Source organism: Pelodiscus sinensis, chromosome 28 (genome assembly GCF_052426305.1).
Source record: "Pelodiscus sinensis isolate ZL-2025 chromosome 28, ASM5242630v1, whole genome shotgun sequence".
Taxonomy (NCBI): domain Eukaryota; kingdom Metazoa; phylum Chordata; order Testudines; family Trionychidae; genus Pelodiscus; species Pelodiscus sinensis.
This window is the reverse complement of record NC_143079.1, coordinates 8,929,030-9,073,208: the sequence shown is the minus strand read 5'-3', so window position 1 is coordinate 9,073,208 and position 144,179 is coordinate 8,929,030. Positions and strand designations below refer to the sequence as shown.

Sequence of the window (144,179 nt, the reverse complement as noted above, 5' to 3'; positions counted from 1 at the left end):
ACAATGTAAGGGTATGTCTACACTAGCCCCCTAGTTCGAACTAGGGAGGCTAATGTAGGCATTCAAAGGCATTCAAAGATTTAAATATCCCAGGCTTCATTTGCATCTTCCCAGGCGCCGAGTAGAACGAGGTGTACTGGTAGTTCGAATTACAGATCCTAATTCGAACTACCTACTCTGTGCCGCGTGTAGCCACGGGCATGGAGTTCGGACTAAGGGACATTTAAAAATGGCAGCGCCCAAGAAGATGCAAATGAAGCCCGGGATATTTAAATCCTGGGCTTCATTTGCAACTTTGAATGCCTACATTAGCCTCCCTAGTTCGAACTAGGGGGCTAGTGTAGACATACCCTAATTTACACAAGAGCCTTTGGTGAAGGACCTTGTCAAAGGCTTTCTGAAAATCTAAGTAAATCTTGTGATGCCCTTTTAGATACCTGAAAACCACTATCATGTCCCCTCTCAGTCTTCTCTTTTCCAAACTAAACAAGCCCAATTCTTTCAGTCTTCCTTCATAGGTCATGTTCTCTAGACCTTTAATCACGGGGGAAGGAAGCCAGGCAAGGGTATTTGGGTTGGAGGTAGATCTTAAATTGAAACAGTGATCTTGTGGTTAAAAAGGTTGGAGACCCCTGGTCTACCGGACCTTCGTTTAACATTTGCTTTAGAAATTTTTCCTCCCTGTGTTGTGGAAAATTATAAAATCACATCTGTGAAAAATCTCCCCCTCTCACTGGCTGTTGTCAGGCACAGGGATACCAGTATAGCTGTACTGTGTAGGGCCCGATAAATCCTAAGGACAGCCCCCCAAGGGAATGCAGGCTACCGAGACACAAGCATAGAGATCAAAGCCAGAAGGGACCACCAGGCCAACGGGTCTGACTTCCTGTATCTCAGAGGCTACCAACACCCCTCAGCACCTGCACACTAAACTCAACAACCAAACCCCACATATGGCTTCTGCGGCAGAGCCTCCACCGATGTAAACAGTGCAAAAAGCCTACAACGCCCAAGGAGTCCTCTTTGCAACAAGGGATCCAGGATCATTGTGAACTGGGCAAGGGCACTTTTGCAAAGGAAATCCCACCACACTGGCTTTTAAGGACTGATCCAACGCCCCTCGCTGTCACTGAGACAGATGCTCATCTGCTGGCATAAATTGGCATAGCTCTTCTCAAGCCAGAGGCGCAGAGAGCTGATTTACGACGACGTCGGTGGACTTTGCACCAAACACGAACAAATGCCATTCGTGCTCTTAACACTTTTATTTGGGTACAAGCAGTCGTGGACTGGAACCCGCTTCATCAGATGTGATCTGACGGAGCTCGGCGTTGCATCTGACAAAGTGGGGTCCAGCTCATGGAAGCTGATGCCCAAATGTTAAAGTGCTGCAGGACGCCTTGTTGTTTTTGCTAAAACAGGCTAACTCAGCGACCCCTCTGAAACGTATCAGTGCTGTTAACACAACTCGAATTGTGTTGTTTTAATTTGTGTGATGGTACACGTAAATTGTGGCTACCTCTTTATTTAATGCACCCACCCGTGCTTTCCAAATCAACTGTTTCATCTCAAACAATGAATGGTGGTTCCACTTCCCTTTAGACCCACCAATGGCAGCAGTGGTGCCTGTAGACCTAGACCTCTTAAATTGCCGCACATGCTCCCTACGGCTCTGAGGGCGTGGAGGTGAACCATGCTCCAAACAGAGCTGGGAGCTGGCTGCTCCAGCCCCGCCCTTTCCACCCAAGGCCCCACACCTTCCAGGAGTACCGAGCTGAACGCCCACACATACTTTGTCCAGGGGCCCATGCAGGCTGTTGGTGCTCCTTTTTCCCTTTCAAGCTTTGAAAATTAATAGCTAATTATTCTAAACCTAAGGGATAAGAAATAAATAAATAAGAGCTTATAATATCCAAAACTAAATTCAGCCTCTATAAATGGCCTGGCTAGAATTAACGAAAGACAAAGGAATTCATTCAGGCTGCAGAATAAATTAACATAAGAAAATGAAAATCCATTTCACAACACAGCCACACACAAAGAATCAGCCTGATTCCCTTGCCTCTGCATTAGCCCGGGATACATTACACAGCTGCTTCTAAGCCAGATGCTCCTGAGCATATACCTAGAATAATAGTAGTGAAATATCCATTGTCCCCCAAACCTCTGATTTAAGGCTTCATTGAAGATCCAAAGAAGAATTATTTTTCTTTTTCATAACAAGATCCAACGGCTGGAAGGAAATATCATTAAAGTTCAAACTAAAAATAAGAGGCATATTTTTAACGGTGAGGGTAAATTGCCATCAGAACAGATTACGGAGAGATATGATACATTCAGCACAAGCCCTTAAATAAGATTAAACACCTTTCAAAAAGATATGCCCTAATTCAACCCCAAATTGTTGGAATTGCTAGGTGAATTTATATGAGCCATGTTGAAGCAAAAGATCATTTCAAAAATAGCTAAGCTGTTTCAGAGCAGAGCTGTGCTAATGGTGGATGTTTGAGTTCACAAGCAATTCTGAGAAAAATAAAAGGTCAACCTGAAACTAAAATGTGGAAATTGTTTGGATTTTGGGTGTGGTGGCCAATGTCATTCAATCAAAATTTTTTTTTTAATTTTGACAGAGTATTTTTTAGTATTTTAACATTTTTAACATACATTTGAAGGGACAGTTGATATGAAAATTCATTTTAAATTGAACATTTAAATGTTTTGACTTGGGAGGAGATTTTTTTCCCATCTACCCAAACAAGTCACAAATTCATCTCTATTTAGCTGAATCTGTGTTTTTAAATCTATTTGGGTTTTTTGTTTGTTTTGTTTTTTCCTTAATTCTGCTTAGAATCCTACATACCACTGAAAATCATTGACACTAAGCTGGGGGAGAAATAGACATGCTGGAGGGCAGGAATAGGATCTAGAGTGACCTGGACAGATTAGAGGATTGGGCCAAAAGAAATCTGATGAGGTTCAACAAGGACAAGTGTAGAGTCCTGCACTTGGGACAGAAGAATCCCAAGCATTGTTACAGGCTGGGGACAGAATGGCTAAGTAGCAGTTCTGCAAAAAAGGACCTGGGGATTACAATGGATGAGAAGCTGGATAGGAGTCAACAGGGCGCCCTTGTAGCCAAGAAGGCTTATGGCATATTAGGGGGCATTAGGAGGAGCATTGCCAGCAGATCTAGAGAAGTGATTATTCCCCTTTATTCAGCTCTGGTGAGGCCACATCTGGAATATTGTGTCCAGTTTTGGGCTCCTCCCCCCTCCCCTTCCCCGCCCCACTATAGAAAGGATGTGGACGCATTGGAGAGGGTCCAGTGGATGGCAACCAAAACGAATAGGGGGCAGGAGTGCATGACCTATGGGTAGAGGCTGAGGGAGTTGGGTTTGTTTAGTCTGCAGAAGAGAAGAGTGAGGGGGGATTTGATGGCAGCCTTCAACTTCCTGAAGGGAGGTTCCAAAGAGGATGGAGAGAGGCTGTTCTCAGTAGTGACAGATGGCAGAACAAGGAGCAATGGTCTCAAGTTACAGTGGGAGACGTCTAGGTTGGATATTAGGAAAAACTATTTCACTCAGAGGGTGGTGAAGCACTGGAATGGGTTACCTAGGGAAGTGGTGGAACCTCCATCCTTAGAGGTTTTTAAGTCTCAGCTTAACAAAGCCCTGGCTGGGTTGATTGAGTTGGGATTGGTCCTGCCTTGGGCAGGGGGCTGGACTTGATGACCTCCTGAGGTCTCTTCCAGCTCCATGATTCTATGATTCTAGGAAGTCAGTGGAACTTGGACCTCACTAGGAGTACAGCTACACTGTGGTTTGGGGTTTTTTTCTGAAGAGGTATGCAATAGCACTCGCATTTGCATACCTTCTTCTGGTTTTGTTTCCAGAAGAGGCTATTTGCATAACCCTTCCAAAAAAACAAAAAACAAAACAAAAAACCAGTGTAACCGTACCCTAAGGTGCATTTGAAAATTTTAACCCTAAATTATCATAGTGTCCCCTTCTAGCTTTAAAATCTATTAATCCCTTTTCTTCTAACTACACAAAGGTATAAATCTGTTTCCTAGTAGATATCCAAGTACTTCTCTCCAGATGAGAGAGGTAGGCACCTTTAATGCTTTTAACTAGCCCTGGCAAGTGTACACTCATGCTATGAACAAATGTATGGCAATGAGATGTTTGTCTGGTAATAGCACCAAAATCCACAACGTGTGTATCACTCAAGAAACATCTTCACAAAACATGAGCAGCCCAGAACAGTGCCTTCTAAGGAAGGGATCCTTCTGCTTTGAAACTGACATTGCTGTCTTCATTGTTTTCTTGAAAGTTTCCCAGGAAAATATCCTTGGTGCACACCATTTGACACCTTAATTCTGATGTTGCAGCAGCAAATGAGATACCTGTCTTATTCTTGGCTTCAGATGCCAGACTCCGTGACTCAAGCTGCTTCTGCATCCTTCAGTAGCAAGCGGCTGTCACTCGGGGTACGCCTACACTACGATGCTATTTCAGGATACCAGAGATATACCTCTGGTATCCTGAAATAGCTATTCCATGTCTTTTGAGTAAGGCCATTATTTTGAAATATAACAGGCTAGCTATTCTGACATCCCTGTAAACCTCGTTCCATGAGGAGTAAGAAATGGTTCAGAATAGCGCTCTATTTCATAATTAACATGAAATGGGCTACGCAATTTGTGTAGCTCAGATTGTGTAGCTTATTCCGAGCTACAGGCACAGTGTAGATGCACCCTAGGAGACCTTTCCTGTGAGAGAAATATAACATGTGAAGAATCTCCAGATCAGAATGGACAGAGATGTATGATTGTGACATTTGTCGTTTTCTTTATTTCTAAATCAAATTCGTAGACCGGGCGTGGTGCCAAAAGGTTATTCTCAAAATAGGAGTTTCCACTCCCTTCACGTCAGGCAAGGGAGACATGCTAATATTATCTTTTCAGATGTTCTTGAGCTCTCTCCTGAGTTGTTTTGGTTTTTAGACAAACTATTTTTAGTGCTAGCAAGAGGTTCGACAGCCCAGACACAGAAACCATCTATCCACAGAACAGCCACAGCCACCAAAGTACAGTGTGCTTCAAATGTCTCCTTGAGTGAGCCCAACTAGGGATGACAGGGTAATTTAGCTAGGAAAAACTTGGGCTTACAGCATTGGATGGGGACTCAGGAGACCTGGATTCAGCTCTTGGCTCTAACACAGACTTCTGTAGGGCTTTGGCTGAGTCATGTACCATCACTGTGCTTGAGCCCCTTAAAATGAGGAGAATGTTAAGGAGGAGGGTGTTGGTGGTTTCCTGCAAATGTGTCTTAGATCCACGGGCAATCACAAACCTCCCTGAACCTAATCAGCGCTAGCCACCTTTCATTCAGGCTGAGGGAGCATTTAACAGCCAGTTTGTTTAGTGATTGCTAAAATAACAAAAGCCACCACCCAAGGTGCTGGGCCAGATGGAAAGGCTTGAGCAAGTTTTACCTCAGACAATGGCAGGGGAAATCTGGGGACGGATTCCCAAAGCCATAGGACAAATAGAGTCACTGCTCCATGCCCCGCACTTTTGGGGGCCCTGGGACAACCGCCTTAATGTCATTGGACATGAGGGAGCCAGGAGATTTCAGGGGGCTGGTACAATGTGATAGCAGGAGTCCCCATCCCCCCTCCACATACACACACTGTGCTCCACACCATGCTCTGCCCTGCCACGCTGCCCGGCTTCTCCACAGTGGCAGAGAAGTGAGGCACAGAAGGTTGAGAGAGGGCGGCACGGCAGGCTGCTGGGATGCTCCTGTCACTGCCGTGGTGAGTGGGGGAAGGAGGTGACCCCCACTGCCGCTCCACGCCAGGCCCCATAGCCGCCCAGGCCGTGTTGCTCAGGGGAGGGGGCAAAGAGGCAGAGGGCCTATGGCAGGGAGGTTGCCAGGCCCCATGTCTGGAGCCCTGGGGGGAGTTGCCCCAAGCCCCCCGGCTCCCCTCAGGATGGCCCTGCCGATTATAAATGCAGCAGTTAGGGCCGCCATTAGTGGAGCTGCGTGTATCAAACGCAGAAAGCCAACCAGAACGCAAGCCGACAAAGGGATACTCAGGCCGTGTCCAGACTCAGGGGGTTTTTCGGGAAAAGTAGCCTTTTCCCGAAAAAACTTCCCCTGCGTCCAGACTCAAGCCGCGTTCTTTCGAAATTATTTCGAAAGAACGCGGCTTTTCTTTCGATGGCGGTAAACCTCAATTTACGAGGAAGAACGCCTTCTTTCGAAAGTTCCTCTTTCGAAAGAAGGCGTTCTTCAATGTAAAGAGGCCATCTTCGAAAGAGAGCATCCAGACTCGCTGGGTGCTCTCTTTCAAAAAAGCGGATTTCTCTTTCGAAAGATCCGCCTGCAGTCTAGACGCGATCTTTCGAAAGAGCCTCTTTCGAAAGAAGCCTGCAGTCTAGACATAGCCTCAGTGTGAGAGTGGCCATGTGTAGGAAACTCTGAGAGAGAGCGTAGGGCACAGCAGGGGCTGGAAAGTAGGCTGGGATTTCTGTACAAGGAAACTGTCTGCTTCTTGTTCTACCGTGTAATTTGTCGTAAATGAGCAGCGTTCCACGACCGAAATAACCTGATTTATGGGATCTGTTTCTCCTCCCCTGGAAACAGCCTGGTACTGCCCCCCCCAAAAATGGCTAACCATTGGCACTGGGAGGCAACCGTGACAACGCGATGTCTCCCCCAACCATGGATCTGTTTCATCTCTTTAGACCAGTGGTCACCAACCAGTCGATCAGGATCTACCAGTAGATCTTGGAGCCTCTGACAGGTGATCCTGGCTGGTTTGGCCAAGGGGCTATCAAGTGCCGGCACTTCAGCTGCCCCTCTCCCCACTGCTGCGCATCTCCTGCCCTTTGCCTTGAAGCTGCCTTCCCCCACGTCCCTGGGGAGTGTTTTTCTTGCTGTGCAGATCAGGGAAGGGAGAGGAGGGAGCTGATATCAAGATTCCCCTTCCCACTCTGCATCCTATCTCCACAGAGCAGAGAGAGGGCACAACAGGACTTGGGATGGAGTTTGCTGGCTGCTTTTGGGAGGAGTACAGGGCCAGGGTAGGGGTGAGCCTGCCTTCTCCCCGCTGCACTACGACCCAGGAGCCACCAGAAGTGGTGCCCTGCTGCAGCCCACATCCCAAACTCCGACCCAAGTCATGAACCCCATCCTGCACCCCAAACCCCACCCTAGCCCCCAGCACCCCTGCATCCAAACACCGTCCCACACCTGCACCTAGAACCCCCTCCGAAACCCCAACTGCCCGCCCCAAGCTCATTTCAGAACCCCTCTCACACTGCAAATCCCTTAATCCAAGACCAGAGCCTGCTCCCCAATCCTCTGCCCCAGCCTAGTGCAAGTGAGGGAGGTTGGGGGCAGGAGGGAGGATGGAGCGAGCAGGGTCGAGGCCTCGGTTAAGGGGCACAAATGAAGCAGGGCAAGGGTATTTGGGTTTGAGGTAGATCTTGGATTGCACTGAAATTCAAAAAGGGATCTTGAAAGGTTGGAGACCACAGTTTTAGACAATAAGGTCTTCGGAGCAAGGACTGTTCCACTGTGTGGAGGTACAGAGCACACCGCAAAGGGACTGTGATCTGTGTTGCTGCTTCTAGGTCAGTGATCCTCAGACCTCAGAGGGTGTCCCTAGCCTCTGTTTGTCTGGAAATGGATGACAAGAGAGGTATCGAGTGTTGATTACCTGTGGTGTTCACTCCCTCTGGGATGAGACATCTGGCATTGGTCACTGGGGGCAGACAGGATACTGGGCTAGAGGGACCTTTGGTCTGACCCACCGTGGCCGTTCTTATGTTCTTATGAGGCCGTTTGTCTTTTAAACACAGCAACACTAAGAAAAAGGGATAATTACATGGGTTTTATCTTTCTTCACACCTCATGTTATCCAAAAGGGTAAGGAATTTGCCTACAAATTGTGCAGTCGGTGAGGGAGAACGTGCAGCAAATCTGGAGCATCTTTCAATGAAGGATTTGAAAGGGCGTGGGGGAGTTAAAACTGCTCCGGATTAAGACTGCTCCTACTGAAATCAAGACTTAAATTCCCACTGACTTTGATAAGAGCATTAGGCCAACCCCGAGAGCTTTTGAAAACGCCCCCTTGCTTCCCCCCGGTGATGGTTTCAATATCTGGGACTGAGTTTCCCCATCTGTACTATGCAGGCCTGCCAACCTGGGGAGGGGTGCAATTGCTCCAGACTTGCTGATTCCAAAGGGCCTGAGGTTCCTAGCCGGAGCCCTGAGCCACTCCAGAAAGCGCTGAGGATTGGCTGCCTCAGACCCGCCTCTTTTATCTGAGGCCCCGCCCCTTCTGGGAGCATGCCCCCCCCCCCCCCGCAGTGCTAAGGAGATAAGCAACTTCTTCACAATCAGGCAGAAATAGAACCCTGGTGTCTTCACACTTATGCCCCCCGTTCTGACCTTTAAAGTCCTGCCTCTCAGTCCTCCAACTGCCCACACTCCACGTTCGTTATTTAACGGCCATGTGGCAGGGTGCTGCTGCCGAGCACCTAACGAGCCCTTCCCCATCAGCACCGGTCAGGGAGAACAGACTGAAACTGGTGACGGAGCCCGGTGCCTGCCTGCGGAAAAGCCACATCTGCCAGCCCAAGGAGCCAGGATCTATAAAAGCTGAGAAAGAGGCAAAAGGCGGAGGCGGGAGGGGGAGGCCAGGGAGTGAACTGGAAGGGGACCAATACGGCCTTGTAAAGTTTGTAAATAGCTGGGCACTGGCGGTGGGAAAACTGAAGGAATAAAGAACCCAGGTGCGATACCATATTGAACTCTCCCTAGACTCAGATGGAAGGACAAATAGGCCCCAAAAGAAAGGAAGGACCTACCAGGGCTCCACGCTACACGCCAGCTTTCAGGCACAGCAACCCCACATGGGTGCAGGCCACCAGGTGGATTTGAACCTATGATCTCTAGAGCTTAATATAGGAGCCACTACCCTCTGAGCTAAAAGCCAGCTGGCTCCCAGCCCCTGCTGTAGAGGTCTCTTGTTCTTATCTGTTGCTGTGGTCTAGGTGCCACTGCATGGGACAGTGAACCACACTAGGGCTAAGTCTAGACTGCAGACTTCTTTCGGAAGAAACTTTTTTCAGAAGAGATCTTCTGAAAAAACTTCTTCCACAACAAAAAAAAAGTGCACAAAAGTGCATCGAAAAAGTGATCTGCTTTTTCGAAAGATAGCATCCATTCAGTGTGGACGCTATCTCACATTTAAGCTGTGATTCCTATGGACAGGGTGGCCACCAGGGCACCTGTGCTTTTTCCTCTTTCCTCTTCTTTCGAAAGAATTGCCTCTTCCCCATCCACACACGCCTTTTTCCGAAAAAGCTCTTTCGGGAAAAGGCTTCTTCCTCATAGAAAGAAGATTACCAATGCCGGAAAAACCTCTCTATTCTCTCCATTTACTTTCAGAAGACCATGACTGCAGTGTGGACGTAACTCAGGTTTTGTCAGAAAAACGGCTGTTTTTCCGACAAAACTCTCTAGTGTAGACATACCCTGGGTGCGTGGGTTACATAGGGTTTCATGCTAGTCCCATCGCATTGCACGGGATTTTGGCCGACGAGTGTAACAATCCTACTGAAGTCAGCGAGATTACTGAAGTACTCAACGATGGGCAAGTGCTTATATACTTGGCTAAATTGGGGCCTGAAAGAATATTTGTCTATTATAGGAAATTGTCTTTAAAATGCAAGTACTAATGAATGCAGATGTAACTTTACAAAGAATTCCAACAAGAGCCTCGGGATGTTGGATTACATCCCGTTTCCATGGTTTACTCATAACATGGGTATTTTATTTCTAACAAGCATCTTTTTTACGGGACCATTTAAAATCCATGTGACGGGTTACAGCTAAAGCTAAACAGTGTAAACGTCAGGGTTTTGCAGTTTATGTTTCTAAGTTTAGATAATACATCACAGTGGTTTCTTTTCTTTTAAAGGACTTTTAGGATCCACTCCATAGTCCACTGAAGTGTATGAAGAGAGTTCCATTGACTCCCATGGAAGTTGGATCGGGTCCTTGTGGAATAGGCTGGCAGGTGATAGAAAGCTACAGCATGCCTTGGTACAGTCGTGATCAACTGAAGAATTCTGCCCTCTTGTGGTTTGTTGCACTTGTCAAATTTAAACTGCCTCAGTGTCACATGGAAAATAACTTGGAGCTGGATTAGAGAAAAAAATTCCAGACACCGTCAGCAAGTTGGGAGGAGGAGAGCCTTCCTTAGACGATATTGAAAGCTTGATCATTAGCATAAAACAGACTAACCTCACACGCTCAGCAAGGGCAATATTATATTTGTTTTTCCTGTGATAATCCAGCTTTTGATCAGTTCAGCTGCATCTCTTGATTTTGGGGCAGGCATTTTCAATGCTGGGTTAACAAGTGCCCCATGGGTGTGATGTTCATGGAATCACACAGAGCTGTCTGATGACACTTCAGTACCCCCATGCCCGTGCTCTTAATGGAGACTAATTGTCAGTAAATCACAACACAAGTTCCCCATGAGGTCACGGGTCCAGCATTCTAACTGGGCTTCTCTTACATAAACACCACCCTATCTTGGAAACCTACTGACCACTATTTTTACCTCCATTCCTCTAGCTTCCATCCAGGACGCATCATATAATCTATTCTCGACAGCCAAGCCCTAAGATACAATCGTATCTGCTCCAATCCCTCAGACAGAGACAAACACCTACAAGAGCTTTATCAAACATTCTTAAAGTTTAAATACCCACCTGGGGAAGTGAAGAAAGAGATAGACAGAGCCAGATGAGTACACAAAAATTACCTAAAGGAAAATAACAGAACACCACTGGTAATCACCTACAACCCTCCGTTAAAACCCTTCCAGCACACCCCTGACAGTGTACAGCCTGTCCTGGAAAATGACCATTCACTCTCACAGACGTTGGGAAACAGGACAATCCTTGCCTGCAGACAGCCCACCAACCTGAAGCAAATACTTTCCTATAGCCAAACACCACATCTAGAAGATAATCAGGTGATAGGTGACAGCCAGCATGGTTAGGATGAAGTTTAATAAGGACAAACGCAAAATGCTCCACTTAGGAAGGAACAATCCATTTCACACATACAGAATGGGAAGCGACTATCTAGGAAGGAGTACGGCAGAAAGGGATCTCGGGGTCATAGCGGACCACAAGCTAAATATGAGTCAACAGTGTGACACTGTTACAAAAAAAGGAAACATGATTCTGGAATATATTAACAGGAGTGTTGTGAGCAAGACAAAAGTCATTCTTCTTCTCCCCTCTGTGCTGATTAGGCCTCAGTTGGGCTATGTCTACACTGGCACGATCTTGCGCCAGATCTATGCAAATGAGGCTAAGCGTGGAATATCGCCTCGCCTCATTTGCATATCTAATAACCCTCTTGCGCAATGTCGTTATTCCTGAAAATAATCAGCATTGCGCAAGAGGGTTTTTCTTGTGCAAGAAAGGGCAGTGTAGACAGCTCCTTCTTGCGCAAGAGTCTCTTCTGCAAAAATGGCGACGTAGGAGGGAAAGCAGAAAGAATTGGGTTTGTTTAGTTTAGAAAAGAGAAGGCTGAGAGGGGACATGATAGCCGTTTTCAAGTACCTAAAAGGGTGTTACAAGGAGGAGAGAGAAAAATTGTTCCCCGTTGCCTCTGATGATAGGACAAGAAGCAATGGGCTTAACTTGCAGCAAGAGAGGTTGAGGCTGGAGATTAGGAAAAAATTCCTGTCATGATGGTTAAACACTGGAATAAATTGCCTAAGGATGTTGTGGAATCTCCATCATTGGAGATATTTCAGCGCACGTTAGAGACACACCTATCTGGGATGGTCTAGATGTTGCTTGGTCCTGCTGTGAAGACAGGGGACTGGACTCGATGACCTCTCGAGGTCCCTTCCAGTTCTACTATTCTATGATTCTATGAAATCCAGAGTAGCTTCTTTAAAGCTCATTTACACAAGCCTAGTTAAGATCAGAATCCAGCATGAATCCAGAATAACCTTAATAAAGTCACTCAAATTTGACATCAGTATAACTGAGATGAGAATGTGGTGTAGCCAGAGCTGGATTACCCAATAGGCAGACTAAGCACGTGCTTAGGGCACCAGCAGGGGAACCCAAAAAAAAGATTTTACGGTATAGTATTGTTTTTATTTTGAATTACATATGGGAGGCCACTATAATCTTTTCCATGCTTAGGGCCTTTAAGGGTACGTCTAGACGAAGCCGGGATTTAAATATCCCCGGCTTCATTAAAATAAACATGGCCGCCGTGCTGTGCTGGCTCAGTTGATCGTCGGCACAGCACACGAGTTAAGATGTGGATCGGTCTACAGGAGAAGCCTTTGTCGACCGCTCCTGTAAACCTCATTTCACGAGGGTCAGGAAGAAGGTCAGAGTAGCGACCAAAAGAAAAGAAAGTACAAGTTGAAACTCTCTTAAATGGGATTCTCTGGTCCGGCAACATCCATCGTCCGGCAGGACCACGGATGTTCCAGGACCAGCGTCCCAGTGGAGCGCTAGCTCCAGGGGAACAGCAGGGCTTCCCGGCAGGGCTGTAGGAGCCTGGGGCAGAGGCTGCAGGGCTGCCCAGAGTGGCAGCAGGAGCCCAGAGTGTGCACAGGCGGCGGGGCTGCTGGGTGCTGCATCAGGAGTCCAATGTGTGCACAGGCGGCGGGGCTGCTGGGTGCTGCAGCAGGAGCTCAGTGTGTGCACAGGCAGGGGGGCTGCTGGGCACTGCAGCAGGAGCCCAGTGTGTGCACAGGCGGCGGGGCTGCTGGGTTCTGCAGCAGGAGTCCAGTGTGTGCACAGGCGGCCGGGCTGCTGGGTGCTGCAGCAGGAGCCCAGTGTGTGCACAGGCGGCGGGGCTGCTGGGTTCTGCAGCAGGAGTCCAGTGTGTGCACAGGTGGCAGGGCTGCCTGGCATGGCAGCAGGATTTGGGCATGACAGCAGGAGCCCGATGCGCAGAGGCGGCGGGTCTGCCCAGTAGGGCCAGTGAGAGGAGAGAGCCAGCTGGGAGGGCAGCGGTCAGGCCAGGGTTGGAAGGGTTGGCAGCAGGGAGGCCAGAAATGACCACCCCTGGTCCCGCAAAATCCCCCATCTGGGACAGGTCAGGTCCCAAGGGTGCCAGACCAGGAAGGTCCAACCTGTATAACCATGCAGTCCAACCTCTCAGCCCTATTACTGGGCAGTGATTACATCAAGCAATTTTTCTCACCCCACTGGCTATTGCAGTCCAAGTGCGCAGATTTCACCCTTGACTTTTGGGCCAGTCCCCCGTGTTGGAGTCTTCACAATGTCCATGTTGCCTGCAGCATGATGGGTCAGGAGAAAGGCCAGGCACAGGGGGGAAGCATGGGGCCAGAGATGGGGAGCAGGACAGCTGCAACTCAGTTGGGCCAGCAAGGGGCAAGGATGGAGAAAGTGTGGAGAAATATATCTACTATATATTTCAGAGAGTTTGTCTGTGTATCATGCATCCCTCCTCCGGCTGTGCCCCCAACCCCACCCCACAAGAACAATGATTTAATTGAAAAAAAAACAAAACGTATTTGAGTTAAGGACCCGAGCAGTGCCCAGTAAATCTTCCAGTAAATAGATAAAGTTGCACCGAAGTGGGGTATATGAAAGCAAAGCTACAGTGAAACTTTTACTAGCACTTCAGGGGTTAATGAGGTAGAATTATGCCAATAAAAGGAAGTAACCTGGAACCAAAGTCACACACTGCTGATGACCCAGCCAAAGTCAACGGAATGACAATGGGATACTGGAGGAAGCAGAATGGGCAAGACTCCAGAAGCAGCAGCTCTGAATATACTGGATTATTAATTGCTAAATAATAATCATGAATAGCACAACAATAATGGCTGGAAATAAAAAGCTTTTAAGTAGAGACAATTGACTGGGCGCTGAATCTGAGCAGATAATTCAATATTTCCACAGGGTTTCAACAGCTAAAGCACAGGGTCATGCCTTAAAAGCTTTCAGAAGCAGAGATTCAAGAGGTCCCAGTGGGCCATGGGCAATGGATCGCTCAAAGTAAGTGCTGACTCTGCATTTCTCTGGCCAAGCAAATGCCACATGGTGCACAACAGCAGCCTCCCACCAGTGCCTTTCAGCATCAGATCTCTTCTCAGGCTGCTGATCTGTCTCTGACCTTGTGAATGGCATCAAGTAACCAGAGTCAGGCTGAGCGTCTGACCTTAAACGTTATTCTGCCGCTCTACTCTGCACTAGTTAGGCCTCAGCTGGAGTACTGTGTCCAGTTCTGGGCGCCACATTTCAAGAAAGATGTGGAGAAATTGGAAAGGGTACAGAGAAGAGCGACAAGAATGATTAAAGGCTTAGAGAACATGACCTATGAAGCCAGGCTTCATGAACTGGGCTTGTTTAGTTTGGAAAAAAGATTAAGGGGGGACATGATAGCGGTTTTCAAATATCTAAAAGGGTGTCACAAGGAGGAAGGAGAAAATTTGTTCCTCTTGGTTTCTGAGGACAGGACAAGGAGTAATGGGCTTAAAGTGCAGCAGGGGAGGTTTAGATTGGACATTAGGAAAAAATTCCTAACTGTCAGGGTGGTCAAATATTGGAATAAATTGCCAAGGGAGGTGGTGGAATCTCCCTCTCTGGAGATATTTAAGAACAGGTTAGATAGACATCTGTCAGGGATGGTGTAGACGGAGCTTGGTCCTGCCTTGAGGGCGGGGGGCTGGACTCGATGACCTCTCGAGGTCCCTTCCAGTCCTATGATTCTATACGTGGGGCAATAAGGCCCAGTGCCGAGTCTATAGCGTCACGATCGGCAGGGGCGTGAGGCCCAGTGGCCAAGTCTATAGCGCCCCCATCTGCGGGGCAGTAAGGGCCAGTGGCCTACTCTATAGTCTCTATTACGATCAGTCCGCCTCACCCCCTGGGGGTCAAGGGAGGCAGGTTAGAGGGGTCCGGGCCCACCCTACCCACTGGGCCCCAGTCCAGGGCCTTGTCAGTGGTAGGTGTTTCCCACCATTGGCTCAGCGGGGAATCCACCCGAAACATGCCGAGCTTCCTGGGAGGCCGCCTGCTCCCTGCCCTGGGCCACTGGCTGGCATAGTCCCCACCTGTGATAGCTGCTGCGGCTGTGGCTGTGGCTGTGGCTGCAGCTGCGGCTGTGGCTGCAGCGGCTGCTGGGCCAGTAGCAGCAGCTGCTCCAGAGTTCCGGCAGGAGCTCCTTCCCCGCCTGTGGTCAGCCCCAACTGAGCTGCTCCTCTGGCTTTTATACTGGGTCTGCAGTTGGAGCATGCCCAGCAGGGCTGTGGGAGAGGGTCTCTCTCAGCCCAGCAGGCCCGGGTAACACCTTCCAGGCCAGCGCGGGGTTGGTACGCCCCGTCACAAGGAGGCAGAACGTTTATTTTCTCCTTCATCTTCTCCAAGCTGCCTGTTGATCAGCTTGTCCTGGGGTTTCCCTGCCAAGTGCTTACATTTTAACAGGAAGCAGCAGACAAAGAGGAAGCTTGAAAGGACAGGCCTACCTACAAAAGAAGAGAAGAGATACATCCTCTCTTCTGCTACGGGGAACCAAATTCTTGTGGGTGATATTGGCGCAGATTCTTAATCTATTGGGCCTCTGTAAAATAGGGGGGCAGGGACAGGTAACTCTGCCCTTCTCTTACTTATTTCTTCTCTTACTTACTTGGATTGCAACCATTCTTCAGTGCAAGGCCTATTTCTCACAGTGGTTGTGTAATTGTAACCACCACCTGGATTTAGATTGTAAGGATGAAATGCCATAATTTAAAAAAAAAAAAACTTCCCACCTGAAAACCAACAGTTCCTGCAAATCAAAAATTTCAAAATGTTCTGGATGGCTGGGAATGCTAATTTTGGTAAAAATCAAAACACTGCTTTCCAGTGTTGAGCTTTGAAGGCCATTTACCAAGTTTTCATCCGCAAAACAATGAGTTCTACCTACACGGGTCACTTCAAAATGGACAAAATCTAAATATTTCATTCACAAAAGTGTCAAAATGAAGCCAAGTGTGGCCCCAAGCCAGTTCCAATGGTGGGGGAGTGTATGGGGGTCACTTTCCCTAGAGCTGGAACACCCCCTCATACACACACACACACACACACACACACACACACACTTTGCAACACAGATGCAACCTAAACCATACTCATGAGAACTAGTGATGCGGGGGGGAGGGGAGATGGGAGGAGGCTACAGCACTCCCAGGCTCTCAGCCTAGCCCCATGGTCCCAGCTGTCAGCCCCCTGCACTGAGGCTTTGCTCTCGGCTTCAGCTGGGGGGTGGGGCTGGACTGGGTAATGGGGCTCAGCAACTTCCACTTATAAAAAATACTCCTGCACCACTGGCTTAAACCACACAAGTGCCTTCTCACAATCCCCCCCTCCCACCCACCCAGCTGTGCGAATCATAGAATGGCTCAGCTCACTGCAGCACAAAGAACCGCAGGAAACAGCCCCAAAGTCACGGCAGCTCCCATGGGGAGGCATAGCGCCAGTGTTGTAGGGCTTTGTACTATGGCTACTCACACCCAGAACAGGCCAATAGGTGCTCAGAGCTGGTGCCGATCATCCAAGTGAACTTTGCACTATAGATGTACTTTCAGAACCCTATCTACCCTCTCTCGAGGCTATTATATTTTGTATATTTTTTAGACAGTCTAGTTCAGGTGTTTCATGATTGTGAACCTTGGGGTTCTTGCCCTTTCCGCCTCCTCAATAATATTTATAACTGTGCAAGCTATGAAAATGATATGGGCAATCCACTCTCATGCTTCAAGGCCCATGCTGGTCTCCTGGAAGGGTCAGGAACATCCCTCTCAATCTGCCAAAGCCTAAAGGTGTGAGCAGTGCCAAAATGAGGTATGGTCCCTCCCCAAAATTATTCACAAATGAAGCTTGAAATGTTTCCGGAGGTCTTCCTGCCATGTAAATAATGCAGCAAGTTTTATTTTTAATTTGATATTTAATTTAATATCTACACCAGCGGTGGGCAAAAGGGCCTCCATGGGCCGGATCCAGCCTGCCAAGCAGAAGCCCTGCTGCTCCCCCCAGTTAGAGTCTGGGGGCGGGGGAGCATGCTCACACCCCTCCTGGCCCTGATTGGCCTAAGGGCAGGGGAGCGAGGGAAGTCGCCCAAGCCAGGACATGGGCACCTTGGGGGAACGTGGGGTGGGGGTAAAGGCACTCCCTCACCCCCAGACCAATCATTGTCTGGGGGAGGGGAACCCAGAAATATCTTGGCCCCGCCCCTTCCTGTGCAGCTCGGGGCCACTTCAAAAATTTCCGAAGTGGCCTCTGGCAAAAAATGATTGACCACCCCGGATCTACACTGCACCCTTAGCTCGGAATCAGATATGCAAATTGCCTGCCTTATTTCGATCTAATTTCAAAATAGCTTCTTTCAAAATATCCCTTAACCCTCATGGAATGAGGGTTACAGGGACGTCGGACTAGCCAGTGTGTTTTTTTAAATCTATTTCGACATAACGGGCTTGCTCAAAAGACATGGAATAGCTATTTTGGGATACCGGACGTATCCTGAAATAGTGCTGCTGTCTAGACGTACCCAGGGGCAGATGACCATTTTGTGGGGCCCCGGGCAGCATAATTCCGTGGGGCCCCCCCTTTGCCACGGCGCATGCGCGGGGCTTTCTGAAGCGCAGGGCCCGGGGTGGCCGCCCCGTTCGCCCTGCCCTATATCCGCCCCTGGACATTCCCTAAATTACCTCAGAATCAACAATGGCAGTGAAGGGACACCAAAGGGAAGGGTCTCGAAAGAGCCAGCACATTGGGTGTGGACCTGTTTGGAACAGCTGGATGTAAGCAGCACAATGGGTGCCGAGCTCTTGTGCACATCTGGTGCATAGCAGCGTAATATCGAAAATATGGCCCGAGTCGTATTCAGAATTTTGAGGCTGCGCCGAGTCCCATTCCTCACGAAGGGGCCAGTGACATGGCACCGGGGTGGTGTGATTCCTTGTGCATGCTGATCTGCACCAACTTGAGCAAAGTACCATCCGGCACAACCCCTTGAGTGCTCGGGCAACTAGCCCAAGGCACCATTTGTGCTGTTGCGGACACACAGCTGTTTTGAAGCACTAGCTTGTGCAACGCTTCCACAAGTACGTTGGCCTGTGTTGGGAATAGCACCTTCCAGCTGCTGCGCAGACATATTCTGAGTCATATTTGCTCAGCAAAGGGGAGAGACATAGCAGGTGAAAATTACCCCCAGGGAGCCAGCCAGACTTTTACACCGCTTAGATGTCTCTTCCTGTCTACCAGCTTCCAGCGCAGACTTGCAGAGCAAGGAGCTAGAGAGAGAAAAAACTAAACTTGAAAGGATGGGCAAAAAAAAAAAAAAAAAGCAATTCCCCCTCCCCCGTGAGTAATTTATGAGACACGTTTATAGCTGCGTTATTTATTGAGATCCAAGGAGAATTCATATTGTTCTTTAGTACCTGCCATTATTTGGCATATTAGTAGTGCCTGCCAAAAAAAAATATAGCATCTCTGATTAATGCTTTCAAAAGCTAAGAGTGTCAGCAAGTCCTCCAAAAAGACTGTCCCTGCTCGCCTCTAGTAATTTATGTCTTAAAGACACATGGCCTTGATGAAAAGCTCTCATCACTGTAAATCTAACCATGCCGCTAGGAAATAAGGGGCAATTTTCCCCCTTTCAAAATAGCTGGTGCTCTTTTGGCATTCTGTTCTGTACCCACGCCAAGAAGAACAGTGAAAATGGCTCAAGTGTGGCAGGGCTGGGGAGAGAGGCTGGGCCATATGGAGAGTTTGCTTTTAGATATATGTGTTGAACTTTATTGTAAGAGATCAATGAATTCAGATACCGCCAACATGGTCTGGTGCAAACAATCAATGTCCCTCTTAGCATACTGGAAGAAGAAATAATGTTACGTGCATAAGCACAAGCTATGAACTAAACAGAAGAGATGACCATGGGCAGTGCGCCCTCTAATCTTTTCTAGCCACACGTGGATTTATTCCATCCGTGTGTGGAACAAATTTTTCTGTATGCACCAAGGCATGTGCGAATGTGCACCACCAGGAGAAACAAAAACCTAGCTGTGGGTGTTCTGCTAATCAGCTGGGCAGCATCTGATTCCTTCCTGAGCAGCTGCACAAGGACCCAGCTTAGAGGGAACACTGATCACAGGCCATTCCAGACACATTGTAGCTATTTTGGGTGGTGCCACCCACAATTGTTGAGCTGGCTGGAGAATTCTCAGTGGGTTCTGTCGACTCAGTGAGGCAAGCAACTCATCTAGGATCTAACTGCGGGATCAGGGTGAAGGGGGTTGTGCTAAAGTGTCTCTCCCATAGGAAGCCTGAGCAGATTAAAAAGTCCAAGAAACCTTATCCGCAGCATCTGGAAGAGACCCCCCCCCCCCAGCCTGATAGAGCCTCGTGTCTGATGAAGCACCACTGTGGGAGGAGAGGGTTAAGTTTATAAAGAGAATTGGTGGTAGAAGAGGAGCTGGGGGGAACTTCTGTAGTTGCTATCTAGAGAGGAAGGCATTGGCCCTGGGATGTCGCTTTGCAATACAGCTGCTGATGAGAAGCTAAAAGGAGGAAGCAGGAAGGGGAGCAGAGGATGCTCTCGAGCTGGGCTGGAAGAGAGGTGGTGAATAGCCAAAGGAAACAGTGACAGAGTCAGAGTCCGAGCAGAGTCCCTAGGATAGAGCCTACTATAATGGATTCCCCTATTGGCCACTGGGGAAGTGGTGCAGACTAGGAGATAGAGCAGAAGACTTCCTGAGATTGCAGATAGACAGTCTGATCAGTGGGAATTTGCTAGCCTGGAAGGGGAAGACTATGGCGACTTGGCCAGAGGGTAAGAGGGAGCTTCCTTTGTGAGCAACACACCATGGGGGAGCAACGGGAGGCAGTGACGTCAGACTAGAGGAGAGCTGCTCCCTAGACATGCCCCTAAGGAGGCACCTAAAGGCGAGAGCACCCCATCACAGGGGGCACTCAATGCTCATGCTCCTAGGCTCGCACTGTTTGTCTGATGGGGTCAAGAAGGGATGTTTTCACAATGTGCAACATTGCCCTCCTGGGGAAGTGCATCTACTTTTCTCTGTGCTCAGCTGGCTTTTGACTCTCATGCTAGAGGCTTTTCATAGTCAACAGGCTCGTGATATACTACTGAGGGATATTCATTGCAATGTAGTGGTTAAAAAGCAAAGTCACGCAATAGTTCAGGACAGTTGCTAGGTGCTTCTATTGCTCAGTGTTGCCTAGTCTGCTGGTTGTGTATATAGTGATCACTTAGAAAAAGCCCATTAGCACTGCGTTGTTTAGCAAGGTTCTGCCTTGTGACCAGACGCAGAAATATGAATAACTACAAGGACCCCAGCATGCACGAGAGAGACCATCACTGGTAGGAAAGGTATTTTGTCCTTGTAATAGCTTAATTTGCATTGTTAGCAAAATGACCGATGGGCAAGGCAGATGGAGAGAATGCAGAATGGTCATGAGGTCCAACATCAGACCTCTCCTAATCTTTGCAGAAAAGCCCGAAGTTTTAGTCATCGTCTTCACCCTTATCACCACCAGTGGTCATCGTCTGGGTGGAGGGGGGGCCGCCAGACCTTCTGAGCCCCTGGGGAAGGCTCTGCATGCCCAGGAGGAGTGGGGCCTTGGCTCCAGCGGCAATTTAAAGAGCCCGAAGCAGTTTCCCCATTCACGCCACTAATGTAAGTGATGAGAAAGGGACACCCTGCCTAGAGCTTTCGCCTCATGCTTATTAGCATGTCATTTTTTTAGCATAGTAGTCCTGTGGTCAAGAATTTGCTGATGTTCCTCCCTTACAATATCTAAAGCTGGTGTAGACTGGCATCTTGTGGTTACCGGCCGTAAACAAGTGTTGCTAAACGGCTAACATTCTTTATTTAGAAGGATTAATTCACGGCAAGTTTTTAAACCCTGGACCTTAGTTTGGCAAACTATTGTCTTCCCACACTTGGAACTTGTGGGCCTTTGCCATAATCCGTACCTAGACGCTCTATCCGGCCCCTGCTTTGCTATGGAGTTGAAAAGCCATTTGGAGGCCAGTGCTGGACATGAGGCATGTTCTGTGTAGTTCTTGTAGTGCTCTAATCGCCTGTTAGAAGGGACCAAGAAAAGCCAGGCACCTGGCACTTGGAGTGCAAGATGGTGAGGCTTGTAGCTGGCTCAAGTTGCTGTCACAGTGAAGCCACAGTAGCAGACCAGGGACTGCTTGAACAGTCCCAGAGATCCCGTGGCACCTGTGCAAGCTGCCGTAGCTCGGCCATTGTCACTCAAGGTAGTTTTGATCTCACTAAATCAAAGCTGAGCATTAACAAGGGAAAGACCAAGACAATGAGGATCAACCAGTCCAACACCACCATCACATTGGGAGGAGATGACTTGGAAGATGTGGAGCAGTTCATCTACTCGGGGAGTATTCTGGGCAGAGACGGAGGAGTTCACAAATAATATCTGCGAAGACAAAGCTGCGGCTCTTCAACACAAATGTGAGGAATGTGCTCTTGTGTGGATGTGAGACCTGGCATATAAAAAGTCTTCAAATCACAAGGTACAGACATTCCCAAACAGATGCCTGACATACAACCTTCACATCAAATGGCAGGACTTTGTCACAAATGAGGAGCTTTGGAACAGAGCAGGACGAGAACCACTTGACATTCAAATCAAGAGAAGAAAGTGGGGATGGCTAGGCCACACTCTCAGAAAACCATCATCCAGCATAGTCCATCAAGCTCTCACATGGAACCTGCAAGGAAAACGCAAAAGAGGAAGACCTTGGACAACGTGGAGAAGATCTACTGACACTGAAGGGCAACAACTGGGGTACTCCTGGGCTGTGTCTAGACTGGCCAGTTTTTCCGGAAAATCAGCCGCTTTTCCGGAAAAACTTGCCAGCTGTCTACACTGGCCGCTTGAATTTCCGCAAAAGCACTGACTTCCTACTGTAAGAAATCAGTGCTTCTTGCGGAAATACTACGCTGCTCCCATTCGGGCAAAAGTCCCTTTTGCACAAAACTTTTACGCAAAAGGGCCAGTGTAGACAGCTGAGATTTGTTTTGCGCAAAAAAGCCCCGATGGCGAAAATGGCAATCGGGGCTTTTTTGCGCAAAAGCGCGTCTAGATGGGCACGGACGCTTTTCCACAAAAAGTGCTTTTGCAGAAAAGTGTCCGTGCCAATCTAGACACTCTTTTCCAAAAATGCTTTTAACAGAAAACTTTTCCATTCAAAGCATTTCCGGAAAATCTTGCCAGTCTCGACATAGCCCTGGAGTCAGCTAGAAGTTTTGTCTCAAGACAGAGCGAAGTGGAGGAGACTTGTAGATGACCCATGCTCCACTCCGAGTACAAGGGTTTAAGAAGAAATCAAAGCAAAGTCAGGTCAAGCTCCATGTGCTGCAATCACATCTCCCGAGTGCTGTGTGGATGTAGAAGGAAGTTCCACTGGGCCAGAGGAGCAAAATTGTCTTCCCAGATTCCAGAGCTTTAGTTGCTTTCTGGCCCTTTGCTTTCTGCACCACTTGGATTTGTGAATTAATAGGAATGAAACTGACACGGTTCTCTAAGAATCGCTCTAAACCAGCGATGGGCAGCCTATGCTAGTGAGCGGGCTGCATGAACAGCCTCCTTTCTCTCAGTGTGTCGCTAGATTGTCATTACCTGGACAGTCTCCCAAGGTAGGGATGTGTTGCGAACTGCGCTTGTGTACCTAGAATGAGTGGGGTGTGTCGGTTGAACTCTAGCAACACTTTGATTGGATGCAGAGGGGGCACACGGCTATAACAGACAAAGTTATGTGCAATCAGCATGCCCCTCACCTCACAAGTCCTTGTATTACATGCATGTCACTTTAGTAATACCGGCAGCAAAAAACCGATGCAGATGGAAACCAGCAGAATCTACCATGGGCAACGGTAAACAAAAAGCCTTGAAGGCCACACCTAGAACCCCAATAGGTCACAGGTCACCCACCGCTGCTCCAAACTATAAAATCCAATAGAATGTGAGCCCTGCTGTAGAATTCTATCACTCACTTTATAGCCTGCTGTCTACTAAATTCCACTGGAGTTTTCCATAAGGATCCCATGCTTTTTCAGCTCATAGAAGAGTAGGGTTGGAAGAGACCTCAGGAGATCATATACTCCAGCCCTCTGCTCAAAGCAGGACCTATCCCAACCAGAACAAAAAATACAAGGCTCCGATCCAGGAAAAAAGTAGAAGCATCTGAGTTAAACAATGGGTCTGTGGTGCCATCTTGTGGGAGAATTTCAGAGTTCAGTCTTACTTGGAAAAGGCAGGTTTTAAGGTTCCCTAAAGGGTACGTCTACACTACATGGCTCCGTCGACGGAGTCATGTAGATTTGTTTATTGGGCAAAGGGAAATGAAGCGGGGATTTAAATAATCGCCGCTTCATTTAAATTTACATGGCTGCCGCGCTGAGCCGACAAACAGCTGATCAGCTGTTTGTCGGCTCAGCGCGCTAGTCTGGACGCTCCCCTGCCGACATCAAAGCCCTATGTCGGCAGCCCCGGTAAATCTCATCCCACGAGGAATAACGGGGCTGCCAACAAAGGGCTTTGATGTCGGCAGGGGAGCATCCAGACTAGCGCGCTGAGCCGACAAACAGCTGATCAGCTGTTTGTCGGCTCAGCGCGGCAGCCATATAAATTTAAATGAAGCCGCGATTATTTAAATCGCGGCTTCATTTCCCTTTGCCTATAACCCTCATCTACATAGCTCCGTCGATGGAGCCATGTAGTCTAGACACAGCCTAAGTCTCCAATGAGCCATTTGCTCTGTCTATGCGGGCATGTCAACACAGCAGGGCTAAACTCAAAATAAGCTGTGTGATTGAGCTATGTCAATTGCGTGGCTTAAGTCGAAAGATCCTATTTCGAGTTTTGGCGCTGTCTACACAGCACTTATTTCGAAACAGTGTACTCTTTCTCCGGCTTCCCTTGCTCCTCATATAATGAGGTTTACAGAAGTTGGAGTAAGAAGCCCGTTATTTCAGATTTATTTCAAAAGCGCAGGCTTGCTGTGTAGGTGCACAATACATTATTTTGAAATGACTGACACTCTTCCGAAATAACGTTCCAATATCAGCTTCTAGCATGCAGTGCATTATGGGAGGGTCATGTTGCCTAAGAACATACAGAAGAATCTAAGGGTGGCCAAATAAAGCTTGTGTTTTCTGCTGAAGATGGCTGGGAATTCATTTTTATTCCATCTTCATTTTATTGAGCTGGAATTTGGCAGGAAGAAAACCACAAATTTAAATAGTCACTGTATCATCTGGCAGTGGGGTTTAGTTAGCAATACAAATCTGATTTAATCTAACTAGACTTGCACTTACACTATTTTACATACCACCAATGCAAACCGATCAAATGTAAATTCCCATTGACTTCAGTGAGAGCTCCAAGCTGTTAAATTCCCTTGCACCAATCAAAATGGTTTTGTTTAAACTGTACCTTAAACAATCTTCCTATCTTATAATGAGCAGCAGAAATGAGCAATTTAAAGTTTCCCTCATTTCATATTTTTTTTTATATTGCAGTAGCAACCCAAATAGGGTTCCTCTACACCAGGGCTACTCAACTTTGGAAACCCTGGGGGCCACAGTGATATTCACAGCACATGCCGAGGGCCGCAACTTAAGTGGGATTGCAGATGCATGCAAATATATATGTAAATATATGCAAATAGCCTCTTTCACATGGATGAGACTAAGCCTTAAGCCGCGGCACCGGACCCAAATGTGGTCAGTAAGAGTCAGTCAGCACCTCTCAGGCTCTGCCCACAAGGCTAAGCAGCAGGCACTTCCCACAATGCCCTGGGGCTCCCAGCTCCTCCTCCCCGGGGGCTAGAAACGCCAACACCCTGTACCCATCTGTTCCAGCCGGTCCATCTGCTTGTGTCTTTCAATGCTCATCCCACCTGGGAGCCGTGTTGCCGTGGTGGAGCGTGTTCCCAGTGGAGGCCACGTTCAAAAGAACTCACCTGCAGACTGCATGTTGAGCCCTGCGTAAACCCAAACCGCACTGCAGGCCACAAACAAATGGGCCACGGGCCGAGTAGCCCTGCACAAATGTGTAAAACGTGCGACATAATCCAACAATGTGCATGAAGCCCTCAGCCTTCCATGTGCATACATGCACCGACAGAAATTACCACACCCTAATTAAAGACTAATTACTGCAAGCCACTCAGGGGCTGCTCCTAATCCATAGATGATCCTCGGCGGATTCCTGGCGAGTTCTTCGATTCAAGATCAGACCTTACTAAAATCTGAAGTGGTCCGGCTGTGATTTGTTAAAGGGAACAGCGGCATTTTGAATCTTGGGATTCACTTGAACCAGGCTCTGAGGAGGGGAGGGGCTGGGCTGAATCCATCTGGATCAAAACCAGAGTAAATATTCCCATGATCCTCTAGGCAATAAAACTACTAAAAATCTCTCTGCCCTGATAGCAACAGGTGTTGCGTACTGAGTGCCAGACCTGCCAATGGCTACTTCAGCATGGGTTCAAGAAGGAGCCACTGAGAGCATCAACTCCCGCTTTCCTTCTGGGCTAGGCAGAATCCCTCTCCTTTTCCGTGCTTTGATTTTTAATCTGTTCCATCCAACAATCCAAGAACTCACTGGCTGTTCTTTGATATATCAGCTCATACACCAGTCCCTTAGGACGCTTACTCACTCTTTCCCGCTAATCTCCCCAGGGCTGCCAGACAGACCCTCATCTATTAAACCAGTGTCATTACTCCTGACTAGCATCACTATAATTCAAAGCAATGAGCAGTACGGGGTTAGCAAGCAGAAGGAGTTACAGCCTTCATTATGGTGCCTCATGTGATCAAGCTCATCCATATTCAACGCGGCTTTGTTGGCAGAGCTACCTCTGAGCGGCAAGTCAGAGTAGGATCAACCCCGAAGGCAAACCGGCCTGACGCAAACAATACCTTCCCTCCAGCCAGAACAGCAGGCGCTTGAATCCAGCCAAGAAAGGCAGAAGACAAACCAATGGCTGGAAAGCCGGGCACGTTCAAATTGGAAACAACGTCCTTGTTACGTGAGGGTCCCTTGTTCTGGTGCTTAGTGGGGGACTCTCTCCCGGCGTCAGCACACCAAGACTTCAGGCCCACTTCAGTGGCCTCCAAGCTTCGTCTGCCGATGGTCTGTGGTGATGTTCACTCACTGGTGTGGCACAACCTGCTGGCGCTCCCAGCTCTGCCGGCCCGTGCACCCTCTTCTGGTGATGACTCGCCACCGTCACTCCAGGAAGCACGTTCACTCCCGGGCCTGCAGAGTCCGCTCCATGCCACACCCCTCCAGCTCCATTCTCCCCATCCCGGAGGGATGTCCAGCCACTTCAGTGGCAAGTCCAACCAATTGTCCAGCCACTTGCTCAACAGCGAGGTGGGGGCAGGCCGGGCCTGGCCACTACTCCAGGTCCCATCTCAGGGGCTGTTTGTTGTGTCCCCTCCAGCTCTTCAGTTCACTTCTCTGGGCCACTGCAGCCCCCCGAAGCCTCTACACCCTGACCTCAGGGCCTCAGCCTGCAAATTGCAGCAGCCCACCAGGGGTTGGCCTTAGTTTCTCCACAGTCACTGCCGGAAGCACTGCTCTGTCCAGGGTGCTAGCTCCCATCTACTTGGCCAGGAGCCTGACTTTCCCGCAACAAGCTTCCGTCAGCTACTGAACTTGCTCTGCCAGGTGGCCTTTCTTATACGGACCTGCCCAGCCCTGATTGGCTGTTCCTCTCAGCCCCTTTTCCTATTGGCTGCTTTTCATGCAGCTGTCCTAGGGTTCTATTAACCCCTATCAGGTGGGGGATGGGCAACAGCCAGGGGGCTCAGGCAGGAGGGTGGGAGTTTGGGGGGAACTTACCAATGGCGATGAGTGGGGGGATAATCTGACAGCACTTCTGATGGCTCCTCCTGGGGGAGGGGCTGTGCTGTCCTGCCCCCCTAGTCAGTGGCTCCTTCTGGGAGGGGCTTGCTGCATGGGGTCTGCCTGGTCCCCCCCATCTGGGGGCAGGATTGGGCTGCCCAGCCAGCAGCCCAACCAGCAGCTCCTACCCAGACAGCAGCTCCTCACAGGTGGGGAGGGGAGGAGGATGGGGCCATGCTGCCTGGCCATCCTGGCCTGCCTGCCCCTCCCCAGGTGGCTCCTTGCAGGGGGAGAGAGGACCCAGCAGCTCCTGGTGTGGAGAGCAAGCGGCTGGACTGTCCAGCCCACCCTGGGGGCTCCTCGTGTGTGGGAGGCCACACCTCGGCTGCCCAGTCCCCCTCAGGCAACTCCTTGTGAGGGGGTGGCATTGCACTGTCGGCTCCCTGGGGGGGATGGAGCTGGTTAGGCTTCTCCCATCCAGTGCTGTAGCTGAGGGCCAAGGGGAGGGATTTGGGGGAGGGACCGGTGGCCAGCAATAGGGAGAGCCCTGGCCTTAGCTGGCCATTTTATTTCTGGTGTGACCACCCCACCCCCATGGTCACTGCACTAAAACTGTCCCCAAGGGTCACTGCCGAACTTAAGTGTCCTTTCTCACAGACCCCTCCCTTTGCCTGTTATGGAAAACAATTGAATTCTAGGCACATCCCATTCTCCTGACACCACCAAACCCCCATCTTGCTTTATTCGGAGAAGAGGAAGCTGCCTGCCAAATTTGGTGTTCCCAGCTCTTTCTGTTTAGGAGTCCTTGAACAAATGGACTCGCAGATGGAAGGATGGATTCACCAACAGACGGATGGACTAATGGACAGACAGAAGCACAAACTCTCTAAAATAAATATATATATTGTGACCGCAACACTACCTCATCTCTGTTTTAACTACATCAAAGACAATTTCACACCAGGTCTCTCATATTTTTTTTTGTCATGCTTTAGCACACACAAAACTGCTAACCAAAACAGTTCCTACTACACAAGTTTTGTTCCTAGCTGTGTTTCGCTGGCTGCTGCTAGACATAAACATGACTGAAATCAAACTCCTGTACCCTGCTTAAACAAAAATTAGGACTAATCTGCAGTAAATTTTGCCAGAATAGTTATCGGAGAATAAGTATAGCATAAGTATAGAAGCACTTATATAGGCAAGAATGCTTTTGGCTTATATATCTTCCTCTAGCTTCCTATGTGAAATAAGCCATAGGGCATTCACAGCTAAGAAATGTTGCCAAAAAGAAAATCACATCACAAAAATCTCTGGTGCATCTGACCAGTGAGGAATTTTGCAATAAATCCCTAAAACAAGTGAAAATCCATTCAGACACATCATAGTAAGACAATTACGAAACATTCCTGACAATTAAATATCCTAGGAAAACACAGTCTCTTCGGATCCACTTCACTTTGATTCTAGAACTCCACCAGCTGTTCCCTGATCTAAATAAAATCTTTTAAAACACAAATCTCTTCTGATAGCTAATGCATGTGGCACGGCCTCTATTTTATTCGATGAGCACACTGTTGGGGTTTAAATTACAATAAACCGCACGAGGATATGAATCTCTTTCGACACTGATATAGTACTGTAATAGATGTGGTGCATTTATTAATGTATTCATATGTAATCTATGTCACAAGCTGTGGTCATGCATCTGCATTCATTATGCATTAAAGCAAAAGGATTCTTAGCATCACGTGCTCCAAAAGCCTAAGTCATTTCTATTTTACGTGTCTTGCTGCCATCTAATGGTATCCATTGTGCCTACAAAATTCTTAACCCGTCAATTAGCTGAATAGAAATCAGCTTAAAAATATTAAATGAGCATAGCTACATTCAAACACAGGGATTGAGAGCCTGGAAATTAAAGTTGGGGAGGGTGACTCAGGAAGATGGTAGTTAAGATCCACTAACTAGCACTAGGATGTCTTCATAGCCCCAGCCAGTAACCCTCTGCGCACACACACACACACACACCCCAGTCGCAATGCTGGGGGAGCGCTGGTCACAGGGTTTTGACGTGTAGGGTAGCTCCAAGAGGAGCTGATTCAGCAGAACACTCAGCGTGCCAGGATGAAGTGATATGAAATTAATGGGTAACAGGTTTAAAACTAATAAAAGAAAGTTCTTCTTCACACAGCGTGTTGTCAACCAGTGGAACTCCTTGCCAGAGGAGAAGCTAGATAATTTCCTGGAGGTTAGGTCCATAAAAGGCTATTAGCCAGGGGATAGAAATGGTGTCCCTGGCCTCTGTTTGTCAGAGGCTGGAGAGAGATGGCAGGAGGCAAATCGCTTGATCATTGTCTTCGCTCCACCCTCTCTGGGGCACCTGGTGCTGGCCACTGTTGGCAGACAGGATACTGGGCTAGATGGATTTTTGGTCTGACCCAGTACAGCCGTTCTTATGTTCTTATATGTAAGTCAATGGAATCCAGGTATGTGGCTAAATGCGCTGCTGAACCAGGGCCATAGGCCACTGAGATAGCTGGTTAGGCTGGAAAGGAAATATCAGACAGAATGAATGGTGGTGATACCAATGTCAGTCCTCCATTGCACGGCCAGGAGAAAAGGCCAGAGCCTCAACAATATTTACATGCCTAACTACAGGAGGATCTTAGGGATGTAAAATTTTGATTATTTGGCTAATCAAATAGTCAATGCAATTTGCATCGACTATTTGATTAGTCGATAAGGGCACTTCCGCCTTTGAAATGTAGCAATAGCCCCAGGGCTGTTGCTACACTTCAAAGGCGAAAGCGCTACGGGGAGCACGGGGCCAGCGGGGGATTCAACCAGTTCCCTGCTGGCCTCCTGCACCCCGCAGTGTTTCAAAGCGGCAGTGCCGCGTGGAGCCCAGGGTCAGCTGGAGTTTCCAGCTGATCCCAGGCTCCACATGGCACTGCCGCTTTGAAGCACCCTCTTCTCTTCCCCTCCCCCTTGCTGCCTCTGTCTGATAAGAGGCAGAAAGGGGGTGGGAAGTGACTAGTCAACTAGCCTGTCGACTGTCCAATAAGCATTTGCTTATCGGCTAGTCGATGAGTCGTTCACATCCCTAGAGGGCCTAGGCCCAGCTGTCTGTTGCTGCAAAGAGGTAGGTGAAATACAGGGGGTCTGTGAGCCAGGAGGGAGACAGAAGGCTGTTTCTGTTGCAGCTGAGGACTGACAGTCCTTGTTAGAAATGTGCGTCGTTTGGCAGGTTAAGGAGCCTGTGGTGGGAGGTTCACCTGGACGTGGTGAGTAAATGTCACAGGGAAGCTTCCCACATCCACACCAAGCGACAGTCACCAAGCGAGCGCAGATTTCTCTTCCCCGGGGAGACAAGCCAAGAAGCCAAAACAACTCTCAGGCTGCACACAAAGTTCTCTGCACAGCAGGCAAACGGGGCCATCCCGTCTTCTGAATGGGAGAGACTAGAATGTCTCTGGCCAGCCAGATCTTTCCTTTTCCTTCCTGTGACTCGGTGTGCATTCCCCGCACTGAATCAGGTGGGGTTAAAACCCTGTGGGGGGAGGAAGTCCCGCCCCTCTACCCAGACTGGGCATGCTCCAAAGCTGGAGCAGCATAAAAGGCAGTAGCACAGTTCTGTCTGGGCTGGCCACCAAAGGAGAAGGACCTTCACCATGAGCACCGGAACCATGCCCACCAAAGACCCAGACAGCAGGAACCAGGAACCCAGGAGACTGTGGCGAGCTACCAATGCAAGAGGAGCCTCAGGAAGAGCTAGCTGCAGGGGAACCGGAGAACCCAGGGACCACATAGGATGCGGCCCCTCCAACACAGTAGAAAGTGACCCAAAGAGGGTGTTGGATGGTATCTCCCACCCAGGTGAGCTCGGCGTGTTTTGGTCAGATTCCCTGCTGAGCAAGTGGTAGAACACTCTGCCACTCACAGAGCTCTAGGTTGGGACCCGGTAGAGTAGGGTGAGCCCAGGGCCCCCAACTTATTGACTTTGCCCTGAGTTAAAGGCCAACCCCATATTGACTTTGGCCACTAGGCTGTGCCACCCTGAGTTAAAAGGCCGTACCATAGCGTGTGTCTAGACTACAGGTTTTGTCGACAAAAGTGGACTTTTGTCGACAAAACTATACCTGCATCTACATTGCTGCTGAGTTCTGTCGACATAACGTAGACAGAACTCAGCAGTTTTGTCGACGGTTGTAAACCTCATTCTACAAGGAATAACGCCTTTTGTTGACAGAGTTCTGTTGACAGAAAGCGTTATTGCATCTACACTGTCATGTCCATAAAGCAGCTTGCTTTGTCGACAGAACTGGATGTAGTCTAGACGCTCTTTGTCAACAGAAGCTTTGTCGACAGTATCTGTTGACAAAACTTCTGTCAACAAAAGCCTGTAGTCTAGACGTACCCTTATTGACTGTAGCCTTCAGGCTGTACTGCTCTAGACAGAGTATTGACTGTATAGACTGAGAGAGGCAGACAACAACCCGAGAGATGACTAGGCAGTGGCCACACCTCTGGGTACTTGAAACCCAAAGACAGGATGTTCATACCCTGTGACACATGGTGGAGAATGTGGGCAAAATCCAAGACCTGCCCAGAGATCCAGGTAGAGAGAGTGGGACAGGGAATCCCCCTTAGTCCCTGTAACCGAGGAAGAGATGGATACGGAGACATTCCTGCAATGGACAGTAGAATGTCAACAGCAGCAATCAACCCCACACCAGCAGCAGACACAGCTGATACAGCAGCTAACCCACCAACATCAGCTGCAAATGATGCAACAGCAGCAACGGCAACAGCAGCTGCTCTGGGAGCTAACCACGCAACACCAGACCCAGCAGTAAGGCCTACGTCAGCTGATAGCTGTGCTGCTACAGCCAAGAGCTCCAGCAAGCCCCATTGCCCCGGAGGCATGAATAGGAGACACTGGACTAGGACTGCCCATTCAGCTGACAAAGAAGGGGCCCAGACACGACCACAAAGCATTTTTGGCTACCTTTGAATGGGTCGCTATAGCCGCTTGTTGCCCCCAGGAACACTGGGCTATCATATTAACCTCTTACCTTACAGGACCCGCACAGACAGTATATCGCAATGGACTTCAGAGAGGCAATGGAGTATCCATGAGTGAAAGCAGCCATATTAGACAGTACCAATATCAGCCCAGAGACCTTCTGGCAGAGGCTGTTTGAGGAAGGGTACCCCGCTAGGATATGGCCATGAGCTTTCGCCCAAAGGATCAGGGAACGCTGCTAGAAGTGGCTGAACCCAGAGGGCTTAACCGGACCCCAAGTCACAAAGATACTAGCCCTGGAACAGTTCATAGAGGCACTCCCCATACGACCCAAGGAGTGGATGCAGCGACTTCGGTCAGCCACACCGATGGCTGCGGTAAGCTTGATGCAGGATTACCTAGCAACAGAAGAAACTAGAGCCTGAACTCGATGGGCAGAGAGCCCAAGGAAACGAGAGGGTCCAGGGTGAGGGAAACCACAGAAGACAGAACCGTTGGGGTTTCCACGCACCTATTATACCCAGCAGGCCGAGACTCACAGGAAAGAACGCCAAAGAGCGGACACACACAATTCCACCAGAAAAGAAAGACCTCCACAAGGGGAGAGAGGCACACGCAAGGACGATTCACGATCCATAGGCCCCCGAGATTGGTGTTGGGCCAAAACTTTTAAAGGTCTCAATTCTGCCTTCCTCCTGTTCTTTGTGCCCTCCTTCCTCCAGCACGGCACTCCACCATCTCTGTGCATCTAGAGCAGAAAGAATACATATTCACCAGCAGTAGACAATTTTCTACACTCTGGGTCCTAGTGGTGCCCCCCAGAGTCTGGCACCTGAGGTGGCCACCTCAGTTTGCCTCATGGTAAGGCCAGCCCTGCAGACCTGGAAAATTGGTGATCCCTATGGTAATGGAAGACATGAAGGCCACCACTCTAGAGGACTCCAGCTGCAGCCAGACCATTACACAGGAAGGCCTCATGCAAGACCTCCAGCTAGTTGAGGAGACACTCAACCTCCAATGCACCTATGGCAATGTGTGTCCCTACCATACCACCCATGAAAATTTTGAGGGCCAAGGCTGAAAGGGAGCTCCTGCTGGTAGGTGTGGGCCCCCATCTGACATACCTAGTGGTATTAGGACAAGACTGGCCCATGTTTCAAGAGGTTGTGAGGGAGTGTGACTATTACCCCACAAGAAAGTGGCAACCTAGGATTGCAGGAGAGAGGATGCTGGGGCTTGCCATGGAGACAGACCTTCAAAAAGGATCCACAATAGACCCAAATCCAGGTGAAAATATGCCAGAGGAGGATGTCCAGCTAGAGTCAGCAAGGGACATAGACTTCCTGTAGGAACAAAGGAAATACCAGACCTTGAGCCGATAATGGGAGCAAGCCACCGGTCACGACACAGAGGAAAAAGAGGAAACAAGACACCTCCAGGGGCCATGCTTTGAAATTCAGAAAGACCGACTATATTGGATGGAGGCGGACTCCCAGACATGGGAGGAGATACACCAGTTAGTGGTCCCCCGGAGGCTACGCTAAAGCTCCTATATTTGCCACATGTCAAATGAGCATGTTTACAGTGGGAGATCTCAAGTTACAGTGAGGGAGGCCTAGGTTGGATATTAGGAAAAACTATTTCACTTGGAGGGTGGGGAAGCACTGGGGTGGGTTCCCTAGGGAGGTGGTGGAATCTCCATCCCTAGAGGTGTTTAAGTCTCAGCTTGACAAAGCCCTGGCTGGGATGATTGAGTTGGGATTGGTCCTGCCTTGGGCAGGGGGCTGGACTTGATGATCTCCTGAGGTCTCTTCCAGCTCTGTGATTCTAGGACACGTAGGTAACGGAAAGACCCTCCAGAGAGTGGCACGGAGGTTCTTTTAGCCTGGCATACACCAAGTCTGAGACTAACGTGCTTCATGCCCAAAATGCCAACAAGCTGGGCCTAAGGGCATCCTCAAGGCCCCACCCATACATCTATTGGTCATAGATGTAACGGATTGGGATGGACCTTGTCGGACCATTAGAGAAGAGCAAGATGGGGAACAGATTCATCCTGGTGACAGTAGATTACACAACCCGGTATCCAGTCGCTGTCCTACTTCGAATAGCAACCGCAATGCATATAGCAAATGAGCTGGTGAAGGTATTTGCCAGGGTGTGGATACCCAAAGAAATCTCGATCGATCAGGGTACCAATGTCTCATCTGATTGCAGAGTTGTGTCAGCTCATGCACCGTCGGACCCTCCAGACATCAGTATATTCCTCCCCAGACAGGTGGACTCGTGCGATGATTTAACACCATCCTCAAATCGATGCCACGTAAGTTTGTAGAAGATGACCCACAATATTGGAACATGCTCCTACCAGCCCTACTCTTTGCTATAAGGGAGGTCCCTCAAGCCTCATAGACTTTAAGGTCAGAAGGGACCATTATGATCATCTAGTCTGACCCCCTGCACAGTGCAGGCCACAGAATCTCACCCATCCCTCCTAGAATAATCCTCTCACCTATATCTCCGATACTGAAGCCTTCAAATACTTTGAAGGTCCCAAGATGCAGAAAATCCTCCAGCTGTGATCTGTACCCCATGCTACAGAGGAAGGCGAAAAACCTCCAGGGTCTCTGCCAATCTACCCTGGAGGAAAATTCCTTCCCGATCCCAAATATGGCGATCAGCTAAACCCTGAGCATGTGGGCAAGACTCACCAGCCAGACACCCAGAAATTCTCTATAGTAACTCCTATCATCCCTCAATTGACCTATTTCCCACTGAAAATGAATGGTCAATTAGTTACCAAGATCATATTATCTCATCAACCCTTATCATAGAATCATAGAACTGGAAGAGACCTCAGAAAGTCCAGCGCCCTGCTCTAGGCAGGACCAATCCCATCTCAATCAACCCAGCCAGGGCTTTGTCAAGCCAAGACTTAAACACCTCTAGGGATGGAGACTCCACTACTTCCCTAGGTAACCCATTCCAGTGCTTCACCACCCTCCTAGTGAAATAGTTTTTCCTAATATCCAACCTGGACCTCTCCCACCACAACTTGAGACCATTGCTCCTTGTTCTGCCATCTGTCACCACTGAGAACAGCCTCTCTCCATCCTCTTTGGAACCTCCCTTCAGGAAGTTGAAGGCTGCTATCAAATTCCCCCTCACTCTTTTCACTTCTGCAGACTAAACAGACCCAACTCCCTCAGCCTCTCCTCATAAGTCATAAGCTCCAGCCCCCTAATCATTTTGGTTGCCCTCCGCTGGACCCTCACCAATGCGTCCGCATCCTTTTTGTAGTGGGGGGCCCAGAACTGGACACAATACTCCAGATGTGGCCTTACCAACGCCGAATAAAGGGGAATAATGACATCTCTTGATCTGCTGGCAATGCTCCTCTTAATGCACCCTAATATGCCATTAGCCTTCTTGGCTACAAGGGCACACTGTTGACTCATATCCAGATTCTCATCCACTGTAACCCCCTGGTCCTTTTCTGCAGAACTGCTACTTAACTGGTTGGTCCCCAGCTTGTAACTATGCTTGGGATTCTTCCGTCCCAAGTGCAGGACTCTACATTTGTCTCAACAGGGTTTTCTCCCTTCAATCTCCTTTAGGGGACACAACCCCTGATCATACTTGACTTATCGAGGGTGGACTGGGAGACTCAGGAAACTCGGGTGCTCGACCCCACTCAATATGTGCTCACCCTGAATTAAAGGGTCACCCCTATAGATTCTGACCACTAGGCCATGCCACCCTGAGTTAAAGGGTCATGCCTTACTGACTGTAGCCATTAAGATAGGGCAGTGACACTCTAAGGGATGCTACCTTTCAACTGAGGTATGAAAGCAGGGTCCCTCCAGCCCCTGTAGAAGTCGGACATGTCCTGCTTCCCTTCCGCTGATTTCCACCTCATGTGCCAAGGAGCAGGAAACCGCCAATCCCAGGCTGCTGAGGAACGGGGTGAGTGAGCTGGCACAAAACCAGTGGGATTGCACCACTGACCTGGCACGCAGGGTTCCGTCGGACTCCGGCCTGGGATCTAGTGCAATGCCGAAATTGCACCGTCACTGCAGAACAGTTCGACAAACCGGCCCATTCAATTCAATGGTTCATCAGCATTTTCCCAGCCCACTCGAATGACTCTCGGTCATTTCTTTATGCGCCTGCTTCTCTCTGGGGCCGTACCCCACAAAAGGCCTGTGTGGGCACACGCTGGAGGCTTGAGAGCTGTGCCAGCCATGTTAATCGCTTTGGATCCCCCTTGATCAAAGCAGATGGCTTCAGATCATTGGTCACTGCCTCACTATGTAAACATAGAGTGTTGTTTTCAGACAAACAAGTGGGGGAATTCACACTTCTCTACTTTGCCAGATGCTGTGTTTATCAGACACCTGGTATGAAAAGTCTCTTAAATATTGGAGGGAATTTGCCTGCAAAAGAGGCTCGATCAAGTTCTGTGAAGACAAGTAGTCTAGTTATCCTTAGATGCTAATTGTAGTAAAACTATGCAGGGTGCAATGGTGCAAACTATCCCTTACTCACACGACTCTTAGGCCACTAGAGCGGAGATTGATTTGTCTGGTGTTTGATTTAGCAGGTCTAGTTAAGACCCGCTAAATCAATCATCACAGACTCTTCAATTCATGGCTTGCCCATTGAGAGGACTGGCATGAGTGCCAGCATGATGGGTGTGTTTGGGAAATTCTTGGTGGCCAGGACTCCATCCCACAGCCTCCCTTCAGCTGTGACTGGTATGTTCCAAGGCACGTGTGGCATGGGGTGTATACTCTGCTATTGTCAATCAGCCTTGATGTCAGACAGAACTATGCCAGTCTATACCAGCTCAGATCCCCACCCCACATACACTCACACAACACGGATCCCTCAAGAGGCACAAACATCGAGTGGAACCACAACATTTTGTCTTTATTACGCGTTCCCATGGTAATATAACACAACTGGTAAGGAATAAAACACAAGACTTTTGGGGTGGGGTCTGCCATTGAGACAATGGTCAAATATCAGTACTTTTTGTCTACACACATGATCAGCTTTAGCACTTACAGTTCCTCCTCTCATAGTTCACAATCACAAATCCAAGGGTTAAATCCAGCTAGCATTAAATCCTACATTTTTTTTAAGAGCTTCAAGTCACTGCGGTTAATTGTCAGTCTTATTTTTCTTTAAGCATTTACATATGACATTCATTAAACGGACACAACGCAAATGAGCTCCCACAGAAAAACATGCTTACATAGCCTGCAAAAATCTTTTATTTTTTTCTCTTTGTAATGAATGAATAAATCTACCTGAAAAGTCAGTCAGTGAAGGGGGAAAAAAAGAACAAGGAAGACTCAAGTGAATACTGAAGAGCTGCAAATGTTTCGTAAAATTGAAACGACTGTTTCTTTTTTCTCCCCAACTTGTTCAAATTTATTTCAACGTACAGGTGGAAAAAACCAGCTGCAGTATATATTAGGTTTACGATTTACTTCAACAAAAAAGTGCAATCTCTTTTACGAAGAACAAAAGACCCAAGAGTTAAACCAAAATCAAACGTGGCTGGACAAATAAACATACTGACCTATTTTTTAAGGCTGATATTTTTGAAGGAGTTAGATGTTGAGATCCAATAGGACTTAGGTACCTAAACTGCTGTAAGATTACTTGGAAAATCCCAGCTTTGATACGTTACAAAAGCAGACTTGGGTTTTAGTTTTTAAAAGCCTGCATATATCTATTTTCCTTAAGAACCTAGAAACACTATTTTACCTGTTTTTAAAACACGGAAAAATAAAGTTAATGCACATGGGAAAATGCAAACAGAAGAAGCAGATGCCACCCACGAATACCAGGGGACACAACGACAAGGTAAGTGAGGTAATATCTTTTATTGGACCAAGATATTGTCTCAAACACCCTGTCTCCCTCATATCCTGGGACCACCGTGGCTCCAACAATGCTTCAGGGGACAAAAAGGTGGCGAAGGCAAATGCTGTGACAATGGGTGAACGTTACCCCCTGTGCAAAGAACCAGCTCAAGGCCCCAACCCCTCAAAATACAGCTTGAGTAGGACTTAAATGGTGCATATGAGCCAACTGCCCTCTGGATCTGAAACCAGGATCATCCATCATCTGAGCTAAAGGATCAGCACAACCAGTCCCCCCAAGGTGTCTAACTCTCGCTGCTTTCCAAGGGAGTTAGGCACCTAAAAACCTTTGACGATCTGGCCTGAGCTCACAGGTACTACGTATTCTCTATATGGAGTTTGGCGAGTAGATAAGGACAAAGACCTACCACTGAGTCAGGGTGGAATAAATATAGGCCTTTTCCTGGGTGTTTGCTTTAGGGTGAAATTTGCCCTTGTGCCGTGACCTACTGTATAACCATTTCCAAATCACCAGCAAAATCCTAACATAAATCAGCCTTGCTACCACCAGCTATGCCTCTGACCCTGGAAATGGAACTGCTATTCTAGGTTTCTGCTAGGGGAGTGAGGGCATCTTTACGTGATACTAAGGAAGATTCTTTATCTATGATAAGAGTGCTCTTCTCAGTTCTGCTATTCATCTGATCCTCAAAGAGGAGTGGCCACTATTCCCTGTAAGCTGAGCTCTTGGGCAGATGCCCAGGAGAGTTTTAGGTGCTACTCAGCACCCACAGCCAGCAGGGTGTGTTCCTATTGGTGGTGCACATCCCCACATGACTCAGTGCACACAACAAAATTTATTCTGCACCTGGATGGAAAAATTAGAGGGAATATTGGGAGCGGCTATTGAATTTAACATACTGCCAAATGAACTACTGACTAAAACCTCAGCTCACGGCACTTCACCTCCAATTGGAAAGCCAGGGTTTCCTGAAACTGTTTCAGAACTTCAGCTGGTGTCAATTAAGTCTCATCTTTAGTGGAACTAGGATGATTGACACCAGCTGAGGGCCTGTGACATTTTGAGGGAGATCGGAGCTTAGCTTTGAGGCCTACACGTGTCTATGAACTAACAAAAGTATCAAGGGCTTGCTGAAATGATGCTATGAGAACTCCCTACAACCAAATGATTGTGATGATGGTGCTGGTGAAGGTCAAAAAGCAATGACACAAATGAAGCAGGGAGGGGAAGAGAGAAGGGGGCAGGGATGTCCACTCTTGAGATAAGACTCCGCCAACACAATGGGACAAAACAATAAAACAAAATGCAAACGACACTCAACTTGTAAAATTTCCTCCAAGATCCAATTTGCAGAAAAATCCAGAAGGAAAAACAAAATCTCCACCCGAACGGATAAGAGGCTATTTGTCAATTTCTAGCACAGGTTCCTATCCGTAACAACACAGATTGATCGTGATGGGGGAATGCTGATGTAAGTTTAGCCTTGTATCCCTCCATCCTTATTTAGCTGTGCTGTTGCAGGTCAGGACCCTAAGCAATCTGCAATTTAAAACCCCTTGAATTACGGGTCTGTTGGACGTCTCAGAAAGCAATTTTTTTTTAAAAGGCAGCTCCCGGGAAATTCACTTTATCCTTCCTTTGTCAAAAGAAAAGATGTTTAAGGGGGAACGGAGGCCACACCTCAAACACCCTCTTGAGAGTGAAGTTTTGCATGTCCAGCGTGTCAGATGGTGTTTGTTTCTTTGACTGTGGAGGGATCGGGGGAGAGGTGGGAGTGAGTGGGCTGACAATGAAGAGGGCAGACTGAGGGGACTGAAAGTGGCACCCTAGCGGAGCCCCACGGTGGTTGCCCGCAGTAACCGTCACAGGCTCTAAAAGAATCAAAAGGGTCTCCAGAGACCCCGCCCCCTCCCCTGGTCCGCTAGGCGGCCTCAGAGGGATTTCGTTTCTTAACCCAAGCTGGTGATGTTGGCACGTCCACCGGGTGGCGCCACGATACGCTGAGTGGTGCGGCGGGGGATGTTGTCATCGATCTGGGCACCTGGAAGGAGAAGGAGAAGAGGCCATGTCAGTGCAGGGCTGGAGCGGAGTAGCTGTCAACACAGTAACATAGACCCATGACAGGCCCAGTCATCTACGGGCCGCGTTCAGGCCTGGGGCTAAGAGGACGCAGCTCCTCTGAAACCGATGCCGTCCTCTTAGGCCTCAGGTTGAATTAAGCCCCCTGGTCAAGTTCCTCAAAGGTAAGTAGGCACCTAATTCCCATGGAAACCAACGGATTTCCTGCCATGGGGAAGATTTCTTCTTAACTAGCCACAAAACAGGTAGCTGCTCTGTGCGGTGGGGAATCACGATGCCCCGCTGAATTGCTCTAATCCAAACCACCAGCGCTCTCTAGCGGACTCAGTCCTAGTCCTCTCTGCTGAGGCGGCCCCATTAATTACCATGCTGGGCCCTGAGATGTAGATTAGATTGAGACCTTTAGAATCCTAGGGCTGGAGAGGCCTCAGGAGGCCAGGCCCCTGCTAAAAGCAGGACCAACCCCAACTAAATCATTCCAGCCAGGGCTTTGTCAAGCCGGGACTTATATCTGGAGATTCCACCACCTCCCTAGGGAACCCATCCCAGGGCTTCTCCACCCTCCGAGGGAAACAGTTTTTCCTAATATCCAACCTAGACTTCCCCCACTGTAACTTGAGACCGTCGTTCCTCCTTCCGCCATCTGTCCCCACTGAGAACAGCCTCTCTCCATCCTCTTTGGAACCTCCCTTCAGGAAGTTGAAGGCTGCTCTCAAATCCCCCCTCGCTCTTCTCTTCTGTAGACTTGGTGGGGGTCTTATGAACCGGTTCTTCCCCAGCAAGGGTACTGAAGAACTTAAGACTCTTAACACTTTAACAATGAGCTTTTAACACTTCCCAGCAGCCAGCAAATCCTTCAGCCCATGCTGCTTCCTGTGGCCCCCCAAGGAGCGTGGGGCCAGTCCCCTTCTGGCCCTGCGTGGCTTCTGCTTTTGAAATGTAGCAAGAGCCCCCGCAGAAGCGGCTTCAGTCCTCGCTCACGCCATTTCCCGCTGTGCCTCTACCTCCCCTACCCCCTGTGGAGACACTGATAGAGGGTGGGGAAGCGACTAGTTGCATCACTAGTCAACTATCCAATAAGCTTATGCTTATCAGATAGTCGATTCGTCGCTCACATCCCTACTCCAATGTCCACCCTACAATTCTGGGCTTCTACGTATGTACTTTTACTTTACTCCTCTGAATTTGGCCACCTCTAAACGAGTCACTGACATAGGCAAAAAAAAAAAACCCCCAAAAAACTCTTAACGTTATTTCCTCTCACTTTTGTCAGCAAATTTTGGTTTTTTATTGAAAAAAAAATCAATCGATTTTTGTTGTTGTTGACAAATCCAAAAAAGCTGAGTCAGTTTTGGCATTAATCAAAAATCTTCCATGCAGGAAAAGTTAATTTCCTGATTGGCTCTCAGCTTAGCAGGAAGATCCAGAGAAGAGGCTGCTTATTTTCCAGATATTGAGTTGCTCTCTCTTTGTAACTCACCATTGAACCCTCTCTTCCCAATTCAGGAAAGATCTTTTCTGCCTTGCTCTGGAGTACATGGACGAGAGCCCACACGCAAGGTGTACAATAGCATAGCTCCACATAATCTGGCTCTGCATGCCAACTGCATGCACTTCATGGATGAAAAACCTCAGCTATAGATATTGCAAGATTAAAAAGTGAAATTTACGAAGCGCCAGATCCCCATCTTGCAAAGTTCTGGACCTACCTAACTTGCATTCTAGCTTGGGGACCTGGCCTTTGAAGTAGAGGGAGAAATCGAGTCCTTTGCTTTGGCACTGAAATAAATCAAAATTCTAGGAGGGCTTCTATTCAGATTTTTCTTCTGCTATGAAATTAATCTTGCTGCTGTAAGCCCTCTCAATCCCTGTCTTCCCCTGTTATTACAACCGAACCCCCGGCCCCACAAGAAAACAACCAAGATTTCAACGTAATAATTTAGCCATACATAAGTATGTACCAGACAAGCTAAATCCAGACTGGTGCAGGTTCCTGACAGGTGGGGCCTGCTGTTTGGCTGGAGACGTCTTGGCCGAGGATGCTGGTGTGACAGTCTTCGGTGTCACAGATACTTCGCAGACGGGCCCGTCGTACAGGCCCCGAGGGACGCCCCGCAGCTCAGCCAGCTGGAAAACACACAAGCAGTGAATCTCCAAACAGCACAGCTAAAGGCAGCGTTGGGAGGAGACCTGAATGGGGGCCAGATGCCGTCAAGTCTGAGACGTTTGAGTCAAGGTCCAGTTTTCTCCCTGGAATTCAAAACCCACATCTCTGCATGGTGCTGCTGCCGACTGAAAACTACGTCTGTTCGACAGCACAAGTGAAAGGGAGACCAGCCTTTAACCCTCCAGCTGCGATAACTTACTTTACATTGAATTTAATTTCACTCACTGAGAAAAGGCCAACCAGACCTGGAAAGGAAATCAATACTTCTGTAATGACCACAGTATCCCAAAATAATGGGATTTCATATTAACCTTCCTGGGCCTCCAGTAGTATAAATCAGTGCCTTCAAAGCTTTGCCATCAACATTTTCAAACACACCATTCATAAAGAAGAGTATCATTTGCAAGGACTACTTTAACAAAGTATAATCACAGGCAAACAGTAGATTCTATCCAGCAGAGGGCGGTGTTGCAGATACGCCAGTACAGCCTGGATTATTTCCTTTTGTCCTTAAAGATTCCGACAAGTTAACCAACACGTACAATTACGTTACTGTTCCATTTTGAAACAAGCACTCTACGGGTCAGATCCTCAGCTGGTGTAAAACGGTAGAGTTGGGTTGATTTCCATGTAGCTATGCTGACTTCTACTGACGCAGGAGCTCTCTAATGGCGTCTGTTTGGGCTCCACGTACCTTTTCAGCCTCGAAGACCAAGTCTACTATTTTTCAAAAGCAGAAAATGTTCTCACTATATTTGTTTCAATTCATAATAGAAGGTCAGGCTGGAAGGGACCTTCAAGGCAAGTCCCCTGCCCTGAGGCAGGACCAAGTAAACTTAGACTACCCCTAATAGATGTTTTGTCCAGCCTGTTCTTAAAACCCCCAACAATGGGTTTCTAAGAGCCTTCTTAACTATCCTTATTAGAAAGATTTTTTCCCTAATATCTAACCTAAATCTCCCTTCCTGCAGATAAAGCCTATTACTACTAGTCCTACCTTCAGTGAAACTGGAGAACAACTGACCACCATCATTTTTATCAACAGCCCTTAACCTATTGGAAGACTGTGATTAGGTTCCTCTTAGTATTTTCTCAAGACTAATTGTGTTCAGTTTTTAACCTTTCCCCATAAGATCAGGTTTGCTAAATCTTTTCTCCTTTTTGTGGCTCTCCAATTTGTCCATCTTTCTTAAAATGCAGTGCCCAGAACTTAACGTGGTACCAAGTGAGCCTTCACTATTTCTGAGCAAAGTAGGACCACTACCTCGCATGTGCTACACACAAACACTTCTGTTAATTCACTCCACATTTTTAGCCTCTCTCAACAGCATCCCATTCAATAGGTGCTCCACTTTAACCCCTGTTCCTTGAGCAGTACTGCTGCCTAGCCCGTTCGTCTTCTTTTGGTAGCTGTGCATTTGATGTTTCCTGCCTACGTGTCAACTTACTACATTTAAATCTTTCAAAACTTGAATGTAAAGCCAACAAAGCTGTAAACTGAACTGCAAGAGAATCAGACGGTGTGCGCCTGAAACAAGTGTGACTAGCCTCGTTTCACTGTCTGAAGATGGATTAAATGCAAAGGAAACAAAGCAAACAGTATAATTAGTGCTTATTTTAAAAGTGTACATTTTACTGGATGATAATTAACTTAAATACTATTTATATACTTTTTTCTTCCTACTGTGACAGAATGCTAGTACCTTGTAGAAGCAGTTATTCTGCTCACTCACCCTGCCAGACAGAACAAATGCTTATTATTTTTGCTGTCCCTCTAAGAGTATGTCTACACTACACATATTTTAGCAACACGGCACTCCTGCCAAGAAAGCACTGTTCATACTAGTGCCACAGCAATGCTTTTAGGGTTGTGGGGAAGGAGCTAAGCATCTGTGTAGACAAAGACTAAGAGAAAGGAAAGTTAAGAGTAGACATGGAGGTTCTGTAGGGATAACCAAGTTCAAGGTGAGGCTTAAGGGGTATGGAATGACCACCAAGATTAATAAGACTGGGACTTTTCAGCTTGGAAAAGAAACTACTTAAGGGGGGGATGTGATAGAGGTGTATAAAATCATGACTGGTGTGGAGAAAGTGAATAAAGAAGACTGATTTACACCTTTTCATAACACAAGAACTAGGGGTCACCAAATTAAAATAATAAGTAGCAGGTTTAAAACAAACAAAAGGTAATAACTTCACACAATGCGCAGTCAACCTGTGGAACTCCTCGACAGAGGATGTTGTGAAGGCTGAGCCTAATACAGGGATCAAAAATGAGCTAGATAAGTTCATGGAGGACAGGTCCATCAATGTCTATCAGTCAGGATAGGCAGGGATGCTTTCTCTAGCTTTGGTTTGTCAGAAGCTGGGAACGGGCGACAGGGGATGGATCACTGGATGATCACCTTTTCTGTTCATTCCCTCTGGGGCACCTGGCATTGGCCACTGTCGGAAGACAGGACACTGGGCTAGATGGACCTTTGGCCTGACCCAGTCTGACTGTTCTTATGTAAGTTCATAGTTTAGAAAATAATAAAAGCCAACACTGGGAAGGAGGTCAATTTGGACAATACCCACAGTGTTTCCTATGAAAGAAGTAGCATGGGGGTGTTTATCAGCCCCGTCATGCAGAAGCGTCATAAACTAACTTGCATTCGCTGACATACTCACCCTGCTCCTGGCTTTAATGCGCTTGTAAACAAAGTCAGGGAATGGTTTCCTGGGGATGTACCGTCCGGAGCCCTCAGTTGCATGGAGGTTGCCGTCTTCCAGCACAATCTTTCCCTGGCTGATAACCACCAGCGGAGACCCCCGGCACTCCATGCCTTCGAAGATATTGTACTCCAGCGACTAGGACAAAAAGACGACATCAGGACAAAGTGTCCCCCCCATGCCAGGTGCCATGTTTTACATCTAGAGGGAATATCCCTCCCCCCAGTTTTTTAAAAATAGTGATCCTTGCTGATTCCCCCATGTAGAGTTCAGGTGGGAGACAGGCGACACTACTGATACACCCATCCTTAATATACGCGGTGACATCACATTCATCTGTACTGCTTTTATGATGAGGCTAAAGCCTAAGGTCTCTATTCACTTCTTACTCATCGTCACCCAAGGAAAATTCCCAATGGGACACAAGTCACAATGACGAATAAGTTCACACTTGGAGGCACTAAAGTTAATCTTTTAGGCTTAGGTCCTCAAAGGGCCTGGTAGATGGCTGACAAAGGGATTGAGGAGCTTGATCCAAAGTGCACTGAAGTCATTCACTATTAGGCCTGATTTTCAGAGGTGCTGTGTACCAACCCCCACCTTGAAGCAGAAGGAGGGTCTGATTGTTACAGCCCTAGAGGAGAACTCTGAAGGACCGGGTTTCCTTTCTCAGCTCTGCCACAGCCGCGTGTCATCCTGCACAAGTCACTTGAATTCCCATTTTTCTGCAGATCATCTGTGCTGCCGCTGCCCCTTTAAAACGCCGCTTCTGCACACATTTGAAAGGGGCAACCCTGGAGCCTGAGGTCAGCAGGGGACTCCCCCAAGCTGATCCTGGGTTCCCCGGGGTCAGCTGGCCTGACCCTGGGTTCCGCTGCTGTGGAAAGCCGAGGATCAGCTGGGCTGTCCCCAGGTTCCGCTGTCGCACAGAGCTGAGGATCAGCTGACCCCGGTCTCCACCGCAGATGCCCCTTTGAAATGCCAGAAGCGGCATTTTAAAGGGGAAGCTGGAACCCAGGGTCAACTGGGGATTCCCAGCTAATCCTGGGCTCCCCGCAGCAGCGGAACCCAGGCTCAGCTGAGCACTCCAGCTGATCCCAGGCTCCTAATATGCTGCCCCTTCAAGACGCTGGGATGGCATTTCCAAGGGACAGGGCAATGCAGAGCCCGGGATCAGCTGGGCACTCCAGCTGATCCTGGGTTCCATGTTACACTGCCCCTGTGATGCGCCACCGCAGCACTTTAAAGGGGCAGCGCTGCATGGAGCCCAGGGTCAGCTGGGAACTCTAGCTGATCCCGGGCTCCATGCAGCACTGCCCCGTTGAAACACCACAGCGGCGTTTCAAAGGGGAGGTGCACGCAATTAATCACGATTACATTTTTTAATCGCGCGATTAATAATTGCGATTACATTTTTTTAATCACTTGACAGCCCTAAATAAAACACAAAGATCATGTAAGAGAGAAGCATCCAGAGACACAAATAAAAGCTGTTTCATGTTCACTGAGTACTGCATGCATTATCAATCATATTTGTATTCTACTATTGCCAACAAGTCCCAACTGAGATCAAAGCCCTATTTTTTTCTAGCTGAAATGCACATCTGAGAAGAACGTTTCGGTGCAAGGTGAACAAGCTATGAGAATTTGCTAGAAAAAGGGCACTGATGTTGCCTTTTCGTATTGTACGGTTTTGTCTTTAGACAATAAATATGACTAAGTTTCATTATTTGGTCTTCTGAACATTTAAGAACAAACGAGTGTAGTCAGACAATTGGAAACAGTTTTGAGTCTCTCATATGCGTCGTAAAAGCATACCGCACATCTACTGCTAATTCAATTAATGCTGCATTTTGAGGAGCTCGTGTCAACGTTTTGGTTGAGTCGAGGACTAGGGCAATCTTATTTTACTCTAATAGGATTGCTCATCCTTAATTAATGGGATTTGAAATATTTCCCCAAGGGGCTGGGTGGAGACACACACAGTTGTTCCAGAAGAAACACTGGTAAATGCTCCAGCCCTTAACAGAACTGGCATGGAGGCTCCACCAACATGTTATTTGGGAACAGTTATTCTTGTGATCCTCTCTGAGGGAAATAGCAACTTGATCCAAGTCACTTTTGCTGAGTTAATGATGGGGTCTGGTCTTTAAGTGGGTTATAGGTTTCCCATTAGTTAGAATGGTGGTTAAACAAAAAGCAAACGGGGTCCCGTCTGCAAAGGGTTGTGGTTCCACTGATGAGGGTCTGGATAAAAGCCCAGGAATTAGGTTCGGTCTGAGCACAAAAAGATTCCCCCTCTAACTTGAATGTTCCCTTGCCAGAGAGTGGCACAGCTGTGAACGCCTGGAAAATGTGGTGCTCTAACGAGCCAGTGCCCCAGAATCACAAGCTCTGGTTGTGCAGCAGCTATAGCGTCTCCTGCGTTTCACACAGGCCTGGCTTTTATCTTTAAGGAATTGCTGTTCCTTGTATTTCAAAGTTTCCTAATCAGTCTGCACTTGTATCACTTTTGCCTCCATTACCAAGAGCCTAAGAGGTGCTTCCGATGCCCAATAACTAACAGACGCTATGCAGGGCACATTTCCTACACCAAGAAAGCATAATTTTAGGTCAAGATGCAAATCGGGGCAGGGGCCCGACAACCAAACAAAAGAGCATTACAATCAAGTATGATTCACAGCAGTCACGGTTCACCACTGCCTAAAGTCTGCACAGCATCTAGTACACTGGGAACATCAGAGACTTCCTATTGCTTCTGTAACCCAAACATGAGACGACAAACATCTAAAGAATCTCTCTATAACCTCGTCCTCCCACGCATCCTCCTTTTTTATAGCCAAGTCAGAGGCCTTGGGCTCTCTCTTTACTGAGTGTTTATACAGCGCCTAACATAACTGGGATTTGAGTCCTGCCACGGCAGCCTCTAAGTCAGCGCACCCTTTATCCTGCCTCCGTCCCCTTGAGGGCCAGGACTAGAACTCACCACCCTACCTTCCGCAGGTGAACGCCCGATCCCCTAGGCCAGGACAGGGTGGCCAACCTGTGGCTCCAAAGCCACAGAAGTTACTATGCAGCTCCTTCCATAGATACCAAATCCAGGGCTGGAGCTACAGGTGCCAACTTTCCACTGGGCTGGAGAGTGCTCCCTGTTCACCCCCCAGCTCTGCCCTAGGCTCTATCCCCCTAGGATCCTACCACTGAGCCTGTCACACCCATGCTTCCCCCCCCTCCAGTGTCTCCCACTAAGACAGAGCTGAGCACAGTGGGCAGGAGGAAAAGGAGGAGGCGGCACCGATCGGTGGGGCTGCCAATGGGCGGAATATGCTGAGTGTGGTGGTGGGGAGGTGATCAGGGCTGATGACATAGAATGGTTGCACTTTGGAAATGTGCATTGGTAAATTCTGGCTCCTTCGCAGGTTTAGGCTGACCCCTCCCCCTGCTCTAAGTGGTATTGTATTATCAAAAATTAGTGCCTCTTGGAAGTCTTTTGAAGCAATAAACGTGCTATTTGGAAATGAATGTCTATTTTATGTACTGCTTGTACTTCTCGGGACATGTTCAACAGTGGGTCGGAGGAGGAGTAGATATCTACATGAAAATTAGACATCTGTAGCTTTACTTCATGGTTTGTGCTGTTTGTCTTCAGTTGAAGTCTCTCCCATCTTGACTTTTTAAAAGGTAGCTTTTAAATCTCTTAATTTTAAAGCTTTTAACTGGGGCTCAGGTTATCAAAGGGTGCATCTACACAGCAGGGCTTACCTTGAAATAAGCTATGCAAACAGAGCGACGTCAATTGCGTAGCTTCTTGCAAAATAGTTTATTTTGAAATTGGGAGCATCTACATAGCACTTATTCTGAAACAGAGCACTTTTCCTCTGACTTCCCTTACTCCTCGTGCAACGAGGGTTACAGGAGTCAGGATAAGAAGTCCTCCAGCTTGACAGTATTTCAACATTATTTCGAAATGCCTGCCTGCTGTGTAGACACAAACTAAGTTATTTTGAAATTCCGCTAGTTATTTTGAAATAATGTGGCCGTGTAGATGTACCCAAAGGTAGTTTCACTACCCAACTCCCATGGATTTCAGAGTCATAGGCTACTAGAACTGGAAGGAACCTCCGAAGAGCATCAGGTCCAGTCTCCTGCACTCATGGCAGGACCAAGTATGATTTAGATCATCCCTGATAGATGTGTCTTATAAAAGTTTGTGTGTTGTAATGTGAAACTCAGACTCTTTGTGGTACTCATTCACGACTTCAGCAGGCAGGGGTCTTTGGCGCTACATGCACAAGCTTCTGCCCTATGAGCTCAATGCCAGCTAAACAGAAGCCAGGGTGGCTCAGTCCCAGACTAATACTCAACCCACTAGTCAACACTGCCCCCCCCCACATATAAACTAGCTCTGGTGGGAGCTCAACACCTAATGGGCATGAGGGCCTCCATCTGCCGGCCTGATATGGCACCTTCCCGCAGCCCTGCTGTTGAGGACATCTTTAGGACGTGCAAGGTTCAATCATGGAGTCCTCGATTGCCAACAAAGCCAGAAATTCCCAAAAGTGCCCTAGTAAGGAAGGTGCATAATTCCCACTGAAAGTCAAGAACGCTTGTGCTCCTAAATCACTTGGTCTTCTGTAACTTTCCCTTACATGGGTCTGGTTCTCCCCTGCTCTACACTACCAATACCGACGGAGCTGGCTAGAGGGATGGAGCTAATTCTGATTATACTGGTGTAAACCCATGAAAAATCAGGCTCTGTGTTTTTGTGATATGGACACAGGCCTTTTGGGAACCCACCCAACTCTCACCACATAAACAAAACCCATCAGAAGGGAAGACTGGCCAGATGCTGCTTACTAAAGGAGGATTTGATCCAGTCCATTATAACCACCTTGGTCTACTCACACTCTGCAGGCTTTGTTTTATCGAGGATCTTTCATCCACTATAAAGTTAATGGCCCAGTTACCAAATTAGATAGCGTTAAGGAACAGGAAAGTAAGCCAAACTAAAAAAAAAAAAAAAAAAAAAAGCAAAAAAAAAAAAAGCTTTTGTACCCAGGGATCCAATGGGTGAGGGCAATTTTGCTGCCTCAGCAGTGCCATGAATAAAGCCATTCACGGAAAAAACACAAGGAGGTTTTCCAAGGAAGCATTCCCTGTGTTTATAGCCAACAGCTAAGCCAGTTGCAAAGAGACCCACACGGGGGTTGCTCTCTCTCCTGCACGACTGACATTTTCCAAAACGTTTAATTTAGTACTCAAGACCTCCTCATTCAAATGCTGGAGCGCATACTTAAGGAATCCTAGAATCATAGGGTTGGAAGAGACCTCAGGAGTCCAACCCCCTGCTAAAAGCAGGACCAAGGAGCTGGATTCTCTTGCAGTAAATTAATACATCTTCAGCAGACTTCTTCCTGATGGATTCCAGCTCACAATCCAGCCCACAGACTTTCAGGCCCGAAAGAACTTCTCTCATTCATCTAGTCTAACCATTTGAATCACACAGAGCACAGAAATCCCACAGCAAGCGTGGAAAGTCCTGGTTAAACTCGACTGTGTTTTTAATGGGCAGTTCAGTCTGCAAAATGTCAATCTGCCATTCAAACTCTTTGAAGTTCAAGCACATGCTTGAATCCTGACATTTGAGTCCACCCGTTATAATGACAAGGGAGCCATCAGCAAAATTTAAGTCTCAAAAACCAGCTCAAATGTGCTCACCTTAAGGTTTCAATTGAACAGTGTCCTACCAAGTGACATACTGCAGCAGTAGCTGAAAAATGAACCCCCAGGATCCGGAGTGTCCTAGGGCTGAGATCAGGGTTCCCAGTCCCATGTTCATTGGGGCAGTGAACACTTACTTGCCCCGTTGCACTAAAGGTTCAGCTACGGCAGAGCATTCACATAGGTGGTCTGGTCTCAGTGGGACTCTACAGTGATATTGACTCTGCTTTAAAGGATGGGGCTCTATGGCCAATTTTTATTTGCCCCTGGAGTGCCACGGAGTAATCAGGAGTCAGAATCAGGTGTGTGTAAAAACATTCGCAATTAATGGAAAAATCAAGGAGAGAATGCTCAAGGAATCCATGTTGAAGTACTAGGAAGAGAAGAAAGTGATCAGGAACAGCTCCCATGGATTCATCAAGGGCAAGTCATGCCTGACCAACTTGATTAGCTTCTATGATGAGACTCTGGGGAAGTGGATGGATGTGTTATACCTTGACTTTAAAAAAGCTTTTGTTACGGTCTCCCACAGTATTCTTGCCAGCAAGTTAAGGAAGTATGGATTGGATAAACGGACTCTAAGGTAGACAGAAAGCTGGCTAGACTGTCAGGCCCAACAGGTAGTGATCCATAGCTCGATGTCAGGCTGCAGGTCGGTTTCAAGCAGAGTGCCGCAAGGATCAGTTCTAGGGCTGGTTTTGTTCAACATCTTTATGAATGACCTGGATGAGGGGATGGATTGCACCCTCAGCAAATTAGCAGATGACACTAAGCTGGGGGAGAGGTAGATACGCTGGAGGGCAGGGATAGGGTCCAGAGTGACCTAGACAAATTGGAGGATTAGGCCAAAAGAAATCTGATGAGGTTCAAATGGACAAGTACAGAGTCCTGCGCTTGGGATGGAAGAATCCCAAGCACTGATACAGGCTGGGGGCTGTCTGGCTAAGCAGCAGTTCTGCAGGAAAGGATCTGGGGGTTACAGTGGATGAGAGGCTGGATATGAGTCAACAGTGTAACCTTGTAGCCAAGATGGCTAATAGCATATTGGGATGCATTAGGAGGAGCATTGCCAGCAGATCCAGGGAAGTGATTATTCCCATTTATTCAGCACTGCTGAGGCCACATCTGAAGTACTGCATCTGATTCTGGGGTCCCATTACAGAAAGGATGTGGACATATGGGAGAAAGTCCAGCTGAGGGTAACAAGAATGATGAGGGGGCTGGAGCACATGACTTACAAGGAGAGGCTGAGGGATTTGGGCTTATTTAGTCTACAGAAGAATGAGGGAGAACTGATAGCAGCCTTCAACTACCTGAAGCGTTCCAGAGAGGATGGAGAGAGGCTGTTCTCAGTAGTGATAGATGGCAGAACGAGGAGCAATGGTCTCAAGTTGCAGTGGGGGAGGTCTAGGTTGGATATTAGGAAAAACTATTTCCCTAGGAGGGTGGTGAAGCGCTGGGATGGGTTCCCTAGGGAGAGGGTGGAATCTCCATCCCTAGAGGTTTTTAAGTCCCAGCTTAACAAAGCCCTGGCTGGGTTGATTTAGTTGGAGTTGGTCCTGCTTTTCGCAGGGGGTTGGACTCCGAAAGTCTCTTCCAACCCTCGGATTCTAGGATTCCCTGTGAACAGCAGGAGCGCTAAGAAAATTATGGAGAAAGCTAGATGAGAACGCTCACTATGGACAGGGTTGCCCAGGGATGTGAAAAAGTTGACACCTTGAGCTCTGTAGTTACTCAATTTCACCCCTCCTATAGATGAGACTACATCGGTGGGAGAATTCATCCATCAACCTAGCTCCTGGAAGCCTCCGTGCCGCGGCTCTCCTGGCACCCAGCTGCAGCCCCAGAGCTGTGCTGTAGCGCAGACACGCCTGGAGCTTGGTGCAGAAGGGAGGATAAGCCGGGCCCAGCTGCAGAAGGTCCTTACTATGTTATGAGTCTTGGCAGAGACTGTCTTGATACTGTCAGGATCCCAGATGACAAGGTCAGCGTCAGAGCCCACCGCGATGCGGCCCTTCCGCGGGTACAGGTTGAAGATCTTGGCGGCATTGGTGCTGGTCACAGCCACAAACTGGTTCTCGTCCATTTTACCAGTCACCTGGGGAAGGAGCAAAGATACCACTGCATCAGCAGAATGCAAACCTGCACTAACAGCGCCTCCTGCTGAAAGCAGCCTTTTGCTAGACATAGATTGGTTCCTAGTGGATGGAGGAGGTGGCTGGCTTTGTATCCATGTTACCTATTAATTGTTATAACCACCAAGCTCGGTTAATATCTTTCCTTCCTTCCTAGATCTAAAAACACTCATTCTTATTCGCAGTGGATCTTCAAGCACTTTTTTAAAAGCAAAGGAGGTCACTGCTAATATCCCTATTTTACAGATGGGAAAACTAAGGCACGAGGAGGGCAAGCAGCCTGCCTAAGGTTACCCAAAGGGCCAGCAGTTATCCCAAGCCAGTACAGTATTCACTAGCTGACACTGCTTCCCGATCGCAGTGCAAACCTTAAACAAGCAGCACCCCACATGCCAGTGGGATGAGTTTATTAGACAGTTTACGGATGAGGAATCGGAGCAGCACAGAGACACAGGTGGAAAGGACTGCATCTCCCCAATAAGGGCTGGAGAATTTTAAGACAGGTTTTAGTTTCAGATTCAACCCCCTGAGAAAGTCCCTCCCCCACCAGGATCCTGCACTTGACCCCCGTGGAGCCCTAGTTGGGACAAAGCCTGAGGGGACATGCAAGGAACTAGCGAACGAGACCCAAGAGCTCTACACTAGGGATGTAAGCGACTGGTAGACTAGTGACTCGACTAGTCGCTTCCCCCGCTTTGCTGCTTCCATCAGAGAGGGGCAGCAAGGGGGGGGAGCAGGATCGGGTGCTGGGGGGAGCGGGCTGAAAAGCCAGTTCCCCCCAGCACTGTGTCTGTGGGGAGAAGGGGCAGTGGCGCAGCAGGAAACAGGGCTCTTGCTGCACTTCAAAAGAAGCAGCGCTGCAGGGAGCCGGGGGTGAGCTGGGGATTCAAACAGTCCCCCGCAGGCCCCACGCTGCCTGCCTTTGAAATGTACAGGAGCCCCGGTGGCACTTTGCTTTTGAAATGGACAAGAGCCCTCCCATGACCCGCAGGGGGCTGCTTGAGTCCCCCACTGGCTGTGCTCCCCGCAGCATTTCCACCTTTGAAATGTGGCAAGAGCCGTCAGGAGGCTCATTTCAAAGGCGGAGGCGCCTTTATTGACCAATCGAACAGCTGATGCAAGTTACGTCAACAATTCGATTAGTTGATTAATCTAAAGTTAACATCCTTACTCCACATGGGCACTTGGAGGCTGCAAAGCAGCCCACGAGATGCTATTACGGATGCTCTTAGAGTAATCTCAGGGCTGCTCTAACTCACACCAGCCCCTTACAGCAGCCCAGAAGTGGGAGGATGCAAAAGTGGGCATCTACCTCTAAGTAGAGACAGACAACTCTCATTAGAGTCTGTTTTAAAGATCACTTCTGCTATTTTTTGGTTAGTGGCCTGTCTAGATGCTAAACAGAGAAACCAGAAAGGGGGGGTTAGACACGTAACCCGCCTCCTCAGGGAGAGGATGGATCCGAGGGACATACCACAGCCTTATCCCAGACGATGGACATTCTTTCTTCAGTCCCATTGGTTCCTTCAGGGATCAGGGTGAAGTTGTCCTTTCCAACAGCTTTCTGGGCAGTGTTGAAGGTGCAGTGGGCACTGCCAGTTACCTGGAGGTCTCCGCTGAAACCCAAACACGGCGGCAATTACGTAAGAGACTTAATCTTCGCCGCAAATTAGCCGCTCAAGTCCTTAGAGCCCAGGGCCTTCTGCGTCAGAGCTGTGACTCCGCGAGCAGGCAGCCCGAGGCGGGTACCCAGAGGCAGAGTACGCGGCACAGGCGTGGCGTCTACAAACATGCACCTTCTTCTACTCACCAAGCCAGCAGGGAGTTGAGAAAATCAGGTGTGGTAGGATCAGGACTCAGTGGTGGGGAGGTGACAAAGGCCGCTGCCTTGACCCAGTTCTTACTCCAGTAATGAGACCCATCGGTTCCCAGGCTTGCTGTGATGGGCTCCCCATAGACCACGGTGCCTGTGGGGCAGGAAGACACCAAGAGGACAGCGGTAAGCACCACACCGCCAGCAGAGCAACGTGCATCTCTTAGCGGCACCTACCTAATTAAGAGAGCTCAGGGAGACAACTTGCCCTAAGGATCCTGTATCTACAGCAGCATTTTCTGCACCTTCCCCTGAGGCAGCTGGTACTGGACACTAAGAAAGGCCGGATACTGGCCTAGATGGTCTGAAGCAAGATGGCAGCTCCATGGTCTCTCCTGCTGTTCGAGCCCAACCCAATCTGTCATCTCAAATGACGAGCCGCCAGGTGCTAGAAATGCCCCAAACCTAAGGCCGGTGAAATCAGAACCAACACAAACTGCAAGGTTTGGCCAAAAATATTCTCGGAAACAAAATTCTGTCCTTATTAATCCACCCCACAGTATCCTGGAGCGTATTCAATGTTAACATGTCATCGGTATGGACAAACCGCCCCACCCTGCTAGTGGAAAACCACAATGTAAATAACGAGGCCTGTGCTGTTTATGAAAGGCATATTTGCTGATAAGAGGACAACTGTATACATTTCCACTGTGTCATCTGCTTGAGATATCATCTTAGATCAGTGTCACTGGACACAGGGGTGTGGGTACATGCTCCCTCAGAAGTACTCATGCTACCATTGCTTGCTGTTATATTACTGAAGACCTAAATTTTTCACAAGTCCCTGGTGATTTTGAGTGCCCAGCTTGAGAAACCTTAACAACACCACCGCCCCCTACCTCTTATATACAGCTTTTCCTCAGTGGCACTCAAGGACCAGTGTCATCATCCATTTTACAGATGGGAAAACTGAGGCACAAAAACAGCAACATGACCTGCCCACAGTCACGCAGCAGCCCAGTGACAGCAGAGCAGGAAACAGAGCCCATGTCTCCTGAGTTTCAGTCCTTTGCTCTATCACTTCTTCCAGACTCTCAGATTTTCAGAGTGTGGATATTCAGCATTCCCTGAAACTCATCTATGGCAGCTCAGGTCAGGCACCTAAAACAACCGGTTGCTTTTGAACATGTACATGCCTCTCAGTATCTGTGAGTTATCAGTGACAGTCTTGTTTCTGATGAGCATTTAAAACAGCAGGAGTTGCACAGTCCTGTTACAAGATTGCTACGTCTGAAAGCAATCTTTAAATCCTGCCTTTAAAGACTTGTAAATACCCAGTTTATTGGAGCCCTCATACCGGGACCATACAGATAAGGGGGAAGGGAAGCAACAGTGTGTCTAAAGGCTCATTATCAGATAAATCAGAAGGGATCTGATAAAAATAGAGCAGAATGAAAATGTTGTTATACATTTACAGTAATGCTGTCAACCAGACTGGGGCCCACAGTGCGAGGTGCTGTACATACACAGAGAGAATTTCTGCCCAGAAGAGTGTAGAGCCTGAATAGAAAGGATAAAGGGAAGAAGAAAGGACGTATTATCCTTGCTTTACAGAGGGGGAACTGAGGCACAGTGAAGATAGATGCCAACGTCTGTGGCACAGCAAGGAAACGAAACCAGATCTCGAGCCACAGTCTTGTGTTTTCACCACAAAGCCATCCTTCCTCTTCAGAGAAATGTTTCCAACCACAGCAGGGAACAGCCCATGTTTTAGGGCATGATTCTTTACATGGGTGGGGACCACCATCACCGCCTGTCTACAGAGCACATTTTGGAGGCTGTCACTTCTCTGTAAGCTCTGACAATTACTAGAACTACTGAACTACTAATCAAATGAACCACTCTGAGAGCTAACGAATGTACCCGTCTCCTGGGCATCCACGCACAGTTCCTTACTCCCATCCTAAGAAGGGATTTGGGGCGCGCTCAGTTTTCAGACTCCAAGAACAGGCGAAAGGGAGGCACCGATCATTGAATCTGGCCACTTTCGTGCGACACTCGAGGACTGATGATGCAGCCTAAAGACCAGGCCTGGAGCGTGGATGGTATGTTGGCCTCCAACCCCACCACAGGGACAGCTGAAGAGACGATTCTCCAGCCTGGAGGAAGAGCCTTCTTGGGAGCACGCACAGCAAACAGGTCCAGGGATTGGGGAACCGGACCCAGGCAAAGGGCAGGCTGGATGTGAAAGGCAAGCCTGTTGGACCCAGTACATTGGGGGAATTGTTCTCGCAAGCAATCGTTCCTCTTGCAGGGCTGCCAAGGACACTGTCTGCAGGGAATATTCACTATGCAAATCACCATGTGCATCTGGCTTTACATAAAGTTCTCTTTTTTTCCCCAGTCAGAAATCAATTCCCTTTTGTTCCTTCGTTTGGAAGTTCTTCAGTGACTCACTCTACCAGCTCAGGGCTGATGGGCGTTGGCTGTGTGGCCTTCTCTCTGTTGTGTAACCAGGCTTTGCATGGATTTTTTTAAAGCTTTATACAAAAATTCACCTATTAGGGGCAAATGTCACTTAACCAGGAATTGTGCATTAGCCTCCACTAAAGAGAAAGGATGGCCGAGTAGTTAGGACTCCTACAAAACAGACAGCTTCAATTTCGTTACACTACCACAAACTTCCAAAGTGGCCTTGGTCAAGTCACTTAGCCTCTCTGTGGATCCGTTCCCAATCGGTATAATGGAGATAATACTTCTTCCCTACCTCCTAGCGGGACTATTAAAAGCCTATCATTCTATGAGTAGGCCCTGGTCTACACTAGAGCTTTACTTCAAAATAACCCCCTTTGACCAAATTAGAAAGTGGACTGTCCATGCTACCAAGACCGTTATTTCGAAATCTGTACTCCTGCTTTCCTTGGAGAATAGCAGCAATTTTGAAATAGTTATTTCAAAATACCAGTAGTGTGGTGCCGCTATTTCAAAATAATTACTCCCCAGAGTAATTCAAACCAATTACTCCCCAGTATTTTCTAGGACTCTAAGTTGAGGTAGAACATCCACATTAACAGAGCTTGCCTCGGACTAATTTCAAGGCTTCCCCGTAATGAGGACACACTATTTCGATTTTGTTATTTCGGGAGTTATTAAATCGATTTTAGTTATTTTGAAATAGTTTCCTAGTGTAGAAACAGCCTAGGAGATCAACCGAGAGCTAGCGAACCAGAGCAGCAACCAGGGGAGACAACACGACCTCTGGTGTGAGTTTGAATGTTAGTTGTGTGCTTGCTTGCCACCTGCAATGATGTGCATTGCAATGAAAGCAGCACATACGATTAGCTGCCTTGCAGCAGGGGGCGTGTGTCTGCATTTGGTGCAAGCAACTCATGGCCCTCAGCAACCGAGTACAGGCTCGTGAGAGTGGCTGAACTGGAGGAGTTAATGGTGACAGGGGTACGTAGCAAGGACCTCCAGGAACACAGCAAAGTGGTCTCGGCCCCAGTCTGACAGCCTTCCTGCTGTGAAGAACGATGAAAGCCTCAAAGGAGAACATCAAAGGTGTAGTCAACCTGTGGAACTCCTTGCCAGAGGAGGCTGTGAAGGCTAGGACTATAATAGAGTTTAAAGAGACGCTAAATAATTTCATGGAGGTTGGGTCCATAAAAGGCTATTAGCCAGGGGATAAAATGGTGTCCTTGGCCTCTGTTTGTCAGAGGCTGGAGAGGGATGGCAGGAGATAAATCGCTTGATCATTGTCTTCAGTCCATCCTCTCTGGGGCACCTGGTGCTGGCCACTGTTGGCAGACAGGATACTGGGCTAGATGGACCTTTGGTCTGACCCAGTACGGCCGTTCTTATGTTCTTATCAAGCTGGAGCAGAGGGCAATGATCCCAGAGTAGCGGCCCTCCTTCCAGGTGATGTCATGGTAGCCTCTCTGACTCAGGATACCACCCCCCAGTTATTAGCAAGAGCCAGGTAATAGGAATAGAGGATCTGATCATTAGAAATAAAGATAGTGGGGTAACCAGGAGAAATGCATGGTGTATTGCCGGTCAGGTACAAAGGTTGTAGACATCTTGAGATATCCGGACAGACTTACGTGCAGTACTAATAGAAATTGAAGAGAAGCAAAGTCTCATTCAGTTAGAGCATTTGAGTTAGAAGGAGAGGCTGAGGGATTTGGGCTGACTTAGTCTACAGAAGAGAAGGGTGATTTGATAGCAGCCACCCTGAAGGGGGGTTCCAAAGAGGATGGAGAGAGGCTGTTCTCAGTGGTGACAGATGGCAGAACGAGGAGCAATGGTCTCAAGTTGCAGTGGGGGAGGTCTAGGTTGGATATTAGGAAAAACTATTTCACTGGGAGGGTGGGAAAGCCCTGGGATGGATTCCCTAGGGAGGTGGTGGAATCTCGATCCCTAGAGGTTTTTAAGTCCCGGCTTGACAAAGTCACGACTGGGATGATTTAGTTGGGATTGGTCCTGCTTTTATCAAGGGGTTGGACTCAAAGTCTTCTTGGGATCTTCTCCAGCCCTATGATTCTTTGATTCTAGGATTATGTTGTAGAGTGGACTCATTTGGGAAAAAGACCAAATACTCCTGCACCAAGCAACTGATGTTAACACAATGTACACTATGATGAAATGTTTTCAAGATCAGCTTCAATCTCTGGGCCAAGACACAACCTATGCAACATATGATGAAGGAATCTGTGGCAAAGCACAGTTGATTAAACGGCGCGGTCACAACAAAGCTGACAAAGATCACCCTGAGATGGAAAGCATGCATCATGCAATGAATGTCACGGGTCATACAGGCACTGTGATGGAGGAAAGTGAATTTCAAGACATCCATGGGGGAGCCAACATTCACAATGCTTTAGTCATCAGCTGCAGCTTATAACCACAGCATTAAATTCCACAAACTCAAGAGTGAGGTAAGGAGCTGCTCAAAATGGATGTAACATTTCGAAATGGAGTCCTCATGAACAATTATGTTCTGCCAAAACATGAAAAGAGATACATCTTGGAGAAACCTTGAACACACACTGCCGCATTTGAAGCTGTTGAGAAGGAACATCAAGAAACCAGAATGGAAGCAGACTTCATGAACCATGCCCAGTCATTCCACCAATTCATGGACACTTATGTCACCCAAGGAAAAGAACTGTTCAGATACATTTCAGTTCTGGAAAAATCAGACAGCAGGTCTCTCCCTTGTACTGATCGATTTCATAGCAGCGAAGACAGTAACAACTCCAGGGAGACTATTGCACTTGATGTCCAGCAGAGTCATGTGAGTTGGACAAGACAGGCTAGCCAGATATGCATCACAGAATCCTTGTATACTAGAACTGGAAAGGACCTCGACTCGAGTCCCCTGCCCTCACAGCAGGACCACACACCATATCTAGATAGTCCCTGATCCAACCTGCTCTATCCAACCTGCTCTTAAATATCCAACCTGCTCTTAAATATCTCCAGTGATGGAGATTCCACAACTTCCCTAGGCAATTTGTTCTAGTGTTTAACCACCCTAATAGGTAGGAAGTTTTTCCTAAAGTCCAACCTAACCCTCCCTTGCTGCAATTTAAGCCCATTGCTTCTTCTCCTATCATAAGAGGCCAAGGAGAACAATTTTTCTCCCTCCTCCTTGTAACACCCTTTTAGATACTTGAAAACAGCTATCACGTCCCCACTCTGGCTTCTCTTTTCCAAACTAAACAAGCCCAATTCTTCCCTCCTAGGTCATGTTCTCTAGACCTTTCATCATTTTTGTTGCCCTTCTCTGGGCCTTCTCCAATTTCTCCACATCTTTCTTGAAATCTGGTGCCCAGAACTGGACACAATGATCCAATTGAGACCTAATCAGCGCAGAGTAGAGTGGAAGAATGACTTCTCGTGTCTTGCTCACAACACTCCTGTTCATGCATCCCAGAATTGTGTTTGCCTTTTTTGCAACCGTGTCACACCCTTGACTTATATTTAGCTTGTGATCCACTATGACTCCTAGATCCCTTTCTGCCGTACTCCTTCCTAGACAGTCGCTTCCTATTCTGTGTGTGAGAAACTGATTGTTCCTTCCTATGTGGCCCTAGTTGATCGTCAAGAAGCAGTATACTGAGCTGCCAGACCCTTCGGTGGTGGATGGTCTGATAGAGCCATAGAGCAGTCTCTGAGCAAGGACAGTGGGAAGTGACAGCGCCTTTGTACAGAAGATAAGGCTCTGGCCACGGAACACCTGACGGCACGTTTTGAGGCAGCTGTAGAACGCAGCCTTCAGCAACAGAGCTCCACCAAGAAGCTGCCCCAACGTGCGTGGCTGTGAACGAAACTGCTGTCGGAGAGATCAGAAAAGCTGTGACTGACAGAAGGACAATCCATGTGGCCCTGAGCCTGGAAGACAAGGGAGCCACTCGGAAACTCTGCAGCATCTTCTGCAGCCCCACCAGACACCGCACAAAGTGTGTGCACGAGGAGAACAGCACCAAAGCGACTTGCAAGCAATAGGGTGCAACGGGTGAGGCAGATTTCTCTGACCCCACCAAAAGACAGAATCTCAAATCATTTGGTCACCTCAATGGGAGAGCAAAAGCAGCAACAGACTGTCCAAGCAATTGCTATCGATTGTCCGACAGTCAGCAAGCTGAGTGTTCGGCCACACCGTCCCATCACTGTATGAATGCACCCGGTCATTTCTGGTGATCCCTCTAGGCCCTAAGAGAGGCCTGATGCTCCTTGTACCATCCCAGTTCTGTGGCTAAGAGAGCCCTGGATCCCTTCTGACCAGCTCTGCATGAATTTAACAGGAACCAGGGGTCTAGGCAGAGGTGACACATTCCTGCAGCTGGGGGAGGAGCGTGGGGGGACGCACCCAGCTCTGACAATTCAAATCGAGGGGGGCACATGACCTGTCTAGAGGAGCATGTGACTCCACATGTCCCCCTTCCCTCCCCACTCAAGACTTCTCTCCCCCCTGAATTGGAGTCTGCTGCAGTAAGTGCCAATTCTTCCAGCACCTTGCACCCACATGGAAACTGACGTCACTTGTGTCGTGGTTTGGTTTCATTTAGACTGCATCAACTTCAATCCAATCCGGGAGTGCACAAGGGGAAAAAAATCCTCCTGCTTAACCGCCCACCTCCAGATGATTTAAATGGAAATTAACCAGGCTTGAGGAGCAGCGTAAGGGGATGAAACCGGAGCTCTCGCTGCTGTTTCGCTGTCATTCCCCTGGGTCTGGAATGCGGTGATGTCATTTGCTCGCCCAGCTTCAGCGCATGGCCCACTTAGGGCCAGTGCAGCTCACTTCTTCCTCCGCTGTCAGTCGGAGAAGCGGGAAGCAACGCGCCCAAGTCCCCGCCAGTGTTGAATTTGGCCCAACGCAGTGATATGGGAGACAGGCATCAGGAAGCCGAGAACATTTCTCTCCACTCCAGCTGCCTCGGGGAGATCGTGTTCATTTCTGGGCACAGAAGGGAGCCGTCACGAAGAAAGACGGGGGGCGGTGGAAGGACTGAGTTCCAAGGAAAGGGCTTTGTTTAATATGGCTGAATGGGGGTGCGGCAGGGCCTCAGAACTGGATCACACTGCTTGGCAGGCCGGATCTGGCCCGCGGAAGCCCTCTTGCCCACCCCTCATTCAGGAGGAGTTCTTGTCCAGACACACAAACTCCTTCAAATATACAGGAGATTATTAAAGGCAGGGCACCTGATAACTGTCTAACAAAGGAACTTACTGAGGGTAAGGCTGTGTCCAGACTCCATGCCTCCGTCGACGGAGGCATGTAGATTAGCCAGATCGGAAGAGGGAAATGAAGCCGCGATTAAAATAATCGCGGCTTCATTTAAATTTAAATGGCTGCCCCGATCTGCCGATCAGCTGTTTGTCGGCAGATCGGGAGAGTCTGGACGCGATGCCCCGACAAAGAAGCCTTTCTTCATCGACACAGGTAAACCTGGTTTCACGAGGCTTACCTGTGTCGATGAAGAAAGGCTTCTTTGTCGGGGCATCGCGTCCAGACTCTCCCGATCTGCCGACAAACAGCTGATCGGCAGATCGGGGCAGCCATTTAAATTTAAATGAAGCCGCGATTATTTTAATCGCGGCTTCATTTCCCTCTTCCGATCTGGCTAATCTACATGCCTCCGTCGACGGAGGCATGGAGTCTGGACACAGCCTAACAGGATACATGACAAAGAGAGAACATTTGGGCTGGAGATCAGGAAAAATTTCCTAACAGCCCGGCAGTGTTCCCATGGGGAGCGACACAGAGCCGGTTACTTGAGACGTATAAAACGCAGGAAAATGTCCTTCCAGGAACAATCCAGCTTGGAAGGGAGACAGGCTGGCTGAGCTCATAGGACGTTTCCATCGTTAGCAGCTACGAATAACTTACCCTTTTTCCTGGCCTGAGCAATCACATCGGCGGCACTTTTGCTCATCACCTTGGTGATGTACAGGGGGCAGTTGGTTTGGTTGGCGATGGTGATTGCCCGATTCACGGCTTCCGCCTCCACCTACAAAATAAAGCCACCTGCACATTAGAACCCGCTTGGCTTGGCAGGGCCAGCTCTTCCAAACCCCCCCGAGTTACACCTTTGTTTTCTTCCAAGCAGAGGGTGCGTGGGACTCAAAGGAAGGGGGGAGGGCTTGGTGGCCTTAAATCATTTAGATTTCAGGCTGCTGCAGGGACTGGACTGGCTCTGGGCATAAACTGGGCAGACTTGAGAGCTGCTCTAATGTACAGCCTCTCTGCACACAGGCTGCTCTGCAGCATCTAAAATCCCCATAGATGGTCCAGACAATTGCTCCAGTCCTGCCCCCAGGTTCCTCCTGCCACACCCCCTCTGCTGGGGCTTTTCCTTCCCAGGCTGGATCCAGGGTTTACAGCTTTCATGCCACTCCCATTCTGTTTCCTGGTTTACAGGAGCTGGAACAGCTGTGACAATTTTACCGGCAGGATTTTTCCATGCAAGAACAGATCATACACCTAATAGTATCACCATCTTCTCTGTGTGTGCTCAGCACTGCGCTGAAATGCTTTCTGCCTTGAGCATTTTACTAACATTACACCTCTTATCAGAGGATAGCATGTTTCCCCATAAACAACCCACCAGTCATTAAGTGCTGCACACAGGAGAAAATCCCTTCCTGACCTCTGCAGACAATACACCCAGAAGCATGAGATTTGACTGCCAATCTCATGCATTACTACACATTGTGGGCAGTTTCTTTATTCAGTCACAGGCCTAGCAGTGAAATTGACCCTTGTGCAGAGGGCCAACACAATGAATGTGTTAAGCCCTAAAAAGTCATCCATAGTGTGCATGATCATTATGACGATGCAGTTTCCATAATACTCTCCAAAAAGTGAGTAATCAAATGTTAACTTAGCAAAGCCATCAGTGCCCTGTCCCACGTAGGGGGAAGATCACATTAGCCGTATATTTTAGGAAACCTCCTAAACTGTATCCTCCCACCACAATTTTTCGCCTGGGCTCTATTGCGATGTGCAAAGCTCCACAAAATTACAACAATGAACACCTTGTTGCACAAGGAAATAAGATCCCCTTACAAATTCTGCAGGAGCAATTTAGGTTGCAGCTATATCTGGCCCTAGAATTTATCTAGCCATAATAGGAGCCTTTCACAGATGTTTGAGTGTCCTCTTGGAGAATCTAATCAATCCACAGCAGAAATGTAGAGAGGCCTGCAAATCCGCAGCTATCCACTTAATATCCGCCTCTGTGGAAGTGGATCATTTTTGTGGATATGGATGTGGATACAAATTTTGTATCCACGTAGGGCTCTAGAAATCTAAGCACAGTTCAATAATATTACCTAATATTTTATGGTCCTTCAGTTCTTGAATAGCCTAGGTTCAGATCCTTAACTGAACACTAAATTATTTAAAAAACAACAAATAGTCTAGTAGCACCTTAAAGACTAACAAAACATGCAGGTGGTATGATGAGCTTTCGTGGGCAAACCCAACTTCTTTTCATGGGTTTTGCCCACAAAAGCTCATGATACCATCGACATGTTTTGTTAGTCTTTAAGGTGCTACTAGACTATTTGTTGTTTTTTAAGGTTTTCCTGTTACAGACTATCTCGGCTACCCCTCTGAAGCCTTTTTACTAAATTAATTAAATGCCCGACTCCTACATGGCGCTTTTCATCAGTTCTCAGAGTGCTCGATAAAAAGAGGTGAGCAGCACGCGCCCCAAAATGCAGTGATGACAATGAAAGAACTCCCAGTCATTTATGGTTCAGGCACAGGCCTGGAAAAAAACAAGGACTGCCAGGAAACAAGGAGCAACCCACTCGCTTACTCCCCACCCCAGGGGAGGGACAGGCCTTGATACAGTGGTGAGCCGGTGTGAGGAGACAAGTCTACAGCTGCCGGCCCTGTCGCCAGATGGTTACATCTTGCAGGAATTAGGCCTGTTAGATGCGGAGCCCCTTCCACTCAACGGAAACTTCAGCCCCTTTCAGGATGAGGCCCGTCAATAAACCTTTGTTGTCAGGGAGCTGAACGTGGCCATGGCGCCATTAACTGCATGGAATCAGCTCCCCTCAGGTGCGAACGTGGCTCCTCAGGACATGGGCAGTGGGACCCCTGCTCCAAGGAGGCAAACTCAATGCCCCCCCCCTTCCTCCCAAGGTCCTGCCCCAAAGCTGCCCCTCCCCTTCAAAAGAAAAGCCCTGAGGGGTCCCCTGGACCAAAGGAGCCCTCCTCCGCCTGCCTCGGTGACTACAGACCGAGCCGCCTGCTGAGCCTCCACATCCCTGGCCCCGAGCAACAGGCCGACCCCAAGCGCCTCTCTGAGCGCTGGGCCGGTCCCAGTGCCACCACACGCTGGCTGGCCCCGGTGCAGGGCCCAGTTGCAGCCTACCCGAGCGCCAGCTCCTTCCACCCAGGGTCTGTAAGCTCGCTGCATCACCCCTCGCTCCCCCAGCGCCTGGAGGAGGGACCTGGTGAGCAGTTGGGCCCTTCGGGGGGTGGGGAACGGAGAGGCGGTGGCATTAGGGTTCTCAGGGAAGCGGGGGCACTGCGGCCCATTGTCCAGTGGCAGCGATACCCGCCGCCCACGCCCGATGACTTGGGCTGCTTCTCATTTCAGACCGCAGCACGAGCGGCGCAGGGAACGATGAGTGAGCGTCTGCGCGTCTCCTTCAAGCCGCAGGAGGCAGATGTCACTGCCTCCCCCCCGTACAGGAATGGCCCATCCATCACATCAGAGAGTGGGATTCTTTAGGATGTATGTCGAAGGCCTCAGCTAATCCTCCAGGATGCTGGGCATCCTCTTTTCCCTTTGAAGTCCATGGGAGCGGAGGGTGCTCGGCGGCGTGAACCCAAGTGTCATGCAGTTCTCCTCCGATGCCCCCATCTGTTATTGTTTTCCTTATGCAACCAGAAAAATATGCAAAGGAATACAAGGATGGATGGGAAATCTGGATGCAGATGTTTGCACACAGCTTCCAGGAGCCAACAATGGGGGGGAAAGGAGAGGGCTTGTGTTCCACTCAGGCCGGGCAGCGTTCCTCTCAATCCACAACAGCGTTTGAAATGGAAAGATTTATGGCTGGCACTGAAATGTCTTTGGATGCTCCTTGATTGGAAGGAAAATAAATAAGGAAAAGGGACGGGGGGGGGGGGGGGGCGAGGAGAGCTGTGCAAATGATTTCACCCACATCTGGCACCCTCAGCAAAGCCCTGATGCTCTGGAAGATTAATCAGAATCTTCTTGTACAGAATGGACAGCCTGCACAGAGCCAGGCCTTTGTGGTGAAATGTCCAGCCCAGAGACACTGAAAGTTCAGAGGAGTACAAGACAGTAGGAACAGAATTTAGGACCAAAATTTGTGTTGTTACTTGTGTAACAATTTTCAAAAGGACCCAAAGAGCTTTAGGTATCGACTGCCCACTTAATTTCAGTGTGATGTGGGAACCTAATCCCAGAGAAATCAATGGGAGAAGAAGGATGATTCAAGGATTAGGACACCAGTTTCAGTCACAACTCCGCCACATATTTCCTGTATGACCTTGGTCAAGTCACTCTGTCTCTCTCTCTCTCTCTGCCTCAGTTTCCCCATGTGTAAAACAGGAGTCTTTCACACTTCCCTACCTCACAGGAGTAAATACATTCAAGATCATGAGTTGATCATGAGTTTATATGGGGGCCATATAAAAACCTGAGACAGATAGAACTTTGATCCTATATATACAAACTCACACTTACTTTTAAAGAAGTTTTGCCCAAACAAGGACCAAGTAAACAATAAATACAAACCTGAGAGTATGGAGCACAGAGAACTGAATTGTAGTGACAATCCAATGCAAAGTCAAATCCAAAAGCCTTTTACTCGGGCAAATTTCCTGAGTTAATGGGAATCTGCTGACATCTGACCTGTGCAAGAACCCCAGGATTTTGACCCAAGTAAAATCAGAATACGGGTTTCAGGACCAAGACCATTATGAAAGAAAAGGAAAGTGCTGAATAGTTTCACCTTGCACACAGCAACCCGTGTCCCATCAGGGTTCTGGGTGTGGCCTGTGATACGTTTTGTTTACTGCTGCCCACGCACAGCGTTGCCACATTCCACTGGTTTCCATCTGCCTAGTTTTTTCCTCTCCCAGTATTACTAAAACGACCTACCTACAAAGCCACAGAACGTGAGGTGAAGGGTGCGCAGCTTGCACACAGAACTGACTGAGAGCCGTGCGCCCCTCTGCAGCCTATCCCAGCGCTGCTACGGTTCTATCGGCACATCCTGCAAATTCTAGGCATGCAAACGTAAGTAGCAAAACTGCTCTGTCCTGGGAGACCGTCTTGATTAAGACAATCTTGCAGCCCACGGAGATGAAGGAGGGCTACTTCTATAGCCCACAAAGTAGCCTCAGTTACCCATCTAGGCTCTCTATCAGCCCCAAGCTACGTGATCTCGGGTAAGGATCTCCAGCCAAAATATTCAAGCGTCCGTTAATTTGTGCCTCCCACTCTGGAACACGTGGTTTTCAAAGGGACTGAGCATCCACAACTCCCACTGGCTTGAGAGGTCGTCGTGGGCTCACAGTGCTTCTGCTAGCAAGGCCACGGCATTTCAGGTTGGCTATATCACCAGGGGGCCACCTGATGTTGGTGGGCAGTTTTTGAAATGTGGAGCCTTTAACCTTTCTGCTTCCCATGTGCCAAGGACTAATGAGACTTATAAGGGTCTTCATTTCGAGATCTCAGGACATGCGGCACGTCAGAAATATCTCTGCTATAACAGCCACGGTAATTCCAATCAAAACTAATGGCATCACCATTATCTAGTGTGTATTGCACCCACAGAACAATCTCCTCTGTTCCCCTCCTCTCATCTCAACAGCTCCAAGGCACACGATGGAAACCGTATTTATGGACACATTCACCAAGGCGTGAGGTTCTTACTGGCATTCTAGGACATGACCTAGAATGGGGGGGGATTAAGTGAAAATGGACAACAGCCTCACCTCTTCAGGCCTACTCAGTACGTGTCCTTCAGGGCCCGTGATTCCCAGTTCCAGAATCCTTTGCTGCTCCTAAGGCAGAAAAAAACAGGAAGATGACATCAAACAATGTAGTAACTAATTCCAGCACCTGGAGATATTTGGAAGAGAAGTAAAACTGATATCCCTGTCATTATGCTCCCTGAAGGTCCCATAGTACCTCCATCAAGGCAGGATAATAGATCCAGTTTTCTGACTAACTTCCAGGGTTACCAGAGCTCTGCAAAGCCTTCCAATTCATCCGTAGTGTTGTCATGCCAACCCTTCTTTGAATTTCACTTCACAACCCCGCAAGTTTCACTTGGAGTTTGGTGTTTGAGAAAACAAAATAAACATCCCCCAAATTATCAAGCCTTGCATTGAAAACCTATCCAACTCCAAGCTGCTTCATCTAGGCATCAGGGCCAAATATATTAATTATTATTGTAATATTTCTATTGCAGTAGTACCCAAACCAAATCCAAGACCTATTGGGCTAGGCACTGTGCAAAACATAAGAAATGTTTCTTCACTTCCTGTATTACATTGCTATGTAATATTTATATACATAGTGGCCACCGTCCACCCCAGAGGTGGCTGCATTTCAGTGATGAGTGAAAAGATTTTTGTATACAGTTTGTAACTGCTGTTGAATAAAAGCAACTATATAAACCTGTGACACCATTGCTCTTTTACGGTGTGTTACAGGAGCTGTACGTTTGAAGTTTACCTCTGCTTCCTATAGGGAAGTGTCTAGGGTGGACAGGCAGTGCCTTGACACATTTTAGAGATTTCCTGCTGTGAGTTTTAAGCGAGGGATTGGGGGCTTCGAAAACCTGACAGCAAAATGCAGCTAAAATTCCAAAACAAAGAGATAAGCTACCTCAGCAATGATATCACCGTTCTCAGCATGAACTTGAGCTATGGCACCTATATCACGGATTACGCTTAGCACTTCGTAAATCTAGGAGAAAGAAGGGAAGCCATTTGTTAGATACCTTTGACTCTGACGAACACTCCAGTGTTCTTGCAGCATAAACTGTTATATAAAACCAAAACAAAAGGAAAAGCTCTCTCTAGCTTGCCCTACACGATAAGTCATTAGACTGGAATTCAGAGTTGGGTGCCAATTCCTGCCCCTTCCACGGATTTGCTGGGGAGTCTTGGGCAAGTCACTTCATGTCTCTGTGCCTCTGTTTTCCCAGCTGCAAAATGGGGATAAGAATAACGGCCTCCTTTCTGGAGCGCTTGCAGACTTACAGGTGAGTAGCACGCTATAAGCAGGGCTTGACAAGTAATGCAATCTAGTCGCCCGTGGCGAGTAGATTACAACCCAGAAGAGCCGGGTTCGGGCAATCTGCGCATGCGCAGAACAATCTGCACATGCGCAGATCGCCAGACAGTGCAGCTGGCGAGCGGGGCTCGCTGCATTTGGCAAGCTCTGGATATAAGAGTTATTACTTATTATTATTCCAAGGGAGCAGAAAGCAGGAATTGGTACACTGTCCAGGGCATCACATGTGGAATTTCTAAAAGGACAAAATTTCAAAAATGGCACCTTTAAGGCCTCAAGTCAAGGATGCCCAAGTTGCAAAGCACTGGGCCTGATTTTCAAAGCTGGTTAGCTCCTACAACCCTCTCTGCCTTTGATGGGAGTCATGGAAGCTCTGCCCCTCTGACAATGAGGTGTCTTGGATCTTGCGGGGGCACCCCAAAATCGCAATCAGTGGTCCCTTTTGAAAATGTTGGACGTATTCTTAGATTAAAAAGTACCACATTTTGTCACCTCTGCATCAGTTTTAAGGTGAATTTCAGGCACTGAGGAAAATCTCCAGCACATCACATTTGGGAGCAAAGACCGTCTGCGGTTTGTATATTCCAGCAATGCAATATACCCAGTGCAAAAAGAACTCCCACTGGCCTTTTTTTTTTTTTTCTTCTTGAGGTCCCAATGATACAACCACAAAGCGCTTTGCCGTGAAAATCAGGCACTGGCATTCTTACTATACAAGTGCCACATCCCCACCCAGTGAGGCTCTTTGTTGTCCTCTACTGGCCAGACAATAAAGGGCAGCTTATGAGTCTGCTACTGCCTCCAAAAATAAGAGGCCTGGGGTAAAATTGTGGCTTTGCTGAAATCAATGCAAAATGCACTGACTTCAGTGGAGCCCGATTGTCAGTGCTGCTCTTTAAGCACCAGCAGTAGCAGCTCATGCTTTTCGATCCAGAGGCCTCTGGTTCAATCCCAGCTGATGGCACAACTCGAGTAATTGACACAGGCACAGAACATAGATTCGTGGCGTTTAAGGCCAGACAGAACTATGACATCATCTACTCTGACTTCCTGTGTACGCATCACTTGTGAACACAAAACCCTCCTACCTGAGAATCTGTGAGCTGGAAGTGATCTTTGAAGGCCATGTAAACCAGGAAGGAATTCACACCTAGCAGAAACAGAACAAAGAAAATGCCCAGGATGTACACGTCACAGGTATCATCCACGCGGACGCTAGAAGTGAGCCGGGCACAAGTTACATAAACAAAGCGATCCACACTGGTTAATAGATGGGCCATCCAGTCATAACAGCTCAAGAGCCCGATTCTCCTGCCACACGTGTTGGTGAAAATCAGGAGGAACTGCAGCAACGCGAATGGGAATACACAGACGTGAGTGAGAAGAGAATCAAGTGCAAAGTTCTCAGAGCTAAAACGGACTCTATGGTCTGGGAGCTGAAGAATAAAAGGCTGTGTCTAGACTGGCCAATTTTTCCGGAAAATCAGCCGCTTTTTCAGAAAAACTTGCCAGCTGTCTACACTGGCCGCTTGAATTTCCACAAAAGCACTGACTTCCTACTGTAAGAAATCAGTGCTTTTTGCGGAAATACTATGCTGCTCCCATTCGGGCAAAAGTCCCTTTTGCGCAAAACTTTTGCGCAAAAGGGCCAATGTAGACAGCTGAGATTTGTTTTGCGCAAAAAAGCCCTGATTGCGAAAATGGCGATCGGGGCTTTTTTGCACAAAAGCGCGTCTAGATTGGCCAGGACGCTTTTCCGCAAAAAGTGCTTTTGCGGAAAAGCGTCCGTGCCAATCTAGACGCTCTTTTCCGAAAATGCTTTTAACAGAAAACTTTTCCGTTAAAAACATTTCCGGAAAATCATGCCAGTCTAGACCTAGCCAAACAGTCCTAGCCCTGTAAAATTTCACCTGCCTTGAATAAAGAGGTCTCTCCCCTTCCTATGCAATTCTACCACGCAGGCAGGACCAGAGCACCATTAAGACAAGTACACAGACACGATCTAATTAGCCACGTGGCAATTAGGAACTCCCTTAGTAAGAAAGAGCACACCTTGTAGCAGAAAGCAGAGCTAGGTCCTTAGCGAGTCACTCAACTCCCAAAGGAAGACTTCTTCCAGATTCAGCTTTGTGGGAGGCTGAGCAAGAAAATAAGCAGAATACCTGCAAAACGGGTTCTGGCTGTCTGGTTTCCCAGTCCCACCTGCAAGACAGCTGGGAAATTTCTAACAGTGTTTCTTTCAGAGCATTGCACTGACCAAACCACAGAATGCAAATCTGCCTCCCCTCCCTTGCATTCTCCAGAACATGACAGGGTAACAATTCTTAACCAGAGTGTGCGGTTTGTCGGATGTACGAGGCTGTAGAAGTTTGTTGGATTGTTTAAAACATAAACTGGATGGAAAATGATTCCAGCTGCGGGATGAAATGTGAAGGAAAAGAGAGGTGGGAAAGGCCGATTAGATCATCTTCTCCATCTCCCCCGCTTTCACTGGCCACTGAAGGATTGTCTTCCCGAGCCAGACTCTTCCTCCTCCACTCATTTAACTCCATGGATTTCCCTCGAGTTACTCCTGACTTGCACCACTGCATGCGAAAGGAGAGTCAGGCCACCTCTATCTCCCCCGAAGGACTTACAGGTCTCTTGCTGGCGCTGTCCAGGTGCGGAAGAGACACAAATCCTAGACATGCATCAACATTAGAGATGTAAAACCCTGTTTAATTGGTCCACCAATTAAAGAGGAGGGCGGAAGGGGGGGTTTCACCCCAGCTGGAGCGGCACACCCGCCACAGGCAGGGGCTACTCCAGTGCAGACAGAGCAGCCCCCACCTGTGCACTGGCCGAACTGGAGCAGCCCCTGCCTGTGGGGCACCTGGGCCCGCCACGGACATAGGCTGCCCCAGCTGGGACACCAGAGCAGTTAACCTTAACCAGCCCCTACCAGTTAACCTTAACCAGTAAGCCTCCCGTTAAGGGTGAGGCTCACCGGTTACACGGTCACGTCCCTAATCTCTATCGCTCCTTCAGGGAGATGCCTGTTTCTAGGGAGGGTCCAGATCCTCCGTTGCTGCCGATCACCAAAGCTCCACCGAAGACAACGCAGCTATGCTGAAAAACACCATCTGAGGATCTGGCCTCTATGCTTTGTCCTGAATAACATGGGTAGCCGTCCACACCAGCCTTGGGCAATACCACCGCAGCCATCGCCTCTTCCGCCCTAAACGCAGCCAGCACCGTCTTCCGACTCAATCACCACTCCAGAGAGAAGGAGGCAGAATGGTCCTGCCCTTTACACTAATTTTACTTCTCCAGCCCCCTTACTGCATGGCCTCTTGATGTCCCCACCCCCACCAAAACCAACCACTTCTGAACTCTGACCTGGCCGTCAATTTGGCCAACACAAATAAATAAGAATAAAAATGATTTGCAAGGGCCAATCCTCAGAACCAAAATTTAAAAAAAAAAATCAATTTAAATGAGCCCAAACTTACCATGATCTTTCACCAGAGCTTCCATCTCCTCCTGCACCCCTTTATGCCACTCCGTGATATCCACGTGCAGAGAGTAATCGCAGCACGACTTGCTATCCGCCCATTCTCGCCACTGGTCAAAGGCACTGAGCAAGCTGGTGCCCAGTTCTGGAACTACATGATCAACTGCAGAAAGACAGAAAGCATTGGCAGCAGTGAATGTGCATCCAAAGGCCTTTAGCATCCGTCCAAGAGACAAACTCTGACTTGGTGAAACAGGATGCTTTCCCACTCGATAAAGGGAAATGGGAGCTTGAAAAGCTCTGTGGTTTTCCCAAAGCCCAGGCAGGGTTCGAGAATCCACTCTGCAATTTGATTACAAGCAAAAACTGAAGGAGGAAATAATTCAGGTACCAAAGAGCATTTTCCTGCAACTGTATGTGAACGAAGCAGATGAAATTCTTAGTTCAAAGTCAGTGCAAATGCAAACCATTGCAGGGAGCGGCACGTACACTTATGCGGACAGTGACTCTCCTGTTTCCTATTAGGGTTACAAACAGAACTTAACAGACAATACCACCCATGAGCATCTGTGAGTCGCTTTCCACACTCAAACTGAGGGACATCCTTGTCTACTCTCTGCCTTAGGAGATGCTGGATGAAGGTACCCAAGGGGGAAGGGAAGGTTGCAAAGTATTTTTTGTATTCTCATAACAGCTGGGGGTTCAGTCAGGGACCAGGATCCCGCTGTGCTCAGCGCTGGACAAACACAGAACAAAAGGGCTGGCCCTACCCTAAAGAGCTTCCAGTCTAAAAACAACAAAGGGGCGATATTTAAAGATCCACTTTCTGTGCCAATTCTCTGCTTTGTTGCTCGAATCCGGCTTAGTCCTGCACTTGGGATGGAAGAATCCCAAGAATTGCTACAGGCTGGGGACTGACTGGCTGAGCAGCAGTTCAGCAGAAAAAGCCATGGGGATTACAAAATGAGAAGCTGGATAGGAGTCAACTGTGCGCCCTTGTAGCCAAGAAGTCTAAGGGTGCATTAGGAGAAGCTTTGCCAGCAGATCTAGAGAAGTGATTATTCCCCTTTATTCAGCACTGGTGAGGCCACATCTGGAGTATCTGCGCCCCCTGTTACAGAAAGGATGTGGACACGATGGAGAGATTCCAGCGGAGGGCAACCAAAATGATTACGGGGCTGGAGCACATGACCTACGAGGAGAGGCTGAGGGATTCGGGTCTGTTCAGTCTGCAGAAGAGAAGAGTGAGGGGGGATTTGAGAGCAGCCTTCAACTACTTGAAGGGACGTTCCAGAGAAGAATGGAGAGAGGCTGTTCTCAGTGGTGACAGATGACAGAAGGAGGAGCAATGGTCTCAAGTTGCAGTGGGGGAGATGTAGGTTGGATATTAGGAAAAACTATTTCACTATGAGGGTGGTGAAGCACTGGGATGGGTTCCCTAGGAAGGTGGTAGAATCACTATCCCCAAAGGTTAAGTCCCCAGTTGACAAAGCCCTGGCTGGGATGATTTAGTTGGGGTTGGTCCTGCTTTGGGCAGGGGGTTGGACTCGATGACTCCTGAGGTCTCTTCCAGCCCTAGGATCCTATGAATAGAATCCTAGAATCCTAGGGCTGGAAGAGACCTCAGGAGTCATCAAGTCCAGCCCCTTGCCCAAGGCAGGACCAATCCCAACTAAATCAACCCAGCCAGGGCTTTGTCAACTGGGGACTTAAAAACCTCCAGGGATGGAGATTCCACCACCTCCCTAAGGAACCCATTCCAAGTGTCTGTTCACAGCGTAGAACAGGAGGCTATAGTCTATTGTATTGAGCTGCCGATATCCCAATAGTAGTTAATGACTCCAACATAACCCCCCCCCCCCCCGCCTCCCCTCCCAAACGCTTGAGGCGGATTCTGCAGCCTGCCCAGAGAGGCTGGCACATCTGGGTTCCGGCGGATGAAGGAGGCATGAGTCCTACACACCCTCACAGAGAACGTGCTGCCCGCCACCTCTCCTGAGAGGACACTGGTTCAGGGGCCTCCGCTGCCTGCGACTGGAGCAGCACCACGTGAAGGAGGACGGCAGGACCAGAGCCAGCTGACGCTATATAGGTTAGAAATAACACCAACCTCATAGTTGCCAGCGACTTGATCCAGTGGGTACAGGCAGGAATGAGCAGAAGATCTACATTCCATATCTGGTGCTCACACCCAGCAAATCATATCCCCTCCCTGTACCTCAGTTTTTCTGTCTGTAAAATGGGGATAATGTAAAAGGCTCTGAAATCAACAGGTGACAAGCCCTGCGCAGGAAGCTCAGGACTGTTAACAACACAGGGCTTTCCAGAACAGATCCAGCTAGATACAGAGCAGCCAAGAGCGACACTGAACTCCTGGGCAAGCTGGGCTCTGTGCTACCAGAAGGAACAGAGCCAAGGGGAGACTATGTGGACCCAGGTGCACCCCCCCAGTGTTGCTTGGCATGTGCCGCGCAGTGCCCCTGCCTCCCCAGGGAGACCTGAGAGCTGCCTGGAACACACCACGTGGCCAGTCTGCCTGGGGAAGCGGGCGAAAGAGCTGCCTGGAGCAGCACACCACGCTGCACTCCAGCAGCGATTTACAGAGTTCAGGGCTCTGGCTGCCTCTGCAGCCGAATCCCCAGGCCCTGGGGCAGTTACCTCCTTGCTGCCCCCCATCAGGGGACCTGGGCAGACATGGGATAATCTGCCTTTGCCTAATCTTTAATAGAGCCTGGCTTAAACCCTGCGCCATGACAGTCCAGATCTCCTCCAAAAACTGGGTGAGTACTCGAGGAGCTCTCTGGAGTCAGCTGGCTCTGAGGACGGCGCAGCCAGAGGGCCAAACATCTCCAAGGAAGAATCCCCACACCCACCCACCCCCCCCCCCCCCACACACACACAGAGGCATGCAACAAGGCCACAAAGCAAGAGGCCGAGAGACAGGGCAGGTGCTCATGCGGGGAGACAAAGACACGTCACCTCATGGCTTCAGCGGTCAGAAACTGAACTTGCAGTTGGTGGGAAGGGGGCATGGCTGACTTTACACTGGCAAAGGGGGGGAGGGGTGCATGAAACCTGCTGAGCAGAGGGGGGGGGGAAAAGAGCATTTTTATTTTTAATCGATTTTGTTCACTATCTGGGCTGCCATCAGCCCCGCATTTTGCTTTCAGTCGTGACGGAAATGCTGAAAGGAGAAATCGAGCCCTCGGGCCCGGTTAGCCCCAAACAGCCTCCTTTGCAGCGGACAAATCATCCACGATTGACAGGGGATGCTGCTATCACACCACGGCAGAAATGGCGTCACTCCCCTTAACGCCTCACTAGCCGCAGCCAGTCGCCTGAATAGTCAAATTGTGTCGTCGTCCCCAGGTGCCCGCGACGTGCGCCTGCTCCAGGAAGCAAAGTGGATTACGTCAAGCAACCGTCCTTACCACGCGAATTAAAAGCTTTGCCCGTCGCCTCCATTTTGTGACGGGCGAGGGTCAGCGATTAATGGTTCAACGAGCGGTGCCCGTCGTTTGAAGCTGGGTCTGCTGCTAAGTGCAGCAAGTAATTCTGCAAGGGCGGAGAGGGCGGAGGATGTTTCGCTGCGGCATCCCAAGTTCAACCCCAGCTTGGATCTGTAGCCGGGATCACGCACTGTCTGACCTTCAATGGCAGCTTAGTGGCCTTGCGTGAGAGGAGTTGGTGGGTCTCTGCCTGTCGTGATAGCCAGCTGCTTCTGCATTTATTTCATGTGGCATTCGAGTATGAGTAACTGGAGCAAGGGGAATCCCGGGGGACGGAGACTGTCGCTCTGATCTCTGCCCAACTCACACCACAGCTAGTTAAAGTCAGGCTATGAAAATGGAGCAAGTGACACATCTGGGACAGAAAATCAGCCCTAAGGATTAGGAACGTCTAGCACGGACGCAGCACTGCTGTAGTTTCCTTTAGTTCTTTGAAGGCTTAATATGACGCAAGCCAAATCTTACTCCATGGACACACTTGGAGCCAAAAGCTGCTGTCAGCCGATCATCTTCCTTGAGAGGATACAACCAACGTTCTCACTAATCGTTTCCATCCATGTGCAGAATAATTTTTTATGTGCAGCGAGGCAGGTGCACCATCAATAGAAACACAAAACCTAGTTGTGGGCGCTCTGCTAATCATCTGTGTGGCATCTGCATTTCTTCTGAGTGGCCGCATAAGTGTGCAGCTCACAGAAAAAGACCCAGCAGGGTCTGTGCTTTTGGGAAGGGGGCCAGTTGAAAACCGGACCAGTGAGGTCGCAGCTCAGGCCCACACACTAGTGGCTCCATCAAACAAAAATGTACAAGCCAACTCTCCAGCTGGTATCCATGGGCCTATGTCCATCAACGTTCCAAGCCTCAGACAGAGCTTGCTGGCAGAGAGGGAAACAAAAGCTTTTTCCTTAAGGCTCCTGTGCTGCACATATCTACAGGGAAGTTTATGAAAATCCATCTGCCTCTTGATCCCTTTTTCCCACACTCCTAGCTTCTTGCATTGACCCTTGGGTATTATCTGCTAGCAGACCACGGATGCAAGGGCCCCTGACCCACCAGAATATGCAGAAATCCCAGGCTCACAGATCACCCTGGAAGCTTCACATGTGAAATGCAGTGTCTCGCTCTGCCCCTACAGAACAGCTGGTCTCCTGGGAACCCCGCGGCTTGTGCTGTTCTTAGTTTCTCTCCTTTGTTTTGGAAGCAAGGGGTGTTCAATTCCTGAAGCAGTGTGTGGCGTGGCTACTTCAGGATGGATTCAAAAGAAACTCTTCCACCAGATGCTGTTATCACCCCCTTACTTCTTCATTTGTTTATTGCTTTGATTTTCTCTCCTTCCCATCCCAGATGTTTCCATCCTGGTCTCCATTATTACTGCACACACGATGCCAAATGCTAGTCTTTAAAGGGGAAGCTGTCAACTGTGTTTAAGCTCAAAGTTTCAAAAAAGTGATTGATGACACAGCCCTAAAGCACGAAGTTTGAAATTCTCCCCCGTGACACACACAACTGTCACTTAAGCCTACAAAACGGGACTCGCTCGGTGCACAGGCTTTGTGCTGGCTCTCTGAAAAGGCACAAGTTTCATCCCCAATCCTGAAGGCCAAGATCCTGAAAGGAATTGAGGCAGTGTTACCCGTAAGCCGAGTGCTTGGGAGGCCACCCAGAAGAGATTTAAATGCCACCAGCTGATTAGCAAAGTGTCCCCCATCCGACAGCCTGTGTTTTTACTGGTGGTGCACATCTGCACATGCTTGGATGCACACAACAAAATTTATTCTGCACACGGATGGAAAAAATTAGAAGGGACACTGTTGAGGTGCCTAACTCCTACCAAAATCAATAGCTATTAGGCACCTTACTAATTTTGAGGATCTGGGATGAAGTTTGTAAGTCCCGTCTTATTTAGCTCCCCTTCCGGTGAGGTAAATGGAGAAGCCAAGGTAAGGGCCTCAAAATGTGGTGAATTATGAGCAGAAACCATGACATGGACTTGCATTTTCACTGTCTCCAAAGGAGAATTAGGAACCCCACATGCAACAGGGCTGGGGTTCTGCATGCGAAGCAAATGGTGAAAGAGACCAAAATCAAAAGGAAACCAACCAGTCTCTTACCGTCGCTGAAGAGCAACAAAAATCTACCTGTTTTAAAAAGATGTCTTCCCTTTTTTAAAAGCTCTCCATCTACAGCGTTATCAGTAACAAGCAGTACAATTTTACTTAGAAAGTAGCAGATTTACTCGCTGTTCCCGGTAGTGCCAAAACAGAGCACTACTCCAAATTTCGGTTTGATCTCTTTTCTGGAAGGTTCATTCAGAAGCAAGCCTGCTCCGGGTTCAGCCTGTTTTTTCTGACTCATCTTGGTTCAGTCGCTTTCCACATTGGCTCAGTTCTGTCACTGCTGAGGACTGTACTTGCTGTGGTGATTCTATTTCTTTTTCTATTTATGATGATACCATTTTTAAACTGCGTCGGTGCAACTTTCTGAACACAGGGCACCCAATTCTGCACGTACACATGTACGGATGTGCCCGGTTATCTGTTTAAAGTAGGGATGTCAATGGTTAACGGGTTAGTCTTAACGGGAGAGGCTTACCAGTTCTACTTAGCCAGTAGGGGAAGGAGCAGCTCCTCACTCCCACAAGCAGGGGGTGCTCTAGACCGCCAGCCAGCGTAACCCCCGCGCATGGTGAGTGCAGCTTGGCCCCGCCCGCAACCGTAGGTTACACACGGCTGCAGAGCCTGCAGTGAAGCCTTCTCCCTCAGGAGCAGGGCTTGCAACCATGGCGGGCCCCAATCCCAGAGAGGCTTCGCTACCAGGATTTTTAGTGCTTACACAATTACAATTTTGAAAGGAATTTTCACATTCTTAGCTTACCGCCCCGAGGACCCTGCAGAACTCTCCTTGGTAGGGTTGCCAGGTGTCCGGTATTGACCTAAAATGTCTGGTATTTTCTGATTTTTTCCTGGTCAGGTGGCGAAAATCCCAGGTGCTTACCTGGTTCTGCAGGGGAGCTGTCTAGCGGACGGCCACCGGGAACCTGTTAGGGCTAAAAAGCCTCAAAAACGTTTCTTAAAGGGGCCATGCCGTTTTTTTTTTTTTTTCTCTCAACAATTTTGGTCTCCTTTTTTTCCTCCAAACAGAATTTTTTCCCGGTGGCTTTTTTTTTGGGGGGGGAGGGGGGAGATAAGAAGATGGGGGTGTTCGGTATTTTTGGTTAAATCATCTGGCAACCCTTGGGCATCTGACTCCTGATTTCAGAGCTGGAGAAAATTGCTCCTCTGCGATGGGGGGGGGGGGGTGTTTGTGAGGCCCAACCGGGGAAACCGAAGCAGCAAGGTGAAGTATGTTAACCAGGCCCCACTGCAGGATTTCATGGGAAGTGTCCCAGAGGAAGAAATCTGCCCCAGCGTGGAGGATTCGCACCAGTCTCCATGCACCACTTCAGACCTCAAAACAAGGCTTCAATAGAACTTCCCTGGTGCACAGGCCTTGCAATGATTCTGACATTTCACCCACAGGAAGGGCCAAACCTGATTAGAACAGTGACCCCCAGACTCTAGCCTGGTGCGTTTCCAGCCAGCAGTTGGTCCCTCTTGCCCATGTCTACAACATCAAGAATTAGCACCTCGACAAAAAAGACAGAATTGGAAAAAAAACACCCAAGAGCTGAAACAAAGCACCCGCCGCACAAAGGCTGCAACCCAGTGGAGCTCCGCTGCTGTCAAAGGTGCAATGTGTTTTTACACTAGCTGACAGCGGCATTTTTGTTTATGGCAAATCTTTATTTCCCCCCCACCACTATGTTTCCTGGGGTGCTGAAAAGCAAATTTGAAGCATATTTTTCTCTGGGCAAACCAGCTAGAAACCCAATTGCCATGGAAAGAGATGTCAATGGGATGCAGGCATCTCACGACTTCGGAAATCCTACATTGCCTTTAATTACCCTTCGGATTTTCCTGTCTTTGGTCTTCTGTCGTTCTACGCAGTTTTCACCCTGCTTCTCAGGTGCATCTGTTCTTACTCCCCCCGCCCATTCTGACTGCGACCCCCTCCCCAGCCGCATACCCAATCCGCCTTTCTGTCTCTGTCACGCTCTCCTGGTACAAATTAATCCGCTCATGATTAAAACCAGACAATAAGCCAAAGTAGGACAACAACACTAACCACTGTTATCTTATCTGTGCGGTTTTAATGTGTCAGAGCTGGCACCTAGCCATGGTGAAGTGGTGCGTGTCCGACCAGTCCCAGTGGTGGGATGCTGAGAGGCAAAGATAACAGCCATTAGTGTATCTGACGGAGCAAAGCAATGAAAGGGCTCTGTGCCACAGAGAGAGGGAAAGCATACAACAGGAGAGCTGAGCTGAAGGGGACATTTCAAACACAGCCATTTACAGTGGAGTAAAAAAAAACAAACCAAAAACAAAAAAACCCACCATAAATGTTCAACGTGAGCATTAAAAATCCAAGCAGGACCACTGAGCTATGATGGCAAACGTGCCCTTTTGCTAAACCCTACCACCTCTCCCCTGCACCCAACCCACTGCCTTAGGCTCAGCTCACCCCCCCCCACACACACATTGTGAACCCCTTGGCCCCCGCCCAGAGCCCGCACATCCTCCAAAATCCCAATCCCCTGCCCTGAGGGTGGGGGAGAGAGAGCACTGGGGAGGGGACGTGGATTGAGCAGAGCCTCGGGGAGGGGGATCCTGGGCTGCCCTTAATTTCACAAAGTGATCTTGGGCATAAAAAGATCGGAGACCACTGGGTTAGACAAACATTCCTTAGGGGTGGTCCAGATAATGCTTCGTCTTGCCTCAGTTCAGGGGAACTGGGCTACATGACCTATCGACGTCCCATCTAGTCCTACGCTGCTGATTCTTCTACACAAGAGCACGGTTTCATATAATGCTGCTAGCATATTTCTAGGCATCACCTATACCCAACTCCTAAACTTAGGTTCCTGGAACTATCTGGCAAAGGTACTTACACGACCCCTTTATCATAGTATTTGAGTCTCTCAGACTCTTTCATGTGCTTCTCCTCCCAGTGCCCCGGGGATGCTGTTGTTTCTGTCACACAGAAGGGAACTGAGACACAGAGAGGTTAGGGGGCAGATCTTTTAAAAAAAATTCTCAGGGGCATTTAAATACCTTTAAAACTCTAGCCCTAAGCGACCTACCATGATAGAACAGGGATATCTAGATCGCCCATGTCCTGTCCTGGTGTCCCTAAACACTAGGCTCACTTTCCTTCCAAGGCCTAGTCTTGGCTGATCAGAGATGCCTCATGCTGTGCAAGTAGAAGTGAGAAAACACTAAGCCAAGCCAGAAACATGCTTTAGGTTCCAAGCTATGTTCTGCGTCTGCAAAGCACTCTAAGGCCGCAGAGGAACACGCAGCGTCTCTTTGTTTTTGCTGCCGCCAGTTAGCACACAAGAAGCTGTACAGCCTCTCCAAGTCTTGGAGTGACAGATATTCAGATTCTTTCAACCACAGCCCAATAGCTAGCAGCCCCTGGTTTGTGATGGGTGGGGACTAATGGTTTTACCGTTTCCTGCTATTGTGGCACACTTTTTTTTTTTTAAACCATCCTGCTTTGTTTTTAAAGAGACCTTGCTTTGCCTAGCCATCCTTTTCCTGACATTTCTATTAATAGCATTCAGTTTGAATCTCCACCCACACGTACTTTTCACTGGATTATGCATCTGACCCCTAGAATATACATGAACCCCCTGCCCCCGAGCTGAGCTAATGAACACCACTGACAAAGAGGGAAGGAGGCATAATACTAGGGTCTTCAGTTAAGGATCATGCCACAATAGCTGCACATAATTAAAAACATGTCTCTGAGGTTCTAACTCCCATGTTAAAGATCTTCTTCCTAGCAAGGCAGATCAAAGCTCCAATAACTAATATATGCATATTGCTTGAGACACTTATAATGTGCAAATCCATAACAGGAATGAGCTAAACCAGGGGTGTCCAAACTTTTTTCAAAGAGGGCCAGATTTGAAGAAGTGAACATGTGTGAGGGCCGTCCCCGCACTCTCAGCCCCAAGGCGGAGGGCCCGCAGGGTCGGAGGCGGGTGGAGAGCGCAGGGCACGCCGGCCTCACAGCGGCCCGGGGGCAGGGCGAACCCGCAGCCGAGCGGGGGAGCGGGGCTGCGGACGTGCCCTACAGGGCAGGCTCTAGGACCGCAGAGGCCATGGGCGGCGGCAGCGCGGCCGGAAGCGGCGCGCTCGGCGCGCCAGTTCAAAAGAGCGCCGGGGAGCCAGGAGAGGGGCAGGAAGCGGGGGCCATATTAAATCGGAACACGGGCCGCAATTGGCCCGCGGGCTGGACTTTGGACATGCCTGAGCTAAACTATTAACAGACATCCAGCCCCAAACCAGATTTTCAACAGTGGCTTGGTCATTATAATGTCCATATTTAAGACTGAAGAACACTGCTTAATTTTCGCAGCAACCGTTCTTGCTGCATCTGATGAAATCTGGCTATTTTACAGGGTTGTGCATCGTGATCCAGGCCACTTTGTCGAAAAAGAGTGATTAAAATCTCTAGTCAGGTGAGTTTGGAGTCGCTGCACCTCTCTCAGTTACAGGCATGACTCTGATAAAAGAAAGCTGTGAAACGAGGCATAATTCCCAAAATATTAACAGAACCACCCATTGTGTAAGTTAGAGCAAAACTGGTCCTCACCATCCAGTTTCTAAAGCCACTAATGGGTGAAGGTGCCTTAGATTTTAAATGCTCACAGTATCGGACACTGGGCATTCAAAACCTGAAAGCCCCAAAAGTCACTTCGGAAATCTTTTTTCATACAGCGTGTAGCGGTGCTGTAGCACACTCCAGCAGGGAGAGGGTTGCAGAAACACCAAAGGAGTCTTGCACAACCCTGGACAATCAGAGCCAGGGGCTGTCAGCCAATCAGAGCCAGGCTGGGCCCTATAAAAGGCCGCCAGGGCTAGGGATGTTAAATTTCGATTAATTAACTAATCGAATAGTCGAGGGGATTTCCATCGACTATTCCATTAGTCGAGGACTAGTGTGGTGCTCCACCTTTGAAATGTACAAGAGCCCCAGCAGGCTCTATTTTCACAACATAGTGAAAATACTTTGAACTTTTGCACTTTTAAGGCCAAATTCTAACCTAAGGTTCTCTCCGGGGCACAGTCACCTTTCACGCAGACATTTCTAACTCTACTAACACACTGTCCCAACGCTTTTATGAGATTGAGTATCACTCTCCGCATTCTCCAGGTCTAGACACTGAGGCACAGAGAGGTTGTGGGACTTGTCTGAAGTCACACAAATTAGCACAACCACCAGGAAAACCCCTCGTTCTAGTCCCTGTGTGACGGCGCGTCTGCCTGCACTGGCCCTTTAAGGCTTAAAGTCCAGCCCGGAGAGCGTTGGAGCGGTGGAACCAGCTGTTGAGGCAAAGACAGTCAATTAGAGTCCAGCTGGGACTGTATAAATAAGGAATCCTGGAGGGGAGGGAAGACTCAGATTTACTCTTGCACCAGCTCTAGAGCAGGAGGGATCTGGCTGCCCGGGAAGCTAGAGGCTTCCTGACAAAGCAGGGCTAGGGAAAGGCAGGCAGGGCGGGGAGGCTCTGACCAGGCAAACTCCCAAGCGGCAAGGCCTGAAGGTACAAATGCTGCAGAGAGGCAGCCCAGGCAGGCAAAGGCAGCAGGTCCACGCTTCCTTGCCAATGAGGAGTGGCCATTTCAGACTGCACTTTGCCCTTGAAGAAAGGGGCTAGATGACGATTGGCAGTGGGGTCCTTGAGGCAGGGTGAAGGTAGGGGGTTCCCAGAGGGGAAGAACCCCAGAGTGTGGGGGACCCCTGTGCTCCCCAAGCGAATGCCCTAAGCCACTCACGGACTCGCCCAACCTCCCTAACTTCAGCGGCTCCCTTATCCTGCCTTGCTACAGTGGGAGGCAGCTCCATTCCTGGGGCAGCCTGTGTTGGCTGTCCAGCCGCTCCAAGAGTGAACAGGGTAGAAGGGGGAGACTCGAACCCACCACCTTGTGCTTCCCAGACAAGTGCCCTATCCCCTAAGGGCAGTACTCATAGGATGTTGTGTCTGGGAGGGATGTGGGTCCTAACACAAAGTGGCGGAGAATAAAAGCTAACAGCAGGGGTGACACTGGCCAGAAGGGGGCGCTCCAGGGCTGAAGAGCTAATTCCCCGAGTAACCAGCAGGAGGTACTGTGGCGGCAAGTCCCGTGTTACACCTGCTACACGATTCCCTCCCAGCGCCATTCGAAGATTGTGAAGAGGGAGAGATTCAGCGGCGTGTGGCATAAAGAAGCGACAGAATGGAATTTAGCGCACGGTGTTTTTCCCACGGAACGTTGCAGCTGGGCATGGGGGAGGGGAGAAGCAATAATACGTCTTCCAAATAAACCAACCAACCAATCACCGCAGCTGGAACAGCACATTTGCTGCCATTGTACACTGTGTTTCCCTCCACCTAGGTCTGCCTGGACTACTTAGCCCGTAAGCTAAGGACCAGGGCCAGGGACAATCTGCTCTCCCGTGTCCGTACAGTGCCTAGCACAATGGGCTCCATTCTAAGTGAATCCTTAGGCATTACATTAATAAGCATGATTAATAACACACTTCAGAGACTCACACACCACTTGCCTGATTCTCAGCTGCTATAAATCAGCTCCTCTCCAGTGAATTTGCCCGAGCTACATCGATTTACACCAGCTAGAACTCTGGCCCAGCCTTGCTTATCATGCTTCCCCAAAAAAATTCAGTGCTCTGTTACAGCTGCAGCCGCATAAACCTGCGATGCTGCTTTCAGTTTACCTATATCTAACTAGTCTCCGAGGGGTAGCTGTGTTAGTCTGTATCTGTAAAAACAACAAGGAGCCCTGTGGCACCTTAGAAACTAACCGATTAGGGCATAAGCTTGCATGGGTAAAACCCACTTCATCAGACGAATGATGAATATCTAACTAGCTCTCACTGTTCTACAGTGGGGAAACATCATCATCCCAAAGAACTCTCTTAACATACCAAACCTCAAACTGCTTCCCACTAATTATCAGAGCCCTGCCGAGGGTCATGTCACATTTAAAAAAAAAAAAAAGGATTTTTCTTTTTGCCCCCATTGCCAAAGATTTTTAAATGTTAATTCCTTTCACCTAGATTCTCCTGAGAGTTTATTAAAAGCCCTCCACACAACGGCATTCCCAGTGCTGATACAATTGTTTGCACGTCTCTGATAGCTAGTCCCAAGGAAGGCAGAATAAATGATGTCACATTGTTTTGTGTTTGCCTAGAGCCAAAATTAGACTTTTTAAAAAAAAAAAAAATCAGGAACTGGACCAGAGTCAGAAGAATAAAACATGTCTGGGGGTGGAGAATGTACCATAATGTCCTGTTATCCTCTAGCTGACAACATACTGGGCAGTGAATATTTCATTTGTCTTTTCAGCTGTCTCGTTAGCTCCAAAACTTAAGAATAATAATGTAATGTTTTTTGGATCCAAATGTAAAGAACAAGAGAAGGCCATATGTCCAAACAATTAATTATCCTTTTCAGCTGTTGGAATTATTAAACATTCAGATCACAGGCAAAATAAATCCCTGGTTTCTTTAGAGTAGAACTGTCCAGAGCCTGTGATTAGGTTTTGTATCTCAGGGGGTATCATGATAAAAAGAGTAGAGAAAGCCAATTCAAATGGGACCTGCAAGGGATTCAAAGAGGCATTTTATACTTTTGAAGCCCATGAAAAAGCATGTAACCCTTCAAAGGATAATTCAATATAAAATGGTCTGCAAACTAGGGAGGAAAGAGCAAGGGATTTACTGTCTATGGCCTTGGATTTAAAGCAAAGGTAAAACACACTAAATATCCAGAGGGCAGAAATTTGTTTAGAATTGGAGAGGCTCAGCTGATGTAAAAGTCAGTGTAGCTCCACTGAAATCCACAGACCTTTGTCAGTTTTCTTCCTAGCTGAGCATATGACCCTCATTTTACTTTCCATCAACAGAGTTTCTGCCGTCAATCTGGAAAATTACTAAGACCTGCCCTTGGATTCTGAACGCCAGTTTCATTCACCAGTGTTGGCCTCAGGCAGAATTTGTGCCAAAGAGGGGACAGACAAGCAAGGCAATTTTTACAGTAAAAGTTTAAAATGGTTCCAACAAGGTTTTAGATCTATGGGAATGAAAAGATAAAAATCACTGAAAAATAAAGTTTCAGGGAGATCTAAGGCATGTATGGAATTGCATTTTATTGGCAACTTAGGAGGTGATACAAATAAATGTCCTTATTGGAACATTCCTTTCATGCATAGTCTGCACAGAAATCTTCCCTCCTCAAGGACGGAAAATTCCTTTTATTTGTGTGCATGTGTGATTCTGATTAAGTGATATCATGCTTTAAGAAGGGGCTCTGGAAATATGTCAATATTAATCTCTGCATCTATTATTAACAGATTCAGGGACTTGTTTCTGCTCTCATTTAAACCAGTCTTCAGTGCAGTTAACACCCAATTTGCACCAGGAAAAGCCAGAATTGGACCCACATTTTCACCTGTGCACAGACACTGGAATGTTGGTAGGATTCCAGCTGTGGGTGCAACAACACAAGAATGGCCATATTAAAGGACCAGCTAGCCCAGTATCCTGTCTTCTGGACAGCAGAGGGAAGGCACAGAACAGGATTCATCTCCTATATAGCCCATTCCCAACCCTGATAAACAGAGGCTAGAGACACAATCCCTGCCAATAGCTGTTGATGGACCTGTCCTCCATGAATTTATGTAGTTCTTATTTGAACCATTTTATAGTCTTGGCCTTGATAACATCTTCTGGCAGGGAGCTCCATGGGTTGACTGTGTATCGTGTGAAGAAATACCTCCTGTGGTTTGATTTAAACCTGGCTGCCCATTCATTTCATTGAGTAACTCCTCGTTCTTGAGTTATGAGAAGGAGTAAATAACACTTTCTAACCTACTTTTATTGTATGCCACTTTGAATCTGGATGACAAAGTTTTGTTGAGAGGGAATCAGCTGATGTAAGAGTCGGTGTAACTCCTCTGAAATCCACAGGTAGCCTCTCCCAGCATCTCTGTAGCGTTGCAGCACTTCATGCTGAGGCCCCATCTACCACCATCCTGGACTTCTCTCACAAATTAAGGATGATCAGGCCAGGTCAGTAGCTGGATGGAGCTACTAGATACACGCTTCTGCAGAGAACGGGGCTAGTTAGTATCATGTGATTGATGGCACTATCTTTTCATAGGGGGCATAAACCAGAAATTCTACGTACTACGGATTCCGTGAAACTTTTCACAGCAGTACCAGGCATTAGTTCTGGATCCTGGCCAAACTTCCCCCTCCCCAGCTAAACAGCCCTGTAGTGATGTTGTGTACTGATAAAAAACGGCTGCTTCCCCTTGATGCTGGAGAAAGTGATCCCTTTACACTCCAGAATGTGCAGAACTTAGAGCCTCATTCTGGAGGAAAGATACTAGATTAAATTTGCCTCTCACTTACCCTGGTGTAAATCAGGAGTAATTTACCTGAAGTAAAGTTTCAGAGAGGTGGCCGTGTAAGTCTGTTTCACCAAAACCAATGAGGAGTCCTGCGGCACCTGAAAGACTAACACATTTATTAGGGCATAAGCTTTCATGGGCTGGAGCCCGCTACGTCAGACGCAAAAAGTGAAAGAATCAGATGACAGGGAAATATTTATACATAGAGAGGGAAGTGTTACAAAGGTGTCAATTCAGCTAGGGTGGACATGGCCCACTTCCAACAGTGATAAGAAGGTGAGAACACCTAAAGGGGAAACTTACTTATTGTAACGAGAGCGCCATTCCCAGACCCATTCTGATGGGTCCAATTTGCATATGAATCCCAGCCCAGCAATTTCATGCTCCAGTCTGTTTTAATGGCAACTTTCAAGACTGTAAATGTGCGTATCCAGGGAGGATAAAGTGCTCTCCTACTGGTTCTTGTATGTTACGGTTCCAGAGGTCTGATGTGTGTACATTTATTCTTTTGCCTAGAGACAATCCAGCTTGTTCAATGTACGCAGCAGAAGAGCATTGCGGGCACATGGCAGCATCTCTCACATTAATTCAACTAATCTCATTAACACTGTTGTAACACTCCCAACTCTGTATGTTGAAATATTTCCCTGTCATCTGATTCCTTCACTTCATGCATCTGACGAAGTGAACTACAGCCTGCGACTGCTCATGCCCTAAGAAACGTGTTAGTCTTCCAAGTGCCACAGGACTCCTCATTGTTTTTACCTGAAATAAATGGAGCCATGCTGGAAGGGGAGGGGAAAGAAGAAACAGACCCTCTGTTCTCCATACCGCTAAGGATTTAGGTTTTTAGAATAATATTCCTCACTGCGAAACGCTGTGGAAACTCTCCTCCTTCCTTTACACAAAGGAGTGTTGTGTGATGACAGAGGATCACTCAAGGAACTCTGGCTTGCCCTCACGTCGCCAATACAGCAGGCCAGAGAATGTCACTCGCTTGTAAAAAACCACGGAGAGCCCAGGATTCCAAAAATACACCCCGCACATAGACTGGCGCAAGCCATCTGGCTAACACCCCTGGGACCGTAGGCCATTAGGAAACAGAATTTACCTAGGATGTTGTCTCTTTTCAGTATTCTTTGTATTCAGACAGAATTGCCACTAGAATTCACAAGTTAAATGCCCACTTAAAAAGGGCCTTAAGATTACTTAAAATCATCTTACAGAGCAGTGTTCAACTGCAGGAGCCCGGAGGCATTTTCAATATCTGGGGTTTGATTCTCTGCTTGCTTCCACCAGCATTTGCACCCAATTCTTGTTACCCCACCCCCGTGTTGCAAGTTGCCTGGAGAGATGGATGATCTGCCTAGAGCACAATGAAGGATGGAGGTCTTTGCTTATGAGCTTTTAGAGCGAGGGACCTTACCTGACAGACATGCACACAGACAGGGCCCTGTAGGTATTTTCTCAATGCAGTCAGAGCCATCAGCATAGATCACTCACGTCAATGCTTCCTTGTGCTCCCTCTTCTGTCTGTACCTGAGGGCTGTCTCTGGTCTTAGATCATAAGCTCTTTTGGGCTGGGCCTTTATTTTTGTTCTCCATTTGTACAGCACTTAGCACAGGCCCTGATGCAGGACTTGGGTCTGTAGGTGCTACCACAATGCAAACCACCGATTTACACTAGCTGAGGATCGGGCCTGAAGTTGGCAGAATGGAAAGTGTGTCCTGGAATAATGCTGCTATAGCTTTCTCCCTATGCTCCAAGTTGGTCATAAGGAGATGAGAGACTGGACAGAGAGCAGCAAAAGCACTTGACAGCAGCTCTCTTTGAACAAGACAGCGTGATCCACCCCCCATGCAGGGAGAAATCAGCTCTAGTGATGCAGACCGTTCTATGGAATGCTAGGGATTTATTGCTATTGCAGAAACACGCAACATGGGTTACTCCTCTTGACCAGTTGCCAAATCCCTTTTTGGATGAGATGGGGACGGGAAAACAAAAATCTAGGCTGGCACGCTCAGCCAGTTGGTCAGTACGGTTGCCATTTCAGTTGTTCCTAGCTAAAAGCAGAACATCCAACTGCAGTCCCAAACTCAATCGAGGTCCAATTCATCTGCTTTTAAAAATATGGTTACAAACCTAAAAACTGGCCACTTTCAGAAGATTGGGGGAGGAAGAAAGAAGATTCCAGGCTAAGTGAGGGCAGTGTGAAGGAGGAGAGGAAATTTGGGGAAGGTAATGGCTGACATAGGCAAATCACGCTAAACTTAGTGGTTTCACAGGATTTTGACCCAAAACCACACACTTATTTTCACAGGAGTTGAGCTGAGAGTTCTATAGCACTCCAGTGGCGAGGGTGTAAGGGGAGACTCAGGAAACCTGGCTCAATTCCCTGCCTTGCTTGCAGGCTACCTTCCTAACATCAGACAAATCACTTGGCTAAGGAAACTGAGGCCAAGAGAGTCTATCAAAGAGGGGAGACCAACACTGCTCTGCCTCACAAGGTGCAGTGAGGGCAAATACATTTTGAGGAGCTAGGATACAACCCTAGTAGGAGGCCAGATAAGTACAGGCTGAACCTCTCTAGTCCGGGATAGGGACGTAGTCGACCACCCGATAAGCATATGCTTATTGGGTAGTTGAGTAGTGACTCAACTAGTTGCTTCTTCCATACTTTGCTGCCTCTATCAGAGATGAGCAGCAAGGGGGGAAAGCAGGAGCCGGTGCTGGAGGTAGACGGCTTAAAAGCTGGTCCCCCCCAACACCATCTCTTGGGGGGGGGGGAAGAGAGGAGGCAGAGGCTCAAGTGGTGGGGGGGAACCAAGCGTGAGCCCCAAATCAGCTGTTCCAGCTTGCGCCCTGTCCCCCCTGCTGCGCCTCTGCCTTTTAAATGTATTAAGAACTTGCAGGCTCTTAATACATTTAAAAAGCAGAGGTGCAGCGACGCTGCAGCTCTGCAGTTTCCCCACGTATCGACTAATCGAGAAGTCGACGGAAATTCCATTGACTATTCGATTAGCTGATTAAAGGCAATTTAACATATCTAGTCCAGGAGCTGACAGGTGCCAAATTAGAGAATTTGCCAGACCACCGGAGGTCAATATTTCCTAACAGCATTACCAACACGTCCACTGCTTGCCTGGCTCTTAGAAGACATTTAGGGGTAAATCAGAGCTAAATAACAGCACAGAACATTGACACAGGACTGGTGGCCATAAACAAACTTTATGGGATGGCAGGAAACTTGGCCACACCCACGATAAGTGGACATCCAGCTCACTAAAATCATGCTGGACCACGGATGTTGCCAGATCAGAGAGTGCCGGACGAGAGGGGTTCCACCTGTATTTACATAGTTGTGTGGGGTTCAGCTCCAACCCGAAATTCAAGGCAAAGCACGAGTACAACCCTATGCAAAGTGAAAGCACAAGAAAATGTTGCACTAACCCCTGAAAGTCACCTGTCTGCAAGTCCTATTTATACAGAGCTGCCATCAATGCAGGTAACCAGACAGGCTGTCAGAGCCCTCACACGACAACAGCAGATGTGCTGTTCCTGTCCCTTTTAGATCAGCCGCCTCCGCACCCCTCCGCTCAGTGGCTGGAGGACGGAGACACAGCGCAGACAGCACGTGGCCCAGGGCAAGACAAATACACGCAATGTATGTTGAGAAAGAACAACACCACAGCTGTTCCCTTCTGCGCTAGCTGGCAAGAGGACTAGTTCTTTCATTTTCAAGGGGCCCTCTTAACCCACCGTTAGGACGACACATACAATTCCACAGGCTGGAAAAGAGGCAGCCTGAGAACTATACCCAGATCACCTCCGCAAGAGCCCTGCCATCTTTGCACTAGCGGCGTGGCTTAAAACTGCACTGCAGCCAGAGACTCCTAACAGACTCAGTGGGGTTTGAGAGGAAGAGCTCACAACCGGGACTGCCCAGGTCTGGATCCAGACAGGCTTTGCAGTGACTGGCTAATGGCTGCTGTGATGGAAAGGAACAGGTACGTCAGCAGAGCCCGGAAGTTAAAAGTCAAAGCAACAGGGCAAGTTGAGTGGGAATCAAGGCGGAGCCTCAATGGAAAAAACCATCTTACTGGCTGGAACATGGCTACTTAATCTGGGATCGTCTTCCATACAGATTCCCCCCAGAACAGATGTTTTCAAGCAATTGGCACAGAAAAATTTAAAAAGTTGCCTGTCAGCACTGGAACCTCAAACACAACACCCCCATACAAGTGCACAGCAGCGTGTGTTAGCTACTAGTTCCCCTGCATGCTCAGCCAGTTCCTTTCCTGTTGCTGAAAATCTGCCATGCAGCAGCAAGGCAGATAAAACAACAAACACTGGTGAGACACCAATTGGAGGTCTAGTCTCAGCTCTGCCACTGACCTGCCGTGTGCCCTTGTCCACATCACCTCATCCTCACTGTGCCTATTTCCCTACCCACCCGTTGTCGCTCTTCTCTATTTACATGCTTAGAACTTCAGAGCAGGACTCTTACCACGTGCCTGAGCAACACCTAGATTGATAAGGTCCAATCTTCATCAGCCTCTCTAGACTCTACCATTACATTATTAATATCACCCTTGCTTAGGCAAAGACTCCCAATGTGTTGCTTGAATAAGGTTACAGGATCAGGCCCAAAGAGTGAAAATGACCAATCTAGTTTAACAACCCAAGTGAAGCACAAAGATAATTAATAAGGATAAAAAACAACTGGAAACTTTTCAATAATTAACGAACACCCAAGATTTACATATCAATGGTAATAATAATGTCCTTAACAGTCTAGGTGTTATTAGAAGCACAGGCAAAAGATAGCCTGTTGATGCACTACCTTGCATATTGTGGAATCATGCAAACTTGAGCAAACACACTACCGTCATTTACTATATATATATATGTACAGTGCCTAGCACAATGGGGACTCAACCTCTGAGTTCTGCTACAACAACAATCATACTTCATGTGAAATAGGGGCTGCTGAGTGACCAGATTTTGCAGCCTGATGGAAGTACACATGGTGTGAAGAAGGGAAGCATGACACCCGTTACTTTGAAACAGCGCTCCTTTGAAACGCCGATGCCACTGCACCCCGGTGTTGTAAGAGCAGATGCTTTTGCCCCTGCTTCAAATTATTTATTTATCTTCACTGACCATCCTACTCCCAACAGGGAACAGCTCAGAAGGGATTTCAGACGGTGCACTGCTCACTGCGTGTGATCACTTTAATATGAAGATGAAATCTGAGAGCTCCTCCTACAACCCTTGCTCACCCCCACAGCCCTCTTCTGAGCAATCCTGCCCAACTCCTTTTGCCTAGCAGCTGGCCCACCCTGCTCCACTCCTGTGCTTGTCCCTCTTCCTCATTTCTGCTAGGAAGTTCACCCCGTTAGGATATTCGAACCCGATTCTGACCTCATCTCACTACAACTGAATTACTCATGACTGACACCCGTAAAAGCTAAGGGAGTATTCAGCATTCCCTTGCAACGGGTTAAACTATTTAGGCTGGGAGTTTCAAAGCAGCCTAAAGGATTTGGGTACCCAGTGTATTGCAAATCAACAGGAATGGAGTACCTGGATCTTGAAAGTCACCTCTTCAAAGTACTGCAGGCCTTTACATGGAAAGCAAGCTATGAACCAGCTGAAGTGTCCATTTTATAAATCTCCTAAAATACAAGAGCCCAGATCCCTAGAGTATTTTCTCCATATTATTAGAATAACTGGTAGTCAAGTTCAAAAGGCAGCTGGCTTCCAAGTCGCCAAGCCAGAAAGAGCTATAATTTCTACCCACTGTAATTCCTCCCTGTGATTATAACGGTGGTTGACCGAGTCAATTCATGGAATGTCAGCAAACGATTTCTCTCAAGGACAGCAAAGATACAGAAAGTAGAGTTCTCTTTAAAAAAATCCTCCTATTAAATGTGTGTGTGGGAAGGGGGGGGCTGGACTGGGTAGTTTCAGTTCCCATTAGGAAAGGAAACAGGCCATTTTTATCTGATAGGCAATAAATATATGTAATTAATCATAACACAGCAAAAAAAAATAAGACTTGGTAAATAGGGTGAAATCATGCTCCTATTTGAAATTATCAATGGCAAGTCTTCCATTGACTTGAAATGAGTCAGGATTAGTAAGATTTGGCAACAGGAATCCTTTGTGTCAATAGCAAAATCTTCTCAGGATCTCAGCAAGCAGTTCTTTATTCCGTAAATAGTTGTACAACTGTAGTGTCATAAGATTCCACTCCATCCCAAAGGGGTACAATCTGGCCCAAAGTACTTTGCAAGCAATGGGCTCAATTCTGACATTAGTTACCTGGGTTAAAGTTAGAGGAACATCAATCAAGTCACCGAAGTTACTCCTAATACCCACCCTGGGAATGGAGATCAGACCTGACCTGATAATTAAACACAATTCACGTCAATGCTATAAAGATAGGAAAAATAGTATTACATCCATTTCACAGATGGGTGAACCAAGACCCACGGAATCTTCAGCTGGTGTAAATTTCCCACAGTATCACTGACGTCAGAGCCACAACAAGTTCCAGCAGTTAAGGATTCCATACGTTGTAAGTGAGTTGCCCAAGATCCATAATGAATCAATAGCAAAGATGGGAATACAACCCTGGAGTCCTGACTCTTTCTTGTAAAATACTAGACTATGCTGGAACCTTTCATTCACACACAAAGATAGATGAACAACATCTGAATGCTATTTGGGAGCATTTGAAAAGAAGGAATAGTCCAAACATTGAAAGGGTTGAAAGGGTCAACACACCCTATGTGTGATATTGCCTTTGGGACCTACCCGGGAAAAAATGTTCCACCAAACATGGCTGCAGCCAGCAGAAAAAGCAACATTTTACACCACCAGTCTGCCCAGGAGTGCATGCAAATCATAACATATGCTCCTCCGCTTATTCATTGAGTATTCTCACTGTCAATCTTTGCTGCTGAAGATGTCAGAGGCAAGAGGATCATAGCTGGACTGTCACCGCCCACATATCTTTTTCTAGCTTTTGGTCCTGCAGATATCTTTGACTTTCACACTGAGCAAACCTGGTCAGGGCTTGGGAAGAAAGAAGAATTATGGAACCCTATGGTAGCCTCTGTTCAGTCTGCCTTCAGCACACAGTATGGCAGAAAGGAATAGCAATTCTTTCTTTCTACTGACTAGGGGAGGAGCTGAGATGCAGAGAACTGGGAGCCAGATCCCAAGGTGGTGTAAGTCAACGGAGCTACACCAATGTATTCCGATGTAGGATCTGGTTCTTCCTGCTGAGACACTATAATAAAGAGTGCCTTTAGAAAGGAGAACTGAAATCTAGGAGAATACAGGACAGCCTGGAAACAATCCATTACATTTGTGGACTTGTCTATGCCTCCCTGGCATACACTTTGTGTGAAAGCAAAAATGGACAACATCAAAACAAATTTGAAAAGAAACTTCAGTTCAGTGAAACCAAACCGAACACAGAGTATAATCCCAGCCACACTGACATCAAAGGCAGCATTATCAGTGACATCACTGGAGCCAGGATTTCACCCACAGCTTTTACAAAACCCGAAACGAAAAGAAATTCTTCCAAGGTTTTTTTTTTTTTTTTTAAAACAATTCCATTGAAGCACACAACACACTACTGGGAGTACCCTAAGTGCATGAGAACAAGAAAGTAAACTTGACACGTGAAACTGATCGGTCTGTTTTCTCGGTCAATGCTGCGGGATATGTATAAAAGGAAACGAACAGTGAAAGCTGCAAACAGTGAATGAGATTTCCAAAACTATTTCATTTTTAATCATCTTGGATGTTGTTTGCAGCATAAGTAAGGCTATTTAGGAGATTTTTAAATCGACTCTGGAAGGGAAAGCAGTTAGACACCCAACTTACTGCAATTTAGTGGGTGGCTAATTTTCTTAAATGTCTTAAAAACAGTCCCAGGCACAATGCTTAAAACAAACAGATAACATTCTTGCGTGCTATTTACAGACTGCAATTTGTTTGCCATGTTATAAATCTGGTTTAGTAAACACAATTAGGTTTATTTAAAAGAAAATCTTTAAGTGAACAATAGCTCCCACCTGCTTTGGAAAAAGAAATCAAAGGCCACCCACAGGGAGGACACTCATGAGGGCAGCAATTCCATGCTTCCTTGCGGAGAAAACTTTAGGCGAATGTATAATTTCGCTGAGAGGAGAACAGCTGAAGCAAACCAGCCTCTACAAAGCTTTGAAGTGTGGCAGGATTATTCATCCTTTTTTCCACTGCTCAGCTCCAGTTGCTTAAGTCTGCCAACCAGAAATGTCTCTCTAGCCTTACACAGCGTGAAAAACGTTAGTGCATGGCAGTGACAGAAATGATGCAACATCGGCCAGTCTTTCAAATGCAGCCATTGATTTTGAGCGCACAGCTCAAAGACCTCTTGGGAGGAAGGACTGCATGGTAGAATGGACCCTGGCTTGGCTTTAGTACGCTGCTCAGCCACAGAGTTTTTAACCATGGGCAAGTCACTTAGCCTACACTATGCACCAGCTTCCCAACTATGAAATGGAGAGAACACGTCCCTATCTCACAGGATATTATCAGCATAACACAGTGAGCATCAGAGGCTGTAAGCCACTTGAATACTACACTGATGAGGGATACATAAGTACATGGATATAACATAATGAGGGGCTTAGGTTTCAAAAATGTCAAAGTCATATTGCTCCCCTTCACTACTACACAACTGTAGGTTTTGGGCTTTTCTAAAATATCAGACACTAGGTGTCCCAAAATCAGTAGCCACTTGTGAAAAAAAATGTAAAGAACTCTTCAAACTAAAAGTGCTATTTAATACTTGTGTTTAACAGCAATGATCCACTGAACAGCCTAAATGCAAATGTCAAAGAACGTTTTATTTTCCACCTACCTTATTTTAGCAAGGAAGCATGGTATCAGACAAGCAAGAATGTGCACAAGGTAAATCAAGTGCTCTCATAATCCAGGTGAGCATCAACAAATATGAAACTTAAAAAGTCAGGGTGGTCAAATATTGGAATAAATTGCCAAGGGAGGTGGTGGAATCTCCCTCTCTGGAGATATTTAAGAACAGGTTAGATAGACATCTGTCAGGGATGGTGTAGACAGAGCTTGGTCCTGCCTTGAGGACGGGGGGCTGGATTTGATGACCTCTCGAGGTCCCTTCCAGTCCTATGATTCTATGAAATACCATTCCATACAGCGTATAATTAGCCTGTGGAACTCATTGCCACAAGATATCACTGAGGCTAAGAGCTTGAAAAGGGTTCAGAAAAGACATTAGACATGTATAAGTACATCCACACCTACTCTTGATAGGATACAAATACATGCAAGATATAAGCCTTTATACTTCACAGCTTAAGTTACAACTGTGCCTACGAAGAAATTTTCCCAAGGACATAACTACCAGTCACAGCGTTTCTTGCACCTTCTTTGAAACATCTTGTTCTAACTACAGTTAGAGACCAAATACTAGATGCGATAGAGCAGAGGTCACACCTGATTTGGCAATTCCTGTGTTCTCCGTATGGCATTTCAAAGACATTCGCTCTTAGGTATCTCACCACTTTGGGGATCAGGAATTCTACTTTTTGCTTCTCATGTTTTTACCCATAGTGCAGGATTCTGTTTTCTGTCTCCCAGCCAGTCTGCACAAAGGCAGCGCCATGAATCAACACAAGCATTATGATCACCCCTCTCCCTCCTGGTGAATTTATATTGGTTCTTTCTTAGCTGTTTTCCTTAAGCAGAAAGGGACGCTGTACGTACTGAAAGCCCAGGTTTCACTTCAGTGTGGGGATCAGATACGAGAAAGAGGAAGATTTTCCAAGGCATAAATGGCAGTTAGTTGACAACTCTTATTTGTGCCTTTGACAATCCCCCTTGATAGAAGTGATTATATCCTGCAATTACTGCCAGTCATTCTTTCCACATCCTGGCTCCTCTGCCAGGTCAGTCCCTTCACTCCTGTCCTTTCAGGGCCCCCACATCAACCTGGCTGTGCAGAGCACTGCCCTGCCCACATCTCTACTCCCCTTTCCTCCTGCGCTTGCCAAGAGTCCGTCCTACTTTTACCCTCAACACCCGTCTCCTCCTCTTGTTTCTGGGCCTGTTTCCACACCCTCCATTAAGCCCAGAACACCCTTCACCTTGCCTCCATTCAGAAATGCCACACGAGTGACATTCTCAACCAATATTACAACACGTTCCTTGCACACTGAAACAGCAGGGAAGACTTGCTTCTGAAGACAGAGGCATGAGAGCAGCTTTATTTTGGTTTAATGAGGGCAGGCCTATCCTACAAGGATAGGTCAATCTAAGCTATGCAAGCTGAGTTTCGTTAGTAGTGTAACTCAAATTGACGTAGCTTAGATCTACTTACCGCGGTGTCTGCTCCAGGCTGGGCTAACAGAAAAACCTCCACTGAATCTCAACTCTTCTCGTTCTGGTGGAGTACCAGAGTCGATGGGATAGCAACAGATGGTCAATTCATCATGCCTATGCTAGACACAATAAATCAACTACCACTGGATGGATCACCGCACCGCAGATGCGGCCCGTACTGAAGACATGCCATTGAGATTTAATAGAGCACCTATCCCTGGATTTATATTCAGGGAATAGCAAACAACCACCTATCCTGTATGCTATTCCTGGATATCTATATATATCTATACATACACACACACACCAATGGATCCTTATAGTGATGGATCCTGTATGGGCCAGTCCAGGAATGGATCAAGCAGGTAACTGCAATAGAGCCAGTCTCACCTTTTATTAAAAGGCCCATGAGAAGTATTTAGAAACAATTGGGATTCCCCTACCCCCAATCACTTTCCCTCTGCCCATCTCCCATCACCCTCCATGCTAGTAAGCGGGTGAGGAACACAGGAATCCTGGTTCCCAGAGTCTTCAGCTAGCACAGTGGAGTCAAACGAGTGTGTTGTCCAAGTAGCAATCAGGGATGTTTCTTTGATCTTTACAATTACTTTTATATACAAAAAAAAAATCAGTGGAAAGTGTATGAAACAAAAGAAGAGAGGAAGGGTCAGAAACAGGGATATAAGCGACTATCCAATAAGCATAAGTTTATCGGATAGTTGACTAGTGATGCGACTAGTCCCTTCTCTGCCCTTGCTGCTTCTATCAGAGAGAGGCAGCTGGTGCTGGGGGGGAGCCAGTATAAAAGCTCGTCCCCCCCAGCACTGTCTCCACAGGAGGCAAGGGAGGTAGAGGTGCACAGCAGGAACCCGCAAGAGTGGGGCTCTTGTACATTTCAAAAGCAGAAGCCCCACAGGGAGCGTGGGGCGAGTGAGGGATTCCCCCACTAGCCTCTAGCTCCCTTCAGGACTTCCTTTTGAAACGTTCAAGAGCTCCACTGGGTCTCGTGCATTTCAAAGGCTCAGGCGCCACAGGGAGTGTGGGGCCAGTCCCCTGCTGGCCCCACACTCCCTGTGGGGCTTCCGCTTTTGAACTGTAGCAAGAGCCCGGCAAGGCCCTTGCTACAGTTCAAAGGCGGAGGCGCCCTTATAGACTAAATTGAATAGTTCATGGAAATCCCATTGACTATTCGATTCATTAATTAATTAACCTAAATTTAACGTCCCTAGTCAGAAAAGGAGTTAATGAGGAGAAACACAAAGGCTGGAGATGGGGCAGTTCAACCAAGTCACACCAAGTGTACCCAGCCTTCCACACTAAATTACCTCACCCCCGTCCTTTAAGCTGCGTAACATGACAATGACAATGAACATGCACATACAGGGAATGCCAAAGATCAGGCTCAGGCCTGAACCCCACTTTGTGCCAGGCAGGTCTGGGGATCTATTTATATACAACTGTAAAGTTTGTAGAAAATGCTGGCTTCTTGCCCCATTCAAGGCTTGAATGGGGAAAGTTATGAATGGAGCCTTCAGCTACATTCCTTCAAACCCACATGACAACAAGAGCATTGTGGAAAAGAGGAGAATGTGTGTGAAAAAGCTTTGCCCAATGACAATAACATGACTTTGTCATGCTGACATTCTCCTTTAATTTTTTCCTCCAAACAAGAGGCATCCCTCATATATGTTACTAGAAAATTTACATGGCATTGCTTGGTCCTTTACTCAAATAATGTTGGGGGTTTTTTTCCATGTAAATCATTGCTCTGGGGTGGGACTGGGGAGGAAAGGCTCAGTATGCAGGCTTCCCTTGGAAGAGAGGACAACCCCAGTCTTCTCTCACTGCAGCAGCTTGAGGCCAGGCGAGAAGCACCTTTCTGTGGCTGCTGCAGTGGGCATAGCCACAGGAGGGATGCATATCCCCCGACTGCAAGAGAGAGACAGATACACAGACAGACAAATTCTCTCAAATATATAGTAGATAGCTGTCCCTTTTTCCACCCATGCGCCCTGCTGGCCCAATGGGGTTACAGCTGGTCCAGTCCCTGGCTCCTTGCTGCCCCCTTGTGGTCACTCTACAGCATAACTCCCTCCTGCCAGACCCCTCCCCCTTTCGATTTTATGAAACACACACATTCCAGGCACATCCCATTGTCCTGGCACAACCAAACCCTGACCTTGCTTTAAGCTGTGATAAGAGGATGCTGTCTACTGAATTTGGTAGCCCTAACTCTTACTGTTTAGGAGTTCTTGAACAGACAGACAGACTCACGCACAGATAGACAAACTCTCTCACATATATAGCAGACTACTGGAGTTAGTGCTGAGCTCTGGGAATCAGGACATCTGGCTTGTACTCACAGCTCCAGCCCCAATGGTATGACTTATGAACAAGTCACTTGAGGGCTGTGGGGTGGGGAAGAGGAGACATAAATACCTTTAAGGGTTAGGACCTAAAGTGACTTGCCCAAAGTCACATAGAAGTCTGTAGCCTCCCAAGCCTTAGGCTAATGCCCTCATTATTGGACTATCCTTAATCAGTGGAGAGGATAAACAATAACATGAAAAATAGCAGGTTAAAACAATCACCCTTTATAAAGGAAATGTTCTTCCTCGTGTTACCAAGAACCTATCATGTAAAGAAAACTGAAGAAAGTTCTAAAAATGTAATGGTCCTTGTGTAGCTCAGTTTGGGCAATAAAAGTAAGACTAATAATGTTAGTACATAGCCCTTATGTCGCATGATTCACTTAGGGAACTCAAATTGCTTTAGGAAAAGGGTGGTATTTTCCCAACGGGGGAAATGGAGGCACAGATGGGTGAAGTGTCTGGCCAGGTTCAGGGATAGTGTTGAGAAAAGAAACCAAGTTTTATTATTCACACACCATTGCCATACCCAATGGACCACCAATGCAGGTCAGTATAAACCCTCTAGAGTGGACAGTGTTTCCAGTGAATGATTAGACAGCTGGTAAATTATGTCCACTGCTTTTCACGTTGACCAGTAAAATCTCGTTACTTTATCCTCCCTATGAGCTGAATCCATCTGTTGTTTCTTTTCTTATACTTGGACGGTAAGTTTCCCAGGACAGAGGCTCTCTTTCGGGTCTGTGTTTGTACAGCACCTACCACCGTTGGTCCCTGATCTCAGACGGGGCACCAGCGATTACCACAATGCAATTTAATGATAATAATGGTCAGTTTCACAAGTTAAGTCAGTGTTGCTGTTTGACAGGGAAGGGGAAAGTTTAAATCCAGACAAGAAAGCTACTTTCACTGAGGATGGATGAAGATGAAGGATGGCGGTGAAGGGGGAAAGGACGACTTTGTGGCTAAAAGGCACAGGGCTGTCAGGACAGCTGAGCTGTAGTAGGAGTTCTGCTGCTAACGTATTGCATTGCCCTTGGGCAGTAGTAGGGGTGCGTTGAACCAATTCCTCCCACTGGCTGACTTCTCATGATGCATTTTTTAAAGAGCACTCATGATAAGGAGACATGGGGCGGGTGGATAGGCTCTTCATGCAAAGAAAGGCTTAGGCCACTATTGTGGGTCTCAAGAGATCCTGATTCACTTCCTGGCTCTGCCACAGACCTCCTAGGTGTTGAACACAACACAGTCTCTGAGCACTTCAAACTACCCTCAGAACAATAAGCCAACCATGATCTGTGAGCATTTCACAATCTTTTACTGTAAGGAGGGCCCATATAGGTACCAAAGAGAATCATATTTCAGCTAGCAGAGCATGCGTTCACTGTCACGGAAACATGCTGATCTCATTCATAAGTTTTGCTGCAGAAATCTCTTTCCCTCGATAAAAAACTTGTTTTGAGAGATCAGAATTCTAGCAGTATAAAACATATACTCCAGCATATGCCACAGCCGTAGCCAGCAGAGGCAGTATAGAAAAGCTTACGAAGCAAACACTACTTGCAGAGGACAGACTGTATAATGTCCCAGGACAACTCGCCAACTATCGGTTGAACTGAAACATACTTCACTTTTTTCTCAGTTAGAACATAAATATGAATGACTCATGTTTGGAATTAGAGAGGCAAATCCTCAGCTGATGCAAATAGCCACAGATATCAAGAACTACAGCCATTTAGACCAGCTGAGAAGACGGCCGAGAAATTTTAGTCAGTTTCACTTCTTGATTCTTACACTATTTTGATGGTGCCATTCCAAGAACTGGAAAGAGGCTGTTTAACAAACTTGGAGGATGGGGTATATTTCAACTGTATTGTTTTAAAACATCTAACAAAAGCAAGAGCCAAAAATTCTGAAATGCAGATGCTTAAAGCAAGGCACCTCAACAAGTAGTCTGATTTTGAGAGGTGCACAGTATGTGCAATTTGCACGGACTCATTATGCCTCATCAGTTATGATCAGCCTCTACCTTCCAGGAGGACTCAAATTTTTCCCCAAGAGGCCCCATGTGAAGTGTCCCTGTAGTATTCTTATACAGCACAGCACCTAAAACCCTAAAATAACAAAACAAACTTTACAAACAATATGTCAATTAAGCCCTATAATACCCTGGTGAAGATGATGTTATTAGAGCCATTGCTGATGCCAGGTCTATGCTACAGGGAAAAAAAAATCAACATAAGATACACAACTCCAGCTATGAGAACAGCATAGCTGGAGTCAACGTACCTTTGGTAGAATTTCTGCAGTGTCCCCATCGTGGGAGGTCGACACAAGAGTTTCTCCTGTTGAATTCCCTTACTCCTTGTGACCCAGTGGCGTACCAGGAAAGGGGTCCTTACTAGACCCGCTAAATCAAACCCTGAGTGATAGATCTCTGGAACATCCATATTGGGGTAAGTGAAGACAAGCCCTTGAGCACAGATTGAGTAAGGTCTGACCCTAGAGTCTCTGACATCTACGACCAAAATCCCCATGGATTTTAATAAGAGTAGGCCCTAAGAAAACTTTTCAAGGTTCCACAGTCAGCATTGGTGTGGAAATCAATGACCAACTGACTTGAAGGCTGCATGATCTAGATAGGAACAGAACCCTGGAATCCTGTATTCCTCTTCCCTCTTCTACCCCTTGGAAAACTTCCTCTCAGGGCTAGGAATGGAACCCAGAACCCCAACTCACAATCCCCTACTCTAACCTACAGATGACACGTACGTTGGGAGGCGAATACACTGATATTTCCCATAATTTATATGCCCTGCTTATAGATATGGTTTGATTGAAAGAGCAAAGGGACCCTTGCCTCCTACTTCACCATGGAACAAATATAGATCTTACTGATCATTGTGGTGCCTCCAGCCAGGGCAGCCTTGGTTCCTTGGAAAAAGTCATCAGCAGAGGTCATTCCCTGGTCCGGCATCTGGAAACGGGTGTGGACATCAATTCCCCCCGGGATCACCATCCGGCCATGGGCTTCGATAGTTTTCACTCCCCCTGGCACAATCAGATTCTCTCCAATTTGCCTGGGTAAACAGATTTCAATCAGTGAGTGAGTTACAAATGTTATACAATAATGAGAACATGGCTCGAGTGAGCTAGATGGTCTAGATATAATACCCTTTATCGGATGTCACCGAACCATAGAGCCTGAGCGGACAAAAAATCTGTCTCCATGCCTGCAGCTGAAACAGCACGAATGTATAGGGTTCTAGATACAAAATTTGTATCCACATCCACATTCATATCCACAAAAATAAGCTACAGATATCCACATCCACATATACGGATACCACGGATGTAAAGCGGATATCCATGGATTTGGAGGGCTCTACCTATACAACATAGAGCAATAGCAAAACGCAGCCTCATTACACTGAGGGCCGGCTTCACAGCAGTATATCTCATTTTTTTATTATTATTTTCTGCCGGCTCAAATCCCACTGGAGTCAGTGTGAGTCTTAAAACTGACTTCAAAGAAAGCTGAACTCAGCCCTTAACTACCAATACAATTATTCATTCTGGGATGTAACAGCCATTTAGATTTCCATGTTGTTTTGGGAAGGATTGCAAGAATTGCTGCATGTCTCCTCTCTACTTTGTTTCACACTAAAACATATGTACAGCAACCACAAAAACAAACCTGCACATATGCTGTTACCAAGCTCCTGATGAGACCCAAAAGCCCCTCAGTCTGGTTTTGCCAAGATTTATTTTCAAACACTGAACTGCGGATGGCACATCACAATTAATGAGGGGTCTTTCATTTGCTCCTCCAACGTCTAGCACTGATTAAGAAAGCAGATGTGCTGATTATACAGCCAGAACAGGAAAAGTTCCTGGTTTGTAACTTTTGCCCAGTCTATTTTTCCCTATGAGTTTTATTCCAAAGAAACGTGTAATACATTTAGTATGCCAGTACTGCATGCACAAGGACTAAAGACAAAGGTGAGCCTGAAAGAGGCCTAATCTAATGCCCCTTGAAGTCAATGAAATCTTTATAAATAGGACAATTTGAATGAGCTTTGGATTGGGCTTCAAGTCAGTTTGCTATACTCTGGATTTAGAATTCCCTAGCACCCAATGCAGAAAGATACTTAAGCATGTGACCAGCATAAATAAAGCATATGGGGAGTTCCAGTGAACTCAAATCATGCAAGTATTTGTTACAGAACGTTAATGAATATGTTAAATAGAATATATAGTACTTTTTAATTGTATTTAAGCACCGTGTTTTTAGACTCTCTCCAACTGAGCATCTCACAGTGCATTATACATTCATTTCTTTCTGAATTCTAATATAGTTCTCGATACTGAGTTGTTCTTGCAGTTCTGCAGTGCATTTACATTACAATTGCTATTTTCAATCACACCATTGTATCAGGCTGCACTCACTTTATCAACCCATCTTCCATGTAAATATCTGCGTAGAAAGACTGGTCATCGTTAACTATTTTACCACCCTTGATCAAAAGACGATCGCTCTGAAACACAAAAAAGTAACAATACATAATTAGTCTGTAAGAAAACTGACAGTTTGCAGCATAAGTTCAGAGATAAAAGAAGAAAGGGAAACAAGCTTTGAATTATTCAAAGGGCATGTCAAAAAACAAGTCAATTACAGTACTTTCAACTGTAAAGATAAAATATCATTTCAACTGCAAATTCTTTCATCACTCTAATGATCCAAGAGCAAGCTATATCCATTATTAAAAAGAAGTTTGGTTTTGAGACTTGTTTGTTTGACTACACCAACAACCAATTAAAACAAAATCATTCACCCACCTACCACCAAAGCACTAAACGCCATTTCCCAAAAAGCATACAGTGGTTTTTAACCAAGTCTCTTATTTTTAACCTTGTAGGCATAACTTCCTAAATCCACCCACACTCAAGTCACTATTTGGCTAATTGAGTCACACTTGTAGTCGGAGAAATTGACCAAAAGTCTGTTGCTATTGGATACACAACACAAACAAACCCATTTAGTCCAAGTCTAGCAAGGTTTCAGTTCAGTGTATCTTTTACTATGCTTCTACACAGCTATTTCATAATCCAATGAAAACAAACACATCTTAGCAAATTAACTTAAAGATAAGGATTTAAGAAGCCATATTATTAAAGCTCCCTCAAATTAGATTCTGTTTCTATCAAACAGCAAAGATAATTCCAGTGAGGTAGCTTTCAAGCCATTCCTTCTAGATATTTGCTTAGGTTCCATATATCTTTTGCAGCTATGTTAAGTGAAAAACAAAATGCATCGCTTTGCTGGTCATCTGAAGAAGTGGCTGTGCCCATGAAAGCTCATGATACCATCTACATGTTTTGTTAGTCTTTAAAGTGCTACCAGGCTATTTGTTGTTTTTTAAGTTTATCCTGTACAGACTAACTCGGCTACCCCCTGAAGCTTTTGTAGTAATTGTACACTATCAAAACACGTACTTTAAAGATCTTTAGATGAAATGGGAAGTGAAACATTAGCACTGTATTTATCCTCTTTCCTCAAAACATTAAGTGCACCTATATTTAATACTTAATTCACAGTGCATATGTATAATAATTCTAAATTTAAACCTTACCTCTCAGAAATGTATTTGCATGTATTCTGAAAATAAACTGCTTATACTTTTCCCATTTCTTTTAAACAGAATCAGTATTTCATAACCCCAGGCCTATTGTACTACTGTCCACAGAGGAAATCCAGGGCTGGTTTAAAAGAGGAAAAAGTGCATGATCTTAACATGTGGACCATAAAATTAGAATACATGCTTTCTGCTGTATTTATTATTATTATTAGGGGGCAGTCAGGGAGACAATCAGAATTGAAGCTGCACTGTGCTAAGAAAAATGCAGGAGCATAACTATAGCAGTATCTGCCCCAAAGAGACTACAAACAAATGCTAGATAATGGACAGGATTCTTGGGTGTTTATAAACTATCATTGCTCAGTAGAGCTACAATTGCACTGGTTGAGAAAACTGGCCCAAAGTGCTGACGATTCATATTGACAGTTATTGTGAAATCATTGTACAAAAATCATAGTTTTTTAGTCTCCAGTCCTCTCTCTTATCTAAGACAAAAGTAAATAGCGAATTTTGCTTCAGTACAGGTGGCAAAATAAATCTGGATTATACATGTAGGTTCTGCAATGACAAAAAGGGCTAATGAAGTGATACATGAAAGTGGTAGGTTTTGTACTCTACAGCAAGTTGTCTTACGCTTTCATCATTCCTAGAAACACTGCATTAATTCCATCCAGTGCAGCCTTCTTATGTCATTAAAGGCTGGTCCTATTGAAATCTGTAGGAGTTTTGCCACAGATGATCATGAGAGAAGAAAAGTCCTAAATCCACTGTCACTAGGGAAATATACAAATAATGACAAAAATGAGCCACACATATTGTAATGACGTTCTGTAACTTACTGCTAGTAAATACTTCCCCCTCTAAGACTGATCCAAAGCCCACTGAAATCAATGGGAGTCTTTCCATTCACTGCAATGAGCTGTGGATGAAACCACATATACAATTTATATTTGTGGAAAGGACTGGTACACACCTGTTTATATTTACCTTGCTGATTCAGGTCAAAGTCTTCTACCCATTGAGCCAGATTCTGATCTCTTTACGCAGACTGATCCCAATGGAGTCCCTCTGTGTTTATACCAGAATAAAGCAAATCAGAATCTGGCTCATCTCCTATTCTTTGTCTTTTATTGTCTGTTACATTCACCCCAGCCCAATTAACTGCAGTGTTCATTCATAAGCAAAAAACACCAGTTCACTTGAGATTCCCTGCATCATCCATCAATAATGTCTAACTTCCTCTAAATCTACATTAGTCTCCTAAAAATCTTAATAAACTGGACTCTTAGTGAGAGACCACTAATTTTGTCTACAATTTAAAGGTTTGGTCTTATCATAGTCCAACCATTGACATACACTGGCCTGTGTAAATCCTATTTATACACAGCTATCCAATTCAACAGCTCATTTCCAAATGTCATATTTAATATCATCCATCCCACACACACACACAGCAGAGCTTTCACATTTCCATCTCTCAGGCTCAGGAACAAGATTTATAATGGGTGTGTCCTTGCGCCAAAGAGAGAAAAGCTTTTTCACTGATCCCAATAATGCAAACTTGTATGTCAAAAAATAAATATGTAGCATGTGTAACAGCCTCCCGTATGCCGCAGAAAGTTAGTATCTCTGAACGTGTGGTAACTGTACTATGATCAGTTCCCATAATAATGGTTTTATGTAATCACGTCTTTTCTTTTCCCTTCATTAGGAGTGGATTGAATTCTGTGTTGCAGGAATATTCCTGGAGAAGAGAAATTTCTCATTTCTACCCCTAATCTTAAAGGGGGGTGGGGAGCATCTCACGCACCCAAAAATCACCCCCCCCCCCCTTTTTAAGCATTGTTTTCGCTGCACTGGGAAGAAGGATGGAAGATGAAAAGAACAAGCCCCATCTGCTCATCTCATCGGAGCAGCGCCATTACCTCCTGGAGGAACAACACAAACACTGTCCCCAGCGCCTCACAATCACAGCCCTCTTTGTATGAGCAGAGGGAGAAAAAGCTGCTCCAATCACACCAGGCAAAAAAAAAAAAAAAACACTCAGAACCCAGCCAAATCCGTCCCCCCCAAAAAACCCCACAAGTAGTGGAGAAGCCCAGCCCTGCGGATATTTCTATGGCTGACCCATAGTTTAAACTCAGATGGTATCCTCAGTTGGATTTATTTTAAAATCTCCTTCTTGCCTCCAACCCCTCCCTTCTCCCATCCATCCATCCCTCCCTGCCCTGCTGTCACCCTGCAGCTGCAAGGACTCCCCCGCCGGCCGCCCTTCGGATTCCACGGGGAGTGGGTTGCAAGCCGGGCGTGGGTTGCAAGCCCACTTCCCACCCCGCTATTCCCCTAGGCAGCGCTTATGAAACCAGGCAGCCACCCGGGCGTGTTGCAGCGGCCATGCATTTGCCGGGCTCCATGCTCGCAGCATCCCTGAGCGGAGGAAACAAGCCCAGATCCGGTGGGACGGATGGGCCCCCACTCTTAGCCCCCCCCCTTCTTTTTGCAGCCCAGGCAGCTTTTGCACGCGCGCTGGGTCGTCTTCTCTCTGCAAAACCCCTGCAATCCCCCCCCCCCCCCAGCACACAAAGGGCTTAATCCCCCCCCTCCCCCGCTCCCCCCCGCCCCCTGCACGGAGCTCAACTCACCGTGATCCGCGGGATGTTTTTCTTCCCCTGGTAAGACATGTCTCCCGGGCAGCGACCCCCGAAATAAAAGCGGGGGCAGGCGAGCTAGTTATTGGGGGGGGGGGTTTGTTCTTCTTGCAAAGGGTTTAATTTCCACTCGCACCCAGCTGGCGGGCGATGCAAAGGCGGCGGGGCGGGGAGGGAAGGTGCAATCGGCGGGGCTCGCCCGGCTCTTTGCAAACCGCAGGACCCGGGACAGGATCGCAGCCCCCGCGCGCCAGCCCAGCCCCGACGGAGAGCGGAAAAAAAAACCCTCGTAGCACGAAAAGCCGGAGCACAAGGAGGCAGCGGGGGCGCATGCGCCCTGGGCCACTCCCTTTTCCTCTCCCGAACGGAGCCTGCCTTGCGCGGGCTGGGATTGGCTGGCAGCCGCCTGGCTATGCAAATGAGCCGCGGGCGCCGTGCAATGGGAGGGGAAGATGCAAAGTGGCGCAATGAAGGCGCCCCCCTCCCCCCCCTCCAACAGCCTCCAGGGTGGGCTGGAGTTGGCTGCGCTGTAGCTGCCTAAGGATGCTGCCTGGAACCCCCAGTGCCCTGGGGGGGGGTTGCATGGCCCCTCCCTGGCTGCTGCTGCGCCAGCCAGCACCTTGCAGGATTTCCCTCCTGCTCCCTCCCCCCCCCCATGCCCCAGCCTGCAGCTGTCAGTAAAGGGGCAACGCAATGCAACTCCCCCTGCACCCCCCCCACGCATGCCCGGAGCCGGGGGGGGGGGGTTGCATGGCCCCTCCCTGGCTGCTGCTGCTGCGCCAGCCAGCACCTTGCAGGATTTCCCTCCTGCTCCCTCTCCCCCCCCCCCCATGCCCCAGCCTACAGCTGTCAGTAAAGGGGCAACGCAAAGCAACTCCCCCTGCACCCCCCCCCCGCATGCCCGGAGCCGTCCCCGCCCTTTTTCACCAGCCAGAGCGGCGCGAGGATGGGTCCCCCCCCTCACCGTGCTGGCGTGGCTGGAAGATGCTGCTGCGGAAGCTTGCACGCTGGGCGGCTGGGGGGGTGGTAACAGGCTAGCAAGAGAACCGGGAGGGGGCATTTTTAAAAGGAAAAAAAGCATCTGGGAAAGGAAGGAAGAGCATAACCCCGGGCTGAGCCTTGCCCTTCGGAAGAGGGAGCTGGCTGCTGCTCCCTGGGGCAGCTCCCCCTGCCCCTCTGAAATTCAGATCAGTGTTTTGAAAGGGGGGGGCTCCTGTTTTATTCCCCCCACGCACCGCCCGGCCAGTCAGTCGCCTCGGAGACGTGCTCCTGGAGAGCAGGGGCAGCAGGAAACGGCCCACGCGCCATCCGTCTGTCCCATGCCCCCTTCCTTGCCGTTACGGAGATGGGGCAGTTTGAGCAACAGGGCTGAGGCAGGACTATTGGCCCTAGGTCCTGAGCTTAGGGACCCCCTTAAAAAAAATCTGTAACGGGGGGTGAAATGGGAGTAGGTCGGGCTTCAAAATTCTTGATAGGCCTGCAAAGCAATACAGGGTTCAGGTTGGGCAGGCCTTCACATTTCCATTGGGAAAACTGCTATTTTCCATTGCCTTTTTTCCACCCTTCCCCACAAATACACAAGTAGCTAATTCTGCTACTTGTACATCTATATTCTGCATCTCTGGCTCCATGGAAAGCTTGGAGAAGCAGAGCCATTGGTTCATCCAGATCACGTTCATTATTGCAGCATGGCCACCCCCAAGTGTTCAAATACTGCCAACAGGCCTCAAAAATCATGAGCTTTTTTAAAACAATAACGCCACTTTAGCCAGAAACTGAAACAAAGCAGTCTCTCTTGGGTCATGTTTTCAAGTTTTTCTTTTTGCCCGAGAGCTAGAAACTTACTTTAACATAAATGGAAGTAGAGATTCTGGCATCAGATTCCAAGAGCTGGGATGTTAATGAAAACACTAACTTGAACAAGTGCTGGTGACACTTATGCACAGTGCATTCAGCTCTGCACAAGACACACAGAAAACATAGGATCTCTAACTGTCTTACAATCTCAAGCCATTGGAATCACTTGTCTGATTGGATATCTGTCCAATCAGGTATCCTGACAGCAATGGGACAGCTCCTTGAAAGTGTGATTCAAGAAACCTTTTCATGGACAGAGGACACAAATCCACTGCTTGCAGATCTTGATGGGCCAGGTAACAACTAACAAAGGATGCTATTTAGCCTGCTGAGTGATGAGTGAATTATACTTGTTAAATACAGTACAAACTGTAAAACCCTGCAAGTCAGAAACTGCAAGTCTTGTAACACTTCTTTTTTTCCTGTTCTAATTAACTTGGTTTCTGTTATTACTCTCCAACTCATCATCTGATGAGTGGGTTTTGCCCAAGAAAGCTCACTGTACTAGGTATACAGGCGGCCCCCGACTTGTGATGTGATTGCTTCCTGGGGAAGCGTTGCAAGTCAGGGGCGTCGTAACGTGAACCTGCATTTACGATAGGTACCGTGCACCATCATAAATGTGGGCCGAGGACGTAAATCGGGGGGGTTCGGTCCCTTCCGCACTTACAAAAATGGTCGTAAGTGTGGGGGTGGGAGTCGGGGTCACAACTCGGGCTGTCGTAACACATGGGTTTCCTATATTTGTGTTAAGTCTCTGAGCCCTGGTCTATACTAGGACGTTATTTCAAAATAAGTCCCCTACGGTCAAATTTATAAGTGGAGCATCCACACTTCCAAGCCAATTATTTCAAAATACCTGGCTGCTTAATTCGAAATCTGTACTCCTGCTTTTCATCAGAAGTAACACTAATTCTAAAATAATTATTTAGAAATAACGGTAATGTGGATACTCCGGTGCCACTATTTCGAAATAACTACTCCAGAGCAATTTGAACTCATTACTCCCCAGCGCTTCCTGGGGCTCCAAGTCCGAGACAGTGCATCCACATTAACAGAGCCAGCCTCAGACTAATTTCGAGGCTTCCCCAATAGTGTGGACATGCTAGTTCGAATTTGTTAAATCAGGAGTTAAGTTGAATTTACTAATTTAGAAATAGTTTCCTTGTGTAGACATGGCCTAAGGTGCCACAGAACTACTCATTGTTTTTAAAGTTACAGACTAACACAGCTTTCCCTCTGAGTCTTTTTTAACTCATGCAAGTAATCCACGTGGGACAGCAGGGGTGTCATTTGAGATAAATTCCAGGGTGGGGACAGTGCAAAGTTATGCTAGCCAACAGAACATTATATGTGATTATATTATATCCAGTGAAGTTTGGGAAGAAGGTGCCAAAATAGAAGACACAATGGGAGTATATAGACCTACGAAATGTCCAGCATGAAAAAACAAGGTTGCGGGGAGTGCAACTGCCCGCTAAAAAGTGACACCCCTGATTTAGAGGCTAATTCCAGTAGCAGGAGGTTGCAGGAATCAGGCCCTTTGGATCCTTCTAGACAAAACATACAAAGCATCAACAAGAGAGATAAAAAACTGTTTTGGTGCAGGACTGCAGTACATCTTTTTAAAGGGAACATTTGTTCAAAGAGATGAACATCAGGACTTCTCATGTACATTAAAGGAGGTGGCAGGGAGGGAGAAAGAGATAGCAGTTTGGAGTATACTAGGGACATCAGGAACCCTTAAACTGGTTAATGCTCCAATCCGCTAATACCTGATCAGTAACAAATGATAAAGCAGCAGCTTATCACAGTAACCACATGATTAATGTGTTACTGGCTGTTTAACATTCTGTTAACAATTTGAATAGAAAACACTAAATGTATTAACTTGCCCCTCCTGGTCTCTTGCACTGGGGGAAGTTTTGACATTTCAGCACATTTTTACTGGAGACCTGGAAATAAAATGCTGGCATCAGCAAACCATGAAGCCAGGAAGCTGTAAGGAAGCAGAAGCATGTTATTAGCTGGAAAGTCACATACACAGTAGATCGTACTATGTACCTATCAGTAGCCTTGTTGTATTATTTATTAAATGCCAGCCAGATACAGGACATCATGTATATAAAGTTTAAATCAGACCATTGCCAAAATTCAGGAGCTTTTGGATTCAGGGTTACCGTTTTTTAAGTCTTACATAGATTATTAGTAGCATAGCAATGCCTACAGGTTCCATCTGAGATGAGGACCCTGTTGTTCTAAATCAGTGGTTCCCAAATTTTTCAGCATCACACCCCCTTTTTGATTTTTGAGAAACCCTCATGTCCCTCCCCCCCCCCAAAAATAGCAAAACTTGTTGAGCAAAAAAAAAAAAAAAACAACAACCCAAACTTACCAGGGAAGCAAAACCTGATGGAGGGGATGGAGGGGGCTGGGTCACCTCACACCGTTCCCCCCTTCCCCCCCCCCCCGGGAATTTCTTCACACACACACCCCAGTTTGGGAACCCATGTTCTAAGTGAGCTACCCCAAAGAGCTTATAAAGGCAAACTGTGGGAGAAGAAATGGAACCCCAGAGGGGAATTGACTTACCATCATACAGAAGGTCAGTGACACAGCCAAAATAAGAACTGAATCTAGTACAGGGTTTCTCAAACTTCACTGCACCACAACCCTATTTTGACAAAATTATTTCCTGACCCTGGGAAGGGGGACTGAAATCTGCCACTGGGGAGGTGGGAGGGGGAAGGGAGCGGAGAAGATTGAGGCCTTCAGCCCTAGGCATCAGGGCTATAACCAGAGACCCACTGCCCAGAGTTTCAATTTCTGCCCGATGTGGTGCGGCTTGGACTTTTGATTTAGTACCAGGCCCCAGAAAGTCCAAGCCAGCCCTGACAATCCTATTAAAATGAGGTCACAACCCATTTTGGGGTCCTGACCCACAGTTTGGCACTAGACCAGCAGTTCTCATACCTACTAGACCACACTACCACTGTAAGGCCTGGTCTGCACTAGTAGGCAATGTTGAATTAAGGTACACAATTCCAGATACGTGAATAGTGTAGCTGGAGTCGTACCTTAATTCAAGTTATCATGGCGTTTCCACTGCAGGGAATCGTTGGGAGAAACTTCCCTTACTCTTTCATCAACTCCACTGGAGTGGAGCGAGGAGTTCAACCAGTGGTCGATTTTGCAGGTCTTTACTAGACCCACTAAATCAACCCTCGGGAGATCAATCCCTGCAGCGCCGTGCTCCAGGTAAGTGTAGACAAGGCCTAACAAAGACACCCATAGTGCTACAACAGATATGAAGATGCTCAGGGATTCTTTTCCATCACCAAATTATAAGATGCTTCATCACACAGGACAGCACTGATGAAGACTTAAGATTTCTGGATAATAGGCTGATCCTGAAGTCAAGGTCTGAACAGCACAAAAGGCATCCAGATTCTTGTCCACTCCCAGATCCAGATTTCACAACCCCTCTCTAACCTGTTTGTGTAAAGGACAAACCCTCAGCTGCTGTAACCCTATGTTGCTCCATTACAAAAGTGGAGGGTCTAGCGCCCAAGAGTTTTCTTTCTGGGAAGTTAAAAGACTTCAGAAGATAAATTATTTTTAAAAACAATTATTAAACATCCTTGAAACAGTAACTTAGAAAAGAAAACATAGCTTATAAACTGACAGCCCGTATCTTTCTTCACACTGACCATCTTAAAAACGATGCATCCTTGTTCTTAGTGAAACACGTTCATTAAAAACCTGTATTCTCTGAGAGCCGTTTTGCATCGGAGGTTATTTTGTTTACAGGTCTTCATTTTGCCTGAATCCACAAGCTTTACATTAAGATAAATAAATCCCAATGCAAAATTAACTGCAGTTGTGAGTTTCTAGGTTACAATTAATGGAACGGATTAATTTGTGACATCCTAGTGGTTTGTAGCACAACAATGCTATTACCAAAATCTGACCATGCACTGTGGAAAGGGTCATCATCTCGCTCGAAGATTCTGACAGCAGAGGAATTCACTTTTATGCTCCCGAGATAACACCGTAAATTCTTTGCCATATCCTTCTCGCCAAATGATAAGCAGAGGGGACCTGCCAGTCAGCCCAAACCCTAAATGCCCCCTTCCTGATGGCAGACAAAGAAGTGGGATTCTTAAGGTCACTGATATTACCAAGTCATGGAAATTGCTGGGTCAGACATAATGGAAGAACGTTAGACCTATCTCTGCCAGTGTCCCCCTATGCATCCCTCCTCAAGGGTGGAATTGCCCAATGCACAGAGCCTAGGCACCAATTAAATCCCAAATTAAAAAGTAAATGGTCTGGTTGTGCACCATGATAGGAGGAAGGGTTCTTCCCCAAGATTTGAGAGTAGCTGCTCTGCAATTCCATGGGGGCTATAGCCCAATAGTTATAATAGCCTCTGCAGGGCCGGATGCAAGCCCTTTGCTCCCCACCCCACACCCGGGGGGATAAGGTAGTTGTGCCTCGCATGTTCCCAAGTCTTTCCACCCACCACATGCCACACTAGGGATGTAAGTGACTAGTCGACTACCTGATATGACTAGTCGCTTCCCCTCCCTCCCCCTCGCTGACACTATCAGAGTGAGGCAGCAAGGGTGGGGGGGAGCAGAAGCCAGTGCTGGGGGGAGCCGGCTTAAAAGCCAGTTTTCCCCTGCACCATCTGGGGGGTTGGGGAGGCAGAGGCATAGCAGGGGATGAGGTGCGAGCCGGGAATCGGCTGATTCCCATCTCACGCCCAGTCCCAGATGCTGTGATTCTGCTTTTTAAACGTATTAAGAGTTGCCAGGCTTTAAATACATTTAAAACAAGAGGCGCAGCTGGGGGGGGGGAGGACCAGGAACAAGCCGGGAATCAGCTGTCCCCCCACCTTGCTGCACCTCTGCCTGACGGCTCTTAATACATTTAAAAAGCAGAGCCGCAGTGGGGTTAGCTCCCAGGGTCAAGAGCTAGCCCTTCTGCGGCTCTGCAGTTTCCTCCCTTATTGAGTAATGGATGGACTATCCATGGACTACTCGACTGGCTGATTGCACACAATTTAACATCCCTTTGCCACACAAAGACTCACACCATGCTTGCAAGTCCCTGGACAGCCTCTACAAATCCTGCCCACTCTTTGCTCAGCATGGTCACAGTGGTTTGTTGGCCAATGGCTCCACCATGGCTGTCATCAGATTTTGCCTCTACTGGGCTCAAAATGGCAGATCCTTTGCACTAGAGCGTGTTTCGTGTTCAAGGAACACTGCCCAGTAGACAGGCCAAACCTAACATGGCATTGGAGGTACCCACAATTCTTCACAACTCCTTCCAGTTTATGGCACAGGTTCATAGGTCTTGGAGTTCCAGTCCTTTTCTCTTCCATCTTCCCTTGCCAAAGTTTCCATCCTATCCTTGGTCTTCCATGGCTTTTCTTGCTATCTTCTTCCTCTCATGGTGTCTTTGCTGGTCATGGATCTCTCATTATCACGTCTTGCCCATCTGAAACATGTGCTCTCCAGCCTATCACTGAAAGTGCTAATTTCATCTTCCTCCTCACTTCTTCCATGTGTACTTTATCTTCTGTCTGTTGGTCTGCCATTGTTCTCAGTGTATTATTTCTACTACCTCAATCTTCTTTCCTTCTATCTCTGTAAACCCCATTTATTGACAATACAGCAGGCATGAACCAACACAGCACAGGCTTCTTCCTTTCAATTATTTACTTAATTGCCAGGACCAAACTATTCCGGTCACCTTTTTCACTGCTGCCCCTGCACACTGGGTCTTCATTTCAGTTTCCCAAAACTCTCTCTGATAGCACGGCATGTTCTTCGCAAGGGCACCAAATCTTCTGGTTCAGCTTCTCTCCTCAAACTTCGCTCAACAGCTCTTCTTCCATATCCCCTACTTACATAACTTCCATTTTCTTTGTGTTTGCCTTCAAATCATGGTCTTCAAACACACATGAACGCTCTGATACGATCTGAGGTCCTATAGATAGAATTTAAATAGGGAATGAGAATCTCTCTCAGTTCCATATCCTCCATTGGTGTAAATTAACACCATTCCATTTGACGTCAATGGAGCTACACTTATTTACACCAGCTTAGGATATGGCTCCATAGGTTTTTTGGACTGTCCTATCAAACGCAGTGGAGAATTACATTCCTGCTATACAATGTATGGAAAGGATCTTTCTTTATTTAAGTCTCTGGGATTTTAGAGTAATTGCAATAGGACTCAGCTGAGTTTCTACCACGTGTGGTTGATTTTATCCCTATTAAATTCTTTAAAACCTTTCCCTAATGACATTGTGTGATGGCATGTGAACAGAAATGTATAATTTTGAAGTGCAAGGAAAAGAGGGATCAGGCTGGATTGAAACCTTCTCTGGTAATACTGGAAATGCCAGCAAAACAGCATCAGTACGCGAGAACCAGCTTAGAAACAGACACAACAAGCTATCTATCTTTTTCCTTAGGAAGACAGACACATGCTAATAAAGCTGCCTCCATTAGCTGCTCCTGCAATCACTGATATCAATGGGAGGGTTTTTTTTATTGCCTTCAGGAGGAGTAGGATTGGCCCAACAAAGTTTTCATTTATTCATAACTAGCAGATTTACCCATCATTGCTCGGGTCCTTAACTCAATTAATTTTTTTTTCATTTAAATCATTGCTCTGGGGTGGGGCTGGGGAGGAAGGGTTCAATTTGCAGGCTGCCCCGGGGACAGAGGACAACCACAGCCCTCTCTCACTGCAGGAACTTGGGACCAGCTGAGAAACACCTCTCCATGGCTGCTGCAGCTCCAGCGGGCACAGCCAGGGAAGGGGTGTAAGACAGACACACAGACAAACTCTCTGAAATATACAGTAGATCGTTGTCCCTTTCTCCACCGCTGCCCCCTGCTGGCCCAATGGGGTTATAACTGTTCCAGTCGCCATCTCTGGCCTCTTGCTGCCCCCCTGTGGTCATTCTCTAATGTAACTCCTTCCTGCCAGACCCCTAACCTTCCATTTTAGGAGAAACAAATTCATTCTAGGCACATCCCATTGTTCTGGCACAACCAAACGCTGACCTTATTTTAAAGTATGATAAGAGGAAGCTGCCTACCAAAGTTGGTGCTCCTAAACGGAAAGAGCTAGGACGAGTTCTTGAACCAATGGACTCACGGACAGACTCAGACAAACATACATATTTCTAAAATATGTGGTAAGACTAGAAGATTTACCCGGTGTTTTTTGGGCCCTGCAGTGCAGGCGGTTGCAGGTGGGGGGAATTCAGGAATCAGTGGGGCTTGGAGATATACGGGGAGGGGAGGCGATCAGGGCAGGGATCTGGTGGCGAAGGAGTCAGGGTTGGGAGGTGTGGGCAAGGCTCAAGGGAGTGGGTGGTGCTCTCCAGGGTCAGAACAGGTCGGTGGGGGCCGGGCTACCTGTCCACCAGCTGCTCCACAGCTCCCTGGAACTGTTAGAGTGGTGGGGGGGGGGGTGTTCAGCGGCTCTCTGGGACTGTCCAGGGAGGGGGAAGTGTACTTGCTTGTTGCTCCCCAGGAGTCATTCTGGAGTATAACAGTCCCCAATGCTTGCTGCCCCCCTGTGGTCATTCTGCAGTATAACTGTCCCTGTTATCACAACCCTCCCTTTCCGTTTGATGGGAAACCATCGAATTCCAGGCACATCCCATTGTCCTGGCACAACCAAACCCTGACCTTGCTTTAATTATGATAAGAGGAAGCTGCATTCCAAATTTGGTGGTCCTCACTCATACCATTTAGGAGGAGTTCTTGAACAAATGGACTTATAGATGGACGGACAGACAGACAGGTACACAAATTCTTCTAAAAATATAGGTGACTGGGGCCCTGCTCATCACTGTACATTCCTGCCCCAGCACAGAGCCCCATTGAGTACAACATGCCACCCACATGCTCTCAAGTACTAAAGGATTAGCAGTTAGTTGGTAAATATCTGTAGGAGCACGTGTCCTTCCCAAAAAGCAATGAAAGAAATTTCCATTTTAATAGCTATAAATTACCTAGGGAAGTTTCTGTGACTAGTGGTTTATTTATGTATTTATTTTGATGGCTAATAAATGTTACAGCATAACTTAAATGCACATGGGGTTACAATCTTATGACTATTTTCAGCCTCTATGGTCAGACTTTCTAATAAATAGTATCTGTGGCTATGAGTGGAAGGTTTATTTTCCATTTGCACAAACAGGTCAATAGAAGCATATCAAAGTCTCTCTGGATTAATTCCCATTTTTGCTCTTAATGTCTCGAGAAACATAGGGATGGTTCACCCAGACCCTTATATAAGGGCTTGTATCAGCAAAGTTCAAACCTACAACCTCCAGATTTAAAGCAGGAGCCTCCAGAAGTTGAACTGAAACACCAACACCAGGAACCAAGTTTCTTATGGCTTTCAATGGGAACAGGGTACCTGCTTCCTTTAAACTCCTTTGAAAGTTCCAGACCCCTGGCTGGAAGCTTTCACAGACATAAATGTTCTTTGGATGAGGCAGAGAGAGGCATGCGTATATAACACAGAGAGAATGGTTTCCATGTCCAGGACAGATCAAAGTTATCCCAAGCATTTTGGACCCACCGCTGTTCTCATCTCAAAACAAGCACCACCCTTTTGCAACTGCTTACTAATACTTTGCATTAATTATTAGGCAAAGGGCAGAAAAGAAGACCGAAAATATCATGCTACTAATCCCTGGTGCAGCCACACCTTGAACATTGTGCCCAGGTAGGATAGCCTCATCTCATAAAAAAAAGAATATAGCGGAACTGGAAATAGGAATAGAGAAGGGCAACAAAGATTATCAAGGGTACAGAAAGCTTAAGACTGGTCAGCTTATAAAATGGACAATTTGGAGGGATAGGATAGAGGTCTATGAATTCAAGAATGGTGTAGAAAAAGCAAATAGAGAAGTATTATGTACCCTGCCACACAATACATAAACGAAGGGTCATTCAGAGGCAGAGGGATTAATACAAACGAAGAAATAGTTTTTCTGACAATGCACAATTAACCTGTGGAACTCAATGTCATGGCTATAACTAGGTTAAAAAAAACCTGGGTAAGTTCGTGGAGGATAGATTCATCAGTGGCTGCTAGTTAAGAGGGTTAGGGATGTAACCAATGTCCCCTCTAATCTTTTCTGTCCACGTGCGGAATACATTTTATGTGCACTGAGGCACATACCAATGTGCACCACCAGTAAAAACAAAACCTAGCTATGGGCACTCTGCTAATCAGCTGGGCAGCATATGACTCTCTCCTGAGCAGCTGCACAAGCACACAGCTTGCAGGGCACAATGGATGTAACCCCATGCTCAGGGCAGCCTTAAACCTCTGACTGCTAGATGCTGAGAGGAGCAGACAGGGTAAAATTGCCCTGTTCTGTACACTCTCCCTGGAGGTCTGGTACTGGCCACCATTGGAGACATGATGCTGGGCTCAATGGACCATTTGTCTGACTCAGGGTATGTCTACACTGCAGAGTTTGTACAGAAAAAAAGGCCATTTTCAAAAAAAAAAAAAAAAAAGTCCACTTATGTCCACACTGCAATCGTGGTCTTTCGGAAAAAAAAAATCAAAAGAACAGAGGGGTTTTTCCAACATTAGTAAACCTCTTTCTACGAGGAAGAAGCCTTTTTCCGAAAGAGCAGTTTTGGAAAAAGGCGTGTGTGGACGGGGAAGAGGGAGTTCTTTTGAAAGAAGAGGAAAGAAGAAAAAGCACAGGTGCCCTGGTGGCCACTTGGTCCATAATAATCGCAGCTTAAATGCAAGAGAGCGTCCATTCAGTGTGGACGCTGTCTTCTGAAAAAGCAGATCATGTTTTTGATGCAATTTTGCAGTGTAGATTCTCTCTTTTGGAAAAGTTTTTTCGGAAGATCTCTTCCAGAAAAGTTTCTTCCGAAAGAAGCCTGCCGTCTAGACATAGCCCCAGTCTAGCAGTGCTTATGGTCTTATACATTGCAGTAGCACCTCAGGGATCACAGCCTCATTCTGCAAGGCGCTATACAAACATCATAAAAGGACACTCCCCAAAGCGCTCACAATCTACTGTCAAGTTGTCAAACTGCTCATCACTGCACCTGAACAGAGGCCTTCCAAAGGGGAAGGCTGTGCCCCTCCAGTTTCAGCTAACAAACAAGCTGGGAAATGTAGCAGATTCATGTCCTGTGTGGATATGAACAGTGGCTTCAACTGCTCTGCTGTATTGGGGGAAATTCTGACTGAGGAAAAATATCGGGGTAGGTCTTAGGGACGTAAGAGGTTAACCAATTAAGCCTTAGTGGGTGAGACTTGCTGGTTCCAGTTGACCAATAGGGACTAGAGCATCTCGGCACCCGCCCAAGATAAGAGCTGCTGCAGCCTTGCAGCACGCACCTGACTGGCCCCTGTCCACAATAGGCCGGGCTCCTCTTGCCTCAAGTTACATGCTGGCTTCCTGGGAGCAGGAACGCTGCCAGCCACGCTCCCAGGGAGCCAGCTGTAGAGCCCACAGCAATGCCTCCCCAGGAGCAAGGCCGGCAGCCACTCCCAGGGGAGCCTCCACTGCTGGCTCTGCCGTATAATACTTAAGCTTTATACTGCAAAGCCCGCAGCGCGTGGAATCGCTGTGATTGTTAGCGGCTCCACCGTTCCATTTTTACAGCCCTAGTAGATCTCGCCATCAACTTATTTGGTATCAGTGCCATGGAATGGGAATCTCCTTTGTGTTTGAATCTTAGCACAAAGATGGTCGATTCTTGGTATATTGGACCCAGATCTCAAAGGTATTTTTGAGCTGGGCCTTAGATCCTTCCACAAGTTTGCTCCCCAGTGAAGCCTCCCTAGTTTAGGAATTCAAATGAGAGAGCAGTTTGTGTAGAACAGGGGAACTGAGGTGCTCTAGTTGGGGTACAGAGCTGGCTGCCAAAATAAGCGGATTGTGCCCGTGAAAGCTCATGATACTCTCTGAAGATGTGACAGGACCACTCTTTTTTAAGGGTTCCCCCCCCCAAAAATTATCTCATCTCCAAAAACCCTACTGGATACAGAATCAAATTTAACATACAGCACACATGACAAATAATAGGAGGAATTAAGACACAGCCTGGTCCATAAGACACTTGGGCCAGACCTGGAAGACTGCCTTGTAGCTGATACGAGTTAATCATTTTAAACTGTGTTCCTGTTATTTGTATGGGGGTTGCTTTCAAAGCACTCGACTGCTTCACTATTGTGCCCCATCAGTACTGTCAATACACAGGAAGGCAAATTCTGCTCCCTGAAGTTGTTTCTTCAGCAGGTGTAAAGCCCCAAAATAGATCAGTGCCAATTTACACCTGCTGAACATCTGGCCCAAACAGTTGAACCTCGTTAGTCCAAATGGTATTTGTTGGCTCCATATCAAAGACCCGGATTCTTTTCTGCGTCTAACAGAATGATGAGTGAATTGGTAAATTCTTGACAAGCCCTTCATAGAAGGCTTTATAATCTACTCTCAGAATGGGTAACATCCCCCTGACATGTAGACTGGTGTGTTAATGACGGATCCAGGAAGCTTGCAGAATTTTGTTTGGCTTTTCAGTAGCCAGACAAATGATTATGATCCTTTGGGAGAATATGCAAGTCATTTCTCTGTGTAATTATTCTGCAAGCAGTGATTATTGAAGCAAGGCTAGAAAAATTATTGGCATCATAACAAATTAAACTTGGAACCGCATTTCCAGCTGTTTGGAACAACCTCTACTGTGCTTTGCACAATGGCTCCATTAGCATTCCAATGTCTACGTTTTTTTGTGCTCTGTACAGTGTCCTGTTAGTCATCGTTTTTTGCAGGGACAGGCAAACATGGTCATAGGAGCTTCAGGATTTTTCAACAACCCCAGTCATTTGGCCAGTTTGCAAGACTATTTCGGGAACCTCTTTTTCCTTGTACGGTAAACTCAGTTTAGCCCCTTGGTGTTGACCAGTTTTAAAATAGAAATGCTTTCCCAGTTTGTGTTTATTAGCCATTGTTATTAATTTGTCTCATAAGGGCCCCACTGAGCTACATGCTATTCAAATATAGTACGAGACAGTTATCTATGCCCCAAGGAAAAGTAATCCTTCTAGATAACTAGACATCTGGAGCATCCACCTTTTCTTCAGTCAACACTCAACATGCCCACAGACTTCAGTGGGAACATGAGGACTGTAAAGATAGAGCCTGAATTTCTGCCTATGCACAGCATAGGGGACAAGCCATAAAGGGCAGAATAAATACCCTTCATCCATAGTTGGATTAGAAGCAAACAACGCTTTATGCCACAAAAATCCATTGATATCATGGGACAAAGAGCAAACACTGATCACCTAAACCTCACAACCTTTCCCCAGCTCTGAAGTAGCGAAATATTATTAGCCCCCTTTAGAAAAGAGGAAACCGAGGCACAAAGCAGTGAAAGCACCGGCTAGATGCAGTTCTTTTTAAAAAAAAAGTCACCCTTTTTCTAAAGATCCCTCCTCGGAGTACTAGTTTTACCACGTAGGAGTACGAGAGCTATCGAAAAAAGGGATGTGGTTTTTTTTTTTTTTTTTTTTTTAAGAAAAAGCAACATCTAGACAGCACTTTCAAAAAACTCTTTTTCGAAAAAGGGCTCAGACGCCATTATTTAAATCCCTGCTTCATTTGCACTTTCAATTTGCCTAATTTACATCCCTCTTTCCACAGAGGGATGTAGTTTAGATATACCCTTAATGCAAGTCACCAGGGCCTGATGAAATGCATCCTAGAATACTCAAGAAGCTGATAGAGGAGGCATCTGAGCCTCTAGCTATCATTTTTGGAAAATCATGGGAGACAGGAGAGATTCCAGAAGACTGGAAAGGGGCAAATATAGTGCCCATTTATAAAAAGGGAAATAAGAACAACCCAGGAAACTACAGACCAGTTAGTTTAACTTCTGTGCCAGGGAAGATAATGGAGCAAGTAATTAAGGAAATCATCTGTAAACACTTGGAAGGTGGCAAGGTGATAGGGAACAGCCAGCATAGATCTGTAAAGAACAAATCATATCAAACCAATCTGATTTCTTTCTTTGATAGGGTAACAAGTCTTGTGGATAAGGAAGAAGCGGTGGACGTGGAATACCTAGACTTTAGTAAGGCTTTTGATATGGTCTCGCATGATATTCTTATCAATAAACTAGGCAAATACAACTTAGATGGGGCTACTATAAGGTGGATGCATAACTGGCTGGATAACCATACTCAGAGAGGAGTTATTAATGGCTCACAATCCTGCTGGAAAGGTATAACAAGTGGGGTTCCGCAGGGGTCTGTTTTGGGACCGGCTCTGTTCAATATCTTCATCAACGATTTAGATATTGGCATAGAAAGTACGTTTATTAAGTTTGCAGATGATACCAAACTAGGACGGGTTGCGACTAATCTGGAGGAGAGGGTCATAATTCAAAATGATCTGGACAAATTGGAGAAATGGTCTGAGGTAAACAGGATGAAGTTTAATAAAGACAAATGCAAAATGCTCCACTTAGGAAGGAACAATCAGTTCCATACATACAGAATGGGAAGCGACTGCCTAGGAAGGAGTACAGCAGAAAGGGATCTAGGGGTTATAGTGGACCACAAGCTGAATATGAGGCAGCAGTGTGATGCTGTTGCAAAAAAAGCAAACATGATTCTGGGATGTATTAACAGGTGTGTTGTGAGCACGACACGAGAAGTCATTCTTCCTCTCTACTCTGCGCTAGTTAGGCCTCAGAGTATTGTGTCCAGTTCTGGGCACCACATTTCAAGAAAGATGTGGAGAAATTGGAGAGGGTCTAGAGAAAAGCAACAAGAATGATTAAAGGACTAGAGAACATGACCTATGAAGGAAGGCTGAAAGAATTGGGTTTGTTTAGTTTAGTATAGAAAAGATTGAGGGGGGACATGATAGCAGTTTTCAAGTATCTAAAAGGGTGTCATAAGGAGGAGGGAGAAAACTTGTTCATCTTAGCCTCTGAGGATAGAACAAGAAGCTTAAACTGCAGCAAGGGAGGTTTAGGTTGGACATTAGGAAAAAGTTCCTAACTGTCAGGGTAGTCAAACACTGGAATAAATTGCCCAGGGAGGTTGTGGAATCTCCATCTGTGGAGATATTTAAGAGTAGGTGAGATAAATGTCTATCAGGGATGGTCTAGACAGTATTTGGTCCTGCCATGAGGGCAGGGGACCGGACTCGATGACCTCTCGAGGTTCCTTCCAGTTCTAATCGTCTATGATTCTATGATTAAACACATTCGATTTTTTTAAAATCTCATTTACTTTTCATTGTTTTTGTTTGATTCTACTCCTTGCACTTCACTTGGGCAGTGAAATTAAATTCATGATGCCACTTTTGAGGCTTTTGAAGTCTTTTCTCAAGCAAATCACTGGGTCTTTTTACCTGAATCAATGTGGCTGTGGCTATGGCAACGGTGCTTTCTGGAGGCCCCTTCCAAGGTTGGTGCCCAATTGTGGTAAGTGCTGTACTAGCACATGCTCAGACACATAGGGTACATCTACACTGCTGGAGGGGTGGGAATGCACCTTGTACAGACCTACCTGTGCTAGCTACACTCTAGCTAAACAATAAAATGAGGACACCATGAGTCCAGGCTTCATTATGGGTTACTCAAACTTACCTGGTACATACTTGTTTGTGCAGCTGTGGTTGGACACTGTGCCATAGAATCCTCCCTGCTATTTTTAATGTGCTAACTCAAGTACAACTATCGTGGGTACACAAATAACTACAAATCCTACTGCTGGCTGCAAAACCCATAGGGTGAGGCATTCCCCACCCAAAATTTAACAACATTTTAACAAAACTTAAAAGTTTAAAGTGCAGCTGCAGCAGTGCTTTCAACTCAGAATATGGCCACAGCATGAGAGCTCTCCCAGCGCGTTATGTACACCTGCAGGAAAGTAGCTTACACTGGTTCACACAGGCACTTTACAGCGCTGTAACTTGTGTTGTAACTTCGGAGGAGGGGCGGGATGTTTTTTCATACCCCTGAGCCAGAAAGTTACAGCGCTGTAAAATGCTAGTGTAGACTTAGCTAAATAGACAAAGAGTGGGAGGGGAAACAGAAAAGTGAAGTTAACTGCCCCAAGGCCATTCAGCAAGTCAGTGGAAGAGCTTGGCACGGAACCCAGAACTCCCAAGGTCTGCCCTGTTGATTGGGCTACACTGCCTCTAAAGACCTAACCGTGAAATGTTGTGTGAAATAGGATGGAAACCCTTTCTGATGTCACTAGTAATCATTTTAAGCCCGGAAGCTGGGGCACCATGGCAATACAACGCTGCTAGGAGAGGTGCCCGTGGAACACCACAGATAGCCAGCGAGACATACTCTTTGATTCCTCATATCTTACTCTGCAGAACTACACATGCCATTTAATGCAAGACAATTAAATTCCTTTTTTATCCTCCAGAAATTTAAGAGTACAGCAAAATATCAAATGTGCTGATCCAAGTTGTCTCATTAATAATGCCTGCTGAGAATAAGATAGGGTCATGCTACACACAGGAAGAAAAGATAACTGTGCTTTCATGTATTTTGGATCAGATCCTTGACTAATGTAACTGGGCTTCGCTCCACTGATTCCAATAGAGCCATTGCCCATTGATACCAGAGTGATATGGCCCTCTGATTTCTAGCCCAGAGAACAAACTGTCAAAAACATATGGGTTTTGAAGAATGTGAGTTGTGGCCATAACAATTCTCAGCTCCAAACAAAAGAAAGCAGCATGTTATGAGATCTTGGCTTTTGTAAGATAATCTACATTTTCCAGTTTCAGGAGCCTATGAATGAATGTATTTTGTTTTATATGCTGCACATTATCATCGATACAGAAATGCAGATAGGCTGTTCTTAGCTAGGTTATGCTCTATTATAAGTGTATTAATAAACCTGTATTGTGTAGCTGACATGTGAAAGTAAATGGCCAAATTCAGACCCAGAGTAATCAAGTGCAAATCATTGAAGCCAAATGGTCTGAATTTAGTCTAGTAGATTCAAGTGCTTTCTTTTCCCTTTATTCTATCAATGCATTGAGCCTGCCCCTCATTTTATGTAAACAGACACACCTCCACTTATTTCAGTGAAGCTACATCAGTTTATATCTGTTGGGGATCTAGACGTTCAATTCAATACTCAGAGGTTGTTACCTGGGAAACCATAAAAGCTACAACATTCCTGCTAATGAGTACCAGGGTCTTAACAGTCATTTACCACAGAAGACTTCATACCACCATTGGGGGAAAATCTAGACTGTTGCCAGCATTATGCACAGCTAATGGGACACCATTCAAAAGTGCTAGTGAATTGTGCCATTATTGTGTGCCTTCTTAAGTAAAGGTCTAAAGAAAATATTTATAAATGTGACTATTAGACTGATAAAATGTGGCACTTTTAAAAAAATACTGTTAATATTCTGTTACAATGCCTGATTTTTCCTCCAAATAAACCCGTATTTACTATTTTCAATTAATACAGTAGATGGATACTTTTCCCCACAAGACAATAATTGCACCTTTCTACTATCTACATCACAGGTCTTCTGTTGTTAGTACCACGAAGCATCATGTGTTAGTTTGTATGAACAATGCCACATAAAATTAAGTCTTGATTTGCACACAAACCTTCTTGAACCCATGCCCTGCAAATATTTATGCAGGTGAGTAATTTTATTCCTGAGATTAATTTAATTTAGTTAACTGGGACTACTTAATTGAACAAGGTATTCTCAGGCAAAAATCAAGATTTAGTTTTCGGCAGTACCAAATAAATATAGGGTATGATTTCTCAGTGCTGAAGGTCAAGCCCCTATAGACAATCTCACCCAGATTTTTTGCCTTGAATATACCATCCATGCCCTGGGTGAATCACCATGTGGGTACCAGCTATTCATATTAATTCTAGACTGAAGTTGTTTCATAAGCATCCTTGGGGGTATGGGCATGGGGGAATACTTGGGTATGGGCACGGGGGAATACTTGGAAGAACTCTTTCCCACTTTGCTACTAGAAGTGTGTCAGATTCCTGGACAACTCTTCATTCCCTTGATTCTTCAAGGCTAGTGTTTGTCAGTGGAACTCACAGAGGGGGACAATCTTTCTTGGCTTAAATCTAAATAAAGCTTGTTTGAGTTGACTGCCTTTAATTTACCTAGGAAAGAAATTACAGGTGATCAGCCAGAGCTATGGTATGACAATTCTTGTTCAGAGGGACTTAATTGTACATGGTTTGGTAGGTTAGCAGACTATGACTATGGGTCAAGACCAGGATTTTCAAAGGAGTCTGAATGAGATTAGCTACTCCCGATGGAATTTGACCCCCTCCCCTTTCCTTTGACAATCCAAGCTAAGATTCCTACAGTTCTAATTTAGGCTCACTCCAGCAAAATGCCCATTTCGGTCAATTTGCTGATTCCTAAAATTCTTCCTTGGCCAAAAGTCCCATTGAATTCTGTCTGAGTCAAAAAAGAAAACTGGGACAGGCCTTCAGGATTGGGCACCAGGGGAGTGTTACCTTCAGGAAATCGGCAGAGATTTGGGTTGTGCCCAGTACTTGCTCTTTTGCTTACAATTGCATTTTATCCTGTTGTGAGCTGCCTTCATCAGATGGGTGGGGCACTGTGCTAGAGTAGTGCTTGAAAATGCCTAAGAAACAAAAAGTCAGCTTCCATCAGCAGACGGAAGGGAGGGGAAGGGAGGGGAAGGCAAGCCCTCTCTTTAATTCCCCCCTCTCCTCCCACTCGTACAGAAGACGACCCTGGTATTGCAAGTCTGGCGAGCAGAGGATGCGACTCACTGCTGCTGCTGTCTCACGTGCAGGCAAGTTTAATGCAAGGCGGAGGCATGTGAAATAGAAGCCTGATTAAAGATCCCCTCCCGACACAGACACACCCCAGCCTAACTCCTGTGCAAGCTGCAGCGCTCCCTCCTGCCCTCCTTCCCCCAGCCAGCCGCACCCACCTGGTCATTAAGGTTCTGTAGCGCCTCTTTGCCCGTGGCCGCCCGGATCTCCACCTTCCTCCCGAATTCAACAGCTGGCTCCCCGCCCTTCCTGGAGTAGGGGGAGTGGGGGTCCGCCCCCAGGTGGGCCACGTCTCTCTGCTGGGCCACCACCTTGCCGGAGCCGCGTCCCACCGACAGGGAATCGAAATCGATGGTCTTGTTCTCCAAGGAGCCTTCCACCGGGCAGAACATGCCGCAGAATTTCTGCCTTGGCTTGGGGCTGCCGGAGCCCAGGTTCTTGAAGAAGGCGGGCACCTCCTCGTCTTCGCCGGGCCGGCCGGCCGGCCGCCTCTCGGCCATGACTCCCCCTGCTAAGGACAAACCCCAGACCGGATCCAAACCCCTGGAGAGACACCAGCTGCAGCTGCGCCCGCGGGCTCTGGCTCTGGCTCGCCTGCCCTCATAGAGGAGAGGCTGGGGCCATGGCCAGCGGGGCTGGGGGCAGCTCCTGCTACGGGCAAGGGAGCCGGCTGCAAGTTCCCAGCATCCAGAGAGGGAGGGAGGTGGGATTCACCCCCCGCCCCTCACTCTGCAGCAGCCGCTGGGGCCTGATCCGGAAGTGATGCGGGCTGGCGAATTGGCAAATGGAGCCGCGCTGCTCGGAGCATCCACCCCCCTCCCGCAGCCTGCGCGCAACGTGCTGCTGCTGCTACAAGTTGTTCCGAGGAGCGGCCCCTTCCCTGCTGGAGGAGGAGGAGGGGGGCGAGTTAGCTGCAAGGGATCTGCTCTCCTCCCCCCGCCCCTCCATCCCTGCCCCTTCCCCTGCAAATGCAGCCTGGCGCGGAGCCTTTTGTTCCACACTCGGCCAAGGCAGCAGCTGGAGGGGGAGCCCGGCAAGGAGGGGGGGACAGTGCGGGGGGGGGGATTGAGGGAGGTGGAAATGCTGAATCATATGGTGGGGGGGGGGGGTCCGGCGGTGACAGGCTCGTGCAGTGTCCCCTGGAGGGGGCGGGAGGCCTGGAGGCCTGGGGAGAGGGGCGTGGAAGAGAAGAAGAATTTTGCCCATTCACCAGGGTCCGAAATGAGCCCCCCCCCCCCTCCAAAAAAATCTCCTGCCGCAGGGGCCGGGGCACTAAGTGGGAGCGGAGATTTGACTGACTGATGCTGGCGGCGCAAGCTAGCGCGCGCGCGCAGGGACCCTGCGCCTACCCGGGCGAGCGCTGCGCTGCGCTGCGCCTGTAGCCGGCTGGAGAGGTGGGTGTGGCAGGCGCACGCCCCAGCGCTCCGCTGCAAAGGACGCGCCCTTCCGGGGCCTCGGCTCCTCGGGCGCTGTCCCTTCAGCACCAGCCCGCGGGACTCGGCAGAGAGGCGGCTGCTGTTGTGAGCGGGAGGATCCGCCACTGGAGCCTGCCAGCTGGGCAGGTCCGCACGTTGCAAAACCCCCGCCCCTGCACCCTTTGGTTACCTACGGTCCCTGCATGAGCTGCGGGGCTACAGACCCCACCTGCCCGCCCTCAAGTCCCTGGCTCCCCATTCCCGCCGGAGAAGGCAACAGATTTATTTTAAACTCTTATTCCATCGTATTTTACAAACCTACATGAGCCCTTCAGAGGTCCCGAGTGAGAAAAACGGGGCCCTGATAATGTCTCAATGATTGATTGCAGCTGAATGCAGGGGGAGTGTGTGAATGTGGGGAAGGGGGTGGGGGCGGATGGCTGTTTCTATCACAAAAATAAGAACACACAATAGGTTTGACACAGCTGTAAGCATCGGATACGGTCATTAATAATGCGGATCTGTAATATTAAGGCTAAGTCCATATTCAATGTGGTTCTGGACCCAACTCAGTTGCTAAGCTATTAATTGCTATGAATTATTCATTAATATGCATCTATGTCTATGCATACATTAAATGTTAATTTAGAGGCTATTGTGCCCAAAAGAGTAGCAGGTACCTTAGCAAGAAACATATTTTTTTTTAAATCAAGATATGGTCACTAATTAGGCAAAGTGCCCACGTAACGTCAAGGTCAGACGTAAGAGAAGATAAAATACATGCATGGTCCAATTATAAAAAAGACTCTGGACTAAAAAGGAAAGAAATGAGCCTAGAGCTTTGCCCTGAAGGATGATGGAAATGTGCTTTGGTGATTAACGAAGGGGAGAACATTCCAGAGACACAAGTCCTCAAGGGAATAAACCCCTCTCCTCCCAAGATTGTATCTGGGGCTGGCCCAGGGCTGTGGCCCTGCCAATTTCAGGTGCTTTTCTGGGACTTGGGGCAACATATGGTCTATCAGGTAAACTAAATCCTGCATTATTTAAGGTTTATAAATATTAATAGCCAACTGCTGAACAAGCAGTCAGTTCAGGCCTCAGCATCCTGGTAACGTCATTAGCATGGGAAAGCTGCGGAGCAGTTCTACTGGTGCATTCTGCAGTTGCTGCACTTTATATGATGGCTTTTGGGGATACCCCTAACTAAAGCTCAGTTATCCCTTAACACATTTCTGGAAGGTGCTTTGGAGCTGCAGAAGAATCTAAATGAAATACCATAACCCAGTCATGAAGGCTTCGAGACCTGTAAGGAAACCTGGATCCAGAAGAAAAGATCACAGCTTCTCAATGTTTCAGAGCTGATCCAGGCTACTCCTATAACCCTAAGGTTCCACACTGCTCTCATGCTCAGAAATGAGCCCATTCTACCTGTCCACAGCAAACACCAACAATATGTCACTTGACCTGTGAGTGCTCCCTGTCCCACTGACGTTTGACCTTTGCCACAAGTCAAAGTCAGTTTGGCACTTCTGGAGACATTCAGTGTGGACTTCAATTGCCGTACAGGGTTTATGTGCCAGGGTGATTGGCCATTTATGAGAATTATGAGGGGGGATGTTTATCGAGATGTGGGGAGGATGCAGGGGTCATCAAGTATCTATCTAGTCTCTGGTTTCATATGCACACTGAACTCCAGAAGCAATAAAAATTACTCCTGCAGGCATCCATTTACTCCAAAGACTCATAGAATCCAAGGGTTGGAAGAGACCTCGGGAGGTGATCGAGTCCAGCCCCCTGCCCAAAGCAGGACCAATCTTAATTAAATCATTCCAGCCAGGATTTTGTCAAGCCGGGACTTAAAAATCTCTAGAGATGGAGATTCTACCACCTCCCTAGGTAACCTATCCCAGTGCTTCCTCCTAGTGAAATAGATTTTCCTAATATCCAATCTAGACTGCAACTGGAGACCATTGCTTCTAGTTCTGTCATCTGTCATTACTGAAAAACAGCTCTCTCCATCCTCTTTGGAACTGCCCTAAGGTAGTTAAAGGCTGCAATCAAATCTCCCATCTCTCTTCTCTTCTGCAGACTAAATAAGACCAAATCCCTCAGCCTCTTCTCATAGGTCATGTGCTCCAGATATTACATAACCTCTTGGAAGCAACCCTATTCTGTTCCATCAGTCTATGCTGTCAGGCCTTATCTCACCTCGTGATCAAAAGGTTCAGTAAGTAACTCACAATAACAATGTGGAGGCCCATCTCAGATGTATCATGCACTCTTCTGTCCTTGTCCGAAATCAGACTGGAAGATTATGAAAATCTGGTTACTTTCAAGTGACCCAGCCATCACCTCTGTAACCTTTTCCCCCATCCCATAAAAAAGCTGATAACTAGATCTGAGCTCAACTTTTCTTGAGCAGCACTCTCCAGTCACCATATCTCAGCTAGCTGGGCATCATTAATGCCTCCTTTATCAAGCACGGAGCATCAAAGCCCCTCCAGTAGAATAACTCCCCATGATTGGCTTGGGGCCGCTATCGCTGTGATCGTCAAAGGATCCTAAGAATTCAGACATGTAACTTCATTTGAAAATCCAAGTCTATAATTATGTGCTTCAGTTGAGCTGTTTCTTGGACCTTTGCTTTACAATTTTGTCAATTTATGATCCTTTTTTTAGATTTTGTTGTGATCCTTTGAAGTCAACCACATGCCAGGCCTTTTAAAATGATCAGTTACAGGCAGTTTGTCATCTTGATCTTTTTGGGGGCGTCTGTATTGTAATTCTTTGGCAAACCCATGTAACTCCACAGCTTAACTGCTCCTCAGTTCATTTCTTCCTTTATAAAAAGCACACCCATAAACTTAAGCCTCTTTCACATTCACTCACTCAGTGGGCACACATAAATGCCCCGGCGGGCGCCATGGCGCCTGCGGGCACCACGTTGGGGACCACTGTTCCAGGGAATTTGGGTGGGGTCTTCTGTGTTGCAATCTGCTTCTCTCTGGTGGAGTGTGCTTGTTCCGTGAAGATGGATTTAAGGATATTAGGTGTGCATCCCAGACTTTCTCGGGCACAAATTCTGTGATTTCAGTGTATGTGGCTATCCATAACAGACTTTTTTGGTGTGTTTTGGGTGGTTATTGGATCTGTGACGGTAAATAGGGTGAGCAGTGGGACTCTTGTATATTGTTTGTAGAGTTCCACTGTTTATGCTAATTGTGGTGTTGGGGATGTTGATGCTGATGTGGGAGCGTTATATAGAGTCTGATGGGTAGGTAGTTAATGGTCTGGAGTTGTGGTGGAAATTTATGAGGGATCTTAAACTCTACCATCCAAAGGATGAGAATATCATCAATGTATCTTGGGAATATAGTTGGTTTTGTGGTGCATTTTTTCCAGAAATTTTCCCTCAGGGTGTCCCATGAAGAGGTTGGCACATTGGAAAGCCAACCTATTATCGATGGCTGTTGCCATGGTTTGGACAAAGTGGTGGTAGGGGTATGATCAAACAATTACAACCCATACTTGGTGGGGACCAAATTGTGAAAGAAATCTTTCCTAAACTCCCCTCCCCCTTTTGCCCTTTAAACAATTCCTCAACCTCAGCACACAGGTATGTTCTCTAGCATATTTACTGTCACGCATCACATCTACACTTGTGCAGCACACAATTGTAACCTAATGTCCAGTGGATGACATACATGTCCTCAGCTTCCAATCCAGTGAGTCTATGAGTCTTATTCCTTTCTTGGTATAAGAAGAATTAAGGGACGTTTTAGAATAATGGTTTATTTTGAAATTTGGCGCTGTGTAGTGTGGTATAGCACTAGGGCCTCCTGACTGGCCAGTGCCTGGTGCAATGGACACTCTGTCTCAGGAAGTCTCAAGGCATACAGCTGAGGACTCTTTCTTCTAGATCATGTTGTATCTAGCTAATACCATGATCCTACATATTTCAGATTCTCCATTTCACTAGATTGCAACAACCCACCTGACTTCTCAAGTTCAAAACAACAAGTGTCATTTCTGCTTTATTAAATTCCTTTTCCATAATTATCTACGTACGTAATAAGTGGTTGAATGATCAAATTGTATTTGAAGTAATATGGCAATGCAATGCAACATGAGCTTTAAGTTACTTTAGCTTCCCAGCAACCTTAGGGGAGACCCTTGCCCCAGATATGTCATTTTGGTTATTATTTAAAAATTAAGGGCTCAGAAATTACAGTAGAACATTCTGCCATTAAATCACCATTATTAAAATGACAGAGACTGCCTAAAAAACTGGAGCTTTCATTATTACCAGGAATTAATTATTAATATCTTAAATGTACGCTACATTTATCAAGTAATGTAGGATCTTTGGCACACTTCAAATATGTCTATTTTGTGAAGGAAATTCCATGAAACATACATTTCTTACAATATATTTGCAAAAGACGAAAGGGATGGATCAGAGGTCAAATCCTTCACTGGGGTAAACTGAGATTTCACTGACTTCAGAGAAGCTATGGTGATTTGCATCTGCTGAGAACCGGGCCCCAGATATTCAAAGATCTTAGGGGTTCAACGCGTGCTTAATTTACATTTGCAAGCAAACATGATAAGTGCTTGATTTGTGCATGCAATCATGGTAATCAAAAGCACTAAGAGCCATATACATTCATGACCCGTCACATGCCACATTTCTTTGGACACCTGAGGTGAAACACTGGCCCTGTTAAAATTAATGGCATCATTTCCACTGGCTTCAATGGAAGATTTCATCCCAGGGTCTTTATTAGCCATAGGAATGCAGCTATGTCCTAGTTTTTTAGATCGGTAAGTTAATATCGGGTTTTTGGGCGGTAGCCATCAGGGAAAAGAGTCTATAGTACTTAGTATTCTTGCTGAATTGGCGAGAGGGAGGATTTCTTTCAGACTCCCACGAAGCTGAAGTGAAGTCTGAGATTTGATTGTTCCATTCTAAATGAGGTTTCTAAGAGGAGCTGAGCCACAAAGCTTGGCTCTAAATCTGCATCCAAATTCAAACTTCCCCAGAGTTTGGGGGTGATCAGATTCAAGGTTTGGGTTTGAGCCCATCTCCATAAATGTTATTGGTTATAACATTTTGCAGCCATTGAAATTATCCAGTTCTGTATGCAGTTTATTATGCAGTTCTGTAACAGTCTGTGAATATTACTACCTGAGCACATGCTTTGGGAAGAACCATTTCCTTTTATTGGTTATCAATTTAGTTACCCCGGATTTAATCAAGAGACACCCGCCCCCAACTCTCACATTAAGGGATAATGGGAGGTACCAAGAGTGGGAAGCAAACAGTAACGACTACACTTCAAAATCATACCCGGACCTCAAGAACCAACCCAATCCTAAAATGCTTGATTACATGGGTACTGTTCTAGTATAGCACGAAAACAAAAAGACTAAGCTGTGTCCAGAGAAATCATTAGCCAGCTCCCCTTTGGGATATGATAATTGCTGAACTGATTGACGGCCTGTCCTGACACTAAGCACTTCAAACAAGAATAATGCTAATTTGAAAACATTAAAGACAGAAGGAAAGTCTTTGGGCTTAGAGCGTAGTCTATTCACATGCTCAAAGCTCATTTCATTTCACACTCCTTTTTCCTTGCCTACTCTTGTTTTCCATTATGGTTTTTGTCCTTGGCAACTTTGACTAATGGTGAATTCCTGCCAGTCGGGCTTTGTTGCCAGTGGGTTTTACTCCATGAAAACAGACTGCCTGAAAGCTACGTTGTGCCATCTTGCCCACTGCCAGTAGGATAAATATTTAGGAGTAGATTTTCCAAAGGCACACATGGAAATTTGGCGCCTGATTCCCTCTGCCTATCTGGAAACTGGAAATCTAACGGCCCTTTCAAAGTCCCACCCTTCAAAATGATTCTTGAAGATATAAACTAATGTTTGTGAAAAGTGCTATACAACCATCTCTGAAGTCTAACGTCTTTCATCTAACCCCACAATGGCAGCGCACAGACAACAACCGTGCAGGCTCTTTCACCTTGGCTCCTGACAGTACTTTGTAAAGAAATTCTGCCTTTGAGATGAGACTTCAACCAGAAGCACTCACCAGTGTTCCCTATAAGATGTGAACTTGTGCGACCATTCAGGAGAGATTCAAATGTTGTCCAGATGATTAGCTAAGTGTCCACAGTTAGTTTTTTTGTTTCTACTGATGGTGCACATCAAAATTTATTCTGCACATGGATGGAAAAGATAAGAGGGAACATTAGTGCTGACTGCTTTTTGGGTCATTTAATAGGCCCTTGGCTTTTCAGAAGGGTAGGGGTGTTAACATCTAGCGCACCCGTCTAATTTCAATTCACTTCAATATGTTATGTCAACCTCTGAGCTCCCCTGCCTATGACATTCTTTTCCACTTGTCAGAAAGATTGCATGCCAAACTTTTAGTGATGTCAAGCAGCAGCCATATTCCACACCAGAAGGAGCTGCATTTCAGTTGTCATGAAGGTGAACTTCAGGTATAGTTTGCAAATAAGTACGGAAAGCGCTTTGAGAGGGAAGTTACAGTGAAAGGCTCTGATTCAGGAAATCACTGAGGCATGGGCTTATTTTACTGGGGCTACACACATGCTTAAAGCTAAGCACATGCTTAAGTGATTTGTTGAATTGGGGCCTAATTGTGAGCTCCACAGCTAAATCTTACTCTTCTCCTGTCTTCTCCCTTGTTACACTTCCCTCCCCCTTCCCCACCACCTTCCTGTTTTAATTTTTTCTTCATCTGTTCCCATTCAAAGCTTAAATCCCAAGGCCACCCCTGAGTGGCCTATTAATTGGGGACATTTTATAATCTTGCCATGCAAGAGTTTTAGTTGTCTGCTGTCCCTACTAGCCTAAAACATCATGAATTCATGAGACTGACCATCCCTTTAAGAAGGACAAATGCAAAGTAATGCCTCAAGGGAATTCCAGTGCATCTCATCAAACATTAGTAGAGAGGGGGCATAAAAAGTCAGATCTCACTAAATCTCTTCATCTAGAATGCTACTAGCTCTACTCATAATAAAGCTTCCCTGGTATGCACTGCATTTTTTACTAAACTAATGGATTTTCTGTGGATGGTAAGTTTTTGCCCTACAACTGAAAAATGAATATTTTATGTGTGTGTGTGTGAGTGTGTGTGTGAGATAGAGATATTTGTTTTAATTAGAGTTGTGTGAATTACTCTTTTTTTTTTTTTAACCCACAGTTCTGAAAAAAAAACAATTCAGGTCAAATCAAACATTTCACTCTGATTTTCAACTTCTGTTAAAAGAAAATGAAAGAAATTTCAAAAGAAAATAGTCATTTTGAATCAAAAAATAGTTTGAAAATACCAGAACAAAACATTTTAATTTTTTTCAGATTTTATTTTTATTTTGTAGGGTTTTTTTCGGACTGAAAAATGTAGATGCAATCAGCACAAATTCACAAAAATATTTTGATCAACCTGAGAGAAAAATATTTTGGATACAATATATTTGCCTGACTCTAGATCAGTGGTCTCCAACCTTTTCAAGCACAAGATCACTTTTTGAATTTAAATCCGTCCAGCATCTATTTCAAACCCAAATACCCCTCCTCCACCCCTTCTCCCAGGCCCCGCCCTCCTCACTTTGTGAATATTGGGTACAGGAGAAGGGGACAGTGACATCAGTGCCCTCTACCTTTGTTTCTCCCACCCTGCACAACAAAAAGGAGGCTCCCAGGGAGCATCCTTAAAGCTCGGGGGAGGGGCAGCTGAAGTGTTGGCACTTGATAGCCTCCCAGCCAAACCAGTCAGGATCACCTGTCTACTGGTAGATCCTGATCTACTGGTTGGTGACCACTGCTCTAGATTAATCAAGCTAAACCTCTGGTGTGGGCCAGACTTATATTTAAGCATCGTATATTATTTCTCTCAATAGATTGTATGGACTGGAGGGAAAGAATTGTCTGCGAACTATGCAACATTGTCCCACTTCAGTGTATTTCTGAACGCCACTTATGGCACCTGTATCAGAACTCAGAGCCTGATGAATGGAGGGAAGGAAGACTATTCATTTCAACAGACACAAGAGGTAAAGAAACAAAGAGATGTTGAACAGTTACGTGTTTTAAGAATGTAAGTCTAACTATGCTAAATAGGGAAGTAATCGAATATTCAGGACTCCACCTTGGAGCATCATTAGGGACTGATCCTGGGATCTTCTGCACTAGTCTCTACCACTTGTGCTCCAGGAGTAACTCCATTAGGTGACAGCAGTAGTAGGTTCTTGTTCTGTCCATGAACTGTCACTAGACATGGTCTCTCGTACTTGTCTGAAGCTCGGACCAACAATCTGATCCACCATGACAAATCTTATGTTCCTAAACATGGTCTACCTGTCACAACATGAACCAGATGGTCAATTGTAAAAGGGAGACAGAGTAGAATTATTGATTCTAAAAATTCAATCATTTTGGTTAATCAATAGACATAGACAAATTTCATTAGATATTAATCAACCAACTCTGTTAATAGGCACTCAGTTTGGGTTGCCCAATATTACCCATATTAATAACTACTCTGAGGCCTGGTCAACACTAAAGGGGAAAGTAGACTTAAGATATGCAACTCCAGCTATATTAGTTACATAGCTGGAGTTGAAGTATCTTGAATTGTGTTTTGGCACCATACATACAGCATGAAGTTGATGGGAGCAAACACTCCCATCCACTTCCCTTACGCCTCATGAGGAGCAGGACTACCAGTGCCAATGGGGGTGTCCTCTCCGTTCGAATTAGCAGGTCTTCACTAGACCTGCTAATTCAGACCCCGAAAGATCGACTGTGGCAGCTTCAATCTTTTTTGTAGTGTAGACAAGCCCTGAATGCATTGGTGCTCAAATCTACCTCCTGCCACTTGGAGCAGCCTTCCTGAATCAGTCTTGTCAACCATTTTGCCTGTATCAAAGTTTTTTTCTCTCTCTCTACAATGGAAACATTTAACAAAGCAAAGCATTTTGGGACACAGCTCATTGCCAAAGTTGCATTCTACTCAGCAACTCACCTATAAAGAAAGGTGCTAATGCTCTTTGTACTGTATCTGGTTTGTAAGAGGCCTTACAGGAGGATTTTATCGTTAAGCTGTGGTGGCTTTGGACTTGGAGGCTGTTTTAAACATAGCCTTGGGATTGGAATGATGGGCATTTAGCAAAACAGCTCTGGGACCATTTTCCTTCCACTGTTAAACCATGTTCATCTGAGCACAAGGGTTTATGTGTGGAAGTTCCTAGAGAGCAAGAAGGGGAAAGGTCTTGAATCCATTGACAAAGGTAAATAGATTGTCATGCTTTATTTAGCAAATGGAAACGCAAGCCAGAGAGAGTTCTAGAAAAAAGAACATGTATTGTGGCTGGAATAAGTATCAGAGCAGTAGCCATATTAGTCTGTAGCTGCAAAAGGACGCCTCGTTGTCTTGGCTGGAATGTTATTGAAGACATAGAGCTAGATTGGCCTCACATGAGATGAGCACTTGCAGAAATAATGAGGTGAGCAAGCGTTCACCAAGGAGCACAAGGGTCTCAGGAATCTGACTCTTCCTGGCTCCCTCACAGCTAAATGCGTGATCCTGATCCCACATCCACCAGCACAAGCCAGGTAACCTCCATGGACCATCACAAAATGAGACTGAATCAGGCCGAAAGCGTCTCCATATGTTCAGTTGTATTATAATTCATCAGGTATTAATTAAGATTGGAGTCTCACAAGGGACTGTGCAAACAGCTCATAAGAGAGAACCTCTGCCCCCAAGTGCTTATGCCAAGATTTTCAGACGTGTCAACAGCTCTTGGGTGCTCAACTTGAGACAGCTTTCGAGGGGCCTGATTTCCAGAAGCTGTGCTCAGTCCATTCTAAAAAATCAGGCCCTTAAAGATACCTCAAACTGGGTGCCCAAAATCACTAGTTACTTCTGAAAATCTTGGCCTCACAACCTGAGTAGGCAATGCAGAATGTAGTATTACCCTCTACCATGGATGGGGAATTTAGGTAGAGAGAGAATAAATGGCCTGCCAAAAGTCATAGATGGACACTATAGCAGAGTCAGGCCACGTCTTCACTCCACAGACGATTAGTGCTGCCACGATCAATCTTCCGGAGTTCAATGTAGTGAGTCTAGTTAAGACTTGCTAAATCAAACTCTGAGGGCGCCCCTGCCAACACCCAGTACTGTCTTGTGAGGAGTTAGAGAAGCCGACAGGAACCCATTGGCCTGCTGCGTGGAGGCTGCCAAGCTTGGCATAAGGTAAGCTGACTCTAGCTAAGTATTCTACATAGCTGGAGTTGCGTACCTTAAGCCAAGCTGCCAGATCTAGTGTAGACCTGACCTCAAGAATAAAACTCAGCTTTCCTGAACCCTCCTGCAGTAATGTAACTACTGTCCCCGGGAACAAAAATGCCTAGGAAAATCTATGATAAAATAGAGGGGGAAGACAAGGTCGTCCCAGTTCTGAATGTCATGCTTGACTTAGCAGACTGAGAAATATTAAACTAAAATACCATGCCTAACTCTACGACTCAAAAGGAAAAAAAGAAACGGACAAAATCAGATTACTCTGTGTTGCACCATAAAAATTAGCTCTGCGTGATTTTTAGCTAAGGTTAAACTTGAACCAATGCCTTCGTGTTGTACTCATAGAATAAATCTAATCTTATTAAACCACACTATGACCTTTAGTTTCATAAATCTATGAGATTCCAGAGGTTTGGGAGAATTAACTCATGAACTCACCACCAAATCTCTCCCCCTATCAGCTCTGCAGTGGAAACTCTTCCAGCGCTTGGATTAGAACACCAATAGCTTACAGTTACAGAGCACTCAATGGCCAGAAGGATCTCAAATTGCTTTACATATATTGCCAACAGGGGCAAGTATGGGGGGGCTGAAACAAGCAGGGGCATGGGATTGGGGTAGGAGATGAAATCTCCTTCAGCCTTGAGGCTGGTGGGGGGGGGATCCAACTCCTCTGGTCATGGTGGGCACAGAAAAAGACCCTCCAAAAGTGGCCACATTTTTATTCCTGTGCACACCCCTAAGTATAAGGTATTGCCTGTTTCCCTCTGCCTGCTGCAACAGCTGTGCTCATCAGTTATAGGACATCACTTGCAGCAAAAGGACAGGACCCAGTGTAATGCCTGAATTAGGGAGACCGATTATAACATCCAGAAGATATGCAGAAGGGATTTTCTGGCTAAGAGGTATGGTGAGATGCCAGACCAACTAGCAAGCATGCTTTACACATACACGGCTGCCTTTTACACCAATGGGGCAGAATGAAGCAGCTGTTTGAGTGGTGCACAGCAGCGCTACCCAAAAGCTGAGGACAGGGAATGAAGAATATGGTAGCTGTGATCCTGCCCTGATTTACACCTGTATAAATCAAGAGTTACCTTAAAGCCAGCATGAGACAAGCATCAAGCCCACTGCAGCTAATTGAAATTGCAGTTTATCATTAGCACATAGGGGCTCTGAACCATAGATCCCAGTGTGCAAGGCACTGTCCAGATACACATATTTCAAGTAGAGATAATATAAGTGAGTACAAGTCTAAATATAAGTCTATAGCTAATACCTGAAATGTATGTCTGACACCTACTTGGAGTGCTGGGCTAGTCAGGGTCTACTCCAGGGTTTGCATGGACACAGCTGTAGACCCCAACACAGACAAAGCCTTGCTCTGAGCAGGTGTAACTGATTTGGGGTTTAAACACATGAGCAGCCATGGAAACTTTTTCTACCCTGTGGCTCAGAATGTGCCTCATTGCAGGATGGCTGGGCAACTGTGGAGGTAACATTCCCTTTGCAAAGAATGTGCTTTGGTGTCCAAACCAGACCACAAAACCCTCGGCAAGAATCACTTTACTCTTCAGTAGTTTCATTATTAAAATTGAAGTGGGAACGGCAACTGATTAAATCAATTCCACCTGCATGAACTCTGCCTCTAATTGCGAGCAACCAGCCTAGAACCAGCAAAGCATGTAAGCCTGTGGATAGTGAAAACACCAGGGCTGTGTCTAGACTGGCAAGTTTTTCCGGAAAAACAGCCGCTTTTCCGGAAAAACTTGCCAGCTGTCTACACTGGCCGCTTGAATTTCCGGAAAAGCACTCATGATCTACTGTAAAATCATCAGTGCATTTCCGGAAATACTATGCTGTTCCCGTTCGGGCAAAAGCTTTTTTTCCGAAAGACTTTTGCGCAAAAGGGCCAGTGTAGACAGCACAGGACTGTTTTCCGCAAAAAAGCCCCGATCGCGAAAATGGATCCTGCCAATCTAGACGCGCTTTTCCAAAAATGCTTTTATGGAAAACTTTTCAGTTAAAAGCATTTCCGGAAAATCATGCCAGAGTAGATGTAGCCCACGACTTGTCATATACCAAGAGTTAAGCATGTGTTAAACACTCTGCTCGCTACATTGATCAGCATCTTGCAGGACTGAGCTGCAGAACAGAATGGAGATCATCCTGGTTCCATTCAATTCTGTAGCATACTTAGCTTCCAAATGGGTAGCTTTTATCCAAGGGCTTGTGGAGGGGCGGTGGGAGAAAGGGAGCCACCCGCTAACTGTTCACCATTTTCTTTTCCTGACAGAAGCAGTCAGGTTAGTATAAAAGCGCAACATGCGCATCTACAATTGTTCTATTTGCTTTGCTAATGTGTGTAAATGTAACACAGGGCTCTGATGCTGCAAGCTCCATACATATTATGGAGGTCAATGGGAATCTTTGTGTAAGGATTGTTTAGGCAATAATCCGTAAGATTAGGCCCAGAACAATTTTCTTACTTAAACTCAGATCTCTTTCCCCTCCTTTCCCCACACACCAAAATCTGATTATGAAGGGAAGAAACATAATCTTGGGGCAGCAGTAGGGAAATGGGAATCAGGGGCCCCACTTCTGACTCTGCCACTGACTCATTTTGTGACCTCTGGCAAGTCACTGCACCAGTTCGTGCTTCAGTTTTTCCATTAGTAAAAGGAGGATGAGACTATGCTACCCATCGGGGTGGATTATAAGTATTCATTCATTCATGACTGTCGAATGCCTTGAGGTACTAGGATTAAAGGATTGTGAAATATTCAATAATGAAATGAAGTGACTTGAAAATACACTGCATTGTATATAATTAAGTAATTATCATCCTGAAAAATGGCTCTGAGGATTGTTAATGTTACAGTAAATGTCTCTCTCAAACTCGGTATACAAGGTGTATGTGTAACCCACATACTTTCTGGGTGTGGTGCATCGTTACATTTAGTGGCACTGATACCATTTACAGAGAGAATAATGAATCTGTTCTACAGTCTTAGCTGAGTACCAGCTGACTTTTAGCTCATGTGGTAGTGGCTCATGCACTAAGCTGCAGAGGTCCCTGGTCTGATTCCGCCTGCCGGCGTTACATATGCATCATCCTCAGACAGCTGAAAGGCCAGGCATTTCTAAAGAGCAATACATTTAAATCCTATCCCTCATTAGTGGATCTGTCTGCTCCACTCAGAGGGGGATTGAGCTGCACTGAAAAGCTTATAGAGAAGCCAGACAAAGGGTAGGAGGGGGAGACTTGTTTTCCCCATTTGACAGATGGGGAAACTGAGACCCAGAAAAAATAAATCACTTGGATTACATGGACACAAAAGCACATGTTCTGCAAAGGGAACAATTTCTCCACCATTCCCCAGCAGTCCTGCAATATTAGTTGTTCTGAGATCCTCAGTGTAGAAAGAGTTTCTGTAGTTGCTGGTGTGTTTAAACCCCACATCAGAACCTTAGAACTCTAACCAGGCACGGCAAAATTGACACTACAAGAAGAGAGCCAACCCCTATGGTAAATCCAGAAAGATACTTACCAGCAGGGAAATCAAGCCTCTTGGTAACACAGCACAGACACTTCTAGAGAGAACAAATCACGGAGTGCTGCGGTCTCTTACATGGCAGGGGAATGGTTACATTTCACGTTGAAATGGTAGAGTGGCACTGAGGAGATCTAGGTTCAGCTCCTGACTCAGCCACGGGCTCCATTGTGACTTAACCTAAGTGATT

The 144,179-nt window shown here is 47.0% G+C and overlaps 1 protein-coding gene across 4 annotated transcripts; it reads right to left on the bottom strand.

The window, feature by feature from the left end:
- Positions 1-36,923: 36,923 nt before the first annotated feature.
- DPYSL2 (dihydropyrimidinase like 2) lies at positions 36,924-129,195 on the bottom strand. 4 transcript variants are annotated; one of them, XM_075911075.2, is made up of 14 exons: positions 128,834-129,195; positions 105,113-105,201; positions 103,559-103,743; positions 72,839-73,003; positions 70,436-70,497; positions 68,937-69,017; positions 68,039-68,107; positions 62,936-63,056; positions 54,535-54,691; positions 54,199-54,340; positions 52,517-52,687; positions 44,827-45,006; positions 41,939-42,116; positions 36,924-39,951 (listed from the first exon to the last, which is right to left on the bottom strand). In XM_075911075.2, the coding sequence occupies exons 1-14, from the start codon at positions 129,173-129,175 to the stop codon at positions 39,860-39,862; spliced, it is 2,034 nt and encodes a 677-aa protein (XP_075767190.1). In that variant the 5' UTR covers positions 129,176-129,195; the 3' UTR covers positions 36,924-39,859. The 4 variants fall into 4 exon arrangements, with proteins under 4 accessions (XP_075767190.1, XP_075767186.1, XP_075767187.1 ...); XM_075911071.2 differs by having other exon boundaries at positions 41,951-42,116; positions 128,834-129,190; XM_075911072.2 differs by lacking the exon at positions 128,834-129,195 and adding an exon at positions 108,945-109,269.
- Between the last annotated feature and the right edge of the window lie 14,984 nt (positions 129,196-144,179).

Excerpts from the sequence above, each read along its gene's own strand:
- DPYSL2 (XM_075911075.2), bottom strand. The coding sequence starts at position 129,175 with ATGGCCGAGAGGCGGCCGGCCGGCCGGCCCGGCGAAGACGAGGAGGTG. Across the intron at positions 103,744-105,112 it reads ATGGAAGATGGGTTGATAAA|GCAAATTGGAGAGAATCTGA; the intron begins GTGAGTGCAGCC and ends CTGTTTACCCAG. Across the intron at positions 52,688-54,198 it reads TCGTCTGGGATAAGGCTGTG|GTGACTGGTAAAATGGACGA; the intron begins GTATGTCCCTCG and ends CTCCTTCCCCAG.